Below are 128,599 nucleotides of genomic sequence, written 5' to 3' on the forward strand. Positions count from 1 at the left end.
TTTATGTTGAGATAATAAAAATTTTATATATATATATATATATATATGTATATATATATATATATATATATATATATATATATATATATATATCTATATATATATATATATATATATATACATATATATATATATATATATATATATATATATGTATATATATATAAATATATATATATACATATATATATATATATATATATATATGTTTATAAATATATATATATATATATATATACATATATATATATATTTTTTTTTTTTTTAAACAAAAACTAATAAAACATTATTCTGCGGCCCGGTGGTTGGTGCACTAATTGTAAGTGTATATTGTTTTTTTATGTTGATTTAATAAAAACAATAAAAAACATTTATTTATTTATTTATTTATTTTTTTTATGTTGATTTAATAAAAAAATAAAAAAAAAATATATATATATATATATATTTTTTTTTTTTTTAAAATAAAAATGAATAAAAAATTCTTCTGCGGCCCCGTGGTTGGGGACCACTGATTTAAAGCACCAGTTTCATTGGCAGCAAAACTCACACTTAGACTTAAACTTCCTTTTAGTGTCATTCGAATTTGAACTTTACAGTACAGATAATAAAGAAATGTTGTTGCATTAGCTCATGGTAGTGCAGGATAAAAGAGCAATGAGGTGCAGATATAAATAAATAGATTACTGTACAGATAAATATATTGCACTTTTGCATATGCATCCACGTTTATGGATGTATGTTATATTGTCTTTATATTCCAGCGAGTTAATCCATATTTGGGGGGATTATTATGATGCGTTCTAGAGTCTTCTGGCCTGAGTCAAGAAGCTGTTACAGAACCTGCAGGTTCTGCTTTGGAGGCTGCGGAACCTCTTTCTAGAGTCCGGCAGTGAAAACAGGCCCAGAGCTTAATACTACCACCCCCATGCTTAACGGTAGGGATGGTGTTCCTGGGCTTAAAAGCCTCACCTTTTCTCCTCCAAACATATTGTCAGAAAACCAACAAATTTAACTGAACCGCACCAATTTTGTCAAGAAGAGTGGTTAAAAATTCAAGCAGAAGCTTGAGGATGGCGACCAAAAGCGCCTTATTGCAGTGAAACTTTATATAGCGCGTTTTTCTCTAGTGACTCAAAGCGCTTTACATAGTGAAACCCAATATCTAAGTTACATTTAAACCAGTGTGGGTGGCACTGGGAGCAGGTGGGTAAAGTGTCTTGCCCAAGGACACAACGGCAGTGACTAGGATGGCACAGGTGGGAATCGAACCTGTAACCCTCATATTGCTGGCACGGCCGCTCTACCAACGAGCTATGCCGGTTGGTAGAGCTAATGTTTGTTTTGGTTATGACAGAGCTTCGAAGTAGGAACTACGCATGCCTGCGTTTCACCAATCACATGCAGTCACTGGTGACGTTGGACCAATCAAACAGAGCCAGGCGGTCACATGACCCAACTTCAACAAGTTGAAAAACGTATTGGGGTGTTACCATTTAGTGGTCAGTTGTACGGAATATGTACTGTACTGTGCAATCTACTAATAATAATAATGCACTTAAGATGTGACTTTAAGGTTTTACTACTTACGTATAAAATACTACACGGTCTAGCTCCATCCTATCTTGCCGATTGTATTGTACCATATGTCCCGGCAAGAAATCTGCGTTCAAAGGACTCCGGCTTATTAGTGATTCCCAAAGCCCAAAAAAAGTCTGCGGGCTGTAGAGCTTTTTCATTTCGGGCTCCAGTACTCTGGAATGCCCTCCCGGTAACAGTTCGAGATGCCACCTCAGTAGAAGCATTTAAGTCTCACCTTAAAACTCATTTGTATACTCTAGCCTTTAAATAGACTCCCTTTTTAGACCAGTTGATCTGCCGTTTCTTTTCTTTTTCTTCTATGTCCCACTCTCCTTTGTGGAGGGGGTCCGGTCCGATCCGGTGGCCATGTACTGCTCGCCTGTGTATCGGCTGGGGACATCTCTGCGCTGCTGATCCGCCTCCGCTTGGGATGGTTTCCTGCTGGCTCCGCTGTGAACGGGACTCTCGCTGCTGTGTTGGATCCGCTTTGAACTGGACTCTCGCGACTGTGTTGGATCCATTATGGATTGAACTTTCACAGTATCATGTTAGACCCGCTCGACATCCATTGCTTTCCTCCTCTCCAAGGTTCTCATAGTCATCATTGTCACCGACGTCCCACTGGGTGTGAGTTTTCCTTGCCCTTATGCGGGCCTACTGAGGATGTCGTGGTGGTTTGTGCAGCCCTTTGAGACACTAGTGATTTAGGGCTATATAAGTAAACATTGATTGATTGATTGAATAAAAGTTTCAATCAATCAATCAAAAGTGTAAAGGAAAAAACACACTTTTTATTTCAACCGTACTTCCCGTCAAAAGCCTAAAGACTGATCGCACAGTTCCTGTCTTCACAATAAAAGTGCCGCTCCATCGCGTCTGCGCTAACAAAATAAGAGTCTCCGAAAGCCAGAGCAAACAAACTAGCAAGCTACGGAGTTTGCCGCCAATGTATTTCTTGTAAAGTGTATAAAAACGAATATGGAAGCTGGACAAATAAGATGCCAAAAACCGACGACTTTCATGTGGTATTAGACAGGAAGAAGAACTTTTTTTCTCCTCCATCAGAAAACGTGGACGTCTGATTCCAATCAATGCAAGTCATCAGAATCAGGTAATACACCAACTTATATTCTTGTCTTCATGAAAGATAGGAATCTATATGTTAAACATGCATGTATATTCATTAAAACACCTTTATCATGTCAACAAAAACGGCAAAATAAATAAATATAAATTATATACTGTATATATAAATGTATATATATATGATATGTGTGTATATATGAGGTAGATCACCTCGACTTGGTCATTTATTAAGTAATTGATAAACGTTGAAAAACTTATTGGGGTGTTACCATTTAGTGGTCAATTGTACGGAATATGTACTGTACTGTGCAATCTACTAATACAAGATTCAATCAATCAATCAATCAAATCAATGAATGCCTACTGAGGCTATGGTGCTGTTAAGTTATTGTGGCTCAATGTGACATTTTTTAAATTTTATTTTAATGTACTATTATTTAATATATATTATTGTTTTAGTTGCTTAAGAGATATTCCTGGCTCTGAATTTGCTCATTGTTATTTTTATGTTTTTGTGCATTATTTGTTGCCGTAATCAGGTTACTCATCAGTTACTCAGTACTTGAGTAGTTTTTTCACAACATACTTTTTACTTTTACTCAAGTAAATATTTGGGTGACTACTTCTTACTTTTACTTGAGTAATACATCTCTAAAGTAACAGTACTCTTACTTGAGTACAATTTATGGCTGCAAATAAAGTAAAACAATTCAAGTAATTTGATTATCCCTAAAGTTGCTCTGAAGCGATCAGCTGACATCTATAAGACCACTCAGAAGCCATGTCCTAACATCTACAAGACCACTCAGAAGCCATGTCCTAACACCTACAAGACTTCTCAGAAGTCATGTCCTAAGACCTATGAGACCTCTCAGAAGTCGTTTAGTTTAGTTTAGGGGTTAGGGTTTAGAGGAAAGTGTCAGGGTCAGTGGCTAGCAGGGGAATTTTTGTTGAGACTAGAGACCAAGGTTCAAGTTAGAGTAAAGAATCGGGGTTCAGTAAGGGTAGACAGTTAGGGTTTGTGGTTAGGAGTTTTAGGGTTAAAGAGCTTAGAACCATGTTGAAATCATTTCTGTAAGAGAAATGTAAAGTCATGTATAGACATGCATTTTTTGGAACCAGTCCAACGAGAATCGGTAACATTCTGGACAAATGACACACCTACCCGTAGTTTCTTGATCCAGCCTATTGTCGTAATTATGACACACTGTAACATTCACTTCAGCTGCCACTGGTACGCATACAAAAAACACAGGTAGGATCGGATAATCATCTTAGAATAACTACAAATAAGGAAGGACACCACACAAAAGTTTGATACACAACAACAGTTCCTTGTCAAAAGTAACTCAAAGTCACACATGATAAGAGTTAGTGTCAGTTGGAAGTGAACACGCTTTATCCATGAGTCACAAACAAGACTATCATGTTCCTTCAACTATCCTATTAGCAATCCAGTAACCCACAGGCCAATATTCATCTTTTCAATAAAGTAAAACAATTAAAGTAATTTGATTATCCGTAAAGTATCTCTTAAGCAATCCGCTGACATCTACAAGACCTCTCAGAAGTCATGTCCTATCATCTATAAGACCACTCAGAAGTCATGTCCTATCATCTATAAGACCACTCAGAAGTCATGTCCTAACATCTACAAGACCACACAAGTCATGTCCTAACATCTATAAGACCACTCAGAAGTCATGTCCTAACATCTAAAAGACCACTCAGAACTCATGTCCTAACATCTAAAAGACCACTCAGAAGTCATGTCCTAACATCTACAACACCACTCAGAAGTCATGTCCTAACATCTACAAGACCACTCAAGTCATGTCCCAACATCTATAAGACCACTCAGAAGTCATGTCCTAACATCTACAAGACCACTCACAAGTCATGCCCTAACATCTACAAGACCACTCAGAAGTCATGTCCTAACATCTACAAGACCACTCAGAAGTCATGTCCTAACATCTACAAGACCACTCAAGTCATGTCCCAACATCTATAAGACCACTCAGAAGTCATGTCCTAACATCTACAAGACCACTCAGAAGTCATGTCCTAACATCTACAAGACCACTCAGAAATCATGTCCTAACATCTACAAGACCACTCAGAAGTCATGTCCTAACATCTACAAGACCACTCAGAAGTCATGTCCTAACATCTACAAGACCACTCAGAAATCATGTCCTAACATCTACAAGACCACTCAGAAGTCATGTCCTAACATCTACAAGACCACTCAGAAGTCATGTCCTAACATCTAAAAGACCACTCAGAACTCATGTCCTAACATCTACAAGACCACTCAGAAGTCATGTCCTAACATCTACAAGACCACTCAAGTCATGTCCCAACATCTATAAGACCACTCAGAAGTCATGTCCTAACATCTACAAGACCACTCAGAAGTCATGTCCTAACATCTAAAAGACCACTCAGAACTCATGTCCTAACATCTAAAAGACCACTCAGAAGTCATGTCCTAACATCTACAACACCACTCAGAAGTCATGTCCTAACATCTACAAGACCACTCAGAAGTCATGTCCTAACATCTACAAGACCACTCAGAACTCATGTCCTAACATCTACAAGACCACTCAGAAGTCATGTCCTAACATCTAAAAGACCACTCAGAAGTCATGTCCTAACATCTACAAGACCACTCAGAAGTCATGTCCTAACATCTACAAGACCACTCAAGTCATGTCCCAACATCTATAAGACCACTCAGAAGTCATGTCCTAACATCTACAAGACCACTCAGAAGTCATGTCCTAACATCTAAAAGACCACTCAGAACTCATGTCCTAACATCTAAAAGACCACTCAGAAGTCATGTCCTAACATCTACAACACCACTCAGAAGTCATGTCCTAACATCTACAAGACCACTCAAGTCATGTCCCAACATCTATAAGACCACTCAGAAGTCATGTCCTAACATCTACAAGACCACTCAGAAGTCATGTCCTAACATCTACAAGACCACTCAGAAATCATGTCCTAACATCTACAAGACCACTCAGGAGTCATGTCCTAACATCTATAAGACCACTCAGAAGTCATGTCCTAACATCTACAAGACCACTCAAGTCATGTCCTAACATCTGCAAGACCACTCAGAACTCATGTCCTAACATCTATAAGACCACTCAGAACTCATGTCCTAACATCTACAAGACCACTCAGAACTCATGTCCTAACATCTATAAGACCACTCAGAACTCATGTCCTAACATCTACAAGACCACTCAGAAGTCATGTCCTAACATCTATAAGACCACTCAGAAGTCATGTCCTAACATCTACAAGACCACTCAAGTCATGTCCTGACATCTATAAGACCACTCAGAAGTCATGTCCTAACATCTACAAGACCACTCAGAAGTCATGTCCTAACATCTACAAGACCACTCAGAAGTCATGTCCTAACATCTACAAGACCACTCAAGTCATGTCCCAACATCTATAAGACCACTCAGAAGTCATGTCCTAACATCTACAAGACCACTCAGAAGTCATGTCCTAACATCTAAAAGACCACTCAGAACTCATGTCCTAACATCTAAAAGACCACTCAGAAGTCATGTCCTAACATCTACAACACCACTCAGAAGTCATGTCCTAACATCTACAAGACCACTCAAGTCATGTCCCAACATCTATAAGACCACTCAGAAGTCATGTCCTAACATCTACAAGACCACTCAGAAGTCATGTCCTAACATCTACAAGACCACTCAGAAATCATGTCCTAACATCTACAAGACCACTCAGGAGTCATGTCCTAACATCTATAAGACCACTCAGAAGTCATGTCCTAACATCTACAAGACCACTCAAGTCATGTCCTAACATCTGCAAGACCACTCAGAACTCATGTCCTAACATCTATAAGACCACTCAGAACTCATGTCCTAACATCTACAAGACCTCTCAGAACTCATGTCCTAACATCTATAAGACCACTCAGAACTCATGTCCTAACATCTACAAGACCACTCAGAAGTCATGTCCTAACATCTATAAGACCACTCAGAAGTCATGTCCTAACATCTACAAGACCACTCAAGTCATGTCCTAACATCTGCAAGACCACTCAGAACTCATGTCCTAACATCTATAAGACCACTCAGAACTCATGTCCTAACATCTACAAGACCACTCAGAACTCATGTCCTAACATCTATAAGACCACTCAGAACTCATGTCCTAACATCTACAAGACCACTCAGAAGTCATGTCCTAACATCTATAAGACCACTCAGAACTCATGTCCTAACATCTACAAGACCACTCAGAAGTCATGTCCTAACATCTACAAGACCACTCAGAAGTCATGTCCTAACATCTAAAAGACCACTCAAGTCATGTCCTAACATCTACAAGACCACTCAGAAGTCATGTCCTAACATCTAAAAGACCACTCAGACGTCATGTCCTAACATCTACAAGACCACTCAAGTCATGTCCTAACATCTACAAGACCACTCAGAAGTCATGTCCTAACATCTACAAGACCACTCAGAAGTCATGTCCTAACATCTACAAGACCACTCAAGTCATGTCCTGACATCTACAAGACCACTCAGAAGTCATGTCCTAACATCTACAAGACCACTCAAGTCATGTCCCAACATCTATAAGACCACTCAGAAGTCATGTCCTAACATCTACAAGACCACTCAGAAGTCATGTCCTATCATCTATAAGACCACTCAAGTCATGTCCTGACATCTACAAGACCACTCAGAAGTCATGTCCTAACATCTACAAGACCACTCAGAAGTCATGTCCTAACATCTACAAGACCACTCAGAAGTCATGTCCTAACATCTACAAGACCACTCAGAAGTCATGTCCTAACATCTACAAGACCACTCAAGTCATGTCCCAACATCTATAAGACCACTCAGAAGTCATGTCCTAACATCTACAAGACCACTCAGAAATAATGTCCTAACATCTACAAGACCACTCAGAAGTCATGTCCTAACATCTATAAGACCACTCAAGTCATGTCCTGACATCTACAAGACCACTCAGAAGTCATGTCCTAACATCTACAGGACCACTTAGAAGTCATGTCCTAACATCTACAAGACCACTCAGAAGTCATGTCCTAACATCTATAAGACCACTCAGAAGTCATGTCCTAACATCTACAAGACCACTCAGAAATCATGTCCTAACATCTACAAGACCACTCAGAAGTCATGTCCTATCATCTATAAGACCACTCAAGTCATGTCCTGACATCTACAAGACCACTCAGAAGTCATGTCCTAACATCTACAAGACCACTCAGAAGTCATGTCCTAACATCTAAAAGACCACTCAGAAGTCATGTCCTATCATCTATAAGACCACTCAGAAGTCATGTCCTAACATCTACAAGACCACTCAGAAGTCATGTCCTAACATCTACAAGACCACTCAAGTCATGTCCTAACATCTACAAGACCACTCAAGTCATGTCCTGACATCTACAAGACCACTCAGAAGTCATGTCCTAACATCTACAAGACCACTCAAGTCATGTCCTAACATCTATAAGACCACTCAGAACTCATGTCCTAACAGCTATAAGACCACTCAGAACTCATGTCCTAACATCTATAAGACCACTCAGAACTCATGTCCTATCATCTACAAGACCACTCAAGTCATGTCCTAACATCTATAAGACCACTCAGAAGTCATGTCCTAACATCTACAAGACCACTCAAGTCATGTCCTAACATCTACAAGACCACTTAGAAGTCATGTCCTAACATCTACAAGACCACTCAGAACTCATGTCCTAACACCTATAAGACCACTCAGAAGTCATGTCCTAACATCTATAAGACCACTCAGAACGCATGTCCTAACATCTACAAGACCACTCAGAAGTTATGTCCTCTCATCTATAAGACCACTCAGAAGTCATGTCCTATCATCTAAAAGACCACTCAAGTCATGTCCTAACATCTACAAGACCACTCAGAAGTCATGTCCTAACATCTACAAGACCACTTAGAAGTCATGTCCTAACATCTACAAGACCACTCAGAACTCATGTCCTAACACCTATAAGACCACTCAGAAGTCATGTCCTAACATCTATAAGACCACTCAGAACGCATGTCCTAACATCTACAAGACCACTCAGAAGTTATGTCCTCTCATCTATAAGACCACTCAGAAGTCATGTCCTATCATCTAAAAGACCACTCAAGTCATGTCCTAACATCTACAAGACCACTCAGAAGTCATGTCCTAACATCTACAAGACCACTTAGAAGTCATGTCCTAACATCTACAAGACCACTCAGAACTCATGTCCTAACACCTATAAGACCACTCAGAAGTCATGTCCTAACATCTATAAGACCACTCAGAACGCATGTCCCAACATCTACACGACCACTCAGAAGTCTTGTCCTAACATCTACAAGACCACTCAAGTCATATCCTAACATCTACAAGACCACTCAGAAGTCTTGTCCTAACATCTACACGACCACTCAGAAGTCTTGTCCTAACATCTACAAGACCACTCAAGTCATATCCTAACATCTACAAGACCACTCAGAAGTCATGTCCTAACATCTACAAGACCACTCAAAAGTCATGTCCCAACATCTACAAGACCACTCAAAAGTCATGTCCCAACATCTACACGACCACTCAGAAGTCATGTCCTAACATCTACAAGACCACTCAAAAGTCATGTCCCAACATCTACAAGACCACTCAAAAGTCATGTCCCAACATCTACACGACCACTCAGAACTCATGTCCTAACATCTACACGACCACTCAGAAGTCATGTCCTAACATCTATAAGACCACTCAGAACTCATGTCCTAACATCTATAAGACCACTCAGAAGTCATGTCCTAACATCTATAAGACCACTCAGAACTCATGTCCTAACATCTATAAGACCACTCAGAAGTCATGTCCTAACATCTATAAGACCACTCAGAAGTCATGTCCTAACATCTACAAGACCACTCAGAAGTCATGTCCTAACATCTACAAGACCACTTAGAAGTCATGTCCTAACATCTACAAGACCACTCAGAAGTCATGTCCTAACATCTACAAGACCACTCAGAAGTCATGTCCTAACATCTACAAGACCACTCAGAAATCATGTCCTAACATCTACAAGACCACTCAGAAGTCATGTCCTAACATCTACAAGACCACTTAGAAGTCATGTCCTAACATCTATAAGACCACTCAGAACTCATGTCCTAACATCTAAAAGACCACTCAGAAGTCATGTCCTATCATCTATAAGACCACTCAGAAGTCATGTCCTAACATCTACAAGACCACTCAGAACTCATGTCCTAACATCTAAAAGACCACTCAGAAGTCATGTCCTAACATCTAAAAGACCACTCAGAAGTCATGTCCTAACATCTACAAGACCACTCAAGTCATGTCCTAACATCTACAAGACCACTCAAGTCATGTCCTGACATCTACAAGACCACTCAGAAGTCATGTCCTAACATCTACAAGACCACTCAAGTCATGTCCTAACATCTATAAGACCACTCAGAACTCATGTCCTAACATCTATAAGACCACTCAGAACTCATGTCCTAACATCTATAAGACCACTCAGAACTCATGTCCTATCATCTACAAGACCACTCAAGTCATGTCCTAACATCTATAAGACCACTCAGAAGTCATGTCCTAACATCTACAAGACCACTCAAGTCATGTCCTAACATCTACAAGACCACTCAGAAGTCATGTCCTAACATCTACAAGACCACTTAGAAGTCATGTCCTAACATCTACAAGACCACTCAGAACTCATGTCCTAACACCTATAAGACCACTCAGAAGTCATGTCCTAACATCTATAAGACCACTCAGAACGCATGTCCTAACATCTACAAGACCACTCAGAAGTTATGTCCTATCATCTATAAGACCACTCAGAAGTCATGTCCTATCATCTAAAAGACCACTCAAGTCATATCCTAACATCTACAAGACCACTCAAAAGTCATGTCCCAACATCTACACGACCACTCAGAAGTCTTGTCCTAACATCTACAAGACCACTCAAGTCATATCCTAACATCTACAAGACCACTCAGAAGTCATGTCCTAACATCTACAAGACCACTCAAAAGTCATGTCCCAACATCTACACGACCACTCAGAAGTCTTGTCCTAACATCTACAAGACCACTCAAGTCATATCCTAACATCTAAAAGACCACTCAGAAGTCATGTCCTAACATCTACAAGACCACTCAGAAGTCTTGTCCTAACATCTACAAGACCACTCAGAAGTCTTGTCCTAACATCTACACGACCACTCAGAAGTATTGTCCTAACATCTAAAAGACCACTCAGAAGTCATGTCCTAACATCTACAAGACCACTCAAGTCATGTCCTAACATCTACAAGACCACTCAAGTCATGTCCTGACATCTACAAGACCACTCAGAAGTCATGTCCTAACATCTACAAGACCACTCAAGTCATGTCCTAACATCTATAAGACCACTCAGAACTCATGTCCTAACATCTATAAGACCACTCAGGACTCATGTCCTAACATCTATAAGACCACTCAGAACTCATGTCCTATCATCTACAAGACCACTCAAGTCATGTCCTAACATCTATAAGACCACTCAGAAGTCATGTCCTAACATCTACAAGACCACTCAAGTCATGTCCTAACATCTACAAGACCACTCAGAAGTCATGTCCTAACATCTACAAGACCACTTAGAAGTCATGTCCTAACATCTACAAGACCACTCAGAACTCATGTCCTAACACCTATAAGACCACTCAGAAGTCATGTCCTAACATCTATAAGACCACTCAGAACGCATGTCCTAACATCTACAAGACCACTCAGAAGTTATGTCCTATCATCTATAAGACCACTCAGAAGTCATGTCCTATCATCTAAAAGACCACTCAAGTTATATCCTAACATCTACAAGACCACTCAAAAGTCATGTCCCAACATCTACACGACCACTCAGAAGTCTTGTCCTAACATCTACAAGACCACTCAAGTCATATCCTAACATCTACAAGACCACTCAGAAGTCATGTCCTAACATCTACAAGACCACTCAAAAGTCATGTCCCAACATCTACACGACCACTCAGAAGTCTTGTCCTAACATCTACAAGACCACTCAAGTCATATCCTAACATCTAAAAGACCACTCAGAAGTCATGTCCTAACATCTACAAGACCACTCAGAAGTCTTGTCCTAACATCTACAAGACCACTCAGAAGTCTTGTCCTAACATCTACACGACCACTCAGAAGTCTTGTCCTAACATCTACAAGACCACTCAAGTCATATCCTAACATCTACAAGACCACTCAGAAGTCATGTCCTAACATCTAAAAGACCACTCAAAAGTCATGTCCTAACATCTACAACACCACTCAGAAGTCATGTCCTAACATCTACAAGACCACTCAAAAGTCATGTCCCAACATCTACAAGACCACTCAGAAGTCATGTCCTAACATCTATAAGACCACTCAGAAGTCATGTCCCAACATCTACACGACCACTCAGAAGTCATGTCCTAACATCTACAAGACCACTCAGAACTCATGTCCTAACATCTATAAGACCACTCAGAACTCATGTCCTAACATCTATAAGACCACTCAGAAGTCATGTCCTAACATCTATAAGACCACTCAGAAGTCATGTCCTAACATCTATAAGACCACTCAGAAGTCATGTCCTAACATCTACAAGACCACTCAGAAGTCATGTCCTAACATCTATAAGACCACTCAGAAGTCATGTCCTAACATCTATAAGACCACTCAGAAGTCATGTCCTAACATCTACAAGACCACTCAAGTCATGTCCTAACATCTACAAATCCTCCCCCATCTCAGAAAAAGAAGATGTTTGAAAAGACTCCAAAAAAGCAGCGTTTGTTCGAATTGGTTTTCTGTCACTATCAAAGTCGTTGCATCGAGAGTCTTTTGGAAAATGTTGGGGAAAATGTGTGCATGGAGCGAAAGAGAAGAAAAGCTCTGCAAGGAGCTTGTTGTAATATCAATGGTAATTCTCTGCAGTTTGCATGTTCTCCCCGTGACTGCGTGGGTTCCCTTCCTCCCACCTCCAAAGACATGCACCTGAGGATAGGCCCCCCCCACCTCCAAAGACATGCACCTGGAGATAGGTTGAATGGCAACACTAAATGGTCCCTAGTGTGTGAATGTAAGTGTGAATGTTGTCTATCTATTGGCCCTACGATGAGGGGCGACTTGTCCAGGGTGTACTCCGCCTTCCGCCCGAATGCAGCTGAGATAGGCTCCAACGACCATCCGCGACGCCAAAAGGGACAAGCGGTAGAAAATGGATGAATGGATGAAACTCTCAGCAGACTCACTTTTGTCAGGATTTGTTGTTCTTTCAGAGAACACCAAAGTGATTCCCAGGTGCTGTACTTCTCTGTCCTTTCAAGGCCTTCCTTCAAAAAGTCCGTTCTGGGTTTTGTGTTCCAAGTCTGCTCGGGGACATTTTTACACAAGCTCTTTCTATGCCGGTGAAAAACAACCCTTGCATTCTTTGTCGCCGCCTTTTTTTTTTTATGGGTAGATTGCACACGGGACGCCAAAACCATACAGATTCAAATTGAGTTCCAAATGGACAAACAGTGACCGAGCACGGCCTCTTCTGCACTTCCTTCTTTTGTTAGGCTTTACTGAAGTAACTCTCCCTGATTTAGGACCGGAGCTCTCAATGCTGAATGACTCTCTTGTTTAGGAACACTTGAAGTACAGTTTTTGTCTAACAGTACGATTTGGTTCACTTCAGCTTGGTTGGATCCCCAGATGACCCCGTATCTGGCACCTGACCGTAGTTCCACTATGGGGATATAGCGGGCCAATAAGTCCGAGGTCAGCCCCACAGTCTCCTCACCAAACAGGCATCTGAAATAGCCGAGCCAGCTCACCTAGTTTTCTTGGAGTCTCTAATGGACAACCAATCTGTAAGTCGGTAGCGGTTGTTCTAAGCCAGGGGTGCCCATTACGTCGATCGCGAGCTACCAGTCGACCGCGGGGGGTGTGTCAGTCGATCTCCAGCCAGGCTTTTAAAAAAAATAGACCTAAAAATTAGTGATCATCAATCTTCACCAAGACGTCACTTAAATGACATTCACGGTACCGGAGGGTCTTGTGAGATGACGCTGGCTGCTGCAAGATCATTATTATGAAAATATGACCGAGAGGAAGGCGAGAAACACTTTTTATTTCAACAGACTCTCGCGCCGTACCTTCCGTCAAAACTCTAAAGGCCGACTGCACATTTCCTATCTTCACAATAAAAGCCCTGCTTCATGCTGCCTGCGCTAACTAAATACATTTTGTCCACTAAAGACGCTGAGATCATTATCCATGCGTTTGTTACGCCTCGTCTCGATTACTGTAACGTATTATTTTCGGGTCTCCCCATGTCTAGCATTAAAAGATTACAGTTGGTACAAAATGCGGCTGCTAGACTTTTGACAAGAACAAGAAAGTTTGATCACATTACGCCTGTACTGGCTCACCTGCACTGGCTTCCTGTGCACTTAAGATGTGACTTTAAGGTTTTACTACTTACGTATGAAATACTACACGGTCTAGCTCCATCCTATCTTGCCGATTGTATTGAAAGAAATCTGTGTTCAAAGTACTCCGGCTTATTGGTGATTCCCAGAGCCCAAAAAAAGTCCGCGGGCTACAGAGCGTTTTCCGTTCGGGCTCCAGTACTCTGGAATGCCCTCCCGGTAACAGTTCGAGATGCTACCTCAGTAGAAGCATTTAAGTCTCACCTTAAAACTCATCTGTATAGTCTAGCCTTTAAATAGACCCCCTTTTTGGACCAGTTGATCTGCAGTTACTCTTCTTTTTCCCTCCCCCCTTGTGGAGGGAGGGGCGGGGGACACACAGGTCTGGTGGCCATGGATGAAGAGCTGGCTGTCCAGAGTCAGAACCCGGGATGGACCGCTCACCTGTGCATCGGTTGGGGACATCTCTGCGCTGCTGATCCGTCTCCGCTCGGGATGGTCTCCTGCTGGCTCCACTATGGACGGGATTCTCGCTATTATATTGGATCCACTATGGACTGGACTCTCACTGTTATGTTGGATCCACTATGGACTGGCCTTTCACAATATCAGGTTAGACCCGCTAGACATCCATTGCTTTTGTTCTGTCTCCCCTAGTGGGTGGCGGAGGGGGGTGCCCACATATGGGGTCCTCTCCATGGTTTCTCATAGTCATTGTCACCGATGTCCCACCGGGATGAGTTTTTCCTTGCCCTTATGTGGGCTTCTTTACCGCGGATGTCGTTTTGGCTTGTGCAGCCCTTTGAGACACTTGTGATTTAGAGCTATATAAATGAACATTGATTGTTTGATTGATTGAGGAACAACAACATCCTCGGCTCAGATCCCACATAGGGGCAAGGAAAAACTCAACCCACTGGGACAAAGAGATGGATAAAGTGAGAATAAAGGAAGTTGACCAGGTTCTTTAAATGAGGAAGCAAGTCTCTACTCCAGCAGAACACAGATCAACCTGATATTGAGTTTATGCTGTGGCTGTCGTGTAGAGGAAGTAGAAGGATGATGGAAAACAACTGAAGGAGGAAGGAAAAAAAGAATTGAAAAAAGGAAAGTGATTTTGCCGCACACACGAATTACGTAACCCGACCAAAGATGACGTAAAAGTTGCAAACAGGTCGCATTGCCGTTTAATCTGCAGTCACAAGCACCTTGGAGTGTTTAGACAAAAATAATCCAACATATGCTCCAGCACCCCCCTGACCCAGATTAGGACAAGCGGTAGAAAAATGGATGGATGGACGGATGGACTTGGTGTCCAAAGTAGGTTTTCAGAAGCCTGACCGTAACATGAAGCGCTTTCTTCTTCTCTGAGTACTGAATGATTCCACTTTCTATCGCTTGTCCCTCTTAGGGCCGCCGGGGTGGCTGGAGCCTATCCCAGCTCTATTCGGGCGGAAGGCAGGCTATACACCCTGGACAAGTCGCCACATCATTGCAGGGCCAACACAGATAGACAGACAACATTCACACTCACATTCACACACTCGGGACCATTTAGTGTTGCCAATCACCCAACCCCAGGTGCATGTCTTTGGAGGTGGGAGGGGCCTATCGCCAGGTGCACGTCTTTGGTACTGGAGAAAAGTGGCCTCCATGCTCTTGGTACCACTTTTACTCAGGACTGCCGTATGTGGCACACGATCATGCCATGTCAGCCTGCTCTAACTTGCACTTACAGATGTAGCGACCAACTGTAGTTACTGACAGTGGTTTTATTTAGTGTTCCTGAGCCCATGTGGTGATATCCTTTACACACGGATGTCGGTTTTTGATGCAGTACCGCCCGAGGGATCAAAGGTCCGTAATACCATGGCTTACGTGCAGTGATTTCTCTAAATTCTCTGAACCTTTTGATGATTTTACGGACCGTAGATGGTAAAATCCCTAAATTCCTTGCAATTGCTCGTTGAGAAATGTTGTTCTAAAACTGTTCGACAATTTGCTTACAAAGTGGTGACCCTCGCCCCATCCTTGTTTGTGAATTACTTAGCATTTCATGGAAGCTGCTTTTATACCCAATCATGGCACCCACCTGTTCCCAATTAGCTTGCACACCTGTGGGCTGTTCCAAATAAGTGTTTGATGAGCATTTCTCAACTTAATCAGTATCTATGGCCACCTTTCCCAACTTCTTTGCTACGTGTTGCTGGCCTCAAATTCTAAAGTTAATGATTATTTGCAACAACAAAAAAATATCAGTTTGAACATCAAATATGTTGTCTTTGTAGCATATTCAACTGAATATGGGTTGAAAAGGATTTGCAAATCATTGTATTCTGTTTATATTTACATCTAACACAATTTCCCAACTCATATAGAAACGGGGTTTGTACTCTGGTATGGTTTTATATTTGTGCAATCAGTCCATCTAATTCACAAACAATGTTTCGGACTTCTTACTCAACAAGAACATCAGATGATTAGACTTGTCTCATTTATGTATCAGTAAATCCTGATCTGCTAAAGAACTGAAAAGAAAATAGTGGCGGTAGTAGGAGAAGAAGAAGAAAAGGAGCATGACGATGATGAGGAGGACCATGGTGAGGATGATGATGAAGACCATGGTGATGATGAAGAGGACGCCGCAGACAAGGAGCAGGAAGAAGGTAAAGTACATGCTCCACGCCGAGAGGTTCCAGTGCCTGCATCACGTCGGACCCCGGTGCCTGCACCACTACCGTTGAGGTGGGGAGCTGGAAAAATAGAGGAAGAACCGGAGCATGATGATGAAGAGGACAAGGAAGACAAAGACAAAGGTCAAAGAGGAAGAAGAAAAGGACAAAAAGGAACAAGAAAAAGAAGACAAAGAAAAGGTTAAAGAGAACAAAGAAGACAAAGTAGAAGCATTTAAGTCTCACCTTAAAACTCATCTGTATACTCTAGCCTTTAAATAGACCTCCTTTTTAGACCAGTTGATCTGCCGCTTCTTTTCTTTCTCCTATGTCTCCCCCTCCCTTGTGGAGGGGGTCCGGTCCGATGACCATGGATGAAGTACTGGCTGTCCAGAGTCGAGACCCAGGATGGACCGCTCGCCTGTATCGATTGGGGACATCTCTACGCTGTTGATCCGCCTCCGCTTGGGATGGTTTCCTGTGGACGGGACTCTCGCTGCTGTCTTGGATCCGCTTTGAACTGAACTCTCGCGGCTGTGTTGGAGCCACTGTGGATTGAACTTTCACAGCATCATGTTAGACCCGCTCGACATCCATTGCTTTCGGTCCCCTAGGGGGAGGGGTTGCCCACATCTGAGGTCCTCTCCAAGGTTTCTCATAGTCAGCATTGTCACTGGCGTCCCACTGGATGTGAATTCTCCCTGCCCACTGGGTGTGAGTTTTCCTTGCCCTTTTGTGGATTCTTCCGAGGATGTTGTAGTCGTAATGATTTGTGCAGTCCTTTGAGACATTTGTGATTTGGGGCTATATAAATAAATACACATTGAAGAAAAAGTCGAAAAGGAAGAAGCGACAGAAGAAAAGACAGGTGGCCATGGCAGTTTTTTCCCCCCGCTCCCTCAAAAAAAGGGGGGGGGGGAGTATGCTCAGCCGGACTGAAGCCCGGATTGAGTTTGGCGATGGAGGACTGTGGAGAGGCGGAGCCAACGGGCCGACGGCGGGGGCAGGGCATGGCACGCTGCCCTGCCCAAGATGGCGGCAAGAGGGCGGAGGATGCGGCGGAGCAGAGAGGCGGGGCTTTCCGCGAGCGGCGCCGCCACAATTTGACTCAGGTGCGTGGCACACACACCTGCCCACAGTTAACTGATCTCCTCCTGCTGTATAAAAGGGGAGAAAGAGGAGTTGGAGAGCCTGCAGGAGCGGATGAAGAGCGAGCGGAGAGAGAGGGAAAGGAGAGACGGAGCGCACGACAACGACGCGGCCGACTGAAGGAGAGCGAGGAGCGACCAGCGGACGGAAAGGCTGAAAAGCAACCCGGCAAAAGACACAATTATTGAAAGAATAAAAGAGTCAAACCTGCTCAAAAGCATGTCCTTCCATAGTGATCTGCTGAACCCGAGCGACGACGGCTTAAGACCGTCACAACTGGCGCCCAACGTGGGGCCAGATCACCGAAGGCGGGGGAGGACGATCCCCTGTGGGCCCTGATCGGCGCGCTCACAGGAAGCAGCCGTCAGAATTGCCGGCTCCTGCAAGCATTGGCGGACCAGACGGGGGCCCCCAAAGATGAAAAGGCAGACTGCATTGCAGAAGAGGCGCCTCCTGCTGAAGAGACAGATGCACAGCGGGTGGAGCGTGCAGCAGAAGAAGTGAAAGAAGAGGAGGAAGAGGAAGAAGAGCTGCTAAGAACTGAAAAGAAAAGAGTGGCGGAAGTAGGAGAAGAAGAAAAAGAGCGTGTTGAAGAAAAAGAAGAAAAGGAGCATGACGATGATGAGGAGGACCATGGTGAGGATGATGATGAAGACCATAGTGATGATGAAGAGGACGCCGCAGACAAGGAGCAGGAAGAAGGTAAAGTACATGCTCCACGCCGAGAGGTTCCAGTGCCTGCACCACTACCAGTGGGGCGGGCAGCTGGAAAAATAGAGGAAGAACCGGAGCATGATGATGAAGAGGACAAGGAAAACAAAGACAAAGGTCAAAGAGGAAGAAGAAAAGGACAAAAAGGAACAAGAAAAAGAAGACAAAGAAAAGGTTAAAGAGAACAAAGAAGACAAAGAAAAAGTCGAAAAGGAAGAAGCGACGGAAGAAAAGACAGGTGGCCACGGCAGTTTTTTTTCCCCCGTTCCCTCAAAAAAGGTGGGGGGGGAGTACGCTCAGCCGGACTGAAGCCCGGCTTGAGTTTGGCGATGGAGGACTGTGGAGAGGCGGAGCCAACGGGCCGACGGCGGGGGCAGGGCATGGCACGCTGCCCTGCCCAAGATGGCGGCAAGAGGGCGGAGGACGCGGCGGAGCAGAGAGGCGGGGCTTTCCGCGAGCGACGCCGCCACAATTTGACTCAGGTGCGTGGCACACACACCTGCCCACAGTTAACTGATCTCCTCCTGCTGTATAAAAGGGGAGAAAGAGGAGTTGGAGAACCTGCAGGAGCGGATGAAGATTTCTTCTCATTTTTATCTATTTTTACTTTTATCTCACTTTAGCACTTTGAGATTTTCTCCTATTTTAATTTTATTTCAACCTATTTTTATTTTCAACCTATTTTTATTTTTAATTTGAACCTCCGGAGTTTTTACACAATTTGTACCTGGAAAGATACACACTTAAACACAGACTAACAAACAAACAAGTTTGCAGCGATCTAATTGGTGTCGTCTTTTAACAGTCATGCTGAGTTACTTTGATTGTTTTTTTGTGTTTTTTTCCTCAGGACAGTCTCTTGCAAAATGTCCTTCTCTGCCACAACGCCCACAAGCAGTTGGGTGTGACTGCTGTTGTTGTTGCCGTCTTTTTCTTTTTCAGGACAGTCTCTTGCAAAATGTCCCTCTTTGCCGCAACGCCAACACGCAGTAGGGAGTAACCGCTGCCGTTGTTGTTCAAGAAGTTGCGTTAATGGTAAGAAGTCATTTATTTATTATTGGTTAGTGTAGGGCTTGCCCTCCTGGGGGGTTCTTCAGACCACCAAGAGCCTGTTTTAGGGTTACAATATTGTTTTATTTGATTTTTCTCTCAGTTGCTTTCCAGCAATTGTCTTTTTCTCTTTCGTCCTCACTCGCGCTCTGGCTCCAGCCCCAACCCCGTCTCTCCTCCTGGCTGCTGCTTATAACAGAGCGACAGGTGATTAGACAACAAGGCCCAGTTGGGCCATTTACGCACCTGTCGCTGATTTCGAGGCAACATCCTGCTTTGCTGCAGGCCCGCAGGCCACACCCCCTCCACAGTTAGCTTCAGAATAACAATGTTGTTACAAATAATAAGAGAGCAGTTATACTCTAGAAATGTTGGTCTTACTTAAAAATGCACACGTTTAGTTGTGTTCAGTGTTAAAAAAAATATTACATGGCTCTTACGGAAATACATTTTAAAATATTTTGATTCTTGGCTCTCTCAGCCAAAAAGGTTCCCGACCCCTGTAATAGACCATATCAGATCTGAGTTGCATTAAGGGTAAGAAGTGATTTATTTATTATTGATTAGTTTAGGGTTTGCCCTCCCGGGGGTTCTTCAGACCACCAAGAACCGACATGAGAGCCTGTTTCAGGGTTGCAATATTTTTTATTTTTCAATAAGTCTCTCCGTTGCGTTCCGGCAATTGTTTTTTTCTCTTTCGTCCTCACTCGCGCTCTGGCGCCGGCCCCAGCCCCGTCCCTCCTCCTGGCTGCTGCTTATAACAGAGTGACAGGTGATCAGATAACAAGGCCCAGTTGGGCCATCTGCGCACCTGTCGCTGATTTCGAGGCCGGTCCTGGCACACACTGCTTCGCTGCAGGCCCGCAGGCCACACCCCCTCCACAGTTAGCTTCAGGATAACAATGTTATTATAAAGAATAAGAGACTTATTATACTCTGGAAATGTTGGTCTTACTTAAAAATGCACGTGTTTAGTTGTATTCAGTGTTAAAAAAAAGTATTATATGGCTCTTAGGGAAATACGTTTTAAAATATTTGGCTTCTTGGCTCTCTCAGCCAAAAAGGTTCCCGACCCCTGTAATAAACCATATCAGATCTGTGTTTCTTTGTGTCCCTCTTTCCATTTTGAGAATTTGAGGTAACCCGTCGTCCCCTAATGAGCCGAACTTATAAGGAACACTTTTGTCTTTGTTGTAAGATAGTGGTTTCATTTATTATTGTGGTACACGTCGCTTCTACTTGAGATTGTTCCACAGTGGAAGTTTCTTGAATAATGTTTCCACAATAACCCACTATTTACTTCTCACAACTTTAATATGGAGTGATAGCCTCCATCCATCCATCCATCCATCCATCTTCTCCCGCCTATCCGAGGTCGGGTCGCGGGGGCAGCAGCCTAAGCAGGGAAGCCCAGACTTCCCTCTCCCCAGCCACTTCGTCTAGCTCTTCCCGGGGGATCCCGAGGCGTTCCCAGGCCAGCCCGGAGACATAGTCTTCCCAACGTGTCCTGGGTCTTCCCCGTGGCCTCCTACCAGCTGGACGTGCCCTAAACACCTCCCTAGGGAGGCGTTCGGGTGGCATCCTGACCAGATGCCCGAACCACCTCATCTGGCTCCTCTCGATGTGAAGGAGCAGCGGCTTTACTTTGAGTTCCTCCCAGATGGCAGAGCTTCTCACCCTATCTCTAAGGGAGAGACCCAAACTCATTTGGGCCGCTTGTACCCGTGATCTTATCCTTTCGGTCATGACCCAAAGCTCATGACCATAGGTGAGGATGGGAACGTAGATCGACCGGTAAATTGAGAGCTTTGCCTTCCGGCTCAGCTCCTTCTTCACCACAACGGATCGGTACAACGTCCGCATTACTGAAGACGCCGCACCGATCCGCCTGTCGATCTCACGATCCACTCTTCCCTCACTCGTGAACAAGACTCCTAGGTACTTGAACTCCTCCACTTGGGGCAGGGTCTCCTCCCCAACCCGGAGATGGCACTCCACCCTTTTGTGATAGCCTAATGGCGATTAATCCCACACACTCTCACATTCACACTTTTCAGTATATTGATCAGCGGATATTTCAAATTTCCATGCGGACTCCACCGCCCTCCAGATTATTGTTTTTCACGAAAAAAAAATATTCCGTTTTCTGAAAAGACCATTTCAGGTCTGCGTTTTGGACTCTGTCGTCCCTCAGGATATTGGTCTACAGATGTTTTAATTCATTGTGGGCTCCGCCGCCCTCCAGTATGTTTGTTTATGGCTATTACAGATGTTTCAGTTTTCCCGGTTCTGTTTACCTTCAGTATATTGGCCTCTTCAGTTTTAAAAAAAATAATTTTTAGCTTATTTTCAATGTTGAATACCCGGAATTTTCATTATTATCATATATATATTTTTCCCTTTGCGGGCTCCGTCACCGGTCTTATTGGCCTTTTTACCTGTTAGAGCCTAGGATTTACAGGGTTTGACTATGCCTCGTAACCCTAAGTCACATGCTCTTTCTTTGTGATTCAAAACGTACTCACAGAACTCTGCATTCCTTCCTTTTGTCCTCGGTTTTCCGTCAGTCGTCCAATTCCAGCCAAAATTAAAGAAAAAGCAGTTCCTCAATCAGGATTTGGATGCCATGGTCTTTCTGGTTTCACTCACTCTTGCTGGTATCGTCAGACGTGTTGGAATCCGGCTCGAAGGACCAAGAAGATGTCAGGTTCAAACACTGATGACACCTATTGAACAAGACAAAAGGCAAAGAATCAAACAATGAGAGAATTAAATTTAGACTCAGATCTGAGGAGAGACATGGCCACTGTACACTCTCTGTACAGTCCTCCACCACGCTCTGCTCCAAGATCGTACTCCTCCTTCTTTACTTGCCCCCCCCCCCTTCCCACAGATAATTCCTCAGGGAAGTGGGTCGTAAACAGCGTTGCATTCGGTTCCCGGACAGTTCAAAAAGAGTTCCATAAAATAGTTCAAGGAGAGTCCCATGAAATAGTTGAAAAAGAGTTCGTAAAATTACTTCAATCAATCAATGTTTACTTATATAGCCCTAAATCACTAGTGTCTCAAAGGGCTGCACAAACCACTACGACATCCTCGGTAGGCCCACATAAGGGCAAGGAAAACTCACACCCAGTGGGACGTCGGTGACAATGATGACTATGAGACCCTTGGAGAGGAGGAAAGCAATGGATGTCGAGCGGGTCTAACATGATACTGTGAAAGTTCAATCCATAATGGATCCAACACAGTCGCAAGAGTCCAGTCCAAAGCGGATCCAACACAGCAGCGAGAGTCCCGTTCACAGCGGAGCCGGCAGGAAACCATCCCAAGCGGAGGCGGACCAGCAGCGCAGAGATGTCCCCAGCCGATACACAGGCAAGCAGTACATGGCCACAGGATCGGACCGGACCCCCTCCACAAGGGAGAGTGGGACATAGAAGAAAAAGAAAAGAAATGGCAGATCAACTGGTCTAAAAAGGGAGTCTATTTAAAGGCTAGAGTATACAGATGAGTTTTAAGGTGAGACTTAAATGCTTCTACTGAGGTGGCATCTCAAACTGTTACCGGGAGGGCATTCCAGAGTACTGGAGCCCGAACGGAAAACGTTCTATAGCCCGCAGACTTTTTTGGGCTTTGGGAATCACTAATAAGCCGGAGTCCTTTGAACGCAGATTTCTTGCCGGGACATATGATACAATACAATCGGCAAGATAGGATGGAGCTAGACCGTGTAGTATTTTATACGTAAGTAGTAAAACCTTAAAGTCACATCTTAAGTGCACAGGAAGCCAGTGCAGGTGAGCCAGTACAGGCGTAATGTGATCAAACTTTCTTGTTCTTATCAAAAGTCTAGCAGCCGCATTTTGTACCAACTGTAATCTTTTAATGCTAGACATGGGGAGACCCGAAAATAATACGTTACAGTAGTCGAGACGAGACGTAACAAACGCATGGATAATGATCTCAGCGTCTTTAGTGGACAGAATGGAGCGAATTTGAGCGATATTACGGAGATGAAAGAAGGGCGTTTTAGTAACGCTTTTAATGTGTGCCTCAAAGGAGAGAGTTGGGTCAAAGATAATACCCAGATTCTTTACCGAGTCGCCTTGTTTAATTGTTTGGTTGTCAAATGTTAGAGTTGTATTATTAAATAGAGTTCGGTGTCTAGCAGGACCGATAATCAGCATTTCCGTTTTTTTGGCGTTGAGTTGCAAAAAGTTAGCGGACATCCATTGCTTAATTTCATTAAGACACGCCTCCAGGTGACTACAATCCGGCGTGTTGGTCAGCTTTAGGGGCATGTAGAGTTGGGTGTCATCAGCATAACAGTGAAAGCTAACACCGTATTTGCGTATGATGTCACCTAGCTTCACAAAGAGTTATTCTGGAAATTGGGCAGACCCTGCCATCTGTCCACTTTGAAATCCCAGTGAAGTTTTACGAGCCTTCTTCTTGGAAGGTTTCAGCCTTTTGTCTTCTTGTCCGGAACACAATGTAATACAAAGTTTTTTGTTACAATTTAGAAACAATTATTCTAACACTACCCGTCCGAATGATGAGAACCCAGTGCCCTAATCACTCTGCCTGGTGTATAAAATCAAGCACTTAGGCGTGGAGATTGTTTCTACAAACATTTGTGAAAGAATGGGCCGCTCTCAGTGATTTCCAGGGATTGGCCAAAGAATGGTCCCAGGTGCGGTACCCATGGAACAAGGGACCAGCGACCCCACGCAAGCAAGTGGGCCAAGGACGGGGCCCACCATGCTAGCGACAGGCCATAAACAGAAGACAAGGCACGGGAGAAGCAGGAGACAACCAGCCACCGAGAGACCATACCCCACGCAGGCAGAACGACTTCCCACAGGCAACCGGGTCCCCACGAGCCTAACCCCCTCCAGGAGAGTAAGGTCCGGGGAAGTGGTTGTAGGAGTTGGATTCACATGCACTTTTTCAAAATCATTACTGCACTGCTCTTTGTTCAAATGAGGTTGGGAAATAGTCAGGTGTGAGTTTTGGCACGAAGATGTGAGCTTAATAAACGATGCCAGCACCCACGCTTCAAAAGACAAAAATGTTCTTTGTTCTGCCTTTGGAAAGAGCGCTTTGAACGCCCAACACCTCAGATGCTGGTAGTAAAGAGTCAGAGCACAGTCATTAAACCTGCAGACACTTGTTTGCACCTCACTTTTTACATTAATGTCCTATTTGTATTATTTATTTGTTGAAAAACAACAGCCAAACTGGCAGGTAAATATACTGATGATTAAACCCAAAGAGATGTTGGTTACACGTTATGTTTTCTACCAATATTGTATTATTTTACGTTGAAAACAAAAGCAGAAGTGGTAGGTGACTCTAATGTTTAAGTGTTGGTTACCGTACTTTTATTGTCTTGGATGTTGAAAATCAGGGCAGAAAATGTTTCCTCTCGTGGATTCGACATAAAGTATTGGTTGGACTTTATTCAAATAAGATGTGAATACAATTGTTTACTTGCTTTTTTGTATCCATAATTCCATAAATAGAATTACCTTACAAGATGTAACAGGAATATAGCAAACTTTTCAGCATTACTTTGCTGAAAATTACTGAATTGATTTCAACTCCCTGAATCGTTTTGGGATCAAACCGTTCTAAAAACGATAATATCGTCCCTGACGGAATTTGTTGTTTTATATATATATATGGAATTTGTTGTTGCCGATACAATTCAGGGACGATATTATTTTTTTTAGAATGGTTTAATCCCAAAATGATTCAGTGAGTTAAAATCGATTCAGTATCTGCTTCCTTATGTATATACAGAACAGATATGTTAATTGCCATAACATTTATACACCCCCACACACACACATATATATATATATATATATATATATATATATATATATATATATATATATATATATATATATATATATATATATATGTATATATATATTAGGGGTGGGCAAATTAACACGTTAATTACGAGTTAACTCATCAATCTATTAACGCCGACAATTATTTTATCGCACATTTGCGTATGTTGTTTACATGCTTTTATTTTGTTAACGCCTTTTCTTAACAAGATGACGTCGCCCGGCGTGGAGGGGCTCTTGGTAAAGATGGAACATTTGGCAAAAATACCGGACAATTCTGCAAATTTCCTGGCTGGCTTACAGCGTGGTCACTCCAGGATCACTTACGACCGCCAGACAATTCTGGATGTGGATAGATCGGGCCGTTTTGGACTGATTGACGCGTGCTTGCTGGATCGGCTAGCTAGTATGGGAATACTTTGCCGGCTACATCCAGCGGCCTGTGAAGCAGCGGAGTATATGTGTTGTCCGTCTATTTATGAATAATGCAGACCAGGAGTGTTGGCTGAGTTCTTAACGTTTGCTTTCAGAGCGTGCATATCACAACATACAAGATGCAGTCATGGCGACACAACCTATACCGGGCTACCGCGCATGCTCGTCACTCCTGTTGCATGCTGGGTAGGGTAGTTCTTTTTTCCCCTGGCTCATAACATCACAATATAGTACCATGTATATGATGCCTTCAGTTTATCAAAGCACCAAGCAAACAATCGGAAAATTCCCATCATATCAATTCCTAGATATGGTCATAATTATTTTAAGTGCACTACGCAGAATAAACACAACATTATTAATATTGCTACTACGGATAATTTGATCAAAAATTCCCTAAAACAGCCCACTACCTATAATATAGGTTTTTTAAACATAAGATCCCTGATAAAAAAAAAATGTTTCTGCTGTTACCTCAGAAATTGCCTGTTCAGATGTTATGATTGTGGCTCAGAGATTTGTATGTAGATTATATTTATTTTCCATAACAAACAGGATAACTTAAATACCCTGGCAGTGGCAATAAGCTTAAATGTTTGTATTTACATTTTTGGAGTTGATTTTCATAAAATAAGCTTTTTAACTGCTACTGTTTAACAAGGACTGATTTAAATTGTGTTTGCACAACAAATGTTTTGGCGCTTTTGTTCATGTGGGGGGTTATTCCAATAAAGGTGCACTACACACTACTTTTGAATTCATTATTGGGCTTTGCGTATACAATGCAGTTAATCGCGATTAATCGGAGAAATAGTGCGATTAACTTCGATTAAAATTTTTAATCGTTGCCCAGCCCTAATATATATATATATATATATATATATATATATATATATATATATATATATATATATATATGTCTTGATTGGATTATCCAGAGAATAGTGCTCGATACCGTGGTAGAGCGCAATATGTAGGTGTGGGAAAAATCACAAGACTACTTCATCTCTACAGAACTGTTTCATGAGGGGTTCCCTCAATCATCAGGAGATTTTAATGGAAGCATTCACATACAATGGTTTATATAGGGCACAGAGTGGGTGGGTACAGGCAGGCGTAGGGGCGTGGTGATTGGCTCATGTGTTACCTAGGAGGTGTTTCCGTCTGTGGCGGCATGTTGAAATGATTTCACTGCGCTTGTTGAGGGATGATAGATCTGGATGATATATAATAAACAGTTTCTCTTTTAAGCATAGGTTGCATCTTTTATTACCACTGTTGTAAGGTGTGCTGGATGCAAGAATTTGCCATGTTATTGAATATTCAACATTATTGTCTTTGAGGTTCCAAATGTGTTTGCTGAGTTCTGTAGAATTCCGCAAAGTCTGGTTTCTAAAGGAGGCGTTGTGATTATTCCATCTCGTTTTGAACGCTCCTTCGGTTAATCCTACGCACGTGTCGGATGTGTTAATGTCCTTGCGTGTTACCTTTGCTTGGTAAACGACTGATGTCTGTAAGCACCCTCCGTTGAGAGGGCAATCAGGTTTCTTGCGACAGTTACATTCCTTATTGGTTTCAGAGTCGTTTAGTCTGGGGGTAGGCAGTCCTTTTGCAATTACTTTGTTGTGGTTTGAAATGATTTGTTGTATGTAATTCATACAGCTGTAGCTCAATTTAATGTTGTTCTTGTTGAATATTTTTCTTAGGGTGTTGCCTTTGGGGAAGTGTTTGTCGATATATAAACCATTGTATGTGAATGCTTCCATTAAAATCTCCTGATGATTGAGGGAACCCCTCATGAAACAGTTCTGTAGAGATGAAGTAGTCTTGTGATTTTTCCCACACCTACATATATATATATATATATATATATACATATATATATATATACAGTACAGGTCAAAAGTTTGGACACATCTTCTCATTCAATTTTCTTTATTTTTGTCAGAATAATTGTTTTAGAAGTTATCGCACATTTTGTTTGCCTTGAGTTCAGGTTGTCCTGCGGCCCGTGGTTACGATCCACTGGCGCTTACAAAGCTCTCTTTGATTTTATCAAGCAAAAGGCAGACAGCTTGTAAACCTCCACTGTGTGCGATGGAATGAAAATGGATGGATGGGTCTTTTTAGCTACTTGTCTTGTTCGTTGACTCGGTCTCATGTAAAAAAAAAAAAAAAAAAAGAGTCTAATGTCTCAAAGGAATCTGCTTAACCTTCCTCTTGTGTTAGCTTTCTGTTACCATCTCTGATGTTAACGGGTCGGTTTTGACCCATGTCTTAAATCAGCTGTAAAATACACGAAAAACGATTATCTATCAATCAATCAATCAATCAATCAATAAATCAATCAATCAATGTTTATTTATATAGCCCCAAATCACAAATGTCTCAAAGGACTGCACAAATCATTACGACTACAACATCCTCGGAAGAACCCACAAAAGGGCAAAGAAAACTCACACCCAGTGGGCAGGGAGAATTCACATCCAGTGGGACGCCAGTGACAATGCTGACTATGAGAAACCTTGGAGAGGACCTCAGATGTGGGCAACCCCCCCCCTCCCCTCTAGGGGACCGAAAGCAATGGATGTCGAGCGGGTCTAACATGATACTGTGAAAGTTCAATCCATAGTGGCTCCAACCCAGCCGCGAGAGTTCAGTTCAAGGCGGATCCAAGATAGCAGCGAGAGTCCCGTTCACAGGAAACCATCTCAAGCGGAGGCGGATCAGCAGCGTAGAGATGTCCCCAACCGATACACAGGCGAGCGGTCCATCCTGGGTCCCGACGAGCGGTCCATCCTGGGTCTCGACTCTGGACAGCCAGTACTTCATCCATGGTTATCGGACCGGACCCCCTCCACAAGGGAGGGGGGGACATAGGAGAAAGAAAAGAAGCGGCAGATCAACCTGTCTAAAAAGGAAGTCTATTTAAAGGCTAGAGTATACAGCTGAGTTTTAAGGTGAGACTTAAATGCTTCTACTGAGGTAGCATCTCGAACTGTTACCGGGAGGGCATTCCAGAGTACTGGAGCCCGAACGGAAAACGCTCTATAGCCCGCAGACTTTTTTTGGGCTCTAGGAATCACTAATAAGCCGGAGTCTTTTGAACGCACATTTCTTGCCGGGACATATGGTACAATACAATCGGCAAGATAGGCTGGAGCTAGACCGTGTAGTATTTTATACGTAAGTAGTAAAACCTTAAAGTCAGATCTCAAGTGCACTGGAAGCCAGTGCAGGTGAGCCTGTACAGGCGTAATGTGATCAAACTTTCTTGTTCTTGTCAAAAGTCTAGCAGCCGCATTTTGTACCAACTGTAATCTTTTAATGCTAGACATGGTGAGACCCGAAAATAATACGTTACAGTAATCGAGACGAGACGTAACAAACGCATGGATAATGATCTCGGCGTCTTTAGTGGACAAAATGGAGCGAATTTTAGCGATATTACGGAGATGAAAGAAGGCCGTTTTAGTAACGCTTTTAATGTGTGACTCAAAGGAGAGAGTTGGGTGGAAAATAATACCCAGATTTTTTACCGAGTCACCTTGTTTAATTATTTGGTTGTCAAATGTTAGAGTTGTATTATTAAATAGAGGTCGGTGTCTAGCAGGACCGATAATCAGCATTTCCGTTTTTTTGGCGTTAAGTTGCAAAAAGTTAGCGGACATCCATTGTTTAATTTCATTAAGACACGCTTCCAACTGACTACAGTCCGGCGTGTTGGTCAGCTTTAGGGGCATGTAGAGTTGGGTGTCATCAGCATAACAGTGAAAGCTAATACCGTATTTGCGTATGACGTCACCTATCATCATCCAATTTGTTTCCCATCTCTTGGTTACCTTGTTAGGCTTCCTTATCCATTAAAATATTGGTTTTAATATTTTTGGAGAGGGCCATTTCGCCTTTTTTTTTGCCAGTATACCCCTAGATTTCAATAAAAAAAATGGTAAAATTAACTTTAAAAGAATCTTATAAATAAATAAAAGGTTGTTGTGCTACCTGACTATTACTGAGGGGTATTAGAACATAAATCTTAACTTATCTCTTATTTGTTTTATTTATTTTAATAATTTTGAGACTGAATTGACCTCACATGTCTGGACATGAACGTCTTTGTTTGTTTTTGTACTGGATAACAAGGTAAAATGAGAATCCCCTAAAGCTCACACGATTGGGAGAGGAGCTGGCTGTCAGTGTGTTCCATTTTGGCTCGAATTATTGCTTGAAAATCTTATTTTTATAACTGTGTCGAAACTGACCCTAACAACACCAAGGTCATAATTTCACCCAGAGCATTTTATAATTTAGTGAAAAACCAAACAAATGTTTTGTTTTGTTGAAATAGAGGTTCCTGACAAAGTCAAAAAGCCTTGATGCAAAAAAATGCAATTTACATGGTTATTTTATGCCTTTAAAAACTCAAACGGGTCGGTGCCGACCCTAACACAAGACGAAGGTTAAGATAACTTAGGTGAACTCTGTGGAGACTCCCAAAACATATTTTGATAAGAGGCTCCTCTCAAATGTCGGTTGTTTCAGTCAAGACTTGTCCAATTGGACTCCATCCAGACCAATCATATTCAAAAGAATCTCAGGTGATTTCGCAATACCAACATCAATGCCTTTAAAACCGTGAACCATCAGTAGTCTGACTACAGAGTCCCTGCACTTCTGAGCGGTCTGATATCACCTGTCCACTCTTCAACTTGTGAGTATGCACATCTGGTCTTAGATGTTACATAGTCTGTTCTTGACATAACTCTTTCTACATCTACTCTGGTATGGTTTTAGATTTGTGCAATCAGTCCATCAAATTCACAAACAATGTATCGGACTACTTATTCAACAAGAAAGTCAGATGATTAGACTCGTCCAGAGGTGGGTAGAGAAGCCAGAAATTGTACTCAAGTAAGAGTACTGTTACTTTAGAGATTTATTACTCAAGTAAAAGTAAGGAGTAGTCACCCAAATATTTACTTGAGTAAAAGTAAGAAGTATGTTGTGAAAAAACTACTCAAGTACTGAGTAACTGATGAGTAACCTGTTTGTTTAATGATTACGGCAACAAATAATGCACAAAAACATAAAAATAGCAATGAGCAAATTCATAGCCAGGAATATCTCTTAAGCAACTCAAACAATAATATATATTGAATAATAATACATTAAAATAAAAATATTAAGGAAAATTGAGTCACAATAACTTAACAGCACCATACGCTCAGTAGGCATTGATTGATTGATTGATTGATTGATTGATTGAAACTTGTATTATTAGATTGCACAGTACAGTACATATTCCGTACAATTGACCACTAAATGGTAACATCCCAATAAGTTTTTCAACGTTAATCAATTACTTAATAAATGACCAAGTCGAGGTGATCTACCTCATATATACATACACACACATATCATATATATATACAGTATATAATTTATAGTTATTTATTTTGCCGTTTTTGTTGACATGTTAAAGATGTTTTAATGGATATACATGCATGTTTAACATATAGATTCCTATCTTTCATGAAGACAAGAATATAAGTTGGTGTATTACCTGATTCTGATGACTTGCATTGATTGGAATCAGACAGTGGTGCTGATAATGTCCACGTGTTCAAATGGAGGAGAAAAAAAGTTCCTCCTTCCTGTCTAATACCACATGAAAGTCGTTGGTTTTTGGCATCTTATTTGTCCAGCTTCCATATTCGTTTTTATACACTTTACAAGAAATACATTGGCGGCAAACTCCGTAGCTTCTTAGCTTGTTTGCGCTGGCTTTCAGAGACTCTTATTTTGTTAGCGCAGTCGCGATGGAGCGCCGCTTTTATTGTGAAGACAGGAACTGTGCGATCAGTCTTTAGGCTTTTGACGGGAAGTACGGTTGAAATAAAAAGTGTCTTTTTTCCTTTACACTTTTGATTGATTGATTGAAACTTGTATTAGTAGATTGCACAGTACAGTACATATTCCGTAAAGTTGACCACTAAATGGTAACACCCCAATAAGTTTTTCAACATGTCGGGTTCCACGTGTTACGGTCACGTGACCACCTGGCTCTGTTTGATTGGTCCAACGTCACCAGTGACTGCATTTGATTGGTGAAACGCAGACATTTGTAGTTCATACTTTGAAGCTCTGTCATTAACCAAAACAAACACTAATAGATCGATTAAAAAAAGCAGTGAGTAGCGAGCTTAATGTAGATAAATGGAACGGAGTAAAAGTAGCGTTTCTTCTCTATAAATATACTCAAGTAAAAGTAAAAGTATGTTGCGTAAAAATTACTCGTAGAAGTACAATTTATCCCAAAAGTTACTCAAGTAGATGTAACGGAGTAAATGTAGCGCGTTACTACCCACCTCTGGACTCGTCTCATTTATTTACTAGTAAATCCTGATCTGCTTTGTTCATCCTCAAAAACTGGAGGTGAGTTCTAATGCATGTTAACCCTCTTCTTTCTAGAAACAGGTGAGTCCTCCACCTGGCAAGCCACATCTAGAGAAGAATTTCCACATTACAGAACCTAAGCTGTCACCGTTTTCTTGGTTTGTGTGTTTCTGGGGTATCAGGAAGGTGAGTAGAATAGAATAGCTTTATGGTCATTGCACTTCAAACAGTGCAACACAATTGGTTTGAAGTACAACTGTCCAAAGGTATACCTGTATCTCACCTTTTTTGTAAGGGGCGCTGGAAGTTGGCAGACCCGTCAGCGGAAATCACGGGCGACAGGCTGGGTTGGCAATTCTTGTTGCCCCCAGGCTTAAACTGGCATTTCCGGGTGTTGTTGTTGTCCCTTGGCATAGTAGAGTTTGAACGTGCCCTTACAGATGTAGCGACAAACTGTAATTAAAGCTGCAAGCAGCGTTTGTCGGGCCCGCCTTTGGCTGCTGCCCCCGAGACCCACGTCCGGATAAGCGTTAGAAGACGCCTTGGAGCCACTATTTTGGGAATCTAATTGTGAAAGTAATGCAGTTGTTGTATTGAAGTGAAAATATCAAACTTCCTGTTGATTTTTGCTAAAGTATGTTAATTATTAAAATGTAGGTCTAAGTGAGACCTACATAGTGTTTTTGTTTCATGTCTCTCTGACATTCCTACCGGAAGTTACAAGCAGTTTTGTCTGTGTTTTCTTCCTAGGAGCAGTTTGTCCGTGTTGTATTCCTAGGGGGCGGTAGAATCCAATTTTGAGTTTTGAGGTTAGGTTTTTTCATCAGATCGCAATTTTTGCCAGACCTGATGTGTGTGTCAAGTTTGGTGAGTTTAGAAGCATTTTAAGGGGGTCAAATAACAGCTCAAAGAGGCAAAAATGACATTTTTCAGGAGACTTTGCAAAGGGGTCTTTGAAGGCGCGTAAAATCAAAACCTAAAAACTTATCAAAACTCTGTTCTATACTTTTAATCAGAAGGGTTCAATCTCTTTCCTGTGCGAGTTTGAAGCCAAAACAACAAACGCACTCAGAGGAGATAATGTTTGAAGAAAGGTGACCGTTTTTTACAAAACTTTTGTTTTGAAGGAAGGATTGCAAACTTCCTGTTGATTTTTGTTGGGGGTTGTCAATCTATGAAATGTAGGTCTAAGCGAGACCCACATAGAGGTTTTTGTTCCATGTCTCTCCGACATTCTTACCGGAAGTTACAAGCAGTTGTGTCTGTGTTTTCTTCCTAGGAGCAGTTTTTTCAGTGTTTTATTAAAAAATAGCGCTAAATTTTGAGTTTTGGGGTTTGGTTTTTTCATTAGATCGCAATATTTACCAGTCCTTATATGTGCGCCAAGTTTGGTGACTTTTGAATCATTTTAAAGGGGTCAAATTACAGCGCAAAGAGGCAAAAATTGCATTTTTACTAGTAAATCCTGATCTGCTTTGTTCATCCTCGACAACAGGAGGTGAGTTCTAATGCATGTTAACCCTCTTCTTTCTAGAAACAGGTGAGTCCTTCACCCGGCAAGCCACATCTAGAGAAGAATCTCCACATTACAGAACCTAAGCTGTCACTGCTTTCTGGGTTTGTGTGTTTCTGGGGTATCAGGAAGGTGAGTAGAATAGAATAGCTTTATGGTCATTGCACTTCAAACAGTACAACCCAATTGGTTTGAAGTACAACTGTCCAAAGGCAGACACACAATTAACGTACAAGGGCGTACAGACATTAAAGACTAATGGCTCGCTTATGTGTGACGCCCCCGTGGAAACGATAGAATAACGACACACACAAAAGAAAAAGGGACTTTCAACAGGTGGAGGGTTCCATCCATCCATTTTCTACCGCTTATTCCCTTTTTGGGGTCGCGAGGGGCGCTGGCGCCTATCTCAGCTACAATCGGGCGGAAGGCGGGGTACACCCTGGACAAGTCGCCGCCTCATCACAGGGCCAACACAGATAGACAGACAACATTCACACTCACATTCACACATTAGGGCCAATTTAGTGTTGCCAATCAACCTATCCCCAGGTGCATGTCTTTGGAGGTGGGAGGTGCCTATCCCCAGGTGCATGTCTTTGGAGGTGGGAGGGGCCTATCCCCAGGTGCAGGTCTTTGGAGGTGGGAGGAAGCTCGGAGGGAACCCACGCATTCACGGGGAGAACATGCAAACTCCACACAGAAAGATCCCGAGCCTGGCTTTGAACCCAGGACTGCAGGACCTTCGTATTGTGAGGCAGACGCACTAACCCCTCTGCCACCGTGAAGCCCAGGGGGAGGGTTAGCTAATACACTCCCATTTTATACCTGTATCTCAGCTTTTTTGTAAGGGGCGCTGGAAGTTGGCAGACCCGTCAGCCGAAATCACGGGCGACTCATATTTACGTCTATTTTTTTCAATGCCTGGCTTGCGATCGACTGACACACCCTCCCCGATCGACCGGTAGCTCGCCAAAAAAACGGAAATGCTGATTATCGGTCCTGCTAGACACCAAACTCTATTTAATAATACAACTCTAACATTTGACAACCAAACAATTAAACAAGGCGACACGGTAAAGAATCTGGGTATTATCTTTGACCCAACTCTCTCCTTTGAGGCACACATTAAAAGCGTTACTAAAACGGCCTTCTTTCATCTCCGTAATATCGCTAAAATTCGCTCCATTCTGTCCACTAAAGACGCTGAGATCATTATCCACGCGTTTGTTACGTCTCGTCTCGATTACTGTAACGTATTATTTTCGGGTCTCCCCATGTCTAGCATTAAAAGATTACAGTTGGTACAAAATGCGGCTGCTAGACTTTTGACAAGAACAAGAAAGTTTGATCACATTACGCCTGTACTGGCTCACCTGCACTGGCTTCCTGTGCACTTAAGATGTGACTTTAAGGTTTTACTACTTACGTATAAAATACTACACGGTCTAGCTCCATCCTATCTTGCCGATTGTATTGTACCATATGTCCCGGCAAGAAATCTGCGTTCAAAGGACTCCGGCTTATTAGTGATTCCCAAAGCCCAAAAAAAGTCTGCGGGCTGTAGAACTTTTTCATTTCGGGCTCCAGTACTCTGGAATGCCCTCCCGGTAAAAGTTCAAGATGCTACCTCAGTAGAAGCATTTAAGTCTCACCTTAAAACTCATTTGTATACTCTAGCCTTTAAATAGACTCCCTTTTTAGACCAGTTGATCTGCCGTTTCTTTTCCTTTTCTTCTATGTCCCACTCTCCTTTGTGGAGGGAGTCCGGTCCGATCCGGTGGCCATGTACTGCTCGCCTGTGTATCGGCTGGGGACATCTCTGCGCTGCTGATCCGCCTCCGCTTGGGATGGTTTCCTGCTGGCTCCGCTGTGAACGGGACTCTCGCTGCTGTGTTGGATCCGCTTTGGACTGGACTCTCGCGACTGTGTTGGATCCATTATGGATTGAACTTTCACAGTATAGACCCGCTCGACATCCATTGCTTTCCTCCTCTCCAAGGTTCTCATAGTCATCATTGTCACCGACGTCCCACTGGGTGTGAGTTTTCCTTGCCCTTATGTGGGCCTACCGAGGATGTCGTAGTGGTTTGTGCAGCCCTTTGAGACACTAGTGATTTAGGGCTATATAAGTAAACATTGATTGATTGATTGATCGACGTAATGCCCACCCCTGCTGTCGGACAATTTGCTCAGGCATTTGTTGACAAAGTGGTGACCCTCGCCCCCGTCCTTGTTTGTGAATGAGTGAGCATTTCGTGGAATCTGCTTATATACCCAATCATGGCAATTGGGAACAGTTGGGTGTTCCCAATTAGCCTGTTCACCTGTGGGATGCTACAAATAAGTGTTTGATGAGCATTCCTCATATTTCTCAGTCTTTTTTTGTCACTTGTGCCAGCTGTTTTGAAACATGTTGCAGGCATCAAATTCCAAATGAGCTAATTTTCGCAAAAAAATAACGTTTTCCAGTTCGAACATTAGTTATCCTGTATTTGCAGTCTATTCAATTGAATATCATTTGAAAGGGATTTGCAAATCATTGTATTTTTTTTTTTTTTTTTTGCCATTTACCCAGCGTGCCAAGTTCATTGGTTTTGGGTTTTGTACATCTTAAACACTGAAGACGTCTTCAGTAATGCAGACGTTGTACCGATCCGTTGTGGTGAAGAAGGAGCTGAGCCGGAAGGCAAAGCTCTCAATTTACCGGTCGATCTACGTTCCCATCCTCACCTATGGTCATGAGCTTTGGGTCATGACCGAAAGGATAAGATCACGGGTACAAGCGGCCCAAATGAGTTTGGGTCTCTCCCTTAGAGATAGGGTGAGAAGCTCTGCCATCCGGGAGGAACTCAAAGTAAAGCCGCTGCTCCTCCACATGGAGAGGAGCCAGATGAGGTGGTTCGGGCATCTGGTCAGGATGCCACCCGAACGCCTCCCGAGGGAGGTGTTTAGGGCACGTCCAACCGGTAGGAGGCCACGGAGAAGACCCAGGACACGTTGGGTAGACTATGTCTCCCGGCTGGCCTGGGAACACCTCGGGATCCCCCGGGAAGAGCTAGACGAAGTGGCTGGGGAGAGGGAAGTCTGGGCTTCCCTGCTTAGGCTGTTGCCCCCGCGACCCGACCTCGGATAAGCGGAAGAAGATAGATGGATGGATGGACATCTTAAACACTTTTCTGCAGATCTTCAGGAAGTCCAGTTTTGTGAATATATTGAAGAACATTTCTGTTGCAGGTCAATAAACATGGCGACTACACTTCATCTTATTGGTGGAAATGGAGGAAGTTTCTTTTCTTTGACCGGTCGTGAAAACGGTGCCACTCTCAAGAAGATTGGTGTGGCAGTGGGTGGCTGGCAGATCAAAGCCGTGCGGGTTGAACTGACCGACGGGCGTGTGGAGACCTTTGGAAAATCCCACACTTTCAGTGAGTTCACGTTCAAACTTGGCGAGCGCATCACCAAGCTGTCCCTGTGGGGGAACGGCGCCGGGTCTCGTCTGGGTGGCATCAGGTTCTGGACGAGTTCTGGACGCGAGTTCTTTGCACACATGAACGACTGGCCCCTGAAGACCGAGTACTCTATCGACGTGGGGTCAGGAGTCTGCCTGGGGGTGCAGGGGAAGGCTGGCTCAGACATCGACCACATGGGGTTCCTCTTCATCAATGCCATCAAGTCGTCTGTGCTAACCGACATGACCTATCCCAGCCTGGCCATGTACACTCCTCAGGTGAGTGGTTTTGATTGATTGATTGAAACTTTTATTAGTAGATTGCACAGTTCAGTACATATTCCGTACAATTGACCACTAAATGGTAACACCCCAATAAGTTTTTCAACTTGTTTAAGTCGGGGTCCACGTTAATCAATTCATGGTACAAATATATACTATCAACATAATACAGTCATCACACAAGTTAATCATCATAGTATGTACATTGAATTATTTACATTATTTACAATCAGACAGTGTAGACAAACAGTGTAGGTCTTACTTAGTAGGATATGTACAACCGGCAGAGAACATAGTGAGTTCAGATAGCATAAGAACAAGTATATACATTAGAAATACATTTGATTATTTACAGTAGGTTATTTACAATCCGGGGAGATGGGATGTGAATGGAGGAGGGTATTAGTAAAGGATTGAAGTTGCCTGGAGGTGTTGTTTTAGAGCGGTTTTGAAGGAATATAGAGATGCACTTACTTTTATACCTGTTGGGAGTGCATTCCACATTGATGTGGCATAGAAAGAGAATGAGTTAAGACCTTTGTTAGATCAGAATCTGGGTTTAACGTGGTTTGTGGAGCTCCCCCTGGTGTTGTGGTTAGGGTGGTCATTTACGTTCTGGAAGTAGTTTGACGTGTACTTCGATATCTGGGAAGTGTGGTGGATTTTATAGACAAGGCTCAGTGCAAGTTGTTTGACTCTGTCCTCCACCCTGAGCCAGCACACTTTGGAGAAGTGGGTTGGAGTGAGGTGTGATCTGGGGTGGAGGTCTAAAAGTAACCGGACTAGTTTATTTTGGGATGTTTGGAGTCTAGATTTGAGGGTTTTGGAGATGCTGGGGTACCAGGAGGTGCAAGCGTAATCGAAAAAGGGTTGAACGAGAGTTCCCGCTAGAATCTTCAAGGTGCTTTTGTTGACCAGAGAGGAGATTCTGGAGAGGAATCTCGTTGTTTGATATTTTCTGTACTGTTTATAAAGATGTTTTTGTGTTGCCTAAACAATACGCATTGTTTTGTTTTTTTCTGTGTTTGTTCGTTTGTTTGGGGGCTGGTTGTTTTCTCCAGTTCAACAAAGAATACATAAAATCGGTGTCTTACCACAATGGTGTTGTGGTTATGGCGGTCATTTACGTTAAGGAAGTAGTTTGACGTGTACTTCGGTATCAGGGAGGTGTAGCGGATTTTATAGACAAGGCTCAGTGCAAGTTGTTTGACTCTGTCGTCCACCCTGAGCCAGCACACTTTGGAGAAGTGGGTTGGAGTGAGGTGTGATCTGGGGTGGAGGTCTAAAAGTAGCTTGTTCTGGGATGTTTGGAGTCTAGATTTGAGGGTTTTGGAGGTGCTGGGGTACCAGGAGGTGCAAGCGTAATCGAAAAAGGGTTGAATGAGAGTTCCCGCTAGAATCTTCAAGGTGCTTTTGTTGACCAGAGAGGAGATTCTGGAGAGGAATCTCGTTCTTTGATATTTTCTGTACTGTTTATAAAGATGTTTTTGTGTTGCCTAAACAATACGCATTGTTTTGTTTTTTTCTGTGTTTGTTTGTTTGGGGGCTGGTTGTTTCCTCCAGGTCAACAAAGAATACATCAAATCGGTGTCTTACCACAATGGTGTTGTGGTTAGGGTGGTCATTTACGTTAAGGAAGTAGTTTGACGTGTACTTCGGTATCAGGGAGGTGTAGCGGATTTTATAGACAAGGCTCAGTGCAAGTTGTTTGACTCTGTCCTCCACCCTGAGCCAGCACACTTTGGAGAAGTGGGTTGGAGTGAGGTGTGATCTGGGGTGGAGGTCTAAAAGTAGCTTGTTCTGGGATGTTTGGAGTCTAGATTTGAGGGTTTTGGAGGTGCTGGGGTACCAGGAGGTGCAAGCGTAATCGAAAAAGGGTTGAACGAGAGTTCCCGCTAGAATCTTCAAGGTGCTTTTGTTGACCAGAGAGGAGATTCTGGAGAGGAATCTCGTTCTTTGATATTTTCTGTACTGTTTATAAAGATGTTTTTGTGTTGCCTAAACAATACGCATTGTTTTGTTTTTTTCTGTGTTTGTTTGTTTGGGGGCTGGTTGTTTCCTCCAGGTCAACAAAGAATACATCAAATCGGTGTCTTACCACAATGGTGTTGTGGTTAGGGTGGTCATTTACGTTAAGGAAGTAGTTTGACGTGTACTTCGGTATCAGGGAGGTGTAGCGGATTTTATAGACAAGGCTCAGTGCAAGTTGTTTGACTCTGTCCTCCACCCTGAGCCAGCACACTTTGGAGAAGTGGGTTGGAGTGAGGTGTGATCTGGGGTGGAGGTCTAAAAGTAGCTTGTTCTGGGATGTTTGGAGTCTAGATTTGAGGGTTTTGGAGGTGCTGGGGTACCAGGAGGTGCAAGCGTAATCGAAAAAGGGTTGAACGAGAGTTCCCGCTAGAATCTTCAAGGTGCTTTTGTTGACCAGAGAGGAGATTCTGGAGAGGAATCTCGTTCTTTGATATTTTCTGTACTGTTTATAAAGATGTTTTTGTGTTGCCTGAACAATACGCACTGTTTTGTGTTTTTCTGTGTTTGTTCGTTTGTTTGGGGGCTGGTTGTTTCCTCCAGGTCAACAAAGAATACATCAAATCGGTGTCTTACCACAATGGTGTTGTGGTTAGGGTGGTCATTTACGTTCTGGAAGTAGTTTGACGTGTACTTCGGTATCAGGGAGGTGTGGCGGATTTTATAGACTAGGCTCAGTGCAAGTTGTTTGACTCTGTCCTCCACCCTGAGCCAGCACACTTTGGAGAAGTGGGTTGTAGTGAGGTGTGATCTGGGGTGGAGGTCTAAAAGTAACCGGACTAGCTTGTTCTGGGATGTTTGGAGTCTAGATTTGAGGGTTTTGGAGGTGCTGGGGTACCAGGAGGTGCAAGCGTAATCGAAAAAGGGTTGAACGAGAGTTCCTGCTAGAATCTTCAAGGTGCTTTTGTTGACCAGAGAGGAGATTCTGGAGAGGAATCTCATCCTTTGATATTTTCTGTACTGTTTATAAAGATGTTTTTGTGTTGCCTAAACAATACGCATTGTTTTGTTTTTTTCTGTGTTTGTTCGTTTGTTTGGGGGCTGGTTGTTTCCTCCAGGTCAACAAAGAATACATCAAATCGGTGTCTTACCACAACGACACTAGTGCGGTTCAGGAGCAGAAATGTTCGTACAGCAGATCTGTGACCAAGTCTAACACCTGGAGCACCACCACGAAGATTGAGTCCACCGTCAGCATGACCGTTTCAGCTGGGATCCCAGATCTGGTGGAGGTGTCTAGTGGGTTCAGCCTGACCGTGGGAGCTGAGCAGTCCTCCGCAATGACCCACGAGGAGACCATAACAGAATCTGATGAGATCAACGTGAAGGTCCCGGCAGGAAAGACCGTGAGCGTGGAGTTGTCAGTGGGACGAGCAGTCATCGACCTGGAGTACAGGGCCAAAGTGAAAATCACATGCCTGAACGGCAGCGAGCTGGTCTTCGATTCCACTGGCAACTACAATGGTGTGGCTTACACTGCAGTGAATGTAAAAACCACTGAGTCTGATAAAGTTATGAATGTTGAATAAGATCAAAGTTTCAATATTCATTGCGTGACATTAATTTGATAGCTAATGCAGAGTCATGTGGTCTTGCTAAATAAATCACATTGTTTAACCTTTTAATCTTACCGTGCCCTATTTTAATAATCATTGCATAACATTGTATGCCAATGCGGAGTCATGTGAACTTGCTAAATAAATCATTGTCACAAATAAATAAAGCATCATAAACCTGCTTGTGTTTCCATCTTTGGCCTGGTGAAAAAAAATCGAGCACTTAGGCGTGGAGATTGTTTCTACAAACATTTGTGGAAGAATGGGCCGCTCTCAGTGATTTCCAGCGATTGGCCAAAGAATGGTCCAAGGTGCCGTACCCAGGGAACAAGGGAGCATCGACCCCACGCAAGCAGGTGGGCCAGCGACAGGAGCCCCAGGACATAAACAGAAGACAAGGCACGGGAGAAGCAGGAGACAACCAGCCACCGAGAGACCATACCCCACGCAGGCAGAACGACTTCCTACAAGCAACCGGGGCCCCACGAGGACTAACCCCCTCCAGGAGAGCAAGGCAGGTGAAGTGCTTGTTTGCACCTCACTTTTTACATTAATGTCGTATTTGTATTATTTATTTGTTGAAAAGCAACAGCCAAACTGGCAGGTAAATCTACTGATGATTACACGTTATGTTTTCTACCAATATTGTATTATTTTACGTTGAAAACAAAAGCAGGAGTGGCAGGTGACTCTAATGTTAAAATGTTAAAAACACTGGAGCTAACAGAAAGGCCAAACAAAAGTGCTAGCATGGAAAGCAAGGAAAATGAAGGGAAACACAAACAGTTGGCACAAAGGCACAAAAGGAGAAAACAACACAATCAGCATGAGAGCTAGAAATCAGCTAAAAGCAGCGCGAGAGCTGGCGAGTAGTATTAAGGAAAGCAAGTCTTCAGCTGTTGCATGTGTGCAAATTAGAGTCCGAGAATGAATGAACAGAAAGGGCTGGCTTATATAATGATGGTGATTAGTAAAAAAAAGGTGTGCGGCTGGAAACCACGGCAGGTGAAAATAATACGTTGCTGATGAGCATCGTGCGTTGCGGTGGAGATGTAGTCAAACTCTCATGAGACACACTTTAGTGAGTGAGTGAATTGTATTTATATAGCGCTTTTCTCTAGTGACTGAAAGCACTTTACATAGTGAAACCCAATATCTAAGTTACATTTAAACCAGCGTGGTTGGCACTGGGAGCAGGTGGGTAAAGTGTCTTGCCCAAGGACACAACGGCAGAACCTGCAACCCCCAAGTTGCTGGCACGGCCGCCCTACCAACCGAGCTATACCGCCCCCTTTACCTTTGGTCGTGTAGATATATTTATTGTATCGGCAGCATCGTAAATGTGCTGCCGCTCGACACACAGATTGAACTCATGACCCCGGAACAGGAAACATAGGTGTCAGGTAACACAGAGGTAAACACTGCCCTCTAATGGAGACAATGAGTAAGTGCGTACAACAGTACAACACGTAACAGTTGCTATGGAAATCGTTTTGGGATCAAAGCGTTCTAAAAAAATAATATCGACCCTGAATTGTATCGGCAACAACAAATTCAGTGTGTATATATATATATATATATATATAAAACAACAACAAAAACCAACACCAAATTTAGTATATATATATATATATATATATATATATATATATATATATATATATATATATTTATATATATATCTATCAATCAATCAATCAATGTTTACTTATATAGCCCTAAATCACTAGTGTCTCAAAGGGCTGCACAAACCACTACGACATCCTCGGTAGGCCCACATAAGGGCAAGGAAAACTCACACCCAGTGGGACGTCGGTGACAATGATGACTATGAGAACCTTGGAGAGGAGGAAAGCAATGGATGTCGAGCGGGTCTAATATAATACTGTGAAAGTTCAATCCATAATGGATCCACCACAGTCGCGAGAGTCCAGTCCAAAGCGGATCCAACACAGCAGCGAGAGTCCCGTTCACAGCGGAGCCAGCAGGAAACCATCCCAAGCGGAGGCGGATCAGCAGCGCGGAGATGTCCCCAGCCGATGCACAGGCAAGCAGTACATGGCCACCGGATCGGACCGGACCCCCTCCACAAGGGAGAGTGGGACATAGGAGAAAAAGAAAAGAAATGGCAGATCAACTGGTCTAAAAAGGGAGTCTATTTAAAGGCTAGAGTATACAAATGAGTTTTAAGGTGAGACTTAAATATATATATATAAAACAACAACAAAAACCAACAACAAATTTAGTATATATATATATATATATATATATATATATATATATATATATATATATATATATATATATATATATATATATACACATATATATACAGTTGTGATCAAAATTATTCAACCCCCACACAATTTTGGTGTTTTAGCAAGTTGGACATTTATTCCGTATTTTGTTTATAGTCATATCAAATAAAGATGTGTCAAATAGACAAATGCAACTTAAATTGTAACACTGTATTTTATAAAATACCAAAAAAGGACATTTTTCTTAATATCTCATTGACAAAATGATTCAACCCCCAAGTTCCATGCATCTTTAGTACTTAGTAGAACAGCCTTTGGCAGTAATGACATCCTTCAAAGGTGATACATAAGCGGACACAAGCTTCTTGCAACCATCTACAGGTATTTTAGCCCATTCCTCTTGGGCAAAGGCCTCCAGTTCTTTCATATTCTTGGGCTTGCGTGCTGCAACTGCCTTCTTCAAGTCCCACCACAGCTTTTCTAGAGGATTTAGGTCTGGCGACTGTGAAGGCCACTCCAGAGTCTTCCAGCCCTTCTTCTGCAACCACTCTGATGTTGATTTGGAGGTATGCTTGGGATCGATGTCCTGTTGGAAGGTCCAACGTCTCCCAAGCCTCAGCTTCGTCACTGACTTCGTGACATTTGCAGCTAATATATCCTGCTAGGAAATAGAATTCATAATGCCTTGAACGTGCTGGAGATTCCCCGGTACCTGAGGCAGAGAAACAGCCCCAGAGCATGATTGACCCCCCACCATGCTTAACAGTAGGCAAGGTGTTCTTCTCTTTGTAAGCTTCATTTTTTCCCCCTCCCCACATAACGTTGATTCATAGGCCCAAAGAGTTCCACTTTTGTCTCATCACTCCATAGAACAGTTTCCCAAAACCTTTGGGGTTCGTCCAGATGATTTTTGGCATACTGGAGTCTATTTTTCTTGTCCCTGGTAGTCAGAAGTGGGGTGCACCTGGGAGTTCTGGCATGGAGGCCTTCATCTCGTAGTGCGCGCCTTATTGTCTGGGACGAAACCTGCGTTCCCCCCTCTGCAATGTCCTGTTATAGTTCCTCAGATGTTACCCGGGGGTTTTTCACCACTGTATGTTTCAAATACCAGACAGCAGTTGCACACAGCATCCTCTTTCTACCACGCCCAGGTAGTGTTTCCACTGTGCCTTTAGCTTTCAACTTGCGAATTACGCTCCCAACTGTGTCTCCTGGAATGTGTAATGTCTTTGCTATTTTCTTATATTTATATCCTTTCTTATGAAGAGAAATTACCTCCTCTCTTGACTTCTTTGACCACTCCCTGGACTTCACCATGTTGCAAATACACCATGGACCATCTACAAGAAGCCGGGCGTCACAGTCTTTTTCAATCAGTTTAATTGTTGCTCGTTATGGTTCTAATCACATCTACAGGTGTTTTCTACACCTGATTGAAAATACCTTTTTCAAAGTCTGTTCTTAAGAGTTATGATCTTCAAGGGGTTGAATACGGGAACTTCCTGTGTGGAGTTTGCATGTTCTCCCCGTGAATGCGTGGGTTCCCTCCGGGTACTCCGGCTTCCTCCCACTTCCAAAGACATGCACCTGGGGATAGGTTGATTGGCAACACTAAATTGGCCCTAGTGTGTGAATGTGAGTGTGAATGCCATCCATCCATCCATCATCTTCCGCTTATCCGAGGTCGGGTCGCGGGGGCAGCAGCCTAAGCAGGGAAGCCCAGACTTCCCTATCTCCAGCCACTTCGTCTAGCTCTTCCCGGGGGATCCCGAGGCGTTCCCAGGCCAGCCGGGAGACATAGTCTTCCCAACGTGTCCTGGGTCTTCCCCGTGGCCTCCTACCAGCTGGACGTGCCCTAAACACCTCCCTAGGGAGGCGTTCGGGTGGCATCCTGACCAGATGCCCGAACCACCTCATCTGGCTCCTCTCGATGTGGAGGAGCAGCGGCTTTACGTTGAGCTCCTACCGGATGGCAGAGCTTCTCACCCTATCTCTAAGGGAGAGCCCCGCCACCCGGCGGAGGAAACTCATTTCGGCCGCTTGTACCCGTGTTCTTATCCTTTCGGTCATGACCCAAAGCTCATGACCATAGGTGAGGATGGGAACGTAGATCGACCGGTAAATTGAGAGCTTTGCCTTCCGGCTCAGCTCCTTCTTCACCACAACGGATCGATACAACGTCCGCATTACTGAAGACGCCGCACCGATCCGCCTGTCGATCTCACCATCCACTCTTCCCCCACTCGTGAACAAGACTCCTAGGTACTTGAACTCCTCCACTTGGGGCATGGTCTCCTCCCCAACCCGGAGATGGCACCATGGACTCGGACTTGGAGGTGCTGATTCTCATTCCGGTCGCTTCACACTCGGCTGCGAACCGATCCAGTGAGAGCTGAAGATCCCGGCCAGATGAAGCCATCAGGACTACATCATCTGCAAAAAGCAGAGACCTAATCCCGTGGCCACCAAACCGAAACCCCTCAACGCCTTGGCTGCGCCTAGAAATTCTGTCCATAAAAGTTATGAACAGAATGGGTGACAAAGGACAGCCTTGGCGGAGTCCAACCCTCACTGGAAATGTGTCCGACTTACTGCCAGCAATGCGGACCAAGCTCTGACACTGATCATACAGGGAGCGGACTGCCACAATAAGACAGTCCGATACCCCATACTCTCTGAGCACTCCGCATAGGACTTCCCGAGGGACACGGTCGAATGCCTTCTCCAAGTCCACAAAGCACATGTAGACTGGTTGGGCAAACTCCCATGCACCCTCAAGAACCCTGCCGAGAGTATAGAGCTGGTCCACAGTTCCACGACCAGGACGAAAACCACACTGTTCCTCCTGAATCCGAGGTTCGACTATCCGGCGAAGCCTCCTCTCCAGTACACCTGAATAAACCTTACCGGGAAGGCTGAGGAGTGTGATCCCACGATAGTTGGAACACACCCCCCGGGTCCCCCTTCTTAAAGAGAGGGACCACCACCCCAGTCTGCCAATCCAGAGGTACCGCCCCCGATGTCCACGCGATGCTGCAGAGTCTTGTCAACCAAGACAGCCCCACAGCATCCAGAGCCTTAAGGAACTCCGGGCGGATCTCATCCACCCCCGGGGCCTTGCCGCCGAGGAGCTTTTTAACTACCTCAGCAACCTCAGCCCCAGAAATAGGAGAGTCCACTACAGATTCCCCAGGCACCGCTTCCTCAAAGAAAGACGTGTTGGTGGGAATGAGGAGGTCTTCGAAGTATTCCCTCCACCGATCCACAACATCCGCAGTCGAAGTCAGCAGAACACCATCCGCACCATACACGGTGTTGATAGTGCACTGCTTCCCCTTCCTGAGGCGCCGTATGATGGTCCAGAATCGCTTCGAAGCCGTCCGGAAGTCGTTTTCCATGGCTTCCCCGAACTCTTCCCATGTCCGAGTTTTTGCCTCCGCGACCGCTAAAGCTGCACACCGCTTGGCCCGTCGGTACCCGTCCACTGCCTCCGGAGTCCTATGAGCCAAAAGAACCCGATAGGACTCCTTCTTCAGCTTGACGGCATCCCTCACTGCTGGTGTCCACCAACGGGTTCTGGGATTACCGCCACGACAGGCACCAACAACCTTGCGGCCACAGCTCCAATCAGCCGCCTCGACAATAGAGGTTCGGAACATGGTCCACTCGGACTCAATGTCCCGCACCTCCCTCGTGACATGTTCAAAGTTCTCCCGGAGGTGTGAATTGAAACTCTCTCTGACAGGAGACTCTGCCAGACGTTCCCAGCAGACCCTCACAATGCGTTTGGGCCTGCCAGGTCTGTCTGGCATCCTCCCCCACCATCGCAGCCAACTCACCACCAGGTGGTGATCGGTAGAAAGCTCCGCCCCTCTCTTCACCCGAGTGTCCAAGACATAAGGCCGCAAATCCGATGACACAACTACAAAGTCGATCATGGAACTGCGGCCTAGGGTGTCCTGGTGCCAAGTGCACATATGGACACCCTTATGTTTGAACATGGTGTTTGTTATGGACAATCCGTGACGAGCACAAAAGTCCAATAACAAAACACCACTCGGGTTTAGATCCGGGCGACCATTCTTCCCAATCACGCCTCTCCAGGTTTCACTGTCGTTGCCAACATGAGCGTTGAAGTCTCCCAGTAGGACAAGGGAATCACCCGGAGGAGCACTTTCCAGTACTCCCTCGAGTGTACCCAAAAAGGGTGGGTATTCTGAACTGCTGTTTGGTGCGTAAGCACAAACAACAGTCAGGACCCGTCCCCCCACCCGAAGGCGAAGGGAAGCTACCCTCTCGTCCACTGGGTTGAACTCAAACGTGCAGTCTTTGAGCCGGGGGGCAACGAGAATTGCCACCCCAGCCCGTCGCCTCTCACTGCCGGCAACGCCAGAGTGGAAGAGGGTCCAGTCCCTCTCGAGAGAACTGGTTCCAGAGCCCTTGCTGTGCGTCGAGGTGAGTCCGACTATATCCAGCCGGAACTTCTCTACCTCGCGCACTAGCTCAGGCTCCTTCCCCCCCAGTGAGGTGACGTTCCACGTCCCAAGAGCTAGCTTCTGTAGCCGAGGATCGGACCGCCAAGTGCCCTGCCTTCGGCTGCCGCCCAGCTCACAATGCACCCGACCTCTATGGCCCCTCCTATGAGTGGTGAGCCCATTGGAGGGATGACCCACGTTGCCTCTTCGGGCTGTGCCCGGTCGGGCCCCATGGGGACAGGCCCGACCACCAGGCGCTCGCCATCGTGCCCCAACTCCGGGCCTGGCTCCAGAGCGGGGCCCCGGTGACCCACGTCCGGGCGAGGGAAATCTGGGTTCATTTTGTTGTAATTCCATAGAAGTCTTTGAGCTGCTCTTTGTCTGATCACTCACCTAGGACCTGTTTGTCTTGGGAGACCCTACCAGGGGGCATGAAAGCCCCCAGACAACATAGCTCCTAGGATCATTGGGACACGCAAACTCCTCTACCACGGTAAGGTAGCAGCTCAGAGAGGAGTGTGAATGTTGTCTGTCTATCTGTGTTGGCCCTGCGATGAGGTGGCGACTTGTCCAGGGTGTACCCCGCCTTCCGCCCGATTGTAGCTGAGATAGGCGCCAGCGCCCCCCGCGATCCCAAAAGGGATTAAGCGGTAGAAAATGGATGGATGGATGGATGGATATAAACAAAATACAAACCTCCACTGTGTGCGATGGAATGCGCCGTAGAGGTGTCAGTTCATCAGATCTTGGACAGCCACAGGAAGGACCTTATCAGGACCCGAAATCTACAAGCGGAGAGGAGGCAAACCGGACACCGCTCCAAGCACTGTTTAGTTTGAACCGTTCATGACCCAGTGCAGCAGCTGTTTATGACCCCTCCCCTTAGAAGCAGCTGCAGCTATGTAATCAATAAATGTCCAAATAAATGAGGAGGCGTGTGGAGCTTGTTCCTCAGAGCGGCAGGGTGACACTGTACGAGGGTGCAAGTCGACGCGCTCTCCTCATGAGCTAAATTGAATCCTGTCTCCGTTTGATTCCTTGCTTCTTGTCTTGTTTAATAAATAGTTTGGTGTTTGAACCTGACAATTTTCATGACTATTTACATTGTAGATTGTCACGTCAAAACTATGAATGAACACATGTGGAGTTATGTACTTAACAAAAAAAGAGGAAATAACTGAAGACATGTTTTATATTGTAGTTTCTTCAAAATAGCCGCCCGTTGCTCTGATTACTGATTTGCACACTCTTGGCATTCTCTCCATGAGATTCAAGATATAGTCACCTGAAATGGTTTTCACTTCACAGGTGTCATAGTTTTAAAACCTTCAGTAACAATCTTCAAGGTAAATAGTCTTGAAAATAAAGAAAACACATTGAAATGAAAAGGTGTGCCCAAACTTTTGGACGGTACTGTACGTATTTATATATACTTATAATTATTTTAGTTTTTCACTATGCTACACTTCTGTTAGTGTATGTAAAAGCCAGCACTAAAACAACTAAATCAATTCCCGTCATATCAATTCCTAGATATGGTCGTAATTATTTTAAGTGCACTACGCATAATAAACACAACATTATTAATATTGCTACTACGGATAATTTGATCAAAAGTTCTCTAAATCAGTCCACTACCTATAATATAGGTTTTTTAAACATAAGATCATTGTCTCCCAAAACGTTGTTAGTTAATGAGGTCATCAGAGACAACAACCTTAACGTCATCGGTCTCAGCGAAACCTGGCTTAAACCAGACGACTTTTTTGCGCTAAATGAGGCATCTCCTCCTAACTTTACACATGCGCATATTGCCCGTCCCCTTAAAAGGGGTGGGGGGGTCGCACTAATATACAACCAAAACTTTAACCTGAGTCCTAACCTTCAGTAACAATCTTGAAGGTAAATAGTCTTGAAAATAAAGAAAACACATTGAAATGAAAAGGTGTGTCCAAACCTTTGGCCTGTACTGTACGTATTTATATATACTTATAATTATTTTAGTTTTTCGCTATGCTACACCACTGTTAGTGTATGTAAAAACCAGCACTAAAACAACTAAATAAAAGTCCATTCCATCCAACATCCATATTGATATTGCACACTATAAATGTGAATCTGTTTAGATTTACCTTTTTCTTGCCCACATTTTTTAGATAGGTAGGTAGGTCTTTATTGTCATTGCAACAAGTACAACAAAACTTTGTTTTCAGCACAAACCTGTTCAAGATTAGACAAACAAACAGTGTACAGGGTTACAGAACAAGAACGCTGATGGGTCGCCATAAGGCGCCCCGTAAAAGATGGGAAAAAGGTAAACGCTGGGGAAGGTTGAGTAAAAAAATACAATCCAGACTGGGCTCCTAAGGGGACCCAGTTCGGAGTGAGAAAAAAACCTCTATAGCAAAGCACATATACATATTACAACATACATCTCGAGATATCTAGCAACAGAGGGAAGGTAGTTCAAGGTCATGGTGGTAGGCCACAGCTCTCAGGCGCTGACCATCCATTCATCACCCCTATGGGATTGCGTCGAGGGCGTTGGATTGGGGGACAGGAGGGTGTATGTGTGGCGTAAATAATAGATGTTCTATTACTTGGTATATGTGTGGTCTTATTATGTAGAAATGATTTACTTAAAGTTTGTATAGGCTCCACCACCCCCCGAGATCCCCAAAGGGGATAGAAAATGGATGGATGGGTCTTTTTAGCTACTTGTCTTTTTCGTTGACTCGGGCAAATGTAAAAAAAAAAAAATAAAGAGTCTAATGTCTCAAAGGAATCTGCTTAAGTTAACTTAGGTGAACTCTGTGGAGACTCCAAAAAAAATATTTTGATAAGAGGCCTCTCAAATGTTGGTTGTTTCAGTCAAGACTTGTCCAATTGGACTCCATCCAGACCAATCACATTCAGAAGAATCTCAGGTCATTTCACAATACCAACATCAATGCCTTTAAAACCGTGGACCATCAGTAGTCTGACTACAGAGTCCCTGCACTTCTGACCGGTCTGATATCACCTGTCCACTCTTCAACTTGTGAGTATGCACATCTGGTCTTAGATGTTACATAGTCTGTTCTTGACATAACTCTTTCTACATCTACTCTGGTATGGTTTTATATTTGTGCAATCAGTCCATCAAATTCACAAACAATGTATCGGACTTCTTATTCAACAAGAACGTCAGATGATTAGACTTGTCTCATTTATTTACTAGTAAATCCTGATCTGCTTTGTTCATCCTCAACAACTGGAGGTGAGTTCTAATGCATGTTAACCCTCTTCTTTCTAGAAACAGGTGAGTCCTTCACCTGACAAGCCACATCTAGAGAAGAATCTCCACATTACAGAACCTAAGCTGTCACTGCTTTCTTGGTTTGTGTGTTTCTGGGGTATCAGGAAGGTGAGTAGAATAGAATAGCTTTATGGTCATTGCACTTCAAACAGTGCAACACAATTGGTTTGAAGTCCAACTGTCCAAAGGTATACCTGTATCTCACCTTTTTTGTAAGGGGCGCTGGAAGTTGGCAGACCCGTCAGCGGAAATCACGGGCGACAGGCTGGGGTGGCAATTCTTGTTGCCCCCAGGCTTAAACTGGCATTTCCGGGTGTTGTTGTTGTCCCTTGGCATAGTAGAGTTTGAACGTGCCCTTACAGATGTAGCGACAAACTGTAATTAAAGCTGCAAGCAGCGTTGGTCGGGTCCGCCTTTGGCTGCTGCCCCCGAGACCCACGTCCGGATAAGCGTTAGAAGACGCCTTGGAGCCACTATTTTGAGAATCTAATGCATTGTGAAAGTAATGCAGTTGTTGTATTGAAGTGAAAATATCAAACTTCCTGTTGATTTTTGCTAAAGTATGTAATTATTAAAATGTAGGGCTAAGTGAGACCTACATAGTGGTTTTTGTTTCATGTCTCTCTGACATTCCTACCGGAAGTTACAAGCAGTTTTGTCTGTGTTTTCTTCCTAGGAGCAGTTTGTCAGTGTTGTATTCCTAGGGGAGCGGTAGAGCGCAATTTTGAGTTTTGAGGTTAGGTTTTTTCATCAGATCGCAATTTTTGCCAGACCTGATGTGTGTGTCAAGTTTGGTGGGTTTAGAAGCATTTTAAGGGGGTCAAATAACAGCTCATTTTTTAGGAGACTTTGCAAAGGGGTTCTTTGAAGGCTCGTAAAATCAAAACCTGAAAACTTATCAAAACTCTGTTCTATACTTTTAATCAGAAGGGTTCAATCTCTCTCCTGTGTGAGTTTGAAGCCAAAACAACAAACGCACTCAGAAGAGATAATGTTTGAAGAAAGGTGACCGTTTTTTACAGAACTTTTGTTTTGAAGGGGGGATTGCAAACTTCCTGTTGATTTGTGTTGGGGGTTGTCAATCTATGAAATGTAGGTCTAAGCAAGACCTACATAGAGGTTTTTGTTTCATGTCTCTCCGATATTCTTACCGGAAGTTACAAGCAGTTTTGTCTGTGTTTTCTTCCTAGGAGCAGTTTTCTCAGTGTTTTATTAAAAAATAGCGCTAGAGCGCAATTTTGAGTTTTGGGGTTTGGTTTTTTCATTAGATCGCAATATTCTCCAGTCCTTATGTGTGCGCCAAGTTTGGTGACTTTTGAAGCATTTTAATGGTCAAATTACAGCGCAAAGAGGCAAAAATTGCATTTTTTGTGAACATTTTATTTTGAAGGGGTTTTTGCCAACTTCCTGTAGATTTTTGCTGAAAGAAGTGAGTGTATGAAAATTGGATCTAAGTCAGACCTACATAGGAGTTTTTGTTTCATGTCGCTATGACATTCCTAACAGAAGTTACATGCAGTTTTGTCCGTAATTTTTTCCTAGGGGGCGCTAGAGCGTAATTTTCATTTTGGGGGATTGGTTGCTTAATATGTCGGGAAGGGCTATACCGACGTGTGTGTCAAATTTGGTGAGTTTTGAAACATGTTAAGGGGGTCAAATTACAGCGCGTAGGTGCGGAATAATAATAAAACACAGCAGTTTCAATAGGGCCTGTGGACCCTAATTACTAACAGGAGATTTCTGAAGTGTTCCTGAGACCATGTGGTGATATCCTTTACACACTGATGTCGATTTTTGAAGCAGTACCGTCTGAGAGATCGAAGGCCACGGGCATTGCCGCTAACGTGCAGTGATTTCTTCAGATTTTCTGAACCTTTTGATGACATTACGGACCATAGATGATGAAATCCTTAATTTCCTTGCAATAGCTTGTGAAGAAATGTTGTTCTTAAACTGTTGGACAGGGGTGCTCACACTTTTTCTGCGGGCGAGCTACTTTTCAATTGACCAAGTCGAGGAGATCTACCTCATTCTTATTTATAATTTATATTTATTTATTTATGAAAGAGACATTTTGGTTTACAACTTAATGGTGTTTAATGATAATACAAGCATGTTGAACACACATAGGTTCCTTTCTTTCATGAAGACAAGAATTTACAGTGGGGCAAAAAAGTATTTAGTCAGCCAGCGATTGTGCAAGTTCTCCCACTTAAAATGATGACAGAGGTCTGTGATTTTCATCATAGGTACACTTCAACTGTGAGAGACAGAATTGTAGGAATTTTAAAGAATGTATTTGTAAATTATGGTGGAAAATAAGTATTTGGTCAACCATTCAAAGCTCTCACTGATGGAAGGAGGTTTTGGCTCAAAATCTCACGATACATGGCCCCATTCATTCTTTCCTTAACACGGATCAATCGTCCTGTCCCCTTAGCAGAAAAACAGCCCCAAAGCATGATGTTTCCACCCCCATGCTTCACAGTAGGTGTGGTGTTCTTGGGATGCAACTCAGTATTCTTCTTCCTCCAAACACGACGAGTTGAGTTTATACCAAAAGGTTCTATTTTGGTTTCATCTGACCACATGACATTCTCCCAATCCTCTGCTGTATCATCCATGTATCCATTTTGGTATAAACTCAACTCCTCGTTTTGGTTTTGGGTTTTGTACATCTTAAACACTGAAGACGTCTTCAGTAATGCGGACGTTGTACCGATCCGTTGTGGTGAAGAAGGAGCTGAGCCGGAAGGCAAAGCTCTCAATTTACCGGTCGATCTACGTTCCCATCCTTACCTATGGTCATGAGCTTTGGGTCATGACCGAAAGGATAAGATCACGGGTTCAAGCGGCCGAGATGAGTTTCCTCTGCCGGGTGGCGGGTCTCTCCCTTAGAGATAGGGTGAGAAGCTCTGCCATCCGGGAGGAACTCAAAGTAAAGCCGCTGCTCCTTCACATCGAGAGGAGCCAGATGAGGTGGTTCGGGCATCTGGTCAGGATGCCACCCGAACGCCTCCCGAGGGAGGTGTTTAGGGCACGTCCAACCGATAGGAGGCCACGGAGAAGACCCAGGACACGTTGGGTAGACTATGTCTCCCGTCTGGCCTGGGAACACCTCGGGATCCCCCGGGAAGAGCTAGACGAAGTGGCTGGGGAGAGGGAAGTCTGGGCTTCCCCGCTTAGGCTGTTGCCCCCGCGACCCGACCTTGGATAAGCGGAAGAAGATGGATGGATGCATGGACATCTTAAACACTCTTCTGCAGATCTTCAGGAAGTCCAGTTTTGTGAATATATTGAACATTTCTGTTGCAGGTCAATAAACATGGCGACTACACTTGATACTATTGGTGGAAATGGAGGCAGTTCCTTTTCTTTGACCGGTCGTGACAACGGTGCCACTCTCAAGAAGATTGGAGTGGCAGTGGCTGGCTGGCAGATCAAAGCCGTGCGGGCTGAACTGACCGACGGGCGTGTGAAGACTTTTGGAGAATCCCACACTTTCAGTGAGTTCACATTCAAACTTGGCGAGCGCATCACCAAGCTGTCCCTGTGGGGGAACGGTTTCGGGTCTCGTCTGGGTGGCATCAGGTTCTGGACGAGTTCTGGACGCGAGTTCTTTGCGCATCAGACCGAGTACCCCCTGAAGACCGAGTACTCTATCAACGTGGGGTCAGGAGTCTGCCTGGGGGTGCAGGGGAAGGCTGGCTCAGACATCGACCACATGGGGTTCCTCTTCATCAATGCCATCAAGTCGTCTGTGCTAACCGACATGACCTATCCCAGCCTGGCCATGTACACTCCTCAGGTGAGTGGTTTTGATTGATTGATTGAAACTTTTATTAGTAGATTGCACTGTACAGTACATATTCCGTACAATTGACCACTAAATGGTAACACCCGAATAGGTTTTTCAATTTGTTTAAGTCGGGGTCCACGTTAATCAATTCATGGTACAAATATATACTATCAGCATAATACAGTCATCACACAAGTTAATCATCATAGTATGTACATTGAATTATTGACATTATTTACAATCAGACAGTGTAGACAAACAGTGAAGGTCTTACTTAGTAGGATATGTACAGCCGGCAGAGAACATAGTGAGTTCAGATAGCATAAGAAAAAGTAAATACGTTAGAAGTACATTTGATTATTTACATTAGGTTATTTACAATCTAGGGAGATGGGATGTGACTGGAGGAGGGTATTAGTAAAGGGTTGAAGTTGCCTGGAGGTGTTGTTTTAGAGCGCTTTTGAAGGAATATAGAGATGCACTTACTTTTATACCTGTTGAGAGTGCATTCCACATTGATGTGGCATAGAAAGAGAATGAGTTAAGACCTTTGTTAGATCAGAATCTGGGTTTAACGTGGTTTGTGGAGCTCCCCCTGGTGTTGTGGTTAGGGTGGTCATTTACGTTCTGGAAGTAGTTTGACATGTACTTCGGTATCAAGGAGGTGTAGCGGATTTTATAGACTAGGCTCAGTGCAAGTTGTTTGACTCTGTCCTCCACCCTGAGCCAGCACACTTTAGAGAAGTGGGTTGTAGTGAGGTGTGATCTGGGGTGGAGGTCTAAAAGTAACCGGACTAGCTTGTTCTGGGATGTTTGGAGTCTAGATTTGAGGGTTTTGGAGGTGCTGGGGTACCAGGAGGTGCATGCGTAATCAAAGAAGGGTTGAATGAGAGTTCCCGCTAGAATCTTCAAGGTGCTTTTGTTGACCAGAGAGGAGATTCTGTAGAGGAATCTCGTTCTTTGGTTGACCTTTTTGATTACCTTGGTTGCCATTTTATCACAGGAAAGATTAGCCTCTAGAATGGAACCTAGGTAGGTGATCTCATCTCTCCTTTTGATAACAATGTCACCCACCTTTATAGTGAAGCCACCGACTTTCTTAAGTTTGATATGGGACCCGAATAAGATGGATTTCATTTTACCTAAGTGTATGGATAGCTTGTTGTCAGCGAACCAGGTGCAAACATTAAGGAGTTCAGCACTGAGGATTTGTTCCACCTGTGACTTGTCCTTGCCGGATACCAGCAGGGCCGAGTAATCCACGAACAGGAACAATTCACAGTCGCATGCTGATGGCATGTCATTCACGTATATTAGGAACAGTAAAGGTCCTAGTATACTCCCCTGAGGGACTCCACAGCTTACTGAGAGGGGAGGGGACACGGTGCCGTTGACCTCTACCACCTGTTTCCTCCCCTCCAAGTAAGATTGCATCCAGCTCTGAGTTTATCCAACAGTATAGCGTGGTTAACGGTGTCAAAGGCCTTCTGAATGTCCAGCATGACCATGCCGCAGTATTTGCCCGCGTCCACCTCATGTTTGATGTGGTCCCTCAGAAAGAGAAGGCATGTGTCAGTGGAGTGGTTAGTTCTGAAGCCGGATTGGAATTTGTACATTAGTTTATTAAAGTTGGTACTACGTCTGAATCAACTGAGTAAGAATATGGAAAGAGCAAAACTACTCAGGCAAATCATATTTTTGATATAGAGGGTAGATGCCCATATCTGCTGTACAGATTTACTTTACAAAAGAGAAGTGTGGGATACTTCTCTTGTTGCCATGTTTGTATTCGACTTTATTAAGTGGATTTGTATTATTATTTGGTGCCACCGGGCCGGAGCATGAAGGGATAGAAAGAGAAAATGCGTGCGTTCCCTCCGGGGACTCGGACTTCCTTCCACCTCCAAAGACATGCACCTGGGGAGAGGTTGATTGGCAACGATAATAATTGGCCCGAGTGTGTGAATGTGAGTCAATCAATCAATCAATCAATGTTTATTAATATAGCCCCAAATCGCAAATGTCTCAAAGGACTGCACAAATCATTACGACTACGACATCCTCGGAAGAACCCACAAAAGGGCAAGGAAAACTCACATTCAGTGGGACGCCAGTGACAATGCTGACTATGAGAAACCTTGGAGAGGACCTCAGATGTGGGCAACACCCCCCCCCCCCTCTAGGGGACCGAAAGCAATGGATGTCGAGCGGGTCTAACATGATACTGTGAAAGTTCAATCCATAGTGGCTCCAACACAGCCGCGAGAATTCAGTTCAAAGTGGATCCAAGACAGCAGCGAGAGTCCCGTCCACAGGAAACCATCTCAAGCGGAGGCGGATCAGCAGCGTAGAGATGTCCCCAACCGATACACAGGCGAGCGGTCCATCCTGGGTCCCGACGAGCGGTCCATCCTGGGTCTCGACTCTGGACAGCCAGTACTTCATCCTTGGTCATCGGACCGGACCCCCTCCACGAGGGAGGGGGGGACATAGGAGAAAAAAGAAAAGAAGCGGCAGATCAACTGGTCTAAAAAGGAGGTCTATTTAAAGGCTAGAGTATACAGATGAGTTTTAAGGTGAGACTTAAATGGTGTGAATGTTGTCTGTCTCTGTTGGCCCTGCGATGAGGTGGCGACAGTCTTGTATTTTTATTTAATTACAATAGGTCAGTAAAACAATGTCATATTCCAAAATCCTCCCCCGGGGGATTGAAGTCTAAATGTTAAGGTCATCACAAACAAACAGCGAAATATCAAAGCATTATTTTTAAACTCTCATTCGCTTAATTACTTTAAAAATTAGTTGATATTTTCTGTATTGTTTATAAAGATGTTTTTTTGTTGCCTAAACAATACGCATTGTTCTGTGTTTTTCTGTGTTTCTTCGTTTGTTTGGGGGCTGGTTGTTTCCTCCAGGTCAAGAAGGAATACATCAAATCGGTGTCTTACCACAACGACACTAGTGCGGTTCAGGAGCAGAAATGCTCGTACAGCAGATCTGTGACCAAGTCTAACACCTGGAGCACCACCACGAAGATTGAGTCCACCGTCAGCATGACCGTTTCAGCAGGGATCCCAGATCTGGTGGAGGTGTCTAGTGGGTTTAGCCTGACCGTGGGAGCTGAGCAGTCCTCTGCAATGACCCATGAGGAAACTGTAACAGAATCAGATGAGATCAACGTGAAGGTCCCGCCAGGAAAGACCGTGAGCGTGGAGTTGTCAGTGGGACGAGCAGTCATCGACCTGGAGTACAGGGCCAAAGTGAAAATCACATGCCTGAACGGCAGCCAGCTGGTCTTCAATTCCACTGGCAACTACACTAGTGTGGCTTACACTGCAGTGAATGTAAAAACCACCGAGTCTGATAAAGTTATGAATGTTGAATAAGATGCATCGACATCTTTCTGTGCATGGTTTAAATATTCATTGCATGACATTGATTTGATCGCTAAGGCAGAGCCATGTGGTCTTGCTAAATAAATCAGTCCGTCTCCCTGATCACAATGTTTAACGTTTTAATCTTACAGCGCACAATTTTAATATTCATTGCATATCATCGATTTGTATGCCAATGCGGAGTCATGTGAACTTGCTAAATGAATGATTGGCACAGATAAATAAAGCATCATAAACATGCTTGTGTTTCCATCTTTAAATCTTGTGGTTTTCAGCTCCTTTCAATGGTAACAGATACAGGTAACACAAAATCAACTCTGACAATAATCACAGTAACCAACCTCGCAAACACAAGAACATGCCATAATAATTATCATAGCAACATAATGTAAACAGCCTTCCCGTTAAGGTCTATTCAGGTCTACTGGAAAGGAGGCTACGTCGAATAGTCGAACCTCGGATTCAGGAAGTTGTGGTTGTGAAAATGTGGACCAACTCTTTACTCTCGGCAAGATCCTTGAGGGTTCATGGGAGTTTGCCCAACCAGTCTACATGTGTTTTGTGGACTTGAAGAAGGCATTTGACCATGTCCCTACGGAAGTCCTGTGGAGAGTAGTCAGTGAGTATGGGGTATCGGACCCCTTGATTGTGACGGTCCACTCCCTGTGTGATCAGTGTCAGTGCTTGGTTCGCATTGCCGGCAGTAAGTTAGGGTTGGACTCTGCTAGGGCTGCCCTGTGTCAGCAATTCTGTTCATAACTTTTATGAATAGAATTTGTAGACGCAATCAGGGCGTTGAGGGGATCCGCTTTGGTGGCTGCAGGATTGGGTCTCTGATTGAAAGAGTCCATGGTTCTCTCCCAAAAAGTCCTGCTCCAAGTGAAAGTCTTTAAGTACCTTGCAGTCTTTTTCACGAGTGAGGGAAGAGTGGATCGAGAAATCGACAGGCGAATACATGCAACGTCTGCAGTGATGCGGACCCTGTATCAGTCAGTCGTAGTTAAGAAAGAGCTAGACCGGAAAGCATAGCTCTCAAGTTTGTCCCTATCCTCACCCAGGGGCGTCACTAGACCTAATACTGTACTGGGGCACACCTGGGGCACAAATAATTCATGTGAGCGTGCAAAGCGCATAAGCAAAAACATTTTTAGCACTTATTTATCATAAAAAATACATAAATAGTGCTTTAAACTATGGGAAGGAGTCAAGAGGAGAAAGCTGTTGGGCATGGAGGCAGTTCAAATCAGCTTCATATTACGCTCCACTTATGATGTCCTTCCCTCCCCCTCCAACCTCAAACAGTGGTATGGAGAGGACCCCACATGCCCCCTCTGTCCATCTCCAGCTAACCTCAAACACATTCTCGTTGGCTGCAAGACAAGTCTCTCACAAGGGCGCTACACCTGGCGGCACAACCAGGTTCTGAAGTGCCTAGCAGCCACGTTAGAGGCAAGAAGAGCTAAGATCAATGCCCTGCCCCTGCCAAAAGTACATCCTACAGCCACAAGAGAGTTCATCCGAGAAGGTGCAGAGTCCACCAAAGGCCATAGACCAGACATAGGCCAGCTCGGAAGGGCTCGTGACTGGAAAATGGCGGTGGATCTTGATCAAAAGCTCTGCTTTCCTTCAGAGATAGCCATGTCAAACCTCAGACCAGATCTTGTGCTCTGGTCCTCCTCACTGCATATTGTGTATATAATAGAACTCACGGTTCCCTGGGAGGCTGCTGTGGAGGAGGCATTCGAACGCAAAAGCCTTAAGTACACCGAACTGGCAGCTGATGCTGAGCAGAATGGATGGAAAGCCAAGGTCTGCCCAGTGGAAGTTGGCTGCAGAGGTTTTGTGGGCCAGAGAACAATCAGGCTGCTGAAAGACATCGGAGTTCGAGGCCAAACCCTGCGAAACACCATCAAAGCCCTCTCAGGAGCAGCAGAGACAGCCAGTCGGTGGCTGTGGGTGAAGAGGAGAGACACCATCTGGGGATCTAGTAAGACCTACATCACATAATGGTTAAAAGCAGAGGGGGGGCTCACCTGGGACGCCAGGTGTTGCCGATGAGCCCTCCGGAGGTGTCGTGGGCCTATCATTGAAACGCCGGTGAAGGAGGGTGCCCACCTGATGACCCCAATGAAGCTGACAACCATTCTCCTTCCTCCTCTCTGACCCCCATCTTGCAATCCCACCCAACCAGGTCCAACACCACAACAGCTCTGAGGCAGCGCTGAAGGAGATAGCCTATTATTTCCACTCTACTCAGGTTATTTTCTATTATGGGATTGTTCTATCTAGTCCTATCTGGGTATTATCTTCGACCCAACTCTCTCCTTTGAGTCACACATTAAAAGCGTTACTAAAACGGCCTTCTTTCATCTCCGTAATATCGCTAAAATTCGCTCCATTTTGTCCACTAAAGACGCCGAGATCATTATCCATGTGTTTGTTACGCCTCGTCTCGATTACTGTAACGTATTATTTTCGGGTCTCCCCATGTCTAGCATTAAAAGATTACAGTTGGTACAAAATGCGGCTGCTAGACTTTTGACAAGAACAAGAAAGTTTGAACACATTACGCCTGTACTGGCTCACCTGCACTGGCTTCCTGTGCACTTAAGATGTGACTTTATGGTTTTACTACTTACGTATAAAATACTACACGGTCTAGCTCCAGCCTATCTTGCCGATTGTATTGTACCATATGTCCCGGCAAGAAATCTGCGTTCAAAAGACTCCGGCTTATTAGTGATTCCTAGAGCCCAAAAAAAGTCTGCGGGCTACAAAGCGTTTTCCGTTGGGGCTCCAGTACTCTGGAATGCCCTCCCGGTAACAGTTCGAGATGCTACCTCAGTAGAAGCATTTAAGTCTCACCTTAAAACTCATCTGTATACTGTAGCCTTTAAATAGACCTTCTTTTTAGACCAGTTGATCTGCCGCTTCTTTTCTTTTTTTCTCCTATGTCCCCCCCTCCCTTGTGGAGGGGGTCCGGTCCGATGACCATGGATGAAGTACTGGCTGTCCAGAGTCGAGACCCAGGATGGACCGCTCGTCGGGACCCAGGATGGACCGCTCGCCTGTGTATCGGTTGGGGACATCTCTACGCTGCTGATCCGCCTCCGCTTGAGATGGTTTCCTGTGGACGGGACTCTCGCTGCTGTCTTGGATCCACTTTAACTGAACTCTCGCGGCTGTGTTGGAGCCACTATGGATTGAACTTTCACAGTATCATGTTAGACCCGCTCGACATCCATTGCTTTCGGTCCCCTAGAGGGGGGGGTTGCCCACATCTGAGGTCCTCTCCAAGGTTTCTCATAGTCAGCATTGTCACTGGCAGCCCACTGGATGTGAATTCTCCCTGCCCACTGGGTGTGAGTTTTCCTTGCCCTTTTGTGGGTTCTTCCGAGGATGTTGTAGTCGTAATGATTTGTGCAGTCCTTTGAGACATTTGTGATTTGGGGCTATATAAATAAACATTGATTGATTGATTGATTGATTGATTGAAATCATATCAGATGATGTTGTATGGATCTTTGATTAACCACCTGAAATTAACTAATGCATTTGACCTACTTGTGCACTTTTTTACTCCAGACTTCTAAACTGCTACTGGTAAAAGCAAAAAGGAAGAGCAGTGAATCTTTTTGAAATATATATTGCAGTAATCATCTGCAAATTTAACATCTACAATAGTAAAACAAAAAATAAATCACTCCTACATCTCTGGGTTCTTTTATATTATTTAATTTCCATTTATGGCAATGTGGCTAATCCTATTTCAGATACACAAAACTATAAAATATACATAAAACAATAAAGCCACAGAATAAATGAACAACTGTTGTGTGTCTGTTCAGGGAATCATTTTTTGAGAAGTAAACTGGAACGTCTCGTTTTCATTTTTGCAAAGTGGTCAATCACTCTGGACAGACATGGAAATATTACAGTAACTGTTACACAGTTGACCAGTGCTTCCCAACTGCTGGGTTGTGACATAAAAGTGGATTGTGTGTCATTTTCAGTGAGTCGCAGTCACATGTGTGCATGGAAAAAAAAAAGTTTAGGGAGAAAAAAATCAAATTTTCTGGCAACAAAACCAGATATTTTTAGCCATTTTTCTAGTGACTATTAGTGAGTATTTTAGCAAAAGGCAAACCGACCAAAAAGTTGGAGGAGGACTCAGGACAGACATGGAAATATATTTTTTTTAAATCTAAACGGGGCAACAAAACCCGATATTTTCAGCCATATTTCTGAAAACAAATACAGAAATGTTACTATTTTTTCCGGAAACAAAACCAGATGCTTTAGCTGTAGCCATTTTTCTGGCGACAAAACAAGATTATTTTAATCAAAGTCGCACCGATTAACAGGACAAGTCTACTGTGCTATTTTTCTGTGAAATAAACTTGAATGATTTAAAAATTTGGCTCACGACTTGATGATATGGGAAGATATTTTTCTTCCTGAAGATAAACCATTTGAGAAGCACTCAACTCACACATGCTTACTCCAAATCATCATTGATGCAGAACCAGCAGACAATAACCAACATTATGTTTCATCTTCATTGACAGCTCGTACAGCAAATGAATATGTTTGTCTTGATACAAGGAATAACGTTAGCTAACTTAGCACCAACTTAAGACAATGATGTTTCCTAGCTAGCTAGGTCTTCACTTACTGCTGCGGGCGAATAACTTTCTTAAATCCATCTAGGAGTTACAGTTTGGGTCAAATCAAAATCAAAATAATGTAATTAACAAATTGTTGTTGGCTAACGTTACCTACCTCAGCAGTGATTCTCATCCTCTCTCTCTCAACTGAAGTCTCGATCCACACGTGAATAAATTACCATATTAATTAGCCATGTGCCGGGTTGGGGAGGAAACCCTGCCCCAAGTGGAGGAGTTCAAGTACCTAGGAGTCTTGTTCACGAGCGAGGGAAGAGTGGATCGTGAGATCGACAGGCGGATCGGTGCGGTGTCTTCAGTAATGCGGACGTTGTACCGATCCGTTGTGGTGAAGAAGGAGCTGAGCCGGAAGGCAAAACTCTCAATTTACCGGACGATCTACGTTCCCATCCTCACCTTTGGTCATGAGCTTCGGGTTTTTATCGAAAGGATAAGATCACGGGTACAAGCGACCCAATGAGTTTGGGTCTCTCCCTTAGAGATAGGGTGAGAAGCTCTGCCATCCGGGAGGAACTCAAAGTAAAGCCGCTGCTCCTTCACATCGAGAGGAGCCAGATGAGGTGGTTCGGGAAATCTGGTCAGGATGCCACCCGAACGCCTCCCTAGGGAGGTGTTTAGGGCACGTCCAACCGGTAGGAGGCCACGGGGAAGACCCAGGACACGTTGGGAAGACTATGTCTCCCGGCTGGCCTGGGAACGCCTCGAGATCCCCTGGGCGACCGGACCTCGGATAAGCGGAAGATGATGGATGGATGGATGGATTAGCCATGTGCTCATTGTTACGTGGAGTGAATACAGTAGCAATCAATTACCATACTAAGTAGTATGTGCGCTCTTGTCTATGTTATGTAGACTTAAAACTCTGAAGTGTTTTTTTTTAAATTGGTGACATTTTTACTGGGGCACTGAAGATCAACAGTGGGGCACGTGCCCCAGTGAAATCTGTCTGGCGACGCCCCTGTCCTCACCTACGGACGTGAACTTTGGAGTTAGGAACAAAAGGAAAAGATCACGGGAACGAGCGGCCGTAATACGTTTGATAAGCGGAAGAAGATGGATGCAAGTATTCAATACAATACAGTGTAATTATAAAAGAATATTCCTAGTCTACATCATATTCAGTGCGAGGTGTAGCTTCACCCGTCACCGGTGTGATTGATTTTTTTGGAGCTAAAATAGCACCAAGTATCATTTGCACTGCAACATTTCACACCTCTGATACAGATTCGCTTCAGAATAAATTTAGCTTTACGCCAGGTGCAAAGTAGCAATGATATGCTAAGTGTAAAAAAGTCAATTGCGCTGGTTGCAAGATAGGGCCCTTACCCATTACAGTGTACTTTCTCTGCGATTGAAGTTAACAAGGTATGCCGCGACCCCGAAAGGGAATAAGCGGTAGAAAATGGATGGATGGATGGAGAGAAAGTGCTGAAAAAAATGGCTGATTGTTTTGGAAAACTCCTTTACGGACTTCTTAAGCCGGCCGTCTAGCGCCACAAGTGTTGTATTGTTGTAGTACGTGGACCAACCCAAGTTCAATGTTTCGTTACTTTCCACCATGTTGGACCCGCGCCGAACCGGATTAGGTTTTAAAAATGTTTACGGGTCACAAATTCCATTTGATTGTTTTAGAGCAGGGGTGCCCATTACGTCGATCGCGAGCTACCAGTCGACCGCGGGGGGTGTGTCAGTCGATCTCCAGCCAGGCTTTTAAAAAAAATAGACCTAAAAATGAGTGATCATCAATCTTCACCAAGACGTCACTTAAATGACATTCACGGTACCGGAGGGTCTTGTGAGATGACGCTGGCTGCTGCAAGATCATTATTATGAAAATATGACCGAGAGGAAGGCGAGAAACACTTTTTATTTCAACAGACTCTCGCGCCGTCCCTTCCGTCAAAACTCTAAAGGCCGACTGCACATTTCCTATCTTCACAATAAAAGCCCTGCTTCATGCTGCCTGCGCTAACTAAATACAGAGTCTCGGAAAACTGGCGTGCACAAGCGATCCCTCGGAAAGCTGGCGTGCACATCACTTGTGCACGCCAGCTTTCCGAGACTCTTATTTTGTTAGCGCAGGCAGCATGAAGCAGGGCTTTTATTGTGAAGATGGAAATGTGCAGTCAGCCTTTAGAGTTTTGACGGAAGGGACGGCGCGAAAGTCTATTGAAATAAAAAGTTTTTCTCGCCTTCCTCTCTGTCATTTTTTCATAATAATGAACTGGCAGCAGCCAGCATCATCTCACAAGACCCTCGGGTGCCGTGAATGTCAATCAAGCAAGCTACAGAATTTGCCGCCAATGTTTTTCTTGTAAAGTGTATGGAAGCTGGATGAATTAGATGCCAAAAACCAACCACTTTCATGTGGTATTGTACAGAAAAGACAACTTTTTTTCTCCTCCATTTGAAAATGTGGGCGTTATCATCATTACTGTCTGATTCCAATCAATGCGAGTCATCAGAATCAGGTAATACACCAACTTATATTCTTGTCTTCGTGAAAGAAAGACATCTATATGTGTTACACAAGCTTGTATTATCATAAAAACACATTTAACTTGTTTACAAAAATGTCTCTTTCATAAATAAATAAATATAAATGATATATATAAATGAGGTAGATCCCCTCGAGTTGGTCAATTGAAAAGTAGCTCGCCTGCAGAAAAAGTGTGGGCACCCCTGTTTTAGAGTATGGACCTCACTGAGTAGAGAGTAACAACCTAGCCTATGTACTTAAACAGTATGTTATCTCTTGTATTTACATCGTTCCGGACCTATGAACCGTAGCCTCACCCAATGGTTCTGATCCTTAACCAGAGAGAAAAGTGTATATCTAGCCATCTATCGGTTTTATGTAGCAGGTACTTTAGCTAGTATAGTAGAAGTTCTCAATATTGGGCTAAATCAGAAGCCTAGATTACGACTCGGAGAGAGTAGGACAGACACGATTAAATGCTTTAAATGTGGTATACAGTTCATCACCGGCCTGGACCGTCCCATAGGTGGAGTCAAGCATTTGCAGGTAAGTCGCAGGAGGTGTGTCAGCTTGTAGATGCTTTACCATATCAGCAGAGACTCTCAAAGATTTTACGGGACTGCTGCAGATCCGAAACAGATGGATCTTTCAGGAGGAGATCTACCCCCGAACGCCATGCATCATAGTCCGATTCATGTTGGGGTCTTGGTGATCTCCCAGAAAACGCCCTGAGTCGGTGTGATGAGAGATGCATTGAAGTTTCATCGTTCTTCACTACGTGTTCCACAATACAGCGTTGGATTTCGGGTGGGTTCACATTAGGATGAGGTGTGTGCTGAGGTTGTGCGTCAAAGCGGGGATTTGGCTGTGCAGCTGGACTTTGGATCGGGGTGCTGGCTCCGAGATACAAGAGCCTCGGCTCTCGCACCACCAGACTCACCAACAGCTTTTACCACGAGGCTGTTAGGCTGCAATGACGTATATCAGGACCACATCATCTGCAAAAAGCAGAGACCTAATCCTGCGGTCACCAAACCGGAACCCCCCAACGCCTTGACTGCGCCTAGAAATTCTGTCCATAAAAGTTATGAACAGAATGGGTGACAAAGGACAGCCTTGGCGGATTATTTCATATCTTCATTCAAATAAAAATATATTTTTATCTTTTTTAAATACAGTCAATAAATAATGCGAACATTAATCATAACATGGAAATCTAAGAACGTGTTGTGAATGAGGATACTTGTGGACTGGGAATTATTATTATTTTTTTTTTTTACATGCGTTCTGAATACGCACTGTTGATTGATTGATTGAAACTTTTATTAGTAGATTGCACAGTTCAGTACATATTCCGTAAAATTGACCACTAAATGGTAACACCCCAATAAGTTTTTGAACTTCTTTAAGTCGGGATCCACGTTAATCATCCATCCATCATCTTCCGCTTATCCGAGGTCGGGTCGCGGGGGCAGCAGCCTAAGCAGGGAAGCCCAGACTTCCCTATCTCCAGCCACTTCGTCTAGCTCTTCCCGGGGGATCCCGAGGCGTTCCCAGGCCAGCCGGGAGACATAGTCTTCCCAACGTGTCCTGGGTCTTCCCCGTGGCCTCCTACCGGTTGGACGTGCCCTAAACACATCCCTAGGGAGGCGTTCGGGTGGCATCCTGACCAGATGCCCGAACCACTTCATCTGGCTCCTCTCGATGTGGAGGAGCAGCGGCTTTACGTTGAGTTTCTCCCGGATGGCAGAGCTTCTCACCCTATCTCTAAGGGAGAGACCCAAACTCATTTCAGCCGCCTGTACCCGTGATCTTATCCTTTCGGTCATGACCCAAAGCTCATGACCATAGGTGAGGATGGGAACGTAGATCGACCGGTAAATTGAGAGCTTTGCCTTCCGGCTCAGCTCCTTCTTCACCACAACGGATCGATACAACGTCCGCATTACTGAAGACGCCGCACCGATCCGCCTGTCGATCTCACGATCCACTCTTCCCCCACTCGTGAACAAGACTCCTAGGTACTTGAACTCCTCCACTTGGGGCAGGGTCTCCTCCCCAACCCGGAGATGGCACTCCACCCTTTTCCGGGCGAGAACCATGGACTCAGACTTGGAGGTGCTGATTCTCATTCCGGTCGCTTCACACTCGGCTGCAAACCGATCTAGTGAGAGCTGAAGATCCCGGCCAGATGAAGCCATCAGGACTACATCATCTGCAAAAAGCAGAGACCTAATCCCGTGGCAACCAAACCGGAACCCCTCAACGCCTTGGCTGCGCCTAGAAATTCTGTCCATAAAAGTTATGAACAGAATCGGTGACAAAGGACAGCCTTGGCGGAGTCCAACCCCCACTGGAAACGTGTCCGACTTACTGCCAGCAATGCGGACCAAGCTCTGGCACTGATCATACAGGGAGCGGACTGCCACAATAAGACATTCCGTTAATCAATTCATGGTAAAAACGTAATGAGTGATTCATCGAGCTGGATTTGAACCAGGGATTTCAGCATAAGCAATTACAGCCCTCCACTCTACTTACTGAGCTACCGGAGCGATTAGCCGTTACTGCTTTTTAATGTAACCAGATGGTTGTGTGGGTGGGACAATGCTGGGTGCTGAGGCAGAAGAAGCAAAGCAGCTTGTTAAGACTTTAGCTTAGAAAAAAAAAACCCTGTACCGAAACGGTTCAATACAAATACACGTACCGTTACATACTCATCTCATTGGGTTGAGTTTTTCCTTGCCCTGATGTTGGATCTGAGCCGAGGATATCGTTGTGGTTTGTGCAGCCTTTTGAGACACTTGTGATTCAGGGCTATATAAGTAAACATTGATTAATTGATTGATAGTTCATGTAAACTGTAAAACTATTCAACATTATCCTTATGAAATGCTAGTGAGTCATGTGTCTTTAGACAATTGTAGGCTTTTGACTCTAAACATAAACAGTGCATAACAGTGGCGTTAATTTTTCCTTGGCTAAGCATTTCCTTGGTTCAGAAGTCACACCCAGATGTGTCTTCCAGTTCCTTAAAAGTTTCCCCATCTATAGAATCTGTGATTTCGCAATTCCAACCTCATTGCCTATAAAAGCCAGAGGTTCCAAGGACTCTCATCAGTAGTCTGACTACAGAGTCCCTGCACTTCTTATCGGTCCGATACCATCTGTCCACTCTTCGACTTGTGAGTATGCACATCTGGTCTTAAATGATGCCACAAATATATCCTGGCTTGGTTTTGTATTTGTGCATCAAGTCCTCCAAATTCATAAAGAGTGTATAAAAATTCTTACTCCAGATGTCAGATGATTACACTCGTCTCATTTATTTCTTAGTAAATCCTGACTTGCTTTGTTCATCCTCAACAACAGGATGTGAGTTCTAATGCATGTTAACCCTCTTCTTTCTATAAAAAGGGGAGTCCTTTACCTTGCAAGCCACATCGAGAGAAGAACCTCCACATTACAGAACCTCGGTTGTCACTGCTTTCTTGGTTTGTGTTTCTGAGGTATCAGGAAGGTGAGTTGAAAGGTGAGTAGAGACCTACAGCCCAGCCTTTGAACAACTGATATGGAAAAGTCTTCTTACACACTCTTCTGCAGGTCTTTAGGAAGTCCAGTAACATTTCTGTTTCAGGTCATTGAACATGGCAACTACACTTCATCTCATTGGTGGAAATAGAGGCACTCGATTTGAGTTTGATGGCATAGAAAATGGTGCCACCCTCAAGAAGATTGGAGTGGCAGTGGCTGGCTGGCAGATCAAAGCCGTGCGGGCTGAACTGACCGACGGGCGCGTGGAGACCTTTGGGAACGCAGAAACTTTCAGTGAGTTCACGTTCAATCTAGGCGAGCGCATCACCAAGCTGTCCCTGTGGGGGAACGGCGCCGGGACTCGTCTGGGTGGCATCAGGTTCTGGACGACTGCTGGCCGCGAGTTCTTTGCACACATGACCGACTGGCCCCTGAAGACCGAATACTCTATCGACGTGGGGTCTGGAGTCTGCCTGGGGCTGGTGGGTAACTGTGGCTCAGACATCGACTGCTTGGGGTTCCTATTCATCAATGCCATCAAGTCGTCTGTGCTAACCGACATGACCTATCCCAGCCTGGCCTTGTACACACCCAAGGTGAGTGGTACTATGACTGGAACACCTGAGTCAGAGTGTGGCAAGATAAAGGCAATATTTCTTAATTACTTTTTCCTTCTTAACGCCTAAAATCTGAATTTTAGTTGTCACAAGGTTCTTATTAACTGAAAAAAAGAAGAATTTGTTTTGATCCAAAGCTTTTCGGCCCACCAATTGTTTCATAAAAGACAACTTGATGAGTCTTGTCCCCCATAAACATTGTTGTTTGATATTGGGTTGACTGTGATGTCTTTGTTTGATTACAATAGGTCAATGAAATAGTGTCATATTTCAAATTTGACGTTTCACTGTCTAAAGCAGGGGTGCCCATTACGTGGATCGCGAGCTACCAGTCGACCGCGGGGGGTGTGTCAGTCGATCTCGAGCCAGGCTTTTTAAAAAAATAGACCTAAACATTAGTGATCATCAATCTTCACCAAGACGTCACTTAAATGACATTCACGGTACCGGAGGGTCTTGTGAGATGACGCTGGCTGCTGCAAGATCATTATTATGAAAATTTTATTTCAACAGACTCTCACGCCGTACCTTCCGTCAAAACTCTAAAGGCCGACTGCACATTTCCTATCTTCACAATAAAAGCCCTGCTTCATGCTGCCTGCGCTAACTAAATACAGAGTCTCGGAAAACTGGCGTGCACAAGCGATCCCTCAGAAAGCTGGCGTGCACATCACTTGTGCACGCCAGCTTTCTGAGACTATTATTTTGTTAGCGCAGGCAGCATGAAGCAGGGCTTTTATTGTGACGATAGGAAATGTGCAGTCGGCCTTTAGAGTTTTGACGGAAGGGACGGCGCGAAAGTCTGTTGAAATAAAAAGTGTTTCTCGCCTTCCTCTCTGTCATTTTTTCATAATAATGAACTGGCAGCAGCCAGCGTCATCTCACAAGACCCTCGGGTGCCGTGAATGTCAATCAAGCAAGCTACGGAATTTGCCGCCAATGTTTTTCTTGTAAAGTGTATGGAAGCTGGATGAATTAGATGCCAAAAACCAACCACTTTCATGTGCTATTGTACAGAAAGGACAACTTTTTTTCTCCTCCATTTGAAAATGTGGGCGTTATCATCATTACTGTCTGATTCCAATCAATGCAAGTCATCAGAATCAGGTAATACACCAACTTATATTCTTGTCTTGGTGAAAGAAAGACATCTATATGTGTTACACATGCTTGTATTATCATTAAACACATTTAACTTGTTTACAAAAATGTCGCTTTCATAAATAAATAAATATAAATGATATATATAAATGAGGTAGATCCCCCTCGAGTTGGTCAATTGAAAAGTAGCTCGCCTGCAGAAAAAGTGTGGGCACCCCTGGTCTAAAGTAATATAAAATATATACATGTATGTTTTTTTAATCCAATTTGCTTCATCACTTTAAATATATGTTGATATTTTCTGTCCTGGATATTAAGTACTATTGTAACAACACGCATCTATTTGTGTTTTTCTATGTCTGTGTGTGGGCGGGCTGGTTGTTTCCTCCAGGTCAACAAGGAATACATCAAATCGGTGTCTTACCACAACGACACTAGTGCGGTTCAGGAGCAGAAATGTTCGTACAGCAGATCTGTGACCAAGTCTAACACCTGGAGCACCACCACGAAGATTGAGTCCACCGTCAGCATGACCGTTTCAGCTGGGATCCCAGATCTGGTGGAGGTGTCTAGTGGGTTCAGCCTGACCGTGGGAGCTGAGCAGTCCTCCGCAATGACCCACGAGGAGACCATAACAGAATCTGATGAGATCAACGTGAAGGTCCCGGCAGGAAAGACCGTGAGCGTGGAGTTGTCAGTGGGACGAGCAGTCATCGACCTGGAGTACAGGGCCAAAGTGAAAATCACATGCCTGAACGGCAGCCAGCTGGTCTTCGATTCCACTGGCAACTACAATGGTGTGGCTTACACTGCGGTGCATGTAAAAACCACCGAGTCTGATAAAGTTATGAGTGCCAAGTAAGATGCATCGACATCTTACTGGGCGCGGTTTTAAAATTCATTGCGTAACGTTGATTTGATCGCTAATGCAGAGCCGTGTGATCTTGCTAAATGACAGTAAATCATCATCATAAACCTGCTGGTGTGAATTAGTCCTGATCTAGTCCTGGTCACATTGTTGAATGTTTCAGTTTAGTAAATGATCATTAACATTTTTTGATACATCCTTTTGTGGAATGATTTGCATCGTATTATAATGTATCGGCCCTATGTCCCGTGATCTTGCTCAATGTATGACCGTCACAGATAAATAAATCCTCATCAAGAACCTGCTTGTGTTTCCATGTCCATCCAAATTACAAAAAAATGTGTCTTCTTCGCTGATTCCATCATACCGGGCTCCTTTTGTCAAATGATTTGCACCATTATTTTTGACTCTGGAAAGTAGCAAGCTTTTGCAGACATAAGAACCGAACACACTTAGTGCAACGGAGATCAAATATTGTTTTGGGAAGTTCTTCCTAACATAATAAAGTGAGAGTCCAGTCCAAAGTGGATCTAACATAATAGTGTGAAAGTCCAGTCCATAGTGGATCCAACATAATAGAGTGAGAGTCCAGTCCAAAGTGGATCTAACATAATAGTGTGAGAGTCCAGTCCATAGTGGATCTAACATAATAATGTGAGAGTCCAGTCCATAGTGGATCTAACATAATAGAGTGAGAGTCCAGTCCATAGTGGATCCAACATAATAGTGTGAGTCCAGTCCATAGTGGATCTAACATAATAGTGTGAGAGTCCAGTCCATAGTGGATCTAACATAATAGTGTGAGAGTCCAGTCCATAGTGGATCTAACATAATAGTGTGAGAGTCCAGTCCATAGTGGATCTAACATAATAGTGTGAGAGTCCAGTCCATAGTGGATCTAACATAATAGTGTGAGAGTCCTGTCCATAGTGGATCTAACATAATAGTGTGAGAGTCCAGTCCATAGTGGATCTAACATAATAAAGTGAGAATCCAGTCCATAGTGGATTAAACATAGTAGAGTGAGAGTCCAGTCCATAGTGGATCCAACATAATAAAGTGAGAGTCCAATCCATAGTGAATCTAACATAATAGAGTGAGAGTCCAGTCCATAGTGGATCTAACATAATAAAGTGAGAGTCCAGTCCATAGTGGATCTAACATAATAGTGTGAGAGTCCAGTCCATAGTGGATCTAACATAATGGAGTGAGAGTCCAGTCCATAGTGGATCTAACATAATAAAGTGAGAATCCAGTCCATAGTGGATTAAACATAGTAGAGTGAGAGCCCAGTCCATAGTGGATCCAACATAATAAAGTGAGAGTCCAGTCCAAAGTGGATCTAACATAATAGTGTGAGAGTCCAGTCCATAGTGGATCTAACATAATAATGTGAGAGTCCAGTCCATAGTGGATCTAACATAATAGAGTGAGAGTCCAGTCCATAGTGGATCCAACATAATAGTGTGAGTCCAGTCCATAGTGGATCTAACATAATAGTGTGAGAGTCCAGTCCATAGTGGATCTAACATAATAGTGTGAGAGTCCAGTCCATAGTGGATCTAACATAAAAAAGTGAGAGTCCAGTCCATAGTGGATCTAACATAATAGTGTGAGAGTCCAGTCCATAGTGGATCTAACATAATGGAGTGAGAGTCCAGTCCATAGTGGATCTAACATAATAAAGTGAGAATCCAGTCCATAGTGGATTAAACATAGTAGAGTGAGAGTCCAGTCCATAGTGGATCCAACATAATAAAGTGAGAGTCCAGTCCAAAGTGGATCTAACATAATAGTGTGAGAGTCCAGTCCATAGTGGATCTAACATAATAGTGTGAGAGTCCAGTCCATAGTGGATCTAACATAATAGAGTGAGAGTCCAGTCCATAGTGGATCTAACATAATAGTGTGAGTCCAGTCCATAGTGGATCTAACATAATAGTGTGAGAGTCCAGTCCATAGTGGATCTAACATAATAGTGTGAGAGTCCAGTCCATAGTGGATCTACTACAATAGTATGAGAATCTAGTCTATAGTGGATTTAACATAATGGGTTTCTCAATTTCATCCCATTGGGTTGAGTTTTTCATTGCCCTTATGTGGGATCTGAGCAGATGATGTCGGTGTGGCTTGTGCAGCCCTTTGAGACGTTTGTGATTTAGGGCTATATAAGTGAACATTGATTGATTGATTGATTGATTGATTGATAGTTCATGTAAACTGTTAAACTATTCAACATCATCATTATGAAATGCTGGCAATCATATGTGTCGTGTGTCTGTAGACAATTGTAGGTTTTTGACTACAAACATAAACAGTACATAACAGTGGCATTACATTTTTTTCAAGTGGCATTAAAAACTGGCTCTCAAAAACATTAAATTCGATTTGCTGATACCTGTAGAAGTTGAGGACTAAAAAAAAAGAGACAAAGAAATATGCTTGAAAATGTCAGCGATGTTTCCTTTAGTGATGAAGATGACGTGCAGAAAACCGACCATAAGTGGGACACGTATGCATTTATAGAAGACATTGGCCATGCAAAACCTTAGTTTTTTACTCTGTTAACCAAAATCTGAACTGATCTTCTCATCTAAGAGGTGGGACACACAAAAAGGGGAACAAAGCACACACAGTTCCTGTAAGAACAAACTCACAGTGCCACATTAATGTCAATATTCTGGGGGTAAAATATACACACACACACACCCATTGATACCCTGTACTTATTATGTTATTAGATATGCATGCGTTTTTCAAATTTGAAGATGATATAATATAGATTTTTAGATGTCTTTTTTCGCTCCCTGTCTTTTTTTTGGCCAGGGCTCGATTAAAACATGGGCTATTTTCTCGAGAAATCTGCATTAGATAACAAAGGTGAACTCCACAGAGGGTCAACAGCATTTCCTTGGCTAAGCATTTCCTTGGTTCAGAAGTCACACCCAGATGTGTCTTCCAGTTCCTTAAAAGTTTCCCCATCTATAGAATCTGTGATTTCGCAATTCCAACCTCATTGCCTATAAAAGCCAGAGGTTCCAAGGACTCTCATCAGTAGTCTGACTACAGAGTCCCTGCACTTCTTATCGGTCCGATACCATCTGTCCAGTCTTCGACTCGTGAGTATGCACATCTGGTCTTAAATGATGCCACAAATCTATCCTGGCTTGGTTTTGTATTTGTGCATCAAGTCCTCCAAATTCACAAAGAGTGTATAAAAATTCTTACTCCAGATGTCAGATGATTACACTCGTCTCATTTATTTCTTAGTAAATCCTGACTTGCTTTGTTCATCCTCAACAACAGGATGTGAGTTCTAATGCATGTTAACCCTCTTCTTTCTATAAAAAGGGGAGTCCTTTACCTTGCAAGCCACATCGAGAGAAGAACCTCCACATTACAGAACCTCGGTTGTCACTGCTTTCTTGGTTTGTGTTTCTGAGGTATCAGGAAGGTGAGTTGAAAGGTGAGTAGAGACCTACAGCCCAGCCTTTGAACATCTGATATGGAAAAGTCATCTTACACACTCTTCTGCAGGTCTTTAGGAAGTCCAGTAACATTTCTGTTTCAGGTCATTGAACATGGCAACTACACTTCATCTCATTGGTGGAAATGGAGGCACTCGATTTGAGTTTGATGGCATAGAAAATGGTGCCACCCTCAAGAAGATTGGAGTGGCAGTGGCTGGCTGGCAGATCAAAGCCGTGCGGGCTGAACTGACCGACGGGCGTGTGAAGACCTTTGGGAACGCAGAAACTTTCAGTGAGTTCACGTTCAATCTAGGCGAGCGCATCACCAAGCTGTCCCTGTGGGGGAACGGCGCCGGGACTCGTCTGGGTGGCATCAGGTTCTGGACGACTGCTGGCCGCGAGTTCTTTGCACACATGACCGACTGGCCCCTGAAGACCGAATACTCTATCGACGTGGGGTCTGGAGTCTGCCTGGGGCTGGTGGGTAACTATGGCTCAGACATCGACTGCTTGGGGTTCCTCTTCATCAGCGCCATCAAGTCGTCTGTGCTAACCGACATGACCTATCCCAGCCTGGCCTTGTACACACCCAAGGTGAGTGGTACTATGACTGGAACACCTGAGTCAGAGTGTGGCAAGATAAAGGCAATATTTCTTAATTACTTTTTCCTTCTTAACGCCTAAAATCTGAATTTTAGTTGTCACAAGGTTCTTATTAACTGAAAAAAAGAAGAATTTGTTGTGATCCAAAGCTTTTCAGCCCACCAATTGTTTCATAAAAGACAACTTGATGAGTCTTGTCCCCCATAAACATTGTTGTTTGATATTGGGTTGACTGTAATGTCTTTGTTTGATTACAATAGGTCAATGAAATAGTGTCATATTTCAAATTTGACGTTTCACTGTCTAAAGCAGGGGTCACCAACGCCCGCGCCCGTAAGGACCAGATGAGTCGCCCGCTGGCCTGTTCTAAAAATAGCTCAAAAAGCAGCACTTACCAGTGAGCTGCCTCAATTTTTTTAAATTGTATTTATTTACTAGCAAGCTGGTCTCGCTTTGCTTGACATTTTTAATTCTAAGAGAGACAAAACTCAAATAGAATTTGAAAATCCAAGAAACATTTTTAAAGACTTGGTCTTGCATTTATTGTTTTACTTTCCTTCTTATAACTTTCAGAGAAAAAATACAACCTTAAAAATGATTTTAGGATTTTTAAACACATTTACATTTTTACCTTTTAAATTCCTACCTCTTCTTTCCTGACAATTTTAAATCAATGTTAAAGTTTTTTTTTAATTGTAAAGAATAATAAATACATATAAATTCAATTATTCATTTTAGCTTCTGTTTTTTCGACGAAGAATATTTGTAGAATATTTCTTCAAACAAAATTATTCTGGCAAACCTATAAAATCAAATGTAAATCTTATTTCAAAGTCTTTTGAATTTCTTTTAACATTTTTTTTGTGGAAAATCTAGAAGAAATAATGATTTGTCTTTGTTAGAAATATAGCTTGGTCCAATTTGTTATATATTTTAACAAAGTGCAGATTGGATTTTAATCTATTTAAAACATGTCATCAAAATTCTAAAATTAATCTTAATCAGGAAAAATGACTAATGATGTTCCGTAAATTCTGTTTTTAATTTTTTTCAAAAAGATTCGAATTAGTCAGTTTTTCTCTTTTTATTTTTTCGATTGAATTTTGAATTTTAAAGAGTCGAAATTGTATTTTCATTTTTTTTGTTTTTTCGCCTCTTTTAAACCGTTCAAATACGTGTTTTTTTTCATCATTTATTCTCTACAAAAAACCTTCCGTAAAAGGAGAAAAAATGTACTACGGAATGACAGACAGAAATGCCCATTTTTTTTCATATATATATAGATTTATTTATCAAAGGTAAATTGAGCGAATTGGCTATTTCTGGCAATTTATTTAAGTGTGTATCAAACTGGTAGCCCTTGGCATTAATCAGTACCCAAGAAGTATCTCTTGCTTTCAAAAAGGTTGGTGACCCTTGGTCTAAAGTAATAAAGAATATATACATGTATGTTTTTTAATCTAATTTGCTTCATCACTTTAAATATATGTTGATATTTTCTGTCCTGGATATTAAGTACTATTGTAACAACACGCATCTATTTGTGTTTTTCCATGTCTGTGTGTGGGCGGGCTGGTTGTTTCCTCCAGGTCAACAAGGAATACATCAAATCGGTGTCTTACCACAACGACACTAGTGCGGTTCAGGAGCAGAAATGTTCGTACAGCAGATCTGTGACCAAGTCTAACACCTGGAGCACCACCACGAAGATTGAGTCCACCGTCAGCATGACCGTTTCAGCAGGGATCCCAGATCTGGTGGAGGTGTCTGGTGGGTTTAGCATGACCGTGGGAGCTGAGCAGTCCTCCGCAATGACCCACGAGGAGACCATAACAGAATCAGATGAGATCAACGTGAAGGTCCCGGCAGGAAAGACCGTGAGCGTGGAGTTGTCAGTGGGACGAGCAGTCATCGACCTGGAGTACAGGGCCAAAGTGAAAATCACATGCCTGAACGGCAGCCAGCTGGTCTTCAATTCCACTGGCAACTACAATGGTGTGGCTTACACTGCGGTGCATGTAAAAACCACCGAGTCTGATAAAGTTATGAGTGCCAAGTAAGATGCATCGACATCTTACTGAGCGCGGTTTTAGAATTCATTGCGTAACTTTGATTTGATCGCTAATGCAGAGCCGTGTGATCTTGCTAAATGACAGTAAATCATCATCATAAACCTGCTGGTGTGAATTAGTCCTGATCTAGTCCTGGTCACATTGTTGAATGTTTCAGTTTAGTAAATGATCATTAACATTTTTTGATACATCCTTTTGTGGAATGATTTGCATCGTATTATAATGTATCGGCCCTATGTCCCGTGATCTTGCTCAATGTATGACCGTCACAGATAAATAAATCCTCATCAAGAACCTGCTTGTGTTTCCATGTCCATCCAAATTACAAAAAAATGTGTCTTCTTCGCTGATTCCATCATACCGGGCTCCTTTTGTCAAATGATTTGCACCATTATTTTTGACTCTGGAAAGTAGCAAGCTTTTGCAGACATAAGAACCGAACACACTTAGTGCAACGGAGATCAAATATTGTTTTGGGAAGTTCTTCCTAACATAATAAAGTGAGAGTCCAGTCCAAAGTGGATCTAACATAATAGTGTGAGAGTCCAGTCCATAGTGGATCTAACATAATAGAGTGAGAGTCCAGTCCATAGTGGATCTAACATAATAGTGTGAGAGTCCAGTCCATAGTGGATCTAACATAATAGTGTGAGAGTCCAGTCCATAGTGGATCTAATATAATACAGTGAGAGTCCAGTCCATAGTGGATCTAACATAATAAAGTGAGAATCCAGTCCATAGTGGATCTAACATAATAGTGTGAGAGTCCAGTCCATAGTGGATCTAATATAATACAGTGAGAGTCCAGTCCATAGTGGATCTAACATAATAAAGTGAGAATCCAGTCCATAGTGGATCTAACATAATAGTGTGAGAGTCCAGTCCATAGTGGATTAAACATAATAGAGTGAGAGTCCAGTCCATAGTGGATCTAACATAATAGTGTGTGAGTCCAGTCCATAGTGGATCTAATATAATACAGTGAGAGTCCAGTCCATAGTGGATCTAACATAATAGAGTGAGAGTCCAGTCCATAGTGGATCTAACATAATAGTGTGTGAGTCCAGTCCATAGTGGATCTAATATAATACAGTGAGAGTCCAGTCCATAGTGGATCTAACATAATAAAGTGAGAATCCAGTCCATAGTGGATCTAACATAATAGTGTGAGAGTCCAATCCATAGTGAATCTAACATAATAGAGTGAGAGTCCAGTCCATAGTGGATCTAACATAATAAAGTGAGAGTCCAGTCCATAGTGGATCTAACATAATAGTGTGAGAGTCCAGTCCATAGTGGATCTAACATAATGGAGTGAGAGTCCAGTCCATAGTGGATTAAACATAGTAGAGTGAGAGTCCAGTCCATAGTGGATCCAACATAATAAAGTGAGAGTCCAATCCATAGTGAATCTAACATAATAGAGTGAGAGTCCAGTCCATAGTGGATCTAACATAATAAAGTGAGAGTCCAGTCCATAGTGGATCTAACATAATAGTGTGAGAGTCCAGTCCATAGTGGATCTAACATAATGGAGTGAGAGTCCAGTCCATAGTGGATCTAACATAATAAAGTGAGAATCCAGTCCATAGTGGATTAAACATAGTAGAGTGAGAGCCCAGTCCATAGTGGATCCAACATAATAAAGTGAGAGTCCAGTCCAAAGTGGATCTAACATAATAGTGTGAGAGTCCAGTCCATAGTGGATCTAACATAATAATGTGAGAGTCCAGTCCATAGTGGATCTAACATAATAGAGTGAGAGTCCAGTCCATAGTGGATCCAACATAATAGTGTGAGTCCAGTCCATAGTGGATCTAACATAATAGTGTGAGAGTCCAGTCCATAGTGGATCTAACATAATAGTGTGAGAGTCCAGTCCATAGTGGATCTAACATAAAAAAGTGAGAGTCCAGTCCATAGTGGATCTAACATAATAGTGTGAGAGTCCAGTCCATAGTGGATCTAACATAATGGAGTGAGAGTCCAGTCCATAGTGGATCTAACATAATAAAGTGAGAATCCAGTCCATAGTGGATTAAACATAGTAGAGTGAGAGTCCAGTCCATAGTGGATCCAACATAATAAAGTGAGAGTCCAGTCCAAAGTGGATCTAACATAATAGTGTGAGAGTCCAGTCCATAGTGGATCTAACATAATAGTGTGAGAGTCCAGTCCATAGTGGATCTAACATAATAGAGTGAGAGTCCAGTCCATAGTGGATCTAACATAATAGTGTGAGTCCAGTCCATAGTGGATCTAACATAATAGTGTGAGAGTCCAGTCCATAGTGGATCTAACATAATAGTGTGAGAGTCCAGTCCATAGTGGATCTACTACAATAGTATGAGAATCTAGTCTATAGTGGATTTAACATAATGGGTTTCTCAATTTCATCCCATTGGGTTGAGTTTTTCATTGCCCTTATGTGGGATCTGAGCAGATGATGTCGGTGTGGCTTGTGCAGCCCTTTGAGACGTTTGTGATTTAGGGCTATATAAGTGAACATTGATTGATTGATTGATTGATTGATTGATAGTTCATGTAAACTGTTAAACTATTCAACATCATCATTATGAAATGCTGGCAATCATATGTGTCGTGTGTCTGTAGACAATTGTAGGTTTTTGACTACAAACATAAACAGTACATAACAGTGGCATTACATTTTTTTCAAGTGGCATTAAAAACTGGCTCTCAAAAACATTAAATTCGATTTGCTGATACCTGTAGAAGTTGAGGACTAAAAAAAAAGAGACAAAGAAATATGCTTGAAAATGTCAGCGATGTTTCCTTTAGTGATGAAGATGACGTGCAGAAAACCGACCATAAGTGGGACACGTATGCATTTATAGAAGACATTGGCCATGCAAAACCTTAGTTTTTTACTCTGTTAACCAAAATCTGAACTGATCTTCTCATCTAAGAGGTGGGACACACAAAAAGGGGAACAAAGCACACACAGTTCCTGTAAGAACAAACTCACAGTGCCACATTAATGTCAATATTCTGGGGGTAAAATATACACACACACACACCCATTGATACCCTGTACTTATTATGTTATTAGATATGCATGCGTTTTTCAAATTTGAAGATGATATAATATAGATTTTTAGATGTCTTTTTTCGCTCCCTGTCTTTTTTTTGGCCAGGGCTCGATTAAAACATGGGCTATTTTCTCGAGAAATCTGCATTAGATAACAAAGGTGAACTCCACAGAGGGTCAACAGCATTTCCTTGGCTAAGCATTTCCTTGGTTCAGAAGTCACACCCAGATGTGTCTTCCAGTTCCTTAAAAGTTTCCCCATCTATAGAATCTGTGATTTCGCAATTCCAACCTCATTGCCTATAAAAGCCAGAGGTTCCAAGGACTCTCATCAGTAGTCTGACTACAGAGTCCCTGCACTTCTTATCGGTCCGATACCATCTGTCCAGTCTTCGACTCGTGAGTATGCACATCTGGTCTTAAATGATGCCACAAATCTATCCTGGCTTGGTTTTGTATTTGTGCATCAAGTCCTCCAAATTCACAAAGAGTGTATAAAAATTCTTACTCCAGATGTCAGATGATTACACTCGTCTCATTTATTTCTTAGTAAATCCTGACTTGCTTTGTTCATCCTCAACAACAGGATGTGAGTTCTAATGCATGTTAACCCTCTTCTTTCTATAAAAAGGGGAGTCCTTTACCTTGCAAGCCACATCGAGAGAAGAACCTCCACATTACAGAACCTCGGTTGTCACTGCTTTCTTGGTTTGTGTTTCTGAGGTATCAGGAAGGTGAGTTGAAAGGTGAGTAGAGACCTACAGCCCAGCCTTTGAACATCTGATATGGAAAAGTCATCTTACACACTCTTCTGCAGGTCTTTAGGAAGTCCAGTAACATTTCTGTTTCAGGTCATTGAACATGGCAACTACACTTCATCTCATTGGTGGAAATGGAGGCACTCGATTTGAGTTTGATGGCATAGAAAATGGTGCCACCCTCAAGAAGATTGGAGTGGCAGTGGCTGGCTGGCAGATCAAAGCCGTGCGGGCTGAACTGACCGACGGGCGTGTGAAGACCTTTGGGAACGCAGAAACTTTCAGTGAGTTCACGTTCAATCTAGGCGAGCGCATCACCAAGCTGTCCCTGTGGGGGAACGGCGCCGGGACTCGTCTGGGTGGCATCAGGTTCTGGACGACTGCTGGCCGCGAGTTCTTTGCACACATGACCGACTGGCCCCTGAAGACCGAATACTCTATCGACGTGGGGTCTGGAGTCTGCCTGGGGCTGGTGGGTAACTATGGCTCAGACATCGACTGCTTGGGGTTCCTCTTCATCAGCGCCATCAAGTCGTCTGTGCTAACCGACATGACCTATCCCAGCCTGGCCTTGTACACACCCAAGGTGAGTGGTACTATGACTGGAACACCTGAGTCAGAGTGTGGCAAGATAAAGGCAATATTTCTTAATTACTTTTTCCTTCTTAACGCCTAAAATCTGAATTTTAGTTGTCACAAGGTTCTTATTAACTGAAAAAAAAAGAAGAATTTGTTTTGATCCAAAGCTTTTCGGCCCACCAATTTTTTCATAAAAGACAACTTGATGAGTCTTGTCCCCCATAAACATTGTTGTTTGATATTGGGTTGACTGTAATGTCTTTGTTTGATTACAATAGGTCAATGAAATAGTGTCATATTTCAAATTTGACGTTTCACTGTCTAAAGCAGGGGTCACCAACGTGGTGCCCGCGCCCGTAAGGACCAGATGAGTCGCCCGCTGGCCTGTTCTAAAAATAGCTCAAATAGCAGCACTTACCAGTGAGCTGCCTCAATTTTTTTAAATTGTATTTATTTACTAGCAAGCTGGTCTCGCTTTGCTTGACATTTTTAATTCTAAGAGAGACAAAACTCAAATAGAATTTGAAAATCCAAGAAACATTTTTAAAGACTTGGTCTTGCATTTATTGTTTTACTTTCCTTCTTATAACTTTCAGAGAAAAAATACAACCTTAAAAATGATTTTAGGATTTTTAAACACATTTACATTTTTACCTTTTAAATTCCTACCTCTTCTTTCCTGACAATTTTAAATCAATGTTAAAGTTTTTTATTTTTTTTATTTTAAAGAATAATAAATACATTTAAATTCAATTATTCATTTCAGCTTCTGTTTTTTCGACGAAGAATATTTGTGGAACATTTCTTCAAACAAAATTATTCTGGCAAACCTATAAAATCAAATGTAAATCTTATTTCAAAGTCTTTTGAATTTCTTTTAACATTTTTTTTATGGAAAATCTAGAAGAAATAATGATTTGTCTTTGTGAGAAATATAGCTTGGTCCAATTTGTTATATATTCTAACAAAGTGCAGATTGGATTTTAATCTATTTAAAACATGTCATCAAAATTCTAAAATTAATCTTAATCAGGAAAAATGACTAATGATGTTCCGTAAATTCTGTTTTTAATTTTTTTCAAAAAGATTCGAATTAGTCAGTTTTTCTCTTTTTATTTTTTCGATTGAATTTTGAATTTTAAAGAGTCGAAATTGTATTTTCATTTTTTTCGTTTTTTCGCCTCTTTTAAACCGTTCAAATACGTGTTTTTTTTCATCATTTATTCTCTACAAAAAAACCTTCCGTAAAAGGAGAAAAAATGTACTACGGAATGACAGACAGAAATGCCCATTTTTTTTCATATATATAGATTTATTTATTAAGGTAAATTGAGCGAATTGGCTATTTCTGGCAATTTATTTAAGTGTGTATCAAACTGGTAGCCCTTGGCATTAATCAGTACCCAAGAAGTATCTCTTGGTTTCAAAAAGGTTGGTGACCCCTGGTCTAAAGTAATAAAAAATATATACATGTATGTTTTTTAATCTAATTTGCTTCATCACTTTAAATATATGTTGATATTTTCTGTCCTGGATATTAAGTACTATTGTAACAACACGCATCTATTTGTGTTTTTCTATGTCTGTGTGTGGGCGGGCTGGTTGTTTCCTCCAGGTCAACAAGGAATACATCAAATCGGTGTCTTACCACAACGACACTAGTGCGGTTCAGGAGCAGAAATGTTCGTACAGCAGATCTGTGACCAAGTCTAACACCTGGAGCACCACCACGAAGATTGAGTCCACCGTCAGCATGACCGTTTCAGCTGGGATCCCAGATCTGGTGGAGGTGTCTAGTGGGTTTAGTCTGACCGTGGGAGCTGAGCAGTCCTCCGCAATGACCCACACGGAGACCATAACAGAATCAGATGAGATCAACGTGAAGGTCCCGGCAGGAAAGACCGTGAGCGTGGAGTTGTCAGTGGGACGAGCAGTCATCGACCTGGAGTACAGGGCCAAAGTGAAAATCACATGCCTGAACGGCAGCCAGCTGGTCTTCGATTCCACTGGCAACTACAATGGTGTGGCTTACACTGCGGTGCATGTAAAAACCACCGAGTCTGATAAAGTTATGAGTGCCAAGTAAGACGCATCGACATCTTACTGGGTGCGGTTTTAGAATTCATTGCGTAACTTTGATTTGATCGCTAATGCAGAGCCGTGTGATCTTGCTAAATGACAGTAAATCATCATCATAAACCTGCTGGTGTGAATTAGTCCTGATCTAGTCCTGGTCACATTGTTGAATGTTTCAGTTTAGTAAATGATCATTAACATTTTTTGATACATCCTTTTGTGGAATGATTTGCATCGTATTATAATGTATCGGCCCTATGTCCCGTGATCTTGCTCAATGTATGACCGTCACAGATAAATAAATCCTCATCAAGAACCTGCTTGTGTTTCCATGTCCATCCAAATTACAAAAAAATGTGTCTTCTTCGCTGATTCCATCATACCGGGCTCCTTTTGTCAAATGATTTGCACCATGATTTTTGACTCTGGAAAGTAGCAAGCTTTTGCGGACATAAGAACCGAACACACTTAGTGCAACGGAGATCAAATATTGTTTTGGGAAGTTCTTCCTAACATAATAGTGTGAGAGTCCAGTCCAAAGTGGATCTAACATAATAGTGTGAAAGTCCAGTCCATAGTGGATCCAACATAATAGAGTGAGAGTCCAGTCCATAGTGGATCTAACATAATAGTGTGAGAGTCCAGTCCATAGTGGATCCAACATAATAGAGTGAGAGTCCAGTCCATAGTGGATCTAACATAATAGTGTGAAAGTCCAGTCCATTGTGGATCTAACATAATAGTGTGAGAGTCCAGTCCATAGTGGATCTAACATAATAAAGTGAGAATCCAGTCCATAGTGGATCTAACATAATAGTGTGAGAGTCCAGTCCATAGTGGATCTAACATAATAAAGTGAGAATCCAGTCCATAGTGGATCTAACATAATAGTGTGAGAGTCCAGTCCATAGTGGATTAAACATAATAGAGTGAGAGTCCAGTCCATAGTGGATCTAACATAATAGTGTGAGAGTCCAGTCCATAGTGGATCTAACATAATAGTGTGAGAGTCCAGTCCATAGTGGATTAAACATAATAGAGTGAGAGTCCAGTCCATAGTGGATCTAACATAATAGTGTGAGAGTCTAGTCCACAGTGGATCTAACATAATAGTGTGAGAGTCCAGTCCATAGTGGATCTAACATAATAGTGTGAGAGTCCAGTCCATAGTGGATCTAACATAATGGAGTGAGAGTCCAGTCCATAGTGGATCTAACATAATGGAGTGAGAGTCCAGTCCATAGTGGATCTAACATAATAAAGTGAGAATCCAGTCCATAGTGGATCTAACATAATGGAGTGAGAGTCCAGTCCATAGTGGATCTAACATAATGGAGTGAGAGTCCAGTCCATAGTGAATCTAACATAATAGAGTGAGAGTCCAGTCCATAGTGGATCTAACATAATAGTGTGAGAGTCCAGTCCATAGTGGATCTAACATAATGGAGTGAGAGTCCAGTCCATAGTGGATCTAACATAATAAAGTGAGAATCCAGTCCATAGTGGATTAAACATAGTAGAGTGAGAGTCCAGTCCATAGTGGATCCAACATAATAAAGTGAGAGTCCAGTCCAAAGTGGATCTAACATAATAGTGTGAGAGTCCAGTCCATAGTGGATCTAACATAATAATGTGAGAGTCCAGTCCATAGTGGATCTAACATAATAGAGTGAGAGTCCAGTCCATAGTGGATCCAACATAATAGTGTGAGAGTCCAGTCCATAGTGGATCTAACATAATAGAGTGAGAGTCCAGTCCATAGTGGATCTAACATAATAGAGTGAGAGTCCAGTCCATAGTGGATCTAACATAATAGAGTGAGAGTCCAGTCCATAGTGGATCTAACATAATAGTGTGAGAGTCCAGTCCATAGTGGATCTAACATAATAGAGTGAGAGTCCAGTCCATGGTGGATCTAACATAATAGTGTGTGAGTCCAGTCCATAGTGGATCTAATATAATAGAGTGAGAGTCCAGTCCATAGTGGATCTAACATAATAGAGTGAGAGTCCAGTCCATAGTGGATCTAACATAATAGTGTGAGAGTCCAGTCCATAGTGAATCTAACATAATAAAGTGAGAGTCCAGTCCATAGTGGATCTAACATAATAGTGTGAGAGTCTAGTCCATAGTGGATCTAACATAATAGTGTGAGAGTCCAGTCCATAGTGAATCTAACATAATAGAGTGAGAGTCCAGTCCATAGTGGATCTAACATAATAGTGTGAGAGTCCAGTCCATAGTGGATTTAACATAATAGTGTGAGAGTCTAGTCCATAGTGGATCTAACATAATAGTGTGAGAGTCCAATCCATAGTGGATCTAACATAATAGAGTGAGAGTCCAGTCCATAGTGGATCTAACATAATAGAGTGAGAGTCCAGTCCATAGTGGATCTAACATAATAGTGTGAGAGCCTAGTCCATAGTGGATCTAACATAATAGTGTGAGAGTCCAATCCATAGTGAATCTAACATAATAGAGTGAGAGTCCAGTCCATAGTGGATCTAACATAATAAAGTGAGAGTCCAGTCCATAGTGGATCTAACATAATAGTGTGAGAGTCCAGTCCATAGTGGATCTAACATAATGGAGTGAGAGTCCAGTCCATAGTGGATCTAACATAATAAAGTGAGAATCCAGTCCATAGTGGATTAAACATAGTAGAGTGAGAGTCCAGTCCATAGTGGATCCAACATAATAAAGTGAGAGTCCAGTCCAAAGTGGATCTAACATAATAGTGTGAGAGTCCAGTCCATAGTGGATCTAACATAATAATGTGAGAGTCCAGTCCATAGTGGATCTAACATAATAGAGTGAGAGTCCAGTCCATAGTGGATCCAACATAATAGTGTGAGTCCAGTCCATAGTGGATCTAACATAATAGTGTGAGAGTCCAGTCCATAGTGGATCTAACATAATAGTGTGAGAGTCCAGTCCATAGTGGATCTAACATAATAGTGTGAGAGTCTAGTCCATAGTGGATCTAACATAATAGTGTGAGAGTCCAATCCATAGTGGATCTAACATAATAGAGTGAGAGTCCAGTCCATAGTGGATCTAACATAATAGTGTGAGAGTCCAGTCCATAGTGGATCTAACATAATGGAGTGAGAGTCCAGTCCATAGTGGATCTAACATAATACAGTGAGAATCCAGTCCATAGTGGATTAAACATAGTAGAGTGAGAGTCCAGTCCATAGTGGATCCAACATAATAAAGTGAGAGTCCAGTCCAAAGTGGATCTAACATAATAGTGTGAGAGTCCAGTCCATAGTGGATCTAACATAATAATGTGAGAGTCCAGTCCATAGTGGATCTAACATAATAGAGTGAGAGTCCAGTCCATAGTGGATCTAACATAATAGTGTGAGAGTCCAGTCCATTGTGGATCTAACATAATAGAGTGAGAGTCCAGTCCATAGTGGATCTACTATAATAGTGTGAGAATCTAGTCCATAGTGGATTTAACATAATGGGTTTCTCAATTTCATCCCATTGGGTTGAGTTTTTCATTGCCCTTATGTGGGATCTGAGCAGATGATGTCGGTGTGGCTTGTGCAGCCCTTTGAGACGTTTGTGATTTAGGGCTATATAAGTGAACATTGATTGATTGATTGATTGATTGATTGATAGTTCATGTAAACTGTTAAACTATTCAACATCATCATTATGAAATGCTGGCAATCATATGTGTCGTGTGTCTGTAGACAATTGTAGGTTTTTGACTACAAACATAAACAGTACATAACAGTGGCATTACATTTTTTTCAAGTGGCATTAAAAATTGGCTCTCAAAAACATTAAATTCGATTTGCTGATACCTGTAGAAGTTGAGGACTAAAAAAAAAGAGACAAAGAAATATGCTTGAAAATGTCAGCGATGTTTCCTTTAGTGATGAAGATGACGTGCAGAAAACCGACCATAAGTGGGACACGTATGCATTTATAGAAGACATTGGCCATGCAAAACCTTAGTTTTTTACTCTGTTAACCAAAATCTGAACTGATCTTCTCATCTAAGAGGTGGGACACACAAAAAGGGGAACAAAGCACACACAGTTCCTGTAAGAACAAACTCACAGTGCCACATTAATGTCAATATTCTGGGGGTAAAATATACACACACACACACCCATTGATACCCTGTACTTATTATGTTATTAGATATGCATGCGTTTTTCAAATGTGAAGATGATATAATATAGATTTTTAGATGTCTTTTTTCGCTCCCTGTCTTTTTTTTGGCCAGGGCTCGATTAAAACATGGGCTATTTTCTCGAGAAATCTGCATTAGATAACAAAGGTGAACTCCACAGAGGGTCAACAGCATTTCCTTGGCTAAGCATTTCCTTGGTTCAGAAGTCACACCCAGATGTGTCTTCCAGTTCCTTAAAAGTTTCCCCATCTATAGAATCTGTGATTTCGCAATTCCAACCTCATTGCCTATAAAAGCCAGAGGTTCCAAGGACTCTCATCAGTAGTCTGACTACAGAGTCCCTGCACTTCTTATCGGTCCGATACCATCTGTCCAGTCTTCGACTTGTGAGTATGCACATCTGGTCTTAAATGATGCCACAAATCTATCCTGGCTTGGTTTTGTATTTGTGCATCAAGTCCTCCAAATTCACAAAGAGTGTATAAAAATTCTTACTCCAGATGTCAGATGATTACACTCGTCTCATTTATTTCTTAGTAAATCCTGACTTGCTTTGTTCATCCTCAACAACAGGATGTGAGTTCTAATGCATGTTAACCCTCTTCTTTCTAGAAAAAGGGGAGTCCTTTACCTTGCAAGCCACATCGAGAGAAGAACCTCCACATTACAGAACCTCGGTTGTCACTGCTTTCTTGGTTTGTGTTTCTGAGGTATCAGGAAGGTGAGTTGAAAGGTGAGTAGAGACCTACTGCCCAGCCTTTGAACAACTGATATGGAAAAGTCATCTTACACACTCTTCTGCAGGTCTTTAGGAAGTCCAGTAACATTTCTGTTTCAGGTCATTGAACATGGCAACTACACTTCATCTCATTGGTGGAAATGGAGGCACTCGATTTGAGTTTGATGGCATAGAAAATGGCATAGAAAATGGTGCCACCCTCAAGAAGATCGGAGTGGCAGTGGCTGGCTGGCAGATCAAAGCCGTGCGGGCTGAACTGACCGACGGGCGTGTGAAGACCTTTGGGAACGCAGAAACTTTCAGTGAGTTCACGTTCAATCTAGGCGAGCGCATCACCAAGCTGTCCCTGTGGGGGAACGGCGCCGGGACTCATCTGGGTGGCATCAGGTTCTGGACGACTGCTGGCCGCGAGTTCTTTGCACACATGACCGACTGGCCCCTGAAGACCGAATACTCTATCGACGTGGGGTCTGGAGTCTGCCTGGGGCTGGTGGGTAACTACGGATCAGACATCGACTGCTTGGGGTTCCTCTTCATCAGCGCCATCAAGTCGTCTGTGCTAACCGACATGACCTATCCCAGCCTGGCCTTGTACACACCCAAGGTGAGTGGTACTATGACTGGAACACCTGAGTCAGAGTGTGGCAAGATAAAGGCAATATTTCTTAATTACTTTTTCCTTCTTAACGCCTAAAATCTGAATTTTAGTTGTCACAAGGTTCTTATTAACTGAAAAAAAGAAGAATTTGTTGTGATCCAAAGCTTTTCGGCCCACCAATTTTTTCATAATAGACAACTTGATGAGTCTTGTCCCCCATAAACATTGTTGTTTGATATTGGATTGACTGTAACGTCTTTGTTTGATTACAATAGGTCAATGAAATAGTGTCATATTTCAAATTTGACGTTTCACTGTCTAAAGCAGGGGTCACCAACGTGGTGCCCGCGCCCGTAAGGACCAGATGAGTCGCCCGCTGGCCTGTTCTAAAAATAGCTCAAATAGCAGCACTTTTGAGCTGCCTCAATTTTTTTAAATTGTATTTATTTACTAGCAAGCTGGTCTCGCTTTGCTTGACATTTTTAATTCTAAGAGAGACAAAACTCAAATAGAATTTGAAAATCCAAGAAACATTTTTAAAGACTTGGTCTTGCATTTATTGTTTTATTTTCCTTCTTATAACTTTCAGAGAAAAAATACAACCTTAAAAATGATTTTAGGATTTTTAAACACATTTACATTTTTACCTTTTAAATTCCTACCTCTTCTTTCCTGACAATTTTAAATCAATGTTAAAGTTTTTTTTTAATTGTAAAGAATAATAAATACATATAAATTCAATTATTCATTTTAGCTTCTGTTTTTTCGACGAAGAATATTTGTGGAATATTTCTTCAAACAAAATTATTCTGGCAAACCTATAAAATCTGTAGAATCAAATGTAAATCTTATTTCAAAGTCTTTTGAATTTCTTTTAACATTTTTGTTCTGGAAAATCTAGAAGAAATAATGATTTGTCTTTGTTAGAAATATAGCTTGGTCCAATTTGTTATATATTCTAACAAAGTGCAGATTGGATTTTAACCTATTTAAAACATGTCATCAACATTCTAAAATTAATCTTAATCAGGAAAAATGACTAATGATGTTCCGTAAATTCTGTTTTTAATTTTTTTCAAAAAGATTCGAATTAGTCAGTTTTTCTCTTTTTATTTTTTCGATTGAATTTTGAATTTTAAAGAGTCGAAATTGTATTTTCATTTTTTTCGTTTTTTCGCCTCTTTTAAACCGTTCAAATACGTGTTTTTTTTCATCATTTATTCTCTACAAAAAAACCTTCCGTAAAAGGAGAAAAAATGTACTACGGAATGACAGACAGAAATACCCATTTTTTTTCATATATATATAGATTTATTTACTAAAGGTAAATTGAGCGAATTGGCTATTTCTGGCAATTTATTTAAGTGTGTATCAAACTGGTAGCCCTTGGCATTAATCAGTACCCAAGAAGTATCTCTTGCTTTCAAAAAGGTTGGTGACCCCTGGTCTAAAGTAATAAAAAATATATACATGTATGTTTTTTAATCTAATTTGCTTCATCACTTTAAATATATGTTGATATTTTCTGTCCTGGATATTAAGTACTATTGTAACAACACGCATCTATTTGTGTTTTTCCATGTCTGTGTGTGGGCGGGCTGGTTGTTTCCTCCAGGTCAACAAGGAATACATCAAATCGGTGTCTTACCACAACGACACTAGTGCGGTTCAGGAGCAGAAATGTTCGTACAGCAGATCTGTGACCAAGTCTAACACCTGGAGCACCACCACGAAGATTGAGTCCACCGTCAGCATGACCGTTTCAGCAGGGATCCCAGATCTGGTGGAGGTGTCCAGTGGGTTTAGTCTGACCGTGGGAGCTGAGCAGTCCTCCGCAATGACCCACGAGGAGACCATAACAGAATCTGATGAGATCACTGTGACGGTCCCGGCAGGAAAGACCGTGAGCGTGGAGTTGTCAGTGGGACGAGCAGTCATCGACCTGGAGTACAGGGCCAAAGTGAAAATCACATGCCTGAACGGCAGCCAGCTGGTCTTCAATTCCACTGGCAACTACACTGGTGTGGCTTACACTGCGGTGCATGTAAAAACCACCGAGTCTGATAAAGTTATGAGTGCCAAGTAAGACGCATCGACATCTTACTGGGCGCGGTTTTAGAATTCTTGCGTAACGTTGATTTGATCGCTAATGCAGAGCCGTGTGATCTTGCTAAATGACAGTAAATCATCATCATAAACCTGCTGGTGTGAATTAGTCCTGATCTAGTCCTGGTCACATTGTTGAATGTTTCAGTTTAGTAAATGATCATTAACATTTTTTGATACATCCTTTTGTCGAATGATTTGCATCGTATTATAATGTATCGGCCCTATGTCCCGTGATCTTGCTCAATGTATGACCGTCACAGATAAATAAATCCTCATCAAGAACCTGCTTGTGTTTCCATGTCCATCCAAATTACAAAAAAATGTGTCTTCTTCGCTGATTCCATCATACCGGGCTCCTTTTGTCAAATGATTTGCACCATGATTTTTGACTCTGGAAAGTAGCAAGCTTTTGCAGACATAAGAACCGAACACACTTAGTGCAACGGAGATCAAATATTGTTTTGGGAAGTTCTTCCTAACATAATAAAGTGAGAGTCCAGTCCAAAGTGGATCTAACATAATAGTGTGAGAGTCCAGTCCATAGTGGATCCAACATAATAGTGTGAGAGTCCAGTCCAAAGTGGATCTAACATAATAGTGTGAAAGTCCAGTCCATAGTGGATCCAACATAATAGAGTGAGAGTCCAGTCCAAAGTGGATCTAACATAATAGTGTGAGAGTCCAGTCCATAGTGGATCTAACATAATAATGTGAGAGTCCAGTCCATAGTGGATCTAACATAATAGAGTGAGAGTCCAGTCCATAGTGGATCCAACATAATAGTGTGAGTCCAGTCCATAGTGGATCTAACATAATAGTGTGAGAGTCCAGTCCATAGTGGATCTAACATAATAGTGTGAGAGTCCAGTCCATAGTGGATCTAACATAATAGTGTGAGAGTCCAGTCCATAGTGGATCTAACATAATAGTGTGAGAGTCCAGTCCATAGTGGATCTAACATAATAGTGTGAGAGTCCAGTCCATAGTGGATATAACATAATAGTGTGAGAGTCCAGTCCATAGTGGATCTAACATAATAAAGTGAGAATCCAGTCCATAGTGGATTAAACATAGTAGAGTGAGAGTCCAGTCCATAGTGGATCCAACATAATAAAGTGAGAGTCCCGTCCAAAGTGGATCTAACATAATAGTGTGAGAGTCCAGTCCATAGTGGATCTAACATAATAATGTGAGAGTCCAGTCCATAGTGGATCTAACATAATAGAGTGAGAGTCCAGTCCATAGTGGATCTAACATAATAGTGTGAGTCCAGTCCATAGTGGATCTAACATAATAGTGTGAGAGTCCAGTCCATAGTGGATCTAACATAATAGTGTGAGAGTCCAGTCCATAGTGGATCTAACATAATAGTGTGAGAGTCCAGTCCATAGTGGATCCAACATAATAAAGTGAGAGTCCAGTCCAAAGTGGATCTAACATAATAGTGTGAGAGTCCAGTCCATAGTGGATCTAACATAATAATGTGAGAGTCCAGTCCATAGTGGATCTAACATAATAGAGTGAGAGTCCAGTCCATAGTGGATCCAACATAATAGTGTGAGTCCAGTCCATAGTGGATCTAACATAATAGTGTGAGAGTCCAGTCCATAGTGGATCTAACATAATAGTGTGAGAGTCCAGTCCATAGTGGATCTAACATAATAGTGTGAGAGTCTAGTCCATAGTGGATCTAACATAATAGTGTGAGAGTCCAATCCATAGTGGATCTAACATAATAGAGTGAGAGTCCAGTCCATAGTGGATCTAACATAATAGTGTGAGAGTCCAGTCCATAGTGGATCTAACATAATGGAGTGAGAGTCCAGTCCATAGTGGATCTAACATAATACAGTGAAAATCCAGTCCATAGTGGATTAAACATAGTAGAGTGAGAGTCCAGTCCATAGTGGATCTAACATAATAGTGTGAGTCCAGTCCATAGTGGATCTAACATAATAGTGTGAGAGTCCAGTCCATAGTGGATCTAACATAATAGTGTGAGAGTCCAGTCCATAGTGGATCTAACATAATAGTGTGAGAGTCCAGTCCATAGTGGATCCAACATAATAAAGTGAGAGTCCAGTCCAAAGTGGATCTAACATAATAGTGTGAGAGTCCAGTCCATAGTGGATCTAACATAATAATGTGAGAGTCCAGTCCATAGTGGATCTAACATAATAGAGTGAGAGTCCAGTCCATAGTGGATCTAACATAATAGTGTGAGAGTCCAGTCCATTGTGGATCTAACATAATAGAGTGAGAGTCCAGTCCATAGTGGATCTACTATAATAGTGTGAGAATCTAGTCCATAGTGGATTTAACATAATGGGTTTCTCAATTTCATCCCATTGGGTTGAGTTTTTCATTGCCCTTATGTGGGATCTGAGCAGATGATGTCGGTGTGGCTTGTGCAGCCCTTTGAGACGTTTGTGATTTAGGGCTATATAAGTGAACATTGATTGATTGATTGATTGATTGATTGATAGTTCATGTAAACTGTTAAACTATTCAACATCATCATTATGAAATGCTGGCAATCATGTGTCATGTGTCTGTAGACAATTGTAGGTTTTTGACTACAAACATAAACAGTACATAACAGTGGCATTACATTTTTTTCAAGTGGCATTAAAAATTGGCTCTCAAAAACATTAAATTCGATTTGCTGATACCTGTAGAAGTTGAGGACTAAAAAAAAAGAGACAAAGAAATATGCTTGAAAATGTCAGCGATGTTTCCTTTAGTGATGAAGATGACGTGCAGAAAACCGACCATAAGTGGGACACGTATGCATTTATAGAAGACATTGGCCATGCAAAACCTTAGTTTTTTACTCTGTTAACCAAAATCTGAACTGATCTTCTCATCTAAGAGGTGGGACACACAAAAAGGGGAACAAAGCACACACAGTTCCTGTAAGAACAAACTCACAGTGCCACATTAATGTCAATATTCTGGGGGTAAAATATACACACACACACACCCATTGATACCCTGTACTTATTATGTTATTAGATATGCATGCGTTTTTCAAATGTGAAGATGATATAATATAGATTTTTAGATGTCTTTTTTCGCTCCCTGTCTTTTTTTTGGCCAGGGCTCGATTAAAACATGGGCTATTTTCTCGAGAAATCTGCATTAGATAACAAAGGTGAACTCCACAGAGGGTCAACAGCATTTCCTTGGCTAAGCATTTCCTTGGTTCAGAAGTCACACCCAGATGTGTCTTCCAGTTCCTTAAAAGTTTCCCCATCTATAGAATCTGTGATTTAGCAATTCCAACCTCATTGCCTATAAAAGCCAGAGGTTCCAAGGACTCTCATCAGTAGTCTGACTACAGAGTCCCTGCACTTCTTATCGGTCCGATACCATCTGTCCAGTCTTCGACTTGTGAGTATGCACATCTGGTCTTAAATGATGCCACAAATATATCCTGGCTTGGTTTTGTATTTGTGCATCAAGTCCTCCAAATTCACAAAGAGTGTATAAAAATTCTTACTCCAGATGTCAGATGATTACACTCGTCTCATTTATTTCTTAGTAAATCCTGACTTGCTTTGTTCATCCTCAACAACAGGATGTGAGTTCTAATGCATGTTAACCCTCTTCTTTCTAGAAAAAGGGGAGTCCTTTACCTTGCAAGCCACATCGAGAGAAGAACCTCCACATTACAGAACCTCGGTTGTCACTGCTTTCTTGGTTTGTGTTTCTGAGGTATCAGGAAGGTGAGTTGAAAGGTGAGTAGAGACCTACAGCCCAGCCTTTGAACAACTGATATGGAAAAGTCATCTTACACACTCTTCTGCAGGTCTTTAGGAAGTCCAGTAACGTTTCTGTTTCAGGTCATTGAACATGGCAACTACACTTCATCTCATTGGTGGAAATGGAGGCACTCGATTTGAGTTTGATGGCATAGAAAATGGTGCCACCCTCAAGAAGATTGGAGTGGCAGTGGCTGGCTGGCAGATCAAAGCCGTCCGGGCTGAACTGACCGACGGGCGTGTGAAGACCTTTGGGAATGCAGAAACTTTCAGTGAGTTCACGTTCAATCTAGGCGAGCGCATCACCAAGCTGTCCCTGTGGGGGAACGGCGCCGGGACTCGTCTGGGTGGCATCAGGTTCTGGACGAGTTCTGGCCGCGAGTTCTTTGCACACATGACCGACTGGCCCCTGAAGACCGAATACTCTATCGACGTGGGGTCTGGAGTCTGCCTGGGGCTGGTGGGTAACTATGGCTCAGACATCGACTGCTTGGGGTTCCTCTTCATCAGCGCCATCAAGTCGTCTGTGCTAACCGACATGACCTATCCCAGCCTGGCCTTGTACACACCCAAGGTGAGTGGTACTATGACTGGAACACCTGAGTCAGAGTGTGGCAAGATAAAGGCAATATTTCTTAATTACTTTTTCCTTCTTAACGCCTAAAATCTGAATTTTAGTTGTCACAAGGTTCTTATTAACTGAAAAAAAGAAGAATTTGTTGTGATCCAAAGCTTTTCGGCCCACCAATTGTTTCATAAAAGACAACTTGATGAGTCTTGTCCCCCATAAACATTGTTGTTTGATATTGGGTTGACTGTGATGTCTTTGTTTGATTACAATAGGTCAATGAAATAGTGTCATATTTCAAATTTGACGTTTCACTGTCTAAAGCAGGGGTCACCAACGTGGTGCCCGCGCCCGTAAGGACCAGATGAGTCGCCCGCTGGCCTGTTCTAAAAATAGCTCAAATAGCAGCACTTACCAGTGAGCTGCCTCAATTTTTTTAAATTGTATTTATTTACTAGCAAGCTGGCCTCGCTTTGCTTGACATTTTTAATTCTGAGACAAAACTCAAATAGAATTTGAAAATCCAAGAACATTTTTTAAAGACTTGGTCTTGCATTTATTGTTTTACTTTCCTTCTTATAACTTTCAGAGAAAAAATACAACCTTAAAAATGATTTTAGGATTTTTAAACACATTTACATTTTTACCTTTTAAATTCCTACCTCTTCTTTCCTGACAATTTTAAATCAATGTTAAAGTTTTTTATTTTTTTTATTTTAAAGAATAATAAATACATTTAAATTCAATTATTCATTTCAGCTTCTGTTTTTTCGACGAAGAATATTTGTGGAATATTTCTTCAAAGAAAATTATTCTGGCAAACCTATAAAATCTGTAGAATCAAATGTAAATCTTATTTCAAAGTCTTTTGAATTTCTTTTAACATTTTTGTTCTGGAAAATCTAGAAGAAATAATGATTTGTCTTTGTTAGAAATATAGCTTGGTCCAATTTGTTATATATTTTAACAAAGTGCAGATTGGATTTTAACCTATTTAAAACATGTCATCAAAATTCTAAAATGAATCTTAATCAGGAAAAATGACTAATGATGTTCTATAAATTCTGTTTTTAATTTTTTTCAAAAAGATTCGAATTAGTCAGTTTTTCTCTTTTTATTTTTTCGATTGAATTTTGAATTTTAAAGAGTCGAAATTGTATTTTCATTTTTTTCGTTTTTCCGCCTCTTTTAAACCGTTCAAATACGTGTTTTTTTTCATCATTTATTCTCTACAAAAAAACCTTCCGTAAAAGGAGAAAAAATGTACTACGGAATGACAGACAGAAATACCCATTTTTTTTCATATATATATAGATTTATTTATCAAAGGTAAATTGAGCGAATTGGCTATTTCTGGCAATTTATTTAAGTGTGTATCAAACTGGTAGCCCTTGGCATTAATCAGTACCCAAGAAGTATCTCCTGGTTTCAAAAAGGTTGGTGACCCCTGGTCTAAAGTAATAAAAAATATATACATGTATGTTTTTTAATCTAATTTGCTTCATCACTTTAAATATATGTTGATATTTTCTGTCCTGGATATTAAGTACTATTGTAACAACAAGCATCTATTTGTGTTTTTCTATGTCTGTGTGTGGGCGGGCTGGTTGTTTCCTCCAGGTCAACAAGGAATACATCAAATCGGTGTCTTACCACAACGACACTAGTGCGGTTCAGGAGCAGAAATGTTCGTACAGCAGATCTGTGACCAAGTCTAACACCTGGAGCACCACCACGAAGATTGAGTCCACCGTCAGCATGACCGTTTCAGCAGGGATCCCAGATCTGGTGGAGGTGTCTGGTGGGTTTAGTCTGACCGTGGGAGCTGAGCAGTCCTCCGCAATGACCCACACGGAGACCATAACAGAATCTGATGAGATCAACGTGAAGGTCCCGGCAGGAAAGACCGTGAGCGTGGAGTTGTCAGTGGGACGAGCAGTCATCGACCTGGAGTACAGGGCCAAAGTGAAAATCACATGCCTGAACGGCAGCCAGCTGGTCTTCAATTCCACTGGCAACTACAATGGTGTGGCTTACACTGCGGTGCATGTAAAAACCACCGAGTCTGATAAAGTTATGAGTGCCAAGTAAGATGCATCGACATCTTACTGGGCGCGGTTTTAGAATTCATTGCGTAACGTTGATTTGATCGCTAATGCAGAGCCGTGTGATCTTGCTAAATGACAGTAAATCATCATCATAAACCTGCTGGTGTGAATTAGTCCTGATCTAGTCCTGGTCACATTGTTGAATGTTTCAGTTTAGTAAATGATCATTAACATTTTTTGATACATCCTTTTGTGGAATGATTTGCATCGTATTATAATGTATCGGCCCTATGTCCCGTGATCTTGCTCAATGTATGACCGTCACAGATAAATAAATCCTCATCAAGAACCTGCTTGTGTTTCCATGTCCATCCAAATTACAAAAAAATGTGTCTTCTTCGCTGATTCCATCATACCGGGCTCCTTTTGTCAAATGATTTGCACCATGATTTTTGACTCTGGAAAGTAGCAAGCTTTTGCAGACATAAGAACCGAACACACTTAGTGCAACGGAGATCAAATATTGTTTTGGGAAGTTCTTCCTAACATAATAGTGTGAGAGTCCAGTCCAAAGTGGATCTAACATAATAGTGTGAGAGTCCAGTCCATAGTGGATCCAACATAATAGTGTGAGAGTCCAGTCCATAGTGGATCTAACATAATAGTGTGAAAGTCCAGTCCATAGTGGATCTAACATAATAGTGTGAGAGTCCAGTCCATAGTGGATCTAACATAATAGTGTGAAAGTCCAGTCCATAGTGGATCCAACATAATAAAGTGAGAATCCAGTCCATAGTGGATCTAACATAATAGTGTGAGAGTCCAGTCCATAGTGGATCTAACATAATAAAGTGAGAATCCAGTCCATAGTGGATCTAACATAATAGTGTGAGAGTCCAGTCCATAGTGGATTAAACATAATAGAGTGAGAGTCCAGTCCATAGTGGATCTAACATAATAGTGTGAAAGTCCAGTCCATAGTGGATCCAACATAATAGTGTGAGAGTCCAGTCCATTGTGGATCTAACATAATAGTGTGAGAGTCCAGTCCATAGTGGATCTAACATAATAAAGTGAGAATCCAGTCCATAGTGGATCTAACATAATAAAGTGAGAATCCAGTCCATAGTGGATCCAACATAATAGTGTGAGAGTCCAGTCCATTGTGGATCTAACATAATAGTGTGAGAGTCCAGTCCATAGTGGATCTAACATAATAAAGTGAGAATCCAGTCCATAGTGGATCTAACATAATAGTGTGAAAGTCCAGTCCATTGTGGATCTAACATAATAGTGTGAGAGTCCAGTCCATAGTGGATCTAACATAATAAAGTGAGAATCCAGTCCATAGTGGATCTAACATAATAGTGTGAGAGTCCAGTCCATAGTGGATCTAACATAATAAAGTGAGAATCCAGTCCATAGTGGATCTAACATAATAGTGTGAGAGTCCAGTCCATAGTGGATTAAACATAATAGAGTGAGAGTCCAGTCCATAGTGGATCTAACATAATAGTGTGAGAGTCCAGTCCATAGTGGATTAAACATAATAGAGTGAGAGTCCAGTCCATAGTGGATCTAACATAATAGTGTGAGAGTCCAGTCCATAGTGGATCTAACATAATAGTGTGAGAGTCCAGTCCATAGTGGATTAAACATAATAGAGTGAGAGTCCAGTCCATAGTGGATCTAACATAATAGTGTGAGAGTCTAGTCCATAGTGGATCTAACATAATAGTGTGAGAGTCCAGTCCATAGTGGATCTAACATAATAGTGTGAGAGTCCAGTCCATAGTGGATCTAACATAATGGAGTGAGAGTCCAGTCCATAGTGGATCTAACATAATGGAGTGAGAGTCCAGTCCATAGTGGATCTAACATAATAAAGTGAGAATCCAGTCCATAGTGGATCTAACATAATGGAGTGAGAGTCCAGTCCATAGTGGATCTAACATAATGGAGTGAGAGTCCAGTCCATAGTGGATCTAACATAATGGAGTGAGAGTCCAGTCCATAGTGGATCTAACATAATGGAGTGAGAGTCCAGTCCATAGTGAATCTAACATAATAGAGTGAGAGTCCAGTCCATAGTGGATCTAACATAATGGAGTGAGAGTCCAGTCCATAGTGGATCTAACATAATAAAGTGAGAATCCAGTCCATAGTGGATTAAACATAGTAGAGTGAGAGTCCAGTCCATAGTGGATCCAACATAATAAAGTGAGAGTCCAGTCCAAAGTGGATCTAACATAATAGTGTGAGAGTCCAGTCCATAGTGGATCTAACATAATAGTGTGAGAGTCCAGTCCATAGTGGATCTAACATAATAGTGTGAGAGTCCAGTCCATAGTGGATTAAACATAATAGAGTGAGAGTCCAGTCCATAGTGGATCTAACATAATAGTGTGAGAGTCTAGTCCATAGTGGATCTAACATAATAGTGTGAGAGTCCAGTCCATAGTGGATTAAACATAATAGAGTGAGAGTCCAGTCCATAGTGGATCTAACATAATAGTGTGAGAGTCTAGTCCATAGTGGATCTAACATAATAGTGTGAGAGTCCAGTCCATAGTGGATCTAACATAATAGTGTGAGAGTCCAGTCCATAGTGGATCTAACATAATGGAGTGAGAGTCCAGTCCACAGTGGATCTAACATAATGGAGTGAGAGTCCAGTCCATAGTGGATCTAACATAATAAAGTGAGAATCCAGTCCATAGTGGATCTAACATAATGGAGTGAGAGTCCAGTCCATAGTGGATCTAACATAATGGAGTGAGAGTCCAGTCCATAGTGGATCTAACATAATGGAGTGAGAGTCCAGTCCATAGTGAATCTAACATAATAGAGTGAGAGTCCAGTCCATAGTGGATCTAACATAATGGAGTGAGAGTCCAGTCCATAGTGGATCTAACATAATAAAGTGAGAATCCAGTCCATAGTGGATTAAACATAGTAGAGTGAGAGTCCAGTCCATAGTGGATCCAACATAATAAAGTGAGAGTCCAGTCCAAAGTGGATCTAACATAATAGTGTGAGAGTCCAGTCCATAGTGGATCTAACATAATAATGTGAGAGTCCAGTCCATAGTGGATCCAACATAATAGTGTGAGTCCAGTCCATAGTGGATCTAACATAATAGTGTGAGAGTCCAGTCCATAGTGGATCTAACATAATAGTGTGAGAGTCCAGTCCATAGTGGATCTAACATAATAGTGTGAGAGTCCAGTCCATAGTGGATCTAACATAATAGAGTGAGAGTCCAGTCCATGGTGGATCTAACATAATAGTGTGTGAGTCCAGTCCATAGTGGATCTAACATAATGGAGTGAGAGTCCAGTCCATAGTGGATCTAACATAATAGTGTGAGAGTCCAGTCCATAGTGGATCTAACATAATAGTGTGAGAGTCCAGTCCAAAGTGGATCTAACATAATAGTGTGAGAGTCCAGTCCATAGTGGATCCAACATAATAGAGTGAAAGTCCAGTCCATTGTGGATCTAACATAATAGAGTGAGAGTCCAGTCCATATTGGATATAACATAATAGTGTGAGAGTCCAGTCCATACTGGATCTATTATAATAGAGTGAGAATCCAGTCCATAGTGGATCTAACATAATAAAGTGAGAATCCAGTCCATAGTGGATCTAACATAATAGTGTGAGAGTCCAGTCCATAGTGGATTAAACATAATAGAGTGAGAGTCCAGTCCATAGTGGATCTAACATAATAGTGTGAGAGTCCAGTCCATAGTGGATCTAACATAATAGTGTGAGAGTCCAGTCCATAGTGGATTAAACATAATAGAGTGAGAGTCCAGTCCATAGTGGATCTAACATAATAGTGTGAGAGTCCAGTCCATAGTGGATCCAACATAATAGTGTGTGAGTCCAGTCCATAGTGGATCTAATATAATAGAGTGAGAGTCCAGTCCATAGTGGATCTAACATAATAGAGTGAGAGTCCAGTCCATAGTGGATCTAACATAATAGTGTGAGAGTCTAGTCCATAGTGGATCTAACATAATAGTGTGAGAGTCCAGTCCATAGTGGATTAAACATAATAGAGTGAGAGTCCAGTCCATAGTGGATCTAACATAATAGTGTGAGAGTCCAGTCCATAGTGGATCTAACATAATAGAGTGAGAGTCCAGTCCAAAGTGGATCCAACATAATAGTGTGAAAGTCCAGTCCATTGTGGATCTAACATAATAGAGTGAGAGTCCAGTCCATAGTGGATCTATTATAATAGAGTGAGAATCCAGTCCATAGTGGATCTAACATAATAAAGTGAGAGTCCAGTCCAAAGTGGATCTAACATAATAGTGTGAAAGTCCAGTCCATTGTGGATCTAACATAATAGAGTGAGAGTCCAGTCCATAGTGGATCTATTATAATAGAGTGAGAATCCAGTCCATTGTGGATCTAACATAATAGAGTGAGAGTCCAGTCCATAGTGGATCTATTATAATAGAGTGAGAGTCCAGTCCATAGTGGATCTAACATAATAGAGTGAGAGTCCAGTCCAAAGTGGATCTAACATAATAGTGTGAAAGTCCAGTCCATTGTGGATCTAACATAATAGAGTGAGAGTCCAGTCCATAGTGGATCTATTATAATAGTGTGAGAGTCCAGTCCATAGTGGATCTAACATAATAGTGTGAGAGTCCAGTCCATAGTGGATCTAACATAATAGAGTGAGAGTACAGTCCATGGTGGATCTAACATAATAGTGTGTGAGTCCAGTCCATAGTGGATCTAATATAATAGAGTGAGAGTCCAGTCCATAGTGGATCTAACATAATAGAGTGAGAGTCCAGTCCATAGTGGATCTAACATAAGAGTGTGAGAGTCTAGTCCATAGTGGATCTAACATAATAGAGTGAGAGTCCAGTCCATAGTGGATCCAACATAATAGTGTGAGTCCAGTCCATAGTGGATCTAACATAATAGTGTGAGAGTCCAGTCCATAGTGGATCTAACATAATAGTGTGAGAGTCCAGTCCATAGTGGATCTAACATAATAGTGTGAGAGTCCAGTCCATAGTGGATCTAACATAATAGTGTGAGAGTCCAGTCCATAGTGGATCTAACATAATAGTGTGAGAGTCCAGTCCATAGTGGATCTAACATAATAGTGTGAGAGTCTAGTCCATAGTGGATCTAACATAATAGTGTGAGAGTCCAATCCATAGTGAATCTAACATAATAGAGTGAGAGTCCAGTCCATAGTGGATCTAACATAATAGTGTGAGAGTCCAGTCCATAGTGGATCTAACATAATGGAGTGAGAGTCCAGTCCATAGTTGATCTAACATAATAAAGTGAGAATCCAGTCCATAGTGGATTAAACATAGTAGAGTGAGAGTCCAGTCCATAGTGGATCCAACATAATAAAGTGAGAGTCCAGTCCAAAGTGGATCTAACATAATAGTGTGAGAGTCCAGTCCATAGTGGATCTACTATAGTAGTGTGAGAATCTAGTCCATAGTGGATTTAACATAATGGGTTTCTCAATTTCATCCCATTGGGTTGAGTTTTTCATTGCCCTTATGTGGGATCTGAGCAGATGATGTCGGTGTGGCTTGTGCAGCCCTTTGAGACGTTTGTGATTTAGGGCTATATAAGTGAACATTGATTGATTGATTGATTGATTGATAGATAGTTCATGTAAACTGTTAAACTATTCAACATCATCATTATGAAATGCTGGCAATCATATGTGTCATGTGTCTGTAGACAATTGTAGGTTTTTGACTACAAACATAAACAGTACATAACAGTGGCATTACATTTTTTTTCAAGTGGCATTAAAAATTGGCTCTCAAAAACATTAAATTCGATTTGCTGATACCTGTAGAAGTTGAGGACTAAAGAAAAAGAGACAAAGAAATATGCTTGAAAATGTCAGCGATGTTTCCTTTAGTGATGAAGATGACGTGCAGAAAACCGACCATAAGTGGGACACGTATGCATTTATAGAAGACATTGGCCATGCAAAACCTTAGTTTTTTACTCTGTTAACCAAAATCTGAACTGATCTTCTCATCTAAGAGGTGGGACACACAAAAAGGGGAACAAAGCACACACAGTTCCTGTAAGAACAAACTCACAGTGCCACATTAATGTCAATATTCTGGGGGTAAAATATACACACACACACACCCATTGATACCCTGTACTTATTATGTTATTAGATATGCATGCGTTTTTCAAATGTGAAGATGATATAATATAGATTTTTAGATGTCTTTTTTCGCTCCCTGTCTTTTTTTTGGCCAGGGCTCGATTAAAACATGGGCTATTTTCTCGAGAAATCTGCATTAGATAACAAAGGTGAACTCCACAGAGGGTCAACAGCATTTCCTTGGCTAAGCATTTCCTTGGTTCAGAAGTCACACCCAGATGTGTCTTCCAGTTCCTTAAAAGTTTCCCCATCTATAGAATCTGTTGCGATCTGCTGCTCAGATCTTCACATGTTTGTTATTTCCATTTTTGTTTCATTCTCAGTCTGACCCGTTTATTTCCTGTTTTGCCCATCACTCTGGTTACTCATTAGTTCACCTGCTACACTCGTACCGCACACCTGCTTCAGCTAATCACCCTCCTTTATAAGCCAGCCTTTTCTGTTCAGTCTTCCTCGGATCCTAATTTGCCCACGCGCAACAGTGACGACTCTCGACCTGCATCTTTGTATGTATATTCTCGCTAGCTTTTACGCTAAGCCATTTGTTTATTCCAGCTCACATGCTGAGGAATTGTTTTTCTGTTTTTGGTTTGCCTTCTCTTTACAGCAGTGTTTTTGTTCCTAGCCTTTTATTATTTAATAAATCCATTTATAACTTACCTTGTTGTGTTCATCGCTTCGACGCATCCCCGGAAGAACCAATCCGGCATTACAATGCCACACAAGCGTCACAGTAGGATCCGAGCATCAAAATGTTTTTCCGCGTCGAAACCACGGGAGGAACCCTTCGACTTGGGTTTGTGGTTGGAGCTCGTGGCTTGGGAGCAGGAAAGACTTGACTGTGGGCCTGAAGTCCCCTCCGAAGCCGTTCGCGCTGCCCCGAAGAGGCGGGGGGTCCAGTGGAGAGGTCCCCCGCACGGCAGTAATGTTCCAGCACCACTTATTCCTCCCCATGGACACAGCAATTTTCACCCCGTCCAGGATTCACCCGTCATTACCGGTAATCCTGCTTGTTTTTTTTCAAATCATTCCTTAAGCTGCCATGACACTTTTTCTGACACAAGCGATGACGTCAATTGGGGAACGCCCACCGGTGACGCAACACCGGCCTCTGTTGATGACATTTTTTCAGAAGATTTTTATATTGTGGACAGTAATTCTCATTCCCAACCTTTTTTGAATATCAATAACATTCATGACAAGATACAGAATTATCAGGATATTTTTTCTTATTATTCTAGTCAACCTCAGTCACCTAGTTTTTCTCCTACACCTCCTTTAAAACCTCATTCTCCGGCCAAGTCCAAGGTGTTTCCTCCCTTTTCTAAAGGAAATTCTGGACAAATTAAAGGGGAGGAGTCGGCCCGCCTCCAAGCCTCCCACCACCCTCCCTTAAGGTCAGTCCCTGACCATAGGGAACGGGTCTGGGATCCCCGTCTGGAGGAAGGGGCTATGACCTATAGCTGTGCTACGGAGGTAGCACAGATACTACCCTCTAAACCACAGCCACCATGTAGACCTCCTCCACCTGTTTTTCCCCCGGCCAAATCTCAACGGCCTTGTAGACCTCCTCCACCTGTTTTTCCCCTGGCCAAGTCTCAACGGCCTTGTAGACCTCCTCCACCTGTTTTTCCCCCGGCCAAGTCTCAACGGCCTTGTAGACCTCCTCTACCTGATTTTCCCCCGGCCAAATCTCAACGGCCTTGTAGACCTCCTCCACCTGTTTTTCCCCCGGCCAAGTCTCAACGGCCTTGTAGACCTCCTCCACCGGTGTTCGGACTCGCGAGGTCATTACCTCCAGCACGTCCTCCACCACCGGTGTTCTGCACTGCTCCCAGTCTGGTTCTCACACCAGCACATGACTCTCGCCTGGTTTTCAAGCCAGAATTAGACTCTCGCCTGGTTTTCACACCAGAAAATGTTTCTAGCCTGGTTCTCAAGCCAGCACTAGACTCCCACCTGGTTCTCACACCAGCCTCCGACCCAGAACTGGTTCTCATACCAGTTACAGACTTTAGCCTGGAGCCCACTCCAGTACCAGCTCCAGAGCTGGAGCCTACTCCAGTACCAGCTCCACGCCGCCAAGCGCCGGTACCAGCTCCACGCCGCCAAGCGCCGGTACCAGCTCCGCGCCGCCAAGCACCGCCGACGACGGGGCTGGAGCCCACACCAGCGTCGACGACGGGGCTGGAGCCCACACCAGCGTCGACGACGGGGCTGGAACCTTCACCTGTGTCGACAGGGCTGGAGCCCACTCCAGTGCCAGCTCCTCGACAAGCGCCGGTACCAGCTCCACGCCGCCAAGCACTGCCGACGAAGAAGCTGGAGCCCACACCGGCGCCGACGATGAGGCTGGAGCTCACACCAGTCACGACTCCTGCGGCTCCCAGGCCGCCTCCGACGACTCCTGCGGCTCCCAGGCCGCCTCCGACGACTCCTGCGGCTCCCAGGCCGCCTCCGACGACTCCTGCGGCTCCCAGGCCGCCTCCGACGACTCCTGCGGCTCCCAGGCCGCCTCCGACGACTCCTGCGGCTCCCAGGCCGCCTCCGACGACTCCTGCGGCTCCCAGGCCGCCTCCGACGACTCCTGCGGCTGCAGCACCCGCATCATCCTCGCCAGCTGCACTCGGGCCTGCTTTGGCTGCAGTCCCCGCACCCTCGTCTGCTGCTTCCAAGCCTGCTGGGATTTCGGTGCTGAGGCGTCGTCCACCACGTCGACCACGGGCGTGGCCTCTGCGAGGTCATCCTCCTCGCCAGACACTCCCTCCTCCATGTCGGCCACGGATGTGGCCGTGCCCGGGTCGTCCGCCTCGCCGGGCACCTCATCCTGCGAGGCGGCCACTAATGTGGCTTTTTCGAGGTCGCCCGCCAAAACTTGTTCGGCAGCAGCGTTCCACCCGCCGCCGCCACATGATGTGTCCTCGGTGGATTCGGGGACATGCGATCTGGCGACCCTCCACCGTGGCCTCCCTCCGCCCTCCCTTCGTTTGTGGACTTTCTGGTTTTGGGGAGGGGGTTCAAGTTTTTGTTTGTGTTTTTGAGACATCTGGTATCTGTCTTTTGTTGGGGGGGAATACTGTTGCGATCTGCTGCTCAGATCTTCACATGTTTGTTATTTCCATTTTTGTTTCATTCTCAGTCTGACCCGTTTATTTCCTGTTTTGCCCATCACTCTGGTTACTCATTAGTTCACCTGCTACACTCGTACCGCACACCTGCTTCAGCTAATCACCCTCCTTTATAAGCCAGCCTTTTCTGTTCAGTCTTCCTCGGATCCTAATTTGCCCACGCGCAACAGTGACGACTCTCGACCTGCATCTTTGTATGTATATTCTCGCTAGCTTTTACGCTAAGCCATTTGTTTATTCCAGCTCACATGCTGAGGAATTGTTTTTCTGTTTTTGGTTTGCCTTCTCTTTACAGCAGTGTTTTTGTTCCTAGCCTTTTATTATTTAATAAATCCATTTATAACTTACCTTGTTGTGTTCATCGCTTCGACGCATCCCCGGAAGAACCAATCCGGCATTACAATGCCACACAAGCGTCACAGAATCTGTGATTTCGCAATTCCAACCTCATTGCCTATAAAAGCCAGAGGTTCCAAGGACTCTCATCAGTAGTCTGACTACAGAGTCCCTGCACTTCTTATCGGTCCGATACCATCTGTCCAGTCTTCGACTCGTGAGTATGCACATCTGGTCTTAAATGATGCCACAAATATATCCTGGCTTGGTTTTGTATTTGTGCATCAAGTCCTCCAAATTCACAAAGAGTGTATAAAAATTCTTACTCCAGATGTCAGATGATTACACTCGTCTCATTTATTTCTTAGTAAATCCTGACTTGCTTTGTTCATCCTCAACAACAGGATGTGAGTTCTAATGCATGTTAACCCTCTTCTTTCTAGAAAAAGGGGAGTCCTTTACCTTGCAAGCCACATCGGGAGAAGAACCTCCACATTACAGAACCTCGGTTGTCACTGCTTTCTTGGTTTGTGTTTCTGAGGTATCAGGAAGGTGAGTTGAAAGGTGAGTAGAGACCTACAGCCCAGCCTTTGAACATCTGATATGGAAAAGTCATCTTACACACTCTTCTGCAGGTCTTTAGGAAGTCCAGTAACATTTCTGTTTCAGGTCATTGAACATGGCAACTACACTTCATCTCATTGGTGGAAATGGAGGCACTCGATTTGAGTTTGATGGCATAGAAAATGGTGCCACCCTCAAGAAGATCGGAGTGGCAGTGGCTGGCTGGCAGATCAAAGCCGTGCGGGCTGAACTGACCGACGGGCGTGTGAAGACCTTTGGGAACGCAGAAACTTTCAGTGAGTTCACGTTCAATCTAGGCGAGCGCATCACCAAGCTGTCCCTGTGGGGGAACGGCGCCGGGACTCGTCTGGGTGGCATCAGGTTCTGGATGACTGCTGGCCGCGAGTTCTTTGCACACATGACCGACTGGCCCCTGAAGACCGAATACTCTATCGACGTGGGGTCTGGAGTCTGCCTGGGGCTGGTGGGTAACTATGGCTCAGACATTGACTGCTTGGGGTTCCTCTTCATCAGCGCCATCAAGTCGTCTGTGCTAACCGACATGACCTATCCCAGCCTGGCCTTGTACACACCCAAGGTGAGTGGTACTATGACTGGAACACCTGAGTCAGAGTGTGGCAAGATAAAGGCAATATTTCTTAATTACTTTTTCCTTCTTAACGCCTAAAATCTGAATTTTAGTTGTCACAAGGTTCTTATTAACTGAAAAAAAAAGAAGAATTTGTTTTGATCCAAAGCTTTTCGGCCCACCAATTTTTTCATAAAAGACAACTTGATGAGTCTTGTCCCCCATAAACATTGTTGTTTGATATTGGGTTGACTGTAATGTCTTTGTTTGATTACAATAGGTCAATGAAATAGTGTCATATTTCAAATTTGACGTTTCACTGTCTAAAGCAGGGGTCACCAACGCCCGCGCCCGTAAGGACCAGATGAGTCGCCCGCTGGCCTGTTCTAAAAATAGCTCAAATAGCAGCACTTACCAGTGAGCTGCCTCAATTTTTTTAAATTGTATTTATTTACTAGCAAGCTGGCCTCGCTTTGCTTGACATTTTTAATTCTGAGAGACAAAACTCAAATAGAATTTGAAAATCCAAGAACATTTTTAAAAGACTTGGTCTTGCATTTATTGTTTTACTTTCCTTCTTATAACTTTCAGAGAAAAAATACAACCTTAAAAATGATTTTAGGATTTTTAAACACATTTACATTTTTACCTTTTAAATTCCTACCTCTTCTTTCCTGACAATTTTAAATCAATGTTAAAGTTTTTTATTTTTTTTATTTTAAGGAATAATAAATACATTTAAATTCAATTATTCATTTCAGCTTCTGTTTTTTCGACGAAGAATATTTGTGGAATATTTCTTCAAACAAAATTATTCTGGCAAACCTATAAAATCTGTAGAATCAAATGTAAATCTTATTTCAAAGTCTTTTGAATTCCTTTTAACATTTTTGTTCTGGAAAATCTAGAAGAAATAATGATTTGTCTTTGTTAGAAATATAGCTTGGTCCAATTTGTTATATATTTTAACAAAATGCAGATTGGATTTTAACCTATTTAAAACATGTCATCAAAATTCTAAAATTAATCTTAATCAGGAAAAATGACTAATGATGTTCTATAAATTCTGTTTTTAATTTTTTTCAAAAAGATTCGAATTAGTCAGTTTTTCTCTTTTTATTTTTTCGATTGAATTTTGAATTTTAAAGAGTCGAAATTGTATTTTCATTTTTTTTGTTTTTTCGCCTCTTTTAAACCGTTCAAATACGTGTTTTTTTTCATCATTTATTCTCTACAAAAAAACCTTCCGTAAAAGGAGAAAAAATGTACTACGGAATGACAGACAGAAATACCCATTTTTTTTCATATATATATAGATTTATTTATCAAAGGTAAATTGAGCGAATTGGCTATTTCTGGCAATTTATTTAAGTGTGTATCAAACTGGTAGCCCTTGGCATTAATCAGTACCCAAGAAGTATCTCTTGGTTTCAAAAAGGTTGGTGACCCCTGGTCTAAAGTAATAAAGAATATATACATGTATGTTTTTTAATCTAATTTGCTTCATCACTTTAAATATATGTTGATATTTTCTGTCCTGGATATTAAGTACTATTGTAACAACACGCATCTATTTGTGTTTTTCCATGTCTGTGTGTGGGCGGGCTGGTTGTTTCCTCCAGGTCAACAAGGAATACATCAAATCGGTGTCTTACCACAACGACACTAGTGCGGTTCAGGAGCAGAAATGTTCGTACAGCAGATCTGTGACCAAGTCTAACACCTGGAGCACCACCACGAAGATTGAGTCCACCGTCAGCATGACCGTTTCAGCAGGGATCCCAGATCTGGTGGAGGTGTCTGGTGGGTTTAGTCTGACCGTGGGAGCTGAGCAGTCCTCCGCAATGACCCACGAGGAGACCATAACAGAATCAGATGAGATCACTGTGAAGGTCCCGGCAGGAAAGACCGTGAGCGTGGAGTTGTCAGTGGGACGAGCAGTCATCGACCTGGAGTACAGGGCCAAAGTGAAAATCACATGCCTGAACGGCAGCCAGCTGGTCTTCAATTCCACTGGCAACTACAATGGTGTGGCTTACACTGCGGTGCATGTAAAAACCACCGAGTCTGATAAAGTTATGAGTGCCAAGTAAGATGCATCGACATCTTACTGAGCGCGGTTTTAGAATTCATTGCGTAACTTTGATTTGATCGCTAATGCAGAGCCGTGTGATCTTGCTAAATGACAGTAAATCATCATCATAAACCTGCTGGTGTGAATTAGTCCTGATCTAGTCCTGGTCACATTGTTGAATGTTTCAGTTTAGTAAATGATCATTAACATTTTTTGATACATCCTTTTGTGGAATGATTTGCATCGTATTATAATGTATCGGCCCTATGTCCCGTGATCTTGCTCAATGTATGACCGTCACAGATAAATAAATCCTCATCAAGAACCTGCTTGTGTTTCCATGTCCATCCAAATTACAAAAAAATGTGTCTTCTTCGCTGATTCCATCATACCGGGCTCCTTTTGTCAAATGATTTGCACCATGATTTTTGACTCTGGAAAGTAGCAAGCTTTTGCAGACATAAAAACCGAACACACTTAGTGCAACGGAGATCAAATATTGTTTTGGGAAGTTCTTCCTAACATAATAAAGTGAGAGTCCAGTCCAAAGTGGATCTAACATAATAGTGTGAGAGTCCAGTCCATAGTGGATCCAACATAATAGAGTGAGAGTCCAGTCCATAGTGGATCTATTATAATAGAGTGAGAGTCCAGTCCATAGTGGATCTAACATAATAGTGTGAGAGTCCAGTCCATAGTGGATCTAATATAATACAGTGAGAGTCCAGTCCATAGTGGATCTAACATAATAAAGTGAGAATCCAGTCCATAGTGGATCTAACATAATAGTGTGAGAGTCTAGTCCATAGTGGATTAAACATAATAGAGTGAGAGTCCAGTCCATAGTGGATCTAACATAATAGTGTGTGAGTCCAGTCCATAGTGGATCTAATATAATACAGTGAGAGTCCAGTCCATAGTGGATCTAACATAATAGTGTGTGAGTCCAGTCCATAGTGGATCTAATATAATACAGTGAGAGTCCAGTCCATAGTGGATCTAACATAATAAAGTGAGAATCCAGTCCATAGTGGATCTAACATAATAGTGTGAGAGTCCAATCCATAGTGAATCTAACATAATAGAGTGAGAGTCCAGTCCATAGTGGATCTAACATAATAAAGTGAGAGTCCAGTCCATAGTGGATCTAACATAATAGTGTGAGAGTCCAGTCCATAGTGGATCTAACATAATGGAGTGAGAGTCCAGTCCATAGTGGATCTAACATAATAAAGTGAGAATCCAGTCCATAGTGGATTAAACATAGTAGAGTGAGAGCCCAGTCCATAGTGGATCCAACATAATAAAGTGAGAGTCCAGTCCAAAGTGGATCTAACATAATAGTGTGAGAGTCCAGTCCATAGTGGATCTAACATAATAATGTGAGAGTCCAGTCCATAGTGGATCTAACATAATAGAGTGAGAGTCCAGTCCATAGTGGATCCAACATAATAGTGTGAGTCCAGTCCATAGTGGATCTAACATAATAGTGTGAGAGTCCAGTCCATAGTGGATCTAACATAATAGTGTGAGAGTCCAGTCCATAGTGGATCTAACATAATAGTGTGAGAGTCTAGTCCATAGTGGATCTAACATAATAGTGTGAGAGTCCAATCCATAGTGGATCTAACATAATAGAGTGAGAGTCCAGTCCATAGTGGATCTAACATAATAGTGTGAGAGTCCAGTCCATAGTGGATTTAACATAATAGTGTGAGAGTCTAGTCCATAGTGGATCTAACATAATAGTGTGAGAGTCCAATCCATAGTGGATCTAACATAATAGAGTGAGAGTCCAGTCCATAGTGGATCTAACATAATAGAGTGAGAGTCCAGTCCATAGTGGATCTAACATAATAGTGTGAGAGCCTAGTCCATAGTGGATCTAACATAATAGTGTGAGAGTCCAATCCATAGTGAATCTAACATAATAGAGTGAGAGTCCAGTCCATAGTGGATCTAACATAATAAAGTGAGAGTCCAGTCCATAGTGGATCTAACATAATAGTGTGAGAGTCCAGTCCATAGTGGATCTAACATAATGGAGTGAGAGTCCAGTCCATAGTGGATCTAACATAATAAAGTGAGAATCCAGTCCATAGTGGATTAAACATAGTAGAGTGAGAGTCCAGTCCATAGTGGATCCAACATACTAAAGTGAGAGTCCAGTCCAAAGTGGATCTAACATAATAGTGTGAGAGTCCAGTCCATAGTGGATCTAACATAATAATGTGAGAGTCCAGTCCATAGTGGATCTAACATAATAGAGTGAGAGTCCAGTCCATAGTGGATCCAACATAATAGTGTGAGTCCAGTCCATAGTGGATCTAACATAATAGTGTGAGAGTCCAGTCCATAGTGGATCTAACATAATAGTGTGAGAGTCCAGTCCATAGTGGATCTAACATAATAGTGTGAGAGTCTAGTCCATAGTGGATCTAACATAATAGTGTGAGAGTCCAATCCATAGTGGATCTAACATAATAGAGTGAGAGTCCAGTCCATAGTGGATCTAACATAATAGTGTGAGAGTCCAGTCCATAGTGGATTTAACATAATAGTGTGAGAGTCTAGTCCATAGTGGATCTAACATAATAGTGTGAGAGTCCAGTCCATAGTGGATCTAATATAATACAGTGAGAGTCCAGTCCATAGTGGATCTAACATAATAAAGTGAGAATCCAGTCCATAGTGGATCTAACATAATAGTGTGAGAGTCTAGTCCATAGTGGATTAAACATAATAGAGTGAGAGTCCAGTCCATAGTGGATCTAACATAATAGTGTGTGAGTCCAGTCCATAGTGGATCTAATATAATACAGTGAGAGTCCAGTCCATAGTGGATCTAACATAATAGTGTGTGAGTCCAGTCCATAGTGGATCTAATATAATACAGTGAGAGTCCAGTCCATAGTGGATCTAACATAATAAAGTGAGAATCCAGTCCATAGTGGATCTAACATAATAGTGTGAGAGTCCAATCCATAGTGAATCTAACATAATAGAGTGAGAGTCCAGTCCATAGTGGATCTAACATAATAAAGTGAGAGTCCAGTCCATAGTGGATCTAACATAATAGTGTGAGAGTCCAGTCCATAGTGGATCTAACATAATGGAGTGAGAGTCCAGTCCATAGTGGATCTAACATAATAAAGTGAGAATCCAGTCCATAGTGGATTAAACATAGTAGAGTGAGAGTCCAGTCCATAGTGGATCCAACATAATAAAGTGAGAGTCCAGTCCAAAGTGGATCTAACATAATAGTGTGAGAGTCCAGTCCATAGTGGATCTAACATAATAATGTGAGAGTCCAGTCCATAGTGGATCTAACATAATAGAGTGAGAGTCCAGTCCATAGTGGATCCAACATAATAGTGTGAGTCCAGTCCATAGTGGATCTAACATAATAGTGTGAGAGTCCAGTCCATAGTGGATCTAACATAATAGTGTGAGAGTCCAGTCCATAGTGGATCTAACATAATAGTGTGAGAGTCTAGTCCATAGTGGATCTAACATAATAGTGTGAGAGTCCAATCCATAGTGGATCTAACATAATAGAGTGAGAGTCCAGTCCATAGTGGATCTAACATAATAGTGTGAGAGTCCAGTCCATAGTGGATTTAACATAATAGTGTGAGAGTCTAGTCCATAGTGGATCTAACATAATAGTGTGAGAGTCCAATCCATAGTGGATCTAACATAATAGAGTGAGAGTCCAGTCCATAGTGGATCTAACATAATAGAGTGAGAGTCCAGTCCATAGTGGATCTAACATAATAGTGTGAGAGCCTAGTCCATAGTGGATCTAACATAATAGTGTGAGAGTCCAATCCATAGTGAATCTAACATAATAGAGTGAGAGTCCAGTCCATAGTGGATCTAACATAATAAAGTGAGAGTCCAGTCCATAGTGGATCTAACATAATAGTGTGAGAGTCCAGTCCATAGTGGATCTAACATAATGGAGTGAGAGTCCAGTCCATAGTGGATCTAACATAATAAAGTGAGAATCCAGTCCATAGTGGATTAAACATAGTAGAGTGAGAGTCCAGTCCATAGTGGATCCAACATAATAAAGTGAGAGTCCAGTCCAAAGTGGATCTAACATAATAGTGTGAGAGTCCAGTCCATAGTGGATCTAACATAATAGAGTGAGAGTCCAGTCCATAGTGGATCCAACATAATAGTGTGAGTCCAGTCCATAGTGGATCTAACATAATAGTGTGAGAGTCCAGTCCATAGTGGATCTAACATAATAGTGTGAGAGTCCAGTCCATAGTGGATCTAACATAATAGTGTGAGAGTCTAGTCCATAGTGGATCTAACATAATAGTGTGAGAGTCCAATCCATAGTGGATCTAACATAATAGAGTGAGAGTCCAGTCCATAGTGGATCTAACATAATAGTGTGAGAGTCCAGTCCATAGTGGATCTAACATAATGGAGTGAGAGTCCAGTCCATAGTGGATCTAACATAATACAGTGAGAATCCAGTCCATAGTGGATTAAACATAGTAGAGTGAGAGTCCAGTCCATAGTGGATCCAACATAATAAAGTGAGAGTCCAGTCCAAAGTGGATCTAACATAATAGTGTGAGAGTCCAGTCCATAGTGGATCTAACATAATAATGTGAGAGTCCAGTCCATAGTGGATCTAACATAATAGAGTGAGAGTCCAGTCCATAGTGGATCTAACATAATAGTGTGAGAGTCCAGTCCATTGTGGATCTAACATAATAGAGGGAGAGTCCAGTCCATAGTGGATCTACTATAATAGTGTGAGAATCTAGTCCATAGTGGATTTAACATAATGGGTTTCTCAATTTCATCCCATTGGGTTGAGTTTTTCATTGCCCTTATGTGGGATCTGAGCAGATGATGTCGGTGTGGTTTGTGCAGCCCTTTGAGACGTTTGTGATTTAGGGCTATATAAGTGAACATTGATTGATTGATTGATTGATTGATTGATAGTTCATGTAAACTGTTAAACTATTCAACATCATCATTATGAAATGCTGGCAATCATATGTGTCATGTGTCTGTAGACAATTGTAGGTTTTTGACTACAAACATAAACAGTACATAACAGTGGCATTACATTTTTTTCAAGTGGCATTAAAAATTGGCTCTCAAAAACATTAAATTCGATTTGCTGATACCTGTAGAAGTTGAGGACTAAAAAAAAAGAGACAAAGAAATATGCTTGAAAATGTCAGCGATGTTTCCTTTAGTGATGAAGATGACGTGCAGAAAACCGACCATAAGTGGGACACGTATGCATTTATAGAAGACATTGGCCATGCAAAACCTTAGTTTTTTACTCTGTTAACCAAAATCTGAACTGATCTTCTCATCTAAGAGGTGGGACACACAAAAAGGGGAACAAAGCACACACAGTTCCTGTAAGAACAAACTCACAGTGCCACATTAATGTCAATATTCTGGGGGTAAAATATACACACACACACACCCATTGATACCCTGTACTTATTATGTTATTAGATATGCATGCGTTTTTCAAATGTGAAGATGATATAATATAGATTTTTAGATGTCTTTTTTCGCTCCCTGTCTTTTTTTTGGCCAGGGCTCGATTAAAACATGGGCTATTTTCTCGAGAAATCTGCATTAGATAACAAAGGTGAACTCCACAGAGGGTCAACAGCATTTCCTTGGCTAAGCATTTCCTTGGTTCAGAAGTCACACCCAGATGTGTCTTCCAGTTCCTTAAAAGTTTCCCCATCTATAGAATCTGTGATTTCGCAATTCCAACCTCATTGCCTATAAAAGCCAGAGGTTCCAAGGACTCTCATCAGTAGTCTGACTACAGAGTCCCTGCACTTCTTATCGGTCCGATACCATCTGTCCAGTCTTCGACTTGTGAGTATGCACATCTGGTCTTAAATGATGCCACAAATCTATCCTGGCTTGGTTTTGTATTTGTGCATCAAGTCCTCCAAATTCACAAAGAGTGTATAAAAATTCTTACTCCAGATGTCAGATGATTACACTCGTCTCATTTATTTCTTAGTAAATCCTGACTTGCTTTGTTCATCCTCAACAACAGGATGTGAGTTCTAATGCATGTTAACCCTCTTCTTTCTAGAAAAAGGGGAGTCCTTTACCTTGCAAGCCACATCGAGAGAAGAACCTCCACATTACAGAACCTCGGTTGTCACTGCTTTCTTGGTTTGTGTTTCTGAGGTATCAGGAAGGTGAGTTGAAAGGTGAGTAGAGACCTACAGCCCAGCCTTTGAACATCTGATATGGAAAAGTCATCTTACACACTCTTCTGCAGGTCTTTAGGAAGTCCAGTAACATTTCTGTTTCAGGTCATTGAACATGGCAACTACACTTCATCTCATTGGTGGAAATGGAGGCACTCGATTTGAGTTTGATGGCATAGAAAATGGTGCCACCCTCAAGAAGATTGGAGTGGCAGTGGCTGGCTGGCAGATCAAAGCCGTGCGGGCTGAACTGACCGACGGGCGTGTGAAGACCTTTGGGAACGCAGAAACTTTCAGTGAGTTCACGTTCAATCTAGGCGAGCGCATCACCAAGCTGTCCCTGTGGGGGAACGGCGCCGGGACTCGTCTGGGTGGCATCAGGTTCTGGACGACTGCTGGCCGCGAGTTCTTTGCACACATGACCGACTGGCCCCTGAAGACCGAATACTCTATCGACGTGGGGTCTGGAGTCTGCCTGGGGCTGGTGGGTAACTATGGCTCAGACATCGACTGCTTGGGGTTCCTCTTCATCAGCGCCATCAAGTCGTCTGTGCTAACCGACATGACCTATCCCAGCCTGGCCTTGTACACACCCAAGGTGAGTGGTACTATGACTGGAACACCTGAGTCAGAGTGTGGCAAGATAAAGGCAATATTTCTTAATTACTTTTTCCTTCTTAACGCCTAAAATCTGAATTTTAGTTGTCACAAGGTTCTTATTAACTGAAAAAAAGAAGAATTTGTTGTGATCCAAAGCTTTTCAGCCCACCAATTGTTTCATAAAAGACAACTTGATGAGTCTTGTCCCCCATAAACATTGTTGTTTGATATTGGGTTGACTGTAATGTCTTTGTTTGATTACAATAGGTCAATGAAATAGTGTCATATTTCAAATTTGACGTTTCACTGTCTAAAGCAGGGGTCACCAACGCCCGCGCCCGTAAGGACCAGATGAGTCGCCCGCTGGCCTGTTCTAAAAATAGCTCAAAAAGCAGCACTTACCAGTGAGCTGCCTCAATTTTTTTAAATTGTATTTATTTACTAGCAAGCTGGTCTCGCTTTGCTTGACATTTTTAATTCTAAGAGAGACAAAACTCAAATAGAATTTGAAAATCCAAGAAACATTTTTAAAGACTTGGTCTTGCATTTATTGTTTTACTTTCCTTCTTATAACTTTCAGAGAAAAAATACAACCTTAAAAATGATTTTAGGATTTTTAAACACATTTACATTTTTACCTTTTAAATTCCTACCTCTTCTTTCCTGACAATTTTAAATCAATGTTAAAGTTTTTTTTTAATTGTAAAGAATAATAAATACATATAAATTCAATTATTCATTTTAGCTTCTGTTTTTTCGACGAAGAATATTTGTAGAATATTTCTTCAAACAAAATTATTCTGGCAAACCTATAAAATCAAATGTAAATCTTATTTCAAAGTCTTTTGAATTTCTTTTAACATTTTTTTTGTGGAAAATCTAGAAGAAATAATGATTCGTCTTTGTTAGAAATATAGCTTGGTCCAATTTGTTATATATTTAACAAAGTGCAGATTGGATTTTAATCTATTTAAAACATGTCATCAAAATTCTAAAATTAATCTTAATCAGGAAAAATGACTAATGATGTTCCGTAAATTCTGTTTTTAATTTTTTTCAAAAAGATTCGAATTAGTCAGTTTTTCTCTTTTTATTTTTTCGATTGAATTTTGAATTTTAAAGAGTCGAAATTGTATTTTCATTTTTTTCGTTTTTCCGCCTCTTTTAAACCGTTCAAATACGTGTTTTTTTTTTCATCATTTATTCTCTACAAAAAACCTTCCGTAAAAGGAGAAAAAATGTACTACGGAATGACAGACAGAAATGCCCATTTTTTTTCATATATATAGATTTATTTATTAAGGTAAATTGAGCGAATTGGCTATTTCTGGCAATTTATTTAAGTGTGTATCAAACTGGTAGCCCTTGGCATTAATCAGTACCCAAGAAGTATCTCTTGGTTTCAAAAAGGTTGGTGACCCCTGGTCTAAAGTAATAAAAAATATATACATATATGTTTTTTAATCTAATTTGCTTCATCACTTTAAATATATGTTGATATTTTCTGTCCTGGATATTAAGTACTATTGTAACAACACGCATCTATTTGTGTTTTTCTATGTCTGTGTGTGGGCGGGCTGGTTGTTTCCTCCAGGTCAACAAGGAATACATCAAATCGGTGTCTTACCACAACGACACTAGTGCGGTTCAGGAGCAGAAATGTTCGTACAGCAGATCTGTGACCAAGTCTAACACCTGGAGCACCACCACGAAGATTGAGTCCACCGTCAGCATGACCGTTTCAGCAGGGATCCCAGATCTGGTGGAGGTGTCCAGTGGGTTTAGTCTGACCGTGGGAGCTGAGCAGTCCTCCGCAATGACCCACACGGAGACCATAACAGAATCAGATGAGATCACTGTGAAGGTCCCGGCAGGAAAGACCGTGAGCGTGGAGTTGTCAGTGGGACGAGCAGTCATCGACCTGGAGTACAGGGCCAAAGTGAAAATCACATGCCTGAACGGCAGCCAGCTGGTCTTCAATTCCACTGGCAACTACAATGGTGTGGCTTACACTGCGGTGCATGTAAAAACCACCGAGTCTGATAAAGTTATGAGTGCCAAGTAAGACGCATCGACATCTTACTGGGCGCGGTTTTAGAATTCATTGCGTAATGTTGATTTGATCGCTAATGCAGAGCCGTGTGATCTTGCTAAATGACAGTAAATCATCATCATAAACCTGCTGGTGTGAATTAGTCCTGATCTAGTCCTGGTCACATTGTTGAATGTTTCAGTTTAGTAAATGATCATTAACATTTTTTGATACATCCTTTTGTGGAATGATTTGCATCGTATTATAATGTATCGGCCCTATGTCCCGTGATCTTGCTCAATGTATGACCGTCACAGATAAATAAATCCTCATCAAGAACCTGCTTGTGTTTCCATGTCCATCCAAATTACAAAAAAATGTGTCTTCTTCGCTGATTCCATCATACCGGGCTCGTTTTGTCAAATGATTTGCACCATTATTTTTGACTCTGGAAAGTAGCAAGCTTTTGCAGACATAAGAACCGAACACACTTAGTGCAACGGAGATCAAATATTGTTTTGGGAAGTTCTTCCCAAAACTGTTAGATAAATAAATAAATGATCAATCAATCAATCAATGTTTACTTATATAGCCCTAAATCACTAGTGTCTCAAAGGGCTGCACAAACCACTACGACATCCTCGGTAGGCCCACATAAGGGCAAGGAAAACTCACACCCAGTGGGACATCGGTGACAATAATGACTATGAGAACCTTGGAGAGGAGGAAAGCAATGGATGTCGAGCGGGTCTAACACGATACTGTGAAAGTTCGATCCATAATGGATCCAACACAGTCGCGAGAGTCCAGTCCAAAGCGGATCCAACGCAGCAGCGAGAGTCCCGTTCACAGCGGAGCCAGCAGGAAACCATCCCAAGCGGAGGCGGATCAGCAGCGCAGAGATGTCCCCAGCCGATACACAGGCAAGCAGTACATGGCCACCGGATCGGACCGGACCCCCTCCACAAAGGAGAGTGGGACATAGAAGAAAAAGAAAAGAAACGGCAGATCAACTGGTCTAAAAAGGGAGTCTATTTAAAGGCTAGAGTATACAAATGAGTTTTAAGGTGAGACTTAAATGCTTCTACTGAGGTGGCATCTCGAACTGTTATCGGGAGGGCATTCCAGAGTACTGGAGCCCGAAATGAAAAAGCTCTATAGCCCGCAGACTTTTTGGGGCTTTGGGAATCACTAATAAGCCGGAGTCCTTTGAACGCAGATTTCTTGCCGGGACATATGGTACAATACAACCGGCAAGATAGGATGGAGCTAGACCGTGTAGTGGGTTGTACTTGTATAGCGCTTTTCTACCTTCAAGGTACTCAAAGCGCTTTGACACTACTTCCACATTTATTCATTCACACACACATTCACACACTGATGGAGGGAGCTGCCATGCAAGGCGCTAACCAGCAGCCATCAGGAGCAAGTTGTTGAAGATGTTCCCACAAGTGAGTTGCTGGTTTTCACCATTACGCCCAGTTCATCCCAAACTAACTAAAAGTGCTGATAAGCAGAGGTGGGTGGTGTCATGTCTTCTGACCATGTTTTGTTTAGTTATGTTCGGTTTTTGTTGAAGACTCCAATGCTTCCTGTTTTTTCACTCCCTTGCCGTGCGTCATGCGCGTGTTATTAGGTCTGACACCGCAGCCGCCTTTTCTCCTTTCTCCAGAGTATATCACACCCTGCAGACACTGAACAATTCTTTCGACATGTTCTAAGATTCTGGATAGTATAGCGCCCCTCAGAGCTATACGTCCCAAACCGAAAACAGGAACCTTGGCTCAATGAAACCACACGCACAGCTCGGCGTGAGTGACGAAGGGCGGAGCGCAAGTGGAAAGGGGATCACTTGGTGGGGAGTTGGCTGCGATGGTGGGGGAGGATGCCGGACAGACCTGGCAGGCCCAAACGCATTGTGAGGGTCTGCTGGGAACGTCTGGCAGAGTCTCCTGTCAGAGAAAGTTTCAATTCCCACCTTCGGAAGAACTTCGAACATGTCACGAAGGAGGTGCTGGACATTGAGTCCGAGTGGACCATGTTCCGTACCTCTATTGTCGAAGCGGCTGATCGGAGCTGTGGCCGCAAGGTAGTTGGTGCCTGTCGGGGCGGCAATCCTAAAACCCCTTGGTGGACACCAGCGGTGAGGGATGCCGTCAAGCTGAAGAAGGAGTCCTATCGGGTCCTTTTGGCTCATAGGACTCCGGAGGCAGTGGGCAGGTACCGACGGGCCAAGCGGTGTGCGGCTTCAGCGGTCGCTGAGGCAAAAACTCGAACATGGGAGGAGTTCGGGGAAGCCATGGAAAACGACTTCCGGACGGCTTCGAAGCGATTCTGGACCACCGTCCGCCGCCTCAGGAAGGGGAAGCAGTGCACTATCAACACCGTGTATGGTGCGGATGGTGTTCTGCTGACCTCAACTGCGGATGTTGTGGATAGGTGGAAGGAATACTTCGAACACCTCCTCAATCCCACCAACTTGGAAGTCTCCTATCAAATTTTAAAAGAAAACTGTCGAAATGATCAAAGTGTGGTTAAAGCTGAGAAAACAAAATATTTGTCAGACTTAATTTTAAATAGCATCAGTAAGCCACGTGTTCTTTTCAATACCATTAGTAATGTTCTTAAACCGAATCCAGCCACGTCACTGGAGATGACAAGTGAAACTTGTGAAAAATTTCTCTCCTTTTTTAATGATAAGGTTGCTTCTATTCGGGCAAATCTTTCTCGTTTTCCATTAAGTTTTAATGTGGCCACTCAGTGCTCGACTGTGTTCTGTCACTTTGAGCCTGTGTCCATGCCTGAACTTACAGGAATAGTCGGCAAGCTAAAACCCTCGTTATGTCCCACAGACCCAGTCCCCCCTCGCTTTTTTAAAGAAATCTGGGACACTATTGATTTGTCTGTTAGGAACATCATCAACAGCAGCTTGATTTCTGGCTGTGTCCCCTCCTTTTGTAAAAGAGCTGTTGTTGAGCCTTTGATTACAAAAACAGGTCTTGATCCGACAAGTTTGTCAAATTATCGGCCCATTTCCAAATTTCCTTTCGTGTCAAAGATTTTGGAGAAATGTGTTCTGGCACAACTGCAGCCTTTTTTTTAGATGAAAATAGCACTTTATATCCATTTCAGTCTGGATACAAAGCTTTGCACAGTCCTGAATCTGCACTTTTAAAGGTTTTTAATGACTTGCTTTTAATGTCTGATTCTGGCAGCTCTGCCATTTTAGTGCTTTTAGATCTTACAGCTGCCTTTGACACAGTCGACCACACAATTCTTTTAGACCGCCTGAGAGACTGTGTGGGTGTCAGGGGGACTGCGTTAGCGTGGTTCAGTTCTTACCTGTCTGAGAGGTTCTTCTCTGTCAGGCTGGGGGACGCCACCTCCTCTTCTGCCCCGCTTTACTGTGGTGTCCCCCAGGGATCTATTTTAGGCCCCATCCTGTTCGCTCTTTATCTCCTCCCTCTTGGAGATATTTTTAAGAAACATGGAGTGTTTTATCACTTTTATGCAGATGACTGCCAAATTTATATGCCGATTTCAAAAACCCACGGCCCCCTGACACCCCTTCTTAACTGTCTATGCCACGTCAAGGCTTGGTTAGCCCAGAATTTTTTAATAATGAATGAGGGAAAAACGGAAATTTTCGTTTTTGGTCCGGCCCTCACTGACTTGGGATCCATCGCAAAATGATGTGCGTCCCAAAGTCACCAGCCTTGGCGGAACTATAGACAGCCATTTTAAACTAGACAAACAAGTCAATGGCGTTTTAAAATCGTGTTTTTATCACCTTCGTCTTTTAGTAAAGGTTAAACCGTTTTTATCATTTAACCTTTTTGAACAAGTGGTGCATGCTTTTATTTCAAGTGGCCTGGACTACTGCAATGCACTTAATGCTGGCATTAGCCAAAAAGCTATCCCCAGGTTGCAGTTAGTCCAGAACGCGGCAGCACGACTTTTAACAGGGGCCAGGAAACGCCAGCATATAACCCCAATTCTCCCTGTTCATTTTCAGAATTGATTTTAAAACATTGCTGTTTGTTTTTAAATCTTTACATGGACTGGCACCTCGATATATCCCGGACCGGATCCAGATTTACATTCCTGCATGCGCTCTGAGGTCCGAGAGCCAGCTCCAGCTCGTGGTGCCCAAGACCAGACTTAAGACCAGTCGGCCCTAAGCTCTTGAACACTCTGCCCCGCCATGTTCAAACTGCTTCCACAGTGGAGTGTTTTAAGTCTCGTCTTAAGACCCACTTTTATTCTTTGGCTTTTAACACTACGTGAGTTGTGTGGTCCTCTGTTGTCCTCTGTGTTTTTTTTATACACTTTGATTTTTATTTTATTGTTTTAATTGATTTTTTCCCTTAAAAATAGTTTTTAATCATATTTGTTTTTATTGGTTTTATTTTTATTTATTTTTGGTTTTATTCAGTCATTGGTGGAGCATAATATTGTTTTAAACATGGCTGTCCAGCACTTTGGAAACGTTATTTTTGTTTAAATGTGCTATATAAATAAAGTGGATTGGATTGGATTGGATGAAAGCCATACTTGGTCAACAACCATACAGGTCACACTGAGGGTGGCCATATAAACAACTTTAACACTGTTACAAATTTGCGCCAGACTGTGGACCCAAGACATATAAGAATGACAAACACATTTCGGGAGAACATCCGCACCGTAACACAAAATAAACAAAATACCCAGAGTCCCTTGCAGCATTAAATCTTCGGGGACGTTTAACTCTTATCTTACTGACAGGATGCAGTGCGTCTCCCATAACAATGTGACCTCGGACTACGTTAAGGTAACGTGTGGAGTCCCTCAGGGTTCGGTCCTTGGCCCTGCAGTCTTCAGCGTCTACATGCTGCCGCTAGGTGACATCATACGCAAATACGGTGTTAGCTTTCACTGTTGTGCTGATGACACCCAACTCTACATGCCCCTAAAGCTGACCAACACGCCGGATTGTAGTCAGCTGGAGGCGTGTCTTAATGAAATTAAACAATGGATGTCCGCTAACTTTTTGCAACTCAACGCCAAAAAAACGGAAATGCTGATTATCGGTCCTGCTAGACACCGACCTCTATTTAATAATACAACTCTAACATTTGACGACCAAACAATTAAACAAGGCGACTCGGTAAAGAATCCGGTTATTATCTTCGACCCAACTCTCTCCTTTGAGGCACACATTAAAAGCGTTACTAAAACGGCCTTCTTTCATCTCCGTAATATCGCTAAAATGTGCTCCATTTTGTCCACTAAAGACGCTGAGATCATTATCCATGCGTTTGTTACGCCTCGTCTCGATTACTGTAACGTATTATTTTCGGGTCTCCCCATGTCTAGCATTAAAAGATTACAGTTGGTACAAAATGCGGCTGCTAGACTTTTGACAAGAACAAGAAAGTTTGATCACATTACGCCTGTACTGGCTCACCTGCACTGGCTTCCTGTGCACTTAAGATGTGACTTTAAGGTTTTACTACTTACGTATAAAATACTACACGGTCTAGCTCCATCCTATCTTGCCGATTGTATTGTACCATATGTCCCGGCAAGAAATCTGCGTTCAAAGGACTCCGGCCTATTAGTGATTCCCAAAGCCCAAAAAAAGTCTGCGGGCTATAGAGCGTTTTCCGTTCGGGCTCCAGTACTCTGGAATGCCCTCCCGGTAACAGTTCCAGATGCCACCTCAGAGGAAGCATTTAAGTCTCACCTTAAAACTCATCTGTATACTTTAGCCTTTAAATAGACTCCCTTTTTAGACCAGTTGATCTGCCGTTTGTTTTCTTTTTCTCCTATGTCCCACTCTCCCTTGTGGAGGGGGTCCGATCTGATCCGGTGGCCATGTACTGCTTGCCTGTGTATCAGCTTGGGGACATCTCTGCGCTGCTGATCCGCCTCCGCTTGGGATGGTTTTCTGCTGGCTCCGCTGTGAACGGGACTCTCGCTGCTGTGTTGGATCCATTATGGATTTAACTTTCACAGTATCATGTTAGACCCGCTCGACATCCATTGCTTTCGTCCTCTCCAAGGTTCTCATAGTCATCATTGTCACCGATGTCCCACTGGGTGTGAGTTTTTCCTTGCCCTTATGTGGGCCTACCGAGGATGTGGTAGTAGTTTGTGTTTTGGTTTGTGCAGCCCTTTGAGACACTAGTGATTTAGGGCTATACAAGTAAACATTGATTGATTGATTGATTGATTGATTGATTGATTGATTGATAGAACAGGGTTGTCCAAAGTGCGGCCCACTGGTCATTTTTTAACGACCCCACACCACATTTTAAAAATGTGATTGAAAACATTTTAAAACGTAAAAAGTGATATAAAAGAGAAAACGGGTGAAATGTAACAAGAAAATGTAGCAATGTTTACTCTAATAACACAAAGCTGCCATGCAGGCTGTTTCTTTCTTTAAAAAATAATAATGAATCAAAATCAATGTCATTATGAATTATTGACCTATTCAAGGCTCCAATTAAGTCACGTTAAATTTTCCGATTTGAGATATTTTTTGGGGGGGAAATGTTGCATATTTTGTGTTTGCCATATAAAAAAACTGAGCTGTTTTTTTAAAAGAAGGGCCTAAAATGAACAAACAAAAAACATAAACAACAATAAAACTTATAATTGACGGACGGATCTGAAGTTGATTTCGAGATTATTGTGTTTAAAGTAAACAGTAAAAAAAATGTATAATTTATTTTCCAACACTTTAATGAGTAGGACCCTTTTGGAGCCCTAATAATTTTAGTGTTATTTGTTTTTTAATATCATTGCTCAAAAAATAATAATGAATTAAAATCAATGTCATGATGAATTATTGACCTTTTTTAATGCTCCAATTATTATATAATCTCAAATATTTCACTTAAAAACATTATTGGGTAAAAATATTGCATATTTTGTGATTTTTCCATAAAAAAAACATTTTTTTGTGTGAAGTGAATTATATTTATATAGCGCTTTTCTCTAGTGACTCAACGCGCATTACATAGTGAAACCCAATATCTAAGTTACATTTAAACCAGTGTGGGTGGCACTGGGAGCAGGTGGGTAAAGTGTCTTGCCCAAGGACACAACGGCAGTGACTAGGATGGCGGAAGTGGGAATCGAACCTGCAACCCTCAAGTTGCTGGCACGGCCACTCCACCAACCGAGCTATACCGCCCCGTGTGACAAAAAGAGCATACTACTTAAATCTTTAAAATCATTATATTAACAGACTAACTTAATGTTGATCTAGAGATTTAAAACTTGAATAATAAAAAATAATACTGAATAATGACACATTTTTAATATTTTTTTGACCAAAACACTTTGGGGTCCTTGAGATCAAGTCTGAGTGGAGGCCGAAATTTATATTTTATATACATATATTGTATTGGGTTTTTTTAAATAAAAAATATCAAAATGGTCCCCACTTGCTTTGATTTTTCAGTGTGCGGCCTCAGTGGATAAAGTTTGGACACCCCTGGATTAGAAAAAACGCGACTTTTACTCCATTACATTGAGTTTGATTCCGATCGTTACGTCTGTATCACAATTCTTTATAATATGTTAAATAAGGCTTGCAAAGGCGTATTTTTTTGTCAGCGACCCTTCTTCCTGTAGTCCAGGGGTCACCAACCTTTTTGAAAGCAAGAGCTACTTCTTGGGTACTGATTAATGCCAAGGGCTACCAGTTTGATACACACTTAAATAAATTGCCAGAAATAGCCAATTTGCTCAATTTACATCTAATAAATAAATGTATATATATATAAAAAAAAATGGGTATTTCTGTCTGTCTTTCCTTTTACAGGTTTTTTGTAGAGAATAAATGATGAAAAAAACACTTAATTGAACGGTTTAAAAGAGGACAAAACACGAAAAAAATGAAAATTTAATTTTGAAACATAGTTATCTTCAAATTCGACTCTTTAAAATTCAAAATTCAACCGAAAAAAATGAAGAAAAAAAGCTAGCTAATTCGAATCTTTTTGAAAAAATACAAAAAATAATTTATGGAACATCAGTAGTCATTTTTCCTGATTAAGATTAAGTTTAGAATTTTGATGACATGTTTTAAATAGTTTAAAATCCAATCTGCACTTTGTTAGAATATATAACAAATTGGACCAAGTTATATTTCTAACAAAGACAAATAATTATTTCTTCTAGATTTTCCAGAACAAAAATTGTAAAAGAAATTCAAAAGACTTTGAAATAAGATTTAAATTTGATTCTAAAGATTTTTTAGATTTGCCAGAATTTTTTTTGTGAATTTTAATCATAATAAGTCTGAAGAAATATTTCACCAATATTTTTCGTCGAAAAAACAGAAGCTAAAATGAATAATTAAATTAAAATGTATTTATTATTCTTTACAATAAAATA

At 42.4% G+C, this 128,599-nt stretch overlaps 9 protein-coding genes and 1 long non-coding RNA gene across 22 annotated transcripts; 9 read left to right on the forward strand and 1 right to left on the reverse strand.

Moving 5' to 3' along the window:
* Positions 1–20,628: 20,628 nt before the first annotated feature.
* On the reverse strand, positions 20,629–35,243 carry LOC133540365 (uncharacterized). The gene is made up of 3 exons (XR_009803611.1): positions 31,705–35,243; positions 22,368–22,568; positions 20,629–20,731 (listed from the first exon to the last, which is right to left on the reverse strand). It is a non-coding gene; the product is annotated as an uncharacterized LOC133540365 (long non-coding RNA).
* LOC133540361 (aerolysin-like protein) lies at positions 34,066–41,548 on the forward strand. The gene is made up of 3 exons (XM_061882881.1): positions 34,066–34,182; positions 37,288–37,780; positions 40,870–41,548. Exons 2-3 carry the CDS (start codon positions 37,298–37,300, stop codon positions 41,338–41,340), a joined length of 954 nt encoding a protein of 317 aa, XP_061738865.1. The 5' UTR covers positions 34,066–34,182; positions 37,288–37,297; the 3' UTR covers positions 41,341–41,548.
* Positions 34,072–58,832, forward strand: LOC133540363 (aerolysin-like protein). Its single transcript, XM_061882882.1, has 4 exons — positions 34,072–34,182; positions 51,396–51,506; positions 54,714–55,206; positions 58,113–58,832. Exons 3-4 carry the CDS (start codon positions 54,724–54,726, stop codon positions 58,581–58,583), a joined length of 954 nt encoding a protein of 317 aa, XP_061738866.1. The 5' UTR covers positions 34,072–34,182; positions 51,396–51,506; positions 54,714–54,723; the 3' UTR covers positions 58,584–58,832.
* Positions 58,833–68,799: 9,967 nt separating this feature from the next.
* On the forward strand, positions 68,800–72,176 carry LOC133540364 (aerolysin-like protein). Of its 2 annotated transcripts, none has more exons than XM_061882883.1 (4): positions 68,800–68,941; positions 69,174–69,288; positions 69,394–69,886; positions 71,400–72,176. In XM_061882883.1, exons 3-4 carry the CDS (start codon positions 69,404–69,406, stop codon positions 71,868–71,870), a joined length of 954 nt encoding a protein of 317 aa, XP_061738867.1. In that variant the 5' UTR covers positions 68,800–68,941; positions 69,174–69,288; positions 69,394–69,403; the 3' UTR covers positions 71,871–72,176. The 2 variants fall into 2 exon arrangements, with proteins under 2 accessions (XP_061738867.1, XP_061738868.1); XM_061882884.1 differs by having other exon boundaries at positions 69,174–69,276.
* A 2,666-nt stretch (positions 72,177–74,842) lies between these two features.
* Positions 74,843–78,315, forward strand: LOC133540366 (aerolysin-like protein). Of its 2 annotated transcripts, none has more exons than XM_061882886.1 (4): positions 74,843–74,995; positions 75,228–75,342; positions 75,448–75,940; positions 77,539–78,315. In XM_061882886.1, exons 3-4 carry the CDS (start codon positions 75,458–75,460, stop codon positions 78,007–78,009), a joined length of 954 nt encoding a protein of 317 aa, XP_061738870.1. In that variant the 5' UTR covers positions 74,843–74,995; positions 75,228–75,342; positions 75,448–75,457; the 3' UTR covers positions 78,010–78,315. The 2 variants fall into 2 exon arrangements, with proteins under 2 accessions (XP_061738870.1, XP_061738871.1); XM_061882887.1 differs by having other exon boundaries at positions 75,228–75,330.
* Positions 78,316–81,316: 3,001 nt separating this feature from the next.
* Positions 81,317–84,799, forward strand: LOC133540367 (aerolysin-like protein). 2 transcript variants are annotated; one of them, XM_061882889.1, is made up of 4 exons: positions 81,317–81,469; positions 81,702–81,804; positions 81,922–82,414; positions 84,023–84,799. In XM_061882889.1, exons 3-4 carry the CDS (start codon positions 81,932–81,934, stop codon positions 84,491–84,493), a joined length of 954 nt encoding a protein of 317 aa, XP_061738873.1. In that variant the 5' UTR covers positions 81,317–81,469; positions 81,702–81,804; positions 81,922–81,931; the 3' UTR covers positions 84,494–84,799. The 2 variants fall into 2 exon arrangements, with proteins under 2 accessions (XP_061738873.1, XP_061738872.1); XM_061882888.1 differs by having other exon boundaries at positions 81,318–81,469; positions 81,702–81,816.
* A 4,072-nt stretch (positions 84,800–88,871) lies between these two features.
* LOC133540368 (aerolysin-like protein) lies at positions 88,872–92,370 on the forward strand. 4 transcript variants are annotated; one of them, XM_061882890.1, is made up of 4 exons: positions 88,872–89,028; positions 89,255–89,375; positions 89,481–89,985; positions 91,595–92,370. In XM_061882890.1, exons 3-4 carry the CDS (start codon positions 89,491–89,493, stop codon positions 92,063–92,065), a joined length of 966 nt encoding a protein of 321 aa, XP_061738874.1. In that variant the 5' UTR covers positions 88,872–89,028; positions 89,255–89,375; positions 89,481–89,490; the 3' UTR covers positions 92,066–92,370. The 4 variants fall into 4 exon arrangements, with proteins under 4 accessions (XP_061738874.1, XP_061738876.1, XP_061738875.1 ...); XM_061882892.1 differs by having other exon boundaries at positions 89,255–89,363; XM_061882891.1 differs by having other exon boundaries at positions 88,875–89,028; positions 89,261–89,375.
* A 2,994-nt stretch (positions 92,371–95,364) lies between these two features.
* LOC133540370 (aerolysin-like protein) lies at positions 95,365–98,817 on the forward strand. Of its 3 annotated transcripts, none has more exons than XM_061882895.1 (4): positions 95,365–95,481; positions 95,708–95,828; positions 95,934–96,426; positions 98,041–98,817. In XM_061882895.1, the coding sequence occupies exons 3-4, from the start codon at positions 95,944–95,946 to the stop codon at positions 98,509–98,511; spliced, it is 954 nt and encodes a 317-aa protein (XP_061738879.1). In that variant the 5' UTR covers positions 95,365–95,481; positions 95,708–95,828; positions 95,934–95,943; the 3' UTR covers positions 98,512–98,817. The 3 variants fall into 3 exon arrangements, with proteins under 3 accessions (XP_061738879.1, XP_061738878.1, XP_061738880.1); XM_061882894.1 differs by having other exon boundaries at positions 95,367–95,481; positions 95,714–95,828; XM_061882896.1 differs by having other exon boundaries at positions 95,461–95,481; positions 95,714–95,816.
* Positions 98,818–108,562: 9,745 nt separating this feature from the next.
* LOC133540371 (aerolysin-like protein) lies at positions 108,563–111,671 on the forward strand. Of its 2 annotated transcripts, none has more exons than XM_061882897.1 (3): positions 108,563–108,683; positions 108,789–109,281; positions 110,895–111,671. In XM_061882897.1, exons 2-3 carry the CDS (start codon positions 108,799–108,801, stop codon positions 111,363–111,365), a joined length of 954 nt encoding a protein of 317 aa, XP_061738881.1. In that variant the 5' UTR covers positions 108,563–108,683; positions 108,789–108,798; the 3' UTR covers positions 111,366–111,671. The 2 variants fall into 2 exon arrangements, with proteins under 2 accessions (XP_061738881.1, XP_061738882.1); XM_061882898.1 differs by having other exon boundaries at positions 108,566–108,671.
* A 5,399-nt stretch (positions 111,672–117,070) lies between these two features.
* LOC133540372 (aerolysin-like protein) lies at positions 117,071–120,544 on the forward strand. Of its 4 annotated transcripts, none has more exons than XM_061882900.1 (4): positions 117,071–117,226; positions 117,453–117,573; positions 117,679–118,171; positions 119,768–120,544. In XM_061882900.1, the coding sequence occupies exons 3-4, from the start codon at positions 117,689–117,691 to the stop codon at positions 120,236–120,238; spliced, it is 954 nt and encodes a 317-aa protein (XP_061738884.1). In that variant the 5' UTR covers positions 117,071–117,226; positions 117,453–117,573; positions 117,679–117,688; the 3' UTR covers positions 120,239–120,544. The 4 variants fall into 4 exon arrangements, with proteins under 4 accessions (XP_061738884.1, XP_061738886.1, XP_061738883.1 ...); XM_061882902.1 differs by having other exon boundaries at positions 117,453–117,561; XM_061882899.1 differs by having other exon boundaries at positions 117,072–117,226; positions 117,459–117,573.
* Positions 120,545–128,599: the final 8,055 nt, after the last annotated feature.

This window comes from Nerophis ophidion, linkage group LG22 (genome assembly GCF_033978795.1).
Source record: "Nerophis ophidion isolate RoL-2023_Sa linkage group LG22, RoL_Noph_v1.0, whole genome shotgun sequence".
NCBI classification, from domain to species: Eukaryota; Metazoa; Chordata; class Actinopteri; order Syngnathiformes; family Syngnathidae; genus Nerophis; species Nerophis ophidion.

What these genes read in the sequence shown, in the direction of transcription:
- LOC133540370 (XM_061882895.1), top strand. Translation starts at nt 95,944, where the DNA reads ATGGCAACTACACTTCATCTCATTGGTGGAAATGGAGGCACTCGATTT. An exon ending in TGGCCTTGTACACACCCAAG is followed by an intron (nt 96,427 to 98,040) that starts GTGAGTGGTACT and finishes TGTTTCCTCCAG; the next exon opens with GTCAACAAGGAATACATCAA.
- LOC133540363 (XM_061882882.1), top strand. Translation starts at nt 54,724, where the DNA reads ATGGCGACTACACTTGATACTATTGGTGGAAATGGAGGCAGTTCCTTT. An exon ending in TGGCCATGTACACTCCTCAG is followed by an intron (nt 55,207 to 58,112) that starts GTGAGTGGTTTT and finishes TGTTTCCTCCAG; the next exon opens with GTCAAGAAGGAATACATCAA.
- LOC133540372 (XM_061882900.1), top strand. Translation starts at nt 117,689, where the DNA reads ATGGCAACTACACTTCATCTCATTGGTGGAAATGGAGGCACTCGATTT. An exon ending in TGGCCTTGTACACACCCAAG is followed by an intron (nt 118,172 to 119,767) that starts GTGAGTGGTACT and finishes TGTTTCCTCCAG; the next exon opens with GTCAACAAGGAATACATCAA.
- LOC133540366 (XM_061882886.1), top strand. Translation starts at nt 75,458, where the DNA reads ATGGCAACTACACTTCATCTCATTGGTGGAAATGGAGGCACTCGATTT. An exon ending in TGGCCTTGTACACACCCAAG is followed by an intron (nt 75,941 to 77,538) that starts GTGAGTGGTACT and finishes TGTTTCCTCCAG; the next exon opens with GTCAACAAGGAATACATCAA.
- LOC133540367 (XM_061882889.1), top strand. Translation starts at nt 81,932, where the DNA reads ATGGCAACTACACTTCATCTCATTGGTGGAAATGGAGGCACTCGATTT. An exon ending in TGGCCTTGTACACACCCAAG is followed by an intron (nt 82,415 to 84,022) that starts GTGAGTGGTACT and finishes TGTTTCCTCCAG; the next exon opens with GTCAACAAGGAATACATCAA.
- LOC133540371 (XM_061882897.1), top strand. Translation starts at nt 108,799, where the DNA reads ATGGCAACTACACTTCATCTCATTGGTGGAAATGGAGGCACTCGATTT. An exon ending in TGGCCTTGTACACACCCAAG is followed by an intron (nt 109,282 to 110,894) that starts GTGAGTGGTACT and finishes TGTTTCCTCCAG; the next exon opens with GTCAACAAGGAATACATCAA.
- LOC133540368 (XM_061882890.1), top strand. Translation starts at nt 89,491, where the DNA reads ATGGCAACTACACTTCATCTCATTGGTGGAAATGGAGGCACTCGATTT. An exon ending in TGGCCTTGTACACACCCAAG is followed by an intron (nt 89,986 to 91,594) that starts GTGAGTGGTACT and finishes TGTTTCCTCCAG; the next exon opens with GTCAACAAGGAATACATCAA.
- LOC133540364 (XM_061882883.1), top strand. Translation starts at nt 69,404, where the DNA reads ATGGCAACTACACTTCATCTCATTGGTGGAAATAGAGGCACTCGATTT. An exon ending in TGGCCTTGTACACACCCAAG is followed by an intron (nt 69,887 to 71,399) that starts GTGAGTGGTACT and finishes TGTTTCCTCCAG; the next exon opens with GTCAACAAGGAATACATCAA.
- LOC133540361 (XM_061882881.1), top strand. Translation starts at nt 37,298, where the DNA reads ATGGCGACTACACTTCATCTTATTGGTGGAAATGGAGGAAGTTTCTTT. An exon ending in TGGCCATGTACACTCCTCAG is followed by an intron (nt 37,781 to 40,869) that starts GTGAGTGGTTTT and finishes TGTTTCCTCCAG; the next exon opens with GTCAACAAAGAATACATCAA.